At 43.6% G+C, this 144,179-nt stretch overlaps 1 protein-coding gene and 1 non-coding gene across 3 annotated transcripts; one reads left to right on the top strand and one right to left on the bottom strand.

The window, feature by feature from the left end:
- Positions 1-21,734: 21,734 nt before the first annotated feature.
- Positions 21,735-21,806, bottom strand: TRNAQ-UUG (transfer RNA glutamine (anticodon UUG)). The gene has a single exon. It is a non-coding gene; the product is annotated as a tRNA-Gln (tRNA).
- An 18,135-nt stretch (positions 21,807-39,941) lies between these two features.
- POC1A (POC1 centriolar protein A) lies at positions 39,942-143,194 on the top strand. Of its 2 annotated transcripts, XM_074958270.1 has the most exons (12): positions 39,942-40,115; positions 41,013-41,097; positions 43,831-44,002; positions 48,579-48,758; positions 56,408-56,515; positions 58,000-58,115; positions 70,245-70,378; positions 91,922-91,990; positions 94,832-94,930; positions 127,218-127,358; positions 132,454-132,561; positions 142,921-143,194. In XM_074958270.1, the coding sequence occupies exons 1-12, from the start codon at positions 40,098-40,100 to the stop codon at positions 143,017-143,019; spliced, it is 1,329 nt and encodes a 442-aa protein (XP_074814371.1). In that variant the 5' UTR covers positions 39,942-40,097; the 3' UTR covers positions 143,020-143,194. The 2 variants fall into 2 exon arrangements, with proteins under 2 accessions (XP_074814371.1, XP_074814372.1); XM_074958271.1 differs by lacking the exon at positions 132,454-132,561 and having other exon boundaries at positions 142,921-143,191.
- Positions 143,195-144,179: the final 985 nt, after the last annotated feature.

Raw genomic sequence — 144,179 nt, 5'->3', positions numbered from 1 at the left:
CTGTATAAAGGCACAGATGGGACTGATATGTGATGAGGGACTCCCAGGCCAGGGAAATGGAATCAGAGGGTCAAATTCTGCACTCTGTTACAGTGGAATAAATCTGAATTACTTTCCATTCCAATGAATGCAGTTACTCTAGATTTACACAGTGGTTTAACGAGAGCAGAATTTAGCCCCTGGTGTTTGGGAGGTAAAAGGAAGATCCAGGAAGGCTGCAGAGGTTCAGAATGGGGAGGAACAGATTCTGCCACTTGTGTTGAGGAGTATGTCGCTCTGAGGGCAGCGCTAGTGGCACTGATGATACTATTCTTTTGATAACGTATTACCCAAGTAGGGCTGGATTCTACCAATCCTATCTGAACCCTTTGGGTCTGCAAAATGGGGGTCTAAACCTGTAGCCCTTGCTCCTGATGACTCTACTCCTTAGCTAGAGTTTGATCCCCTTACTCATGTTGAGTAATACCTTGCTCCGTACATGCTTTTTGACTGCAGTTGAGCTACCCCTAGAGTAAGGTGCTCTGCAGTGCAAGTAAAGGCATCAGGCCCTGCCCACATGTGATTAAGGGCTGCATATTGAGGCCCTTGGACTTCAAATCTTTAACAAACAAGCTCCATGTCTCAAGATTACTGGCTTCCGAGCTAGTGCTGACTGAGTTGGGAGAACTGCTACAGCCTTCCACATGGTATTTAGAGCTTTCACTCCCACTGCAGAGATGAACAAAACCGACAAACCCTGATCAAACTTCACAGAACACTTTGAAGCCTCCAATGTAGTTTGGTTCAGGGTAGGATCTGGGACTGATGAAGGTCGGTGAGTGCTGCTTATTTTAGCCAGCCAGTGTGTTCGTCTCTAGCATAGCGCTCCAAGGTTGTCTGCCAGAAGGGAGTGTACTGGAAGCACTAAGCAAGGACAGAAAAAGGCAGCCACCTAGATGGGTATGATTTCATTAGCCATTGGATTCACACGAGGAAAGTCATGCCTAACAAATCTAGTGTCCCAAGGAAGACACAAGTGAAGACACTAGGAAGATACTAGTGTCCCAACGAAGACACTAAGAAGACACTGTTTCTGAGACAGAAACAAAAAGTGTTGGAGGGGCAAAGGAGTGGCCAGGAATTTCTGATGCACCAGAATCCATTGTGTGGTCTTCCCTAATATTCACTAGACAGCCGTGTTCTAGAATGGTAGCGGGGTCGCCAATTGAAGGTGTAGGGTTTTGCACCCCCTCTGTAGAACTTTTTTTGTCTATAAGGGTGGGGAGGGGGATGAACATCTTCAATGGAAAAGGAGCTGTCTAGGATCTAACGGAAACAGGACAATTGTGAGTGGTGCTGGTTTGAGATGGAAGGAGGTGTGATGAACAGAACATCATGAAGGCCAACATCAAAACTGTTTTATTTGGCTCGCTTTTTGCCAAGTCAAGTCATCAGCGATTATTATCAGCATTCTGGAGGAAGGAACATGCAGTGCAATTATTGAATGAGGTGATGATGATTTGAAATTTGGGGAGGGAAGAAGAGGAGAACGGAGGGCAAAGAAATGAAGTATGACTTGACTCATTTCAGAATCTGACCTGAGATGTGGGTTTTGGATGAGATATAAGTAGAAACAGTTATAAAGAGAGAGCTTTGCCAAAAGGATCCCTGTAATGGCTAGTTACAGAAACTTCACCTAGAATCATAGAATCATAGATTTTAAGGTTAGAAAGGACCATTATGATCATCTAGTCTGACCTCCTGCACAACGCAGGCCGTGGAATCTCACCCACCAACTCCTGTAACAAACCCCTGACCTATGTTTGAGCTACTGAAGTCCTCAAATCATGGTTTAAAGACCTTCTGTTCTATACAGGTTCTGACCCACTCCCCTCATTGTTGTATCTGACCACTTTTCAGTAATGCGACCAGCCCGTACTGAGAACAAAGGGGCCGTGTGCCTTTCGGCTGCGGGGTCTGTGGGGCGGGGGGGAGGGGAAGTACAGAGGGCAGGTGGGACACAGTATGCTGAGGGAAGAGAGACCAAGGAACAGAGAGGGGAGTGGCTTCCTGGCCCCATTGTACAGCTGGAGAACTGAGGCAAAGAGGGACTAAGTGACTTGTGCTAGGTCACCCAGGAAGTCTGTGGCAGAGCAGGGAATTGAGCCCAGTTCTCTGGCTATGACAGTACATAAATATAAAGGGAAGAGTAACCACCTTTCTGTCTACAGTGCTATAAAATCCCTCCTGGCCAGAGGCAAAACCCTTTCACCTGCAAAGGGTTAAGAAGCTAAGGTAACCTAGCTGGCACCTGTCCCAAAATGACCAATGAGAGGACAAGACACTTTCAAATCTGGAGGGGGGTGGAACAAAGGATTGGTCTGTCTGTGTGATGCTTTTGCCGGGAAGAGATCAGGAATGCAGTCTTACAACTCCTGTTGAGTTAGTAAGTAATCTAGCTAGAAATGCATTAGATTTCCTTTTGTTTAGTGGCTGGTAAAATGAGCTGTGCTGCATGGAATGTATATTCCTGTTTTTGTGTCTTTTTGTAACTTAAGGTTTTGCCTAGAGGGATTCTCTATGTTTTGAATCTGATTACCCTGTAAGGTATTTACCATCCTGATTTTACAGAGGTGATTCTTTCTTTTATATTTTCTTTAATTAAAATTCTTCTTTTAAGAACATGATTGATTTTTCTTTGTTCTTAAGATCTAAGGGTTTGGGTCTGTGTTCACCTGTACAAATTGGTGAGGATTCTTATCAAGCCTTTCCCAGGAAAGGGGGTGTAGGGCTTGGGGGGATATTTTGGGGGGAAGATGTCTCCAAGTGGGCTCTTTCCCTGTTCTTTGTTTAAAACGGTTGGTGGTGGCAGCATACAGTTCAAGGACAAGGCAAAGTTTGTACCTTGGGGAAGTTTTTAACCTAGGCTGGTAAGAATAAGCTTAGGGGGTCTTTCATGCAGATCCCCACATCTGTACTGGAGAGTTCAGAATGGGGAAGGAACCTTGACAGTAACCACTGGAGCCAGAACCCCTCAGCTGCTGCCTTACTGAAGTCAAGGGGCCTGATTCTTATCTCATTTACCTCTGTGTAAATCTGGAGTAATTCCTGTAAAGCCAATGGAATTACTCCATCATCAAACCAGTGTGAGTGGTGAATCAGGATCAGACGCTCCATTCCTGTAGTCTAGAACTGGGGACAGAGCAATTTTCCAAGCCTCTGTAAGGGTTTGTTTCCCATTGTTCCCATGGCCTTAATGATTTGGTTGCTCCCCCACAAAGCATCACTTGGCCCAGCTGCCCTGGAGCACACGCCAATGAAGTAGCCCCTTTGGGGATCCCCAGAGAACTGGCTGAAAAGCAGAGGAGAAGGGACATAATTTGTGAAAATGCATCAAAATCAGAAATGTTGGAATTTGAAAAATGTCAATCAGCTCTAAAATTGGTTGGAAAATGGTGCAAAAATTTCATCCAAAAAGTGTCCCCCCCCTTTTCTTTTTTTTTCATCAAGACTTGAAATTTGGAAAGGAAAAAAAAAAGTACCAGTTCTCCCACTTCTACCCATCAGGCTTTGTAACTCACAGGCTAGCCTGTAAGCTCTCTCTGGTAATGGAATCAGAAGGGAACAGATTCTCTCCCCCCTCACCCCGCTATTGGACCCACAGGACAGAAAAATCCCTTTTTTAGATCTGCCCAGGCAGCTTGGGGTCCTTTGAATCGTACAGACAGCTTTGTCTATGGTCCAGTGCGTCATTCACTGATGCCCCAGTCCAGAAATGCGCATCCTGGTAACTGGCAACTGTATTGGGGTGGGAGCCAACATCATTAAGGGAATCAGGCACACATGGGGAGATGGATTAGAAAGGAGATGGCTTCCCTTCAAAGGCATTGTGACAGGGTCAGGCCGGATGGCTATAGGAGAGTAACTTTTTTTTTATTTGCATAACACACTTACAAAACAAAACAACAGCATATGCAATGTGTAACACAGCAACCGATCACAATTGTTTTTTCATTAGCTTCAGGGGAGGGAAGTGTTCAAGCTTGCCTGGGCCCAGAGAGGGGGGCTTCCTCGACTCTCGTGGTCTTCCACCCTTTTGAGTTATCTGGTGGTCCAGAGCAAGGGGGCTTCATCAACTCTCAAGGTCTGCCACCCCCTCGAGTTACCTGGCGCCATGCCCGAGTGTTACCAACAATTCCCTCCTCTGAAAGCACCCAACAAAAGGGGCAGGCTGTGGGGTGGACAACCCGGGGGGGGGCACATGCACTTACGTGGGAAAGGACCCCTCTAAGGTGGTGGTGTCCGCAGCAGCAATGGCTGGGGCTGAGGTCCCTTACTCTCTCCCCCAATCAAAGGGTCAAAACAAAGGGAGCCGGACGGGGACACCGAGCAGAGAGCCTCAGACAGTGCCCACCGCTCCTCAAAGCATCCAGGGAGTCAGTGGATGCCGCCCAGAGGAACTCCGCCCTGATACGTGAACGGACTGAGGATCGGAAAATGGCCCCACAGTCACAGGAAACTCCATCGGCCAACCTCCTCTCTCTGGTTTTATAGATGGCTGTTTTAGCCAGGGCCAGGATGAGGTTAACTAGGAGATCCCGCGACTTTGTGAGGCCATGGATGGGGAGTACATAAATAAAAAGGTGAGGGGAAAAACGCAACCAAAAAACGTAATAAAAGATTTGTGAGGAGCCGGAACAGGGGCTGCAGCCTGGCACACTCCAAATATATATGTGTGCCAGGGTTTCCCTCACACCGCAAAAGGGACAAGTATCTGGGATGGGGTTGAACCGCGCCAAGTATATGCCTGTGCTCACATCTCCGTGAAGGAGCCGCCAACTGATGTCCCCGACGGGCCTCGGAACCAAGGTGGAATATAGGCTGGACCACCGGGGCTGCTCACCCTCCAAAGGTGGCAGAAGGTCTCGCCACTTTGTGTCGGGGCAGGACACTAGGGTGAGGGTGTGAAGGGTGTGGAGCACGAGCATGTATAGATGTTTCCTTGGCGCAGTTTGGAAGCATACCGGCTGCAGTTCATGCAGCCGGCTCGCCATAAAGGGGTGAGGGGGTCGATTGGGTCTACGGGGCAGGGGTCCAATTAAAAAGTCCGGTGGGCTTGAGGTAGAGGGTGGGCGGGGCGTGCCCTCGAGCAGGACCCGATCGAGGTAAGCTCTAGTAGCGGGCGGCAAAGCGGCCTTCACCTCCTGAAGTACGCGCCGGGGGGTACAAGGTCTGGAGAGGCCCATGCGCCGAGTAAGCGTCAGGGGATCCAGCCAGTCTCCCCGGTCATAGTCCAGGAGGTCTCCGACTCTCGTGACTTCTGCCAGGATGAAGCTCTAGCGCACCGAGCAGGACTCCGCCACCTGCACATGGAGCTGGGGGTTGTGTAGCAGGGGCTCCGTGAGGAGATCTGTTCCCACGGTGGCCGCCACGGACCTGGTCGTTAGAAACAGTTTCCAGGTCCGGAGGAGGTCCTGGTAGAAGACCGACAGCCTGGAGAGGTCTCGCGGAAAACCTCTCCGACAAAGATAAAAGAGCTGCCGGTCATATCGGAGCCCTTGGAAGCGGCGCAGGAAGGCGTGCGCCAATATGCTCCACGTCGAACTACCTGGACTGTAAAGGAGCCTCTGCAGGGCCTGGAGGCGGAAAACGCGGACCTGAGTGTACAGACACTTCAGGCCCTGCCCTCCTTCCTTCAGGGGTAAATGAAGAACTCCGACAGGGGCCCAGTGCGTTCCTGACCAAAAGAACTCTAGAATCAGTCTCTGGAGGTGAGTCAGGAAACCCGGGGCCGGGGCCAGGGTGTTGAGCCGGTACCAGAGCGTGGACAGGACTAGTTGGTTAAGCACCAGTGCTCTCCCTTGGAGGGAGAGACATCGGAGTAGCCTCGTCCATTTCCGGATCCGCTCTATCACCCCGCCCTCTAAATTTTGCCAGTTCTCCGGCGGGGAAGGGTGTGTGGCGGAAAGGTAAACGCCGAGATAGAGCAGAGGACCCGCGCTCCACCGGATGGTCTGAAGCGCGGGTGGGAGGGAGCTTACCTGCCGCCAGTCCCCCACTGCCAAGCCAGAGCTCTTGACCCAGTTGACTCGGAGGAGGCTGCCAAATAGATGGCCTGGCATGCCTCCACTCGCGCCAGGTCGCCCGGGTCCTGGACCACGAGGAGTACGTCATCGGCGTACGCCGACAGGACCAGCTGCAGCTCCGGCTCCCGCAGCACCAACCCCGTGAACCTCCTGCGGAGGAGACAGAGGAAAGGCTCGATCACCAGAGCGTACAGCTGGCCCGAGAGGGGGCACCCCTGCCGCACTCCTCGCCCGAAGCTGACAGGTTCGGTCAGGGTCCAGTTGAGCCTAACCAAACACTCCGCGGAGGCATACAGCACCCGGAGAAAACTTACAAACTGAGGTCCGAATCCAAACGCCTGCAGAGTGCTCAGGAGGTACCCATGGTCTACTCTATCGAACGCCTTCTCCTGATCAAGAGACAGGAGGGCGAACGACAGACCATCTCTCCGCCCGAGTTCCAAAAGGTCTCGGACTAGAAATAGGTTATCGAAAATGCTGCGACCCGGGACAGTATAGGTCTGGTCTGGGTGGATCACGTCTAAGGAGTGAGACGGGATGCCAGTTTCGTAAATCGCGGAGGTCCCCCTTCTTCAGCAACAAGGCGAGCACCGCTCATCTGCACGACAGAGGGAGGACTCCGCCCTGCAAGGACTCAGCCCAGACAGTGACTAGGTCTGGGCCGAGGATGTCCCAGAACGCGCGGTAAAACTCCACGGTCAGCCCGTCCATGCCCGGAGATTTATTGGTGGGCATGCGACGGAGGGCTTCCGAGAACTTGGCCAGGGTGAGAGGCAGCTCTAGCCGGTCTCGGTCGCCCACGCTGACCGTGGGGAGTTCCTCCCAGAGCACCCCGCAAGCGCCAGGATCGGTCGGATCCAGGGAGAAAAGGCTTGTGTAGAAGTCACGGGCCCTCCCACACATCTCCTCCGGATCCGTGAGGGGGGTGCCGTCTTCTGCTAGAAGGCAGGTGACGTGTTTCTTGGCCCCCCTCATTTTCTCCAGGGCACAGAAGCGGGAGCCGCGGTCCATCTCCCGAAAGAGGCGGATGCGGGACCGGACGAAGGCACCTCGGGCCCGGTGGTCCTCGAGGGCCCGAAGCTCCTCCTGCTTCTCCCGGCACGCTCCGCAGAGGGACAGGTCCTCGGGGTCGGCGGCCAGGTGCCTCTCCATCTCTAAGACCTCCCGTTCCAACTGCTCTATCGTTGCATTTCTCCGTCGGCTGGTGCCCCGAGTGTAGTCACGGCAGAAGAGCTTGGCGCGTACTTTCCCTAGATCCCACCATCGCCGCACCGAGGGAAAGGCACGCCACTGCTCTCGCCAGGCCAGCCAAAACTCCCAGAAGGATGTCATGAAACTCTCGTCCTCCAACAGGCTGTTGTTAAAGTGCCAATAGGCCGGCCCCGGTCTCTCTGCATGGAGGGAGACCGTTATAGTAACTAAATGATGGTCGGAGAAAGGGGCCGGCCGAATGGTGGAGGAGTGAGCCTGTGAAAGATGGAAACTGGATAAGTAAATACGGTCCAACCGAGAGTGGTGTGACCGATGGGCCTCCACCCGGACAAAAGTGAACATGGAGGTGTCATCTGGGTGAAGGTCATGCCAGACGTCCACTAGGGAGTGACGTTCGACTATTCCTCGGAGAATATTCACGGCGGCTGGGCTCGGCTCGGCCCCCGAGCGGTCCTGTTCCTCAAGGGTGGTGTTAAAGTCCCCTCCCAGGACCAGGCACTCATGCGAATCTAGGGTGCCGAGAAAGTCGGACACCCACTGGTAGAATTGTGGCTGCTTTGGGCTCGTTTGCGGGGCATAGATATGAACAAGATTGACCACGAGCCCCTCCATACGGACTCGAAGGTGCAGCAGGTGGCCCGGCACGACCTCAGTGACCCCTAGCACCTCAGGCCGTAGGGTGGGGGAGAACAGGGTCGCCACTCCAGCTTGCCAAGTCGTGAAGTGGATAAAGTAGACCCCATCCCCCCACTCCAGCCGCCACCTGTCCTCGACGGTCGGGTCCGTATGGGTCTCCTGCAGGAAAACTACAGAGTACCCCCCTTCCCGAAGGTAAGAGAGCACCTGGGACCTGTGGAGAGCCATCCTACAGCCCCTGGTATTCAAGGTTGCAATAATAAGAGGCATCATGCGGAGGGCTGGGGGGGTGGGGGTTTCTCATTGGTGGGGGGGTTCGTGGCCCCCGGCAGGTTGCGCAGCAACCCGTGACCCATCCCGTAGATGAGTAGATCGTTTCAGAAGCCGCGGGCCCACTCGTAGGCCGCAGCACCGCGCCTTCCTTGCCCTCTGCCCTCCTTTATAAGGGCCCTTGTGGCCTGAAGAATTTGATCAAAGTCCCCCCATAGCTGAAGGGCCAGCTGTACCCTATTGTGGGCACCACGGGTGTGTTCTAAGAACTTCTGTAGTGCATGCCGCAGCTCATGGGAGGGTGGGGGTTACGATTTCCGGGGTATTCCCTGGCGGGGCTCTTAATAAAGCCTCGTGGTCCGCTAAGGCGGGTAGGCAGGGTGCGGACCACCGACGGGGCGTCTGACAGGCTGGAGTTATTAAATCCATTTCGTGGCTTGGGGTGGAAGGGGATGGCGGGGGAAAAATTGCAACTCCTAATGGGTCGCGACTAGAAAGTGCAAAGACTGCTCCCTGGGGGGAATCTGCAAAAGGCGGAAAAAAAAACAACCCCAGGGGCGGCAATAGCATTGCAGGAGGAGGTAAACTGGGTGGGGACAGGGGTGGGGGCAGGGGCAGAGGTAAGGCTCTGGGGTTCAGGAGGCAAGCAGCTAAAGGAAGGTGCCTCCTGAGCACATTCAAGGGTTAAGGGGTAAGGGAGGGGGCTCCCAGTAATGCTAGGCGCTGGCTCCGTGGTGGTCTTGGCGGCCATGGCATCAGGTGGTGGACCACCTTCTGCAGGGTGCTCGCCCGGGAAGGCAATTAGGGGGAGGGAGCATGGGGAAAGGGGGGCTGGGGTGAGGTTGCCCAGCTCGAGGCCAGCCGGCAGTAGATCATCCTCTCCCTGGGTGACCGGGGTCAAATCTAGGGCCTCAATCTCCGCATACACGGAGGAGAGGCCAACTCCTGCTACCCCAGGGGCCTCTCCTCTATGGCCCGCCTCAGCGGTCGCCTTGGGGTTCACGGGGGGTTCGGGTGGTATCTGGGCAGAAGGGGCGTCCTCAGGGGTCTCGGAGGGGAGGGTCTCCCGTGGAGGGGGGATTCTGCCCTCCAATGCCAGTCTGTCTTCCCCTCCTGACACCAGCGGATGGATCTCACTCGTGGTCGTAGCGGAGGGCTCAATATCAGTGCCTCCCTTCCTGGTCTTCCGGGGGGCTTCTGCGTCGGATGGATGCAGCGGAGCTCGAGCCTTCCGCTTGCCTTGCTTCCCCTGAACTAGGGTCCAGCCCTCCATAGCGTCGTCTGGGGGTTGGTTAGCAGGGGTCGTGTCGGGGGGCGGAGGCGATGGTTCAAGAGACCGGGGGGGTTAGCGGTGAGGCAGCATGAGGGGCGGGGGGTTCTCCTTGGGGCGCGCCCTCTCCTATACCCGGTAATATCTTTGCCACACCCTCCTCCATAGGCTCTGCCGAAGTGGTAATAGCAAAGGTGGGACTCCCTTGCTCGCCCGGGCGTTGTAGGGAAGGAGTCTCCTGGGCCCGGACGGGAGCAGCGATGGATTGAGTAGGAGGAGGGTTGGTTTCAGGTGCCGGGCGGCCAGGGGCGTCGGCAGCGACGGGGCCGATGTCTTGCCGGGTCTCGGGGGTCTCGGGTGCCCCTTCCCTCCGGGCCAAAGGGCAGTCTCTACGGACATGCCCCGCTAAGCGGCAGAGGTAGCACCGGGCCTCTCTGGTGGAGTAAAAGACCCGATAGTGGGCTCCCTGGTAGGGGACTAGGAAGGACCCCTCGAGCGCCTCTCCGTCACGCACCCCCGCCGGCGGTAGAAGCTGCACTTGCCGGCGGAACGAAAGGATGTGATGGAGGGTGGGGTCCTTGCAGCCCAACGGGAGAGGGCTGATGACAGAGGCAAGTTTCCCCAGGGCGGAGAGAGTGGGTAACAGGGCAACATTGGGTAAAAAGGGAGGAACGGAGGCAAGGACGAGGCGAACGCCCAGGTCTTCTAGCGGCTCTAGGGGGGTGAAACCCTCCCCCCCCCACCGCCAGGCCCCTCTCCACTGCCTCCTGGGCGGCAGCCTCCGAAGCTAAGAAAAAAACGACCTTCCCATACATCTTGGAGGCCGCCACAATGGCCGTGGGTCCTACCACCTTCGCCAACGCCTGCACGTATGTCTCCACGTGGGGCGAGGCGGGCACCAGGAGGCAACAGACACCGTGCCTCCTGGTCAAGGTGGGGAAAGGGCCCCGGCTGCTGGTGATGGTAGCGGAGGCAGTGGGTGGGCGAGATGACGAGGCGGCAGGCAGGGGGGAGCCTGCCACCACTCGGGCATACGTCCTGGGGGCCGGAGCGGGACATTCGCAGAGCTGGTGGAGGGAACAGCGGGGAGGGGCGCCATGGTCGATGACGAGGCCACAGCTGTGGGAGCAGCCCCTGCCATGGAGGGCCTAGTGGTTTTAGCGGGGCCCTTTCCTTTCTTCCCGCCCTGGCCTTTCCGGCCAACTGGGGGAGGGTTCCTAGAATCTGGGGGGGCGGTGGACGTAGCAGCGGCAGTAATCGCCCTGGTGCCTCCTGCTGCCGGTGCCCCAGCGGGGGCAGTGGCAGGTGTTTTGACAGTGATGGTGGGGGGGGGGGGCTTGGGGGTTGGGCAGGGGGGTAGGTGGGGGAGGGACAACTGATATTGTTAGAGGGGCTTTGCCCCTCTCATTCCCCGCCATTATGAGCGGGGAGAGATGGGGAGACACCAAAAGGAGGAGGGGGGATGGGGAAGCAGATTAACCACTCCTCCCTGCTGGGCTGCAGGCGGGGGGGGGGAATGCCAAATGGGTTGGACTGGGAAGGGGGGGAAAACAGAAATCGGGGTCCGGTGATAGGGGCAAGCTGTGGGGTGAGCAGTCCGGGGGGGGGGGTGTAGACCCACGCAGCACTCAAACGGCAGCAAAAAAAAATGGCAAAAAATCAAAACAAAACAAAAAAGCATCTGGCCCGGTCGGGGGGGGGAACTAAGGCAGGGTCAAAAGTAAGAAAAATCCAGGCCAGGGGGCTTTAGGAAAGAATAGAAAGCAGATAGCTGAGGAGAAGTGAAGGAGGTCCCGTTTTTTTTTTTTTGTTTTTTTTTTTTGAAACAGAAAAGAAGTTTATTTGTAACAGTTACAGAGATTACAAAAAGATAAAGGAAAACTTAGCAACAAAACAACGCAATCAGAAGGTATAACACAACAGCTTTCAGGAGGGAGAGGTGTTCAGGCTAGCCCAGGCCCAGAGCGGGGGGGCTTCCTCGACACTCGTGGTCTTCCACCCTCCTGAGTTACCTGGTGGCCTAGAGCGGGGGGGCTTCCTCGACACTCGTGGTCTTCCACCCCCTCGAGTTACCTAGTGCCGCGCCCAGGGTCACCGACCCTCCCTCTCCTGAGAGTGCCCGACAAGATGGGCACGGCTGCGGGGTGGGTGGTTGGGAGGGAGGGGGGCACACCCATGTATTATAAGACCCCTCTTAAATAACAATAATGATGGTATTCACAGCAGCTAACGGCTGTGGCTGGCGTCTCTCGCTCTGTCCCTCAATCAGAGGGTCAGACGGAGGGAACCGGACGGGGTCACCGAGCAGAGAACCCCGGACAGCGCCCACCGTTCCTCGAAGGTGTCAAGGGAGTCGGTGGACGCCGCCCAGAGGAACTCCGCCCGGATGCGTGAATGTACTGAGGATCGGAAAACGGCCCTACAATCGCAGGACGCCTCATGAGCCAACCTCCGCTCTCTGGTCTTATAAATGGCTGTCTTAGCCAAGGCTAGGAGGAGGCTAACCAGGAGATCCCGCGACTTGGTGGGGCCACGGATGGGGAGTGTATAGATAAAGAGGTGAGGGGAGAAATGAAGCCAAAAGCGCAAAAGAATATTTGTGAGGAGCCGAAAAAGAGGCTGCAATCTGGCACACTCTAAATAGACGTGCGCCAGGGTTTCCCTCACATTACAGAAGGGGCAAGTCTCCGGAACGGAGGTGAAACGTGTCAAAAACACGCCCGTGCTCACGGCCCCGTGAAGGAGTCGCCAACTGATGTCCCCGACGGGCCTCGGGACCAAGGTGGAGTACAGGCTGGCCCACCGAGGTTGCTCCCCCTCCAAGGGTGGTAGGAGATCTCGCCACTTTGTGTCGGGGCGGGACACCAGGGTGCGGGCGTGAAGGGTATGGAGCGTGAGTGTATATAAATATTGCCGTGGTGCAACCTGAAAACCGACCGGTTGCAATTCATGCAGCCGGCTTGCAGTGAAAGGATGAGGGGTGTGTTGGGATCGGCAGGGTAGGGGCCCGATGGAAAGGTCCGGCGGGCCTGGGGTAAAGGATGGGCGGGGTGCGCCCTCGCGCAAGGCTCGGCTGACATAAGCCCGAGCAGCGGGGGTCAAAGCGGCCTCCACCTCCTGAAGCACGCGCCGGGGGGTGCGAAGGCTGGAGAGCCCCATGCGTCGAGCGAGCGTCAGGGGATCCAGCCAGTCTCCCCGGTCGTAGTCCAGGAGGTCCCCGACCCTCGTAACTCCCGCCAGGACCAACCTCTGGCGCACCGTGCGGGACTCCGCCGCCTGCACACGAAGTTGGGGGTTGTGTAGCAGGGGCTCCGTGAGGAGATCTGCCCCCACGATGGCCGCCACAGACCTGGTGGTTGAAAACAGTTTCCAGGTCCGGAGGAGGTCCTGGTAGAAATCCGGCAGCCCGGAGAGGTCTCGCGGAAAACCTCTCGGACAAAGATAAAAGAGCTGCCGGTCATATCGGAGCCCATGGAAGCGGCGTAGGAAGGCGTGCGCCAATATGCTCCACGTCGAACTACCTGCACTATAAAGGAGCCTCTGCAGGGCCTGGAGGCGGAAAACGCGGACCTGAGTGTACAGACACTTCAGGCCCTGCCCTCCTTCCTTCAGGGGCAAATGAAGAACTCCAACAGGGGCCCAGTGCAATCCTGACCAAAAGAACTCCAGAATCAATCTCCGGAGGTGGGACAGGAAACCCGGGGCCGGGGCTAGGGTGTTGAGCCGGTACCAGAGCGTGGACAGGACTAGTTGGTTAAGCACCAGTGCTCTCCCCCGAAGGGAGAGACATCGGAGTAGCCTCGTCCATTTCCTGATCCGCTCAATCACGCCGCCTTCCAAATTTTGCCAGTTCTCCGGCGGAGAAGGGTGCGTGGCAGAAAGGTAAACGCCGAGATAGAGCAGAGGGCCGGCACTCCACCGGATGGTCTGAAGCGCGGGTGGGAGGGAGCTTACCTGCCGCCAGCCCCCCACCGCCAAGCCAGAGCTCTTGACCCAGTTGACTCGGGCGGAGGAGGCTGCTGAATAGATGGCTTGGCATGCCTCCACTCGCGCCAAGTCGCCCGGGTCCTGGACCACGAGGAGGACGTCATCGGCGTACGCCGACAGGACCAGCCGCAGCTCCGGCTCCCGCAGCACCAACCCCGTCAACCTCCTGCGGAGGAGACAGAGGAAAGGCTCGATCGCCAGAGCGTACAGCTGGCCTGAGAGGGGGCACCCCTGCCGCACCCCTCGCCCGAAGCTGACCGGTTCGGTCAGGGTCCAGTTGAGCCTAACCAAACACTCCGCGGAGGCGTACAGCACCCGGAGAAAACTCACAAACTGAGGTCCGAATCCAAACGCCCGCAGGGTGCTCAGGAGGTACCCATGATCCACTCTATCGAACGCCTTCTCCTGATCGAGAGACAGGAGGGCGAACGACAGACCGTCTCTCCGCCCGAGTTCCAAAAGGTCTCGGACTAGAAAGAGGTTGTCAAAAATGCTGCGACCCGGGACAGTATAGGTCTGGTCTGGGTGGATCACGTCCGCCATCACGGACCCTAGCCGCAGCGAAAGTGCTTTCGCTACGATTTTGTAATCCGTGCTAAGGAGTGAGAGGGGACGCCAGTTTCGTAAGTCGCGGAGGTCCCCCTTCTTCGGCAGCAAGGCAAGCACCGCTCGCCTGCACGACAGAGGGAGGACCCCGCCCTGCAAAGACTCAGCCCAGACAGTGACTAGGTCTGGGCCGAGGATGTCCCAGAACGCGCGGTAAAACTCCACGGTCAGCCCGTCCATGCCCGGAGATTTATTGGTGGGCATGCGGCGGAGGGCTTCCGAGAACTCGGCCAGGGTGAGAGGCAGCTCTAGCCGGTCTTGGTCGCCCACGCTGACCGTGGGGAGTTCCTCCCAGAGCACCCCGCGAGCGCCAGGATCGGTCGGATCCGGGGAGAAAAGGCTTGCGTAGAAGTCACGGGCCCTCCCACACATCTCCTCTGGATCCGTGAGGGGGGTGCCGTCTTCCGCTAGAAGGCAGGTGACGTGTTTTTTGGCCCCCCTCGTTTTCTCCAAGGCATAGAAGAAGCGGGAGCCGCGATCCATCTCCCGAAGGAGGCGGATGCGGGACCGGACAAAGGCACCTCGGGCCCGGTGGTCCTCGAGGGCTCGAAGTTCCTCCCGCTTCTCCCGGCACGCTCCGCAGAGGGACGGGTCCCCGGGGCTGGCGGCCAGGCGCCTCTCCAGCTCTAAGACCTCCCGTTCCAACTGCTCTATCGTTGCATTTCTCCGTCGGCTGGCGCCCCGAGTGTAGTTGCGGCAGAAGAGCTTGGCGCGCACCTTCCCTAGATCCCACCAGCGCCGCACCGAGGGAAAGGCACGCCACTGCTCCCGCCAGGCCAGCCAAAACTCCCGGAAGGACATCACAAAGCTCTCGTCCTCCAGCAGGCTGTTATTAAAGTGCCAGTAGGCCGGCCCCGGTCCCTCCGCACGGAGGGAGACCGTGACGGTAACTAAATGATGGTCGGAAAAAGGGGCCGGCCGCACGGTGGAGGAGTGGGCCTGTGAAAGATGGAAACGGGATAGGTAAATACGGTCTAACCGAGAGCGGTGTGACCGATGGGCCTCCACCCGGACAAAGGTAAACGTGGAAGTGTCATCTGGGTGATGGTCACGCCAGACGTCCACTAGGGAATGATAATCGACTATGTCTCGGAGAATGGTCGCGGCGGCCGGGCTCGGCTCGGCCCCCGAGCGGTCCCGCTCCTCGAGGGTAGTGTTAAAGTCCCCTCCCAGGATCAGGCACTCGTGCGAGTCTAGGGTGCCGAGAAAATCGGACACCTGCTGGTAGAATTGTGGCCGCTGTGAACTCACTTGCGGGGCATAGATATTAACAAGATTGACCACGAGCCCCTCCAGACGAACTCGGAGGTGCAACAAGTGGCCCGGTACGACCTCAGTGACCCCTAGCACCTCGGGCCGCAGGGCGGGGGAGAACAGGGTCGCCACTCCAGCTTGCCAGGTCGTGCAATGGCTGAAGTATACCCCGTCCCCCCACTCCAGCCGCCACCTATCCTCGGCGGTTGGGTCCGTGTGGGTCTCCTGCAGGAAAACCACAGAGTACCCCCCCTCCCGAAGGTAGGAGAGCACCTGGGACCTGCGGAGAGCCATCCTACAGCCCCTGGTATTCAGGGTTACAATAATGAGAGGTGTCATGCGGAGGGCCGGGGGGGTGGGGAGTTCTCAGTGGTGGGGGTGCTCATGGCCCCCGGCGGGTCGCGTAGCAACCCGTGTCCCATCCCATAAGTAAGTAGCTCTTTCCGGAAGCCGCGGGCCCGCTCGTAGGCCGCAGCACCGCGCCTCCCTTGCCCTCTGCCCTCCTTCATAAGGGCCCTTGCGGCCTGAACGAGTTGATCGAAGTCCCCCCATCGCTGGAGAGCCAGCTGTGCCCTATTGCGGGCACCACGGGTGTGCTCTAAGAACTGCCGTAGTGCATGCCGCAGCTCATGGGGGGATGGGGTTACGGTTTCCGGGGTACTCCCCGATGGGGTTCTTAATACAGCCTCGAGGTCCGCTAAGGCGGGTAGGCAGGGTGCGGACCGCCGACGGGGCGTCTGACAGGCTGGGGTTATTAAATCCATCTCGTGCCTTGGAGTGGACGGGGATGGCAGGGGGAAAAGCGCAACTCCTAATGAGTCGCAACTAGAAAACGTAAAGACTGCTCCCTGGGGGGAGTCTGCAAAAGGCGGAAAAGAAATAACCCCAGGGGCGGCAGTAGCCTTGCAGGAGGAGGGAAATTGAACCGGGACAGGGGTGGGGACAGGGGCAGAGGTAAGGCCCTGGGCTTCAGGAGGCGAGCAGCAAAAAGAAGATGCCTCCTGAGCAGGGTCGGGGGTTAAGGGGCAAGGGAGGGGGCTCCGAGCAATGCTAGATGCTGGCTCCGGGGTGGTCGTGGCAGCCATGGCATCAGGTGGTAAACCACTTTCCGTGGGGTGCTCACCCGGAAAGGCAGTCAGGGGGAGAGAACATGGGGAAAGGGGGCCTGGGGTAAGATTGCCTAAATCGAGGCCGGCCGGCAGTAAATCATCCCCTCCCTGGGTGACCGGGGTCAAATCTAGGGCCTCAATCTCTGCATACACAGAGGAGAGGCCGACTCCTACTACCCTGGGGGCCTCTCCGCTAGGGCCCGCCTCAACGGTCACGTCGGGGTTCGTAGGGAGTTCAGGTGGTATCCGGTTAGAAGGGGTTTCCTCCAGGGCTTCGGAGGGGAGGGTCCCCCGCGGAGGGGGGATTCCTCCCTCCAATGCCAGTCTATCTTCACCTCCCAACACCAGCGAATGGATCTCACTCGTGGCCGAAGCGGGAGGCTCAAGGTCAGTACCTCCCTTCCTGGTCTTCCGGGGGGCTTCCGCGTCAGATGGATGCAGCGGGGCTCGAGCCCTCCGCTTGCCTCGCTTCCCCTGGACTACAGTCCAGCCCTCCATAGCATCATCTGGGGGTTGAGTAGCAGGGGGCGGAGCGGGGCGCGGAGGCAAAGGTTCAGGGGTTCGGGGGGATAGCGGTAAGGCAGCAGGAGGGGCGGGGGATTCTCCTTGGGGCGAGCCCCTTCCTGCACCTGGTAATAGCTGTGCCACACTCTCCTCCAGAGGCTCTGCCGAGGTGGTTACAGCAAGAGCGGGACTCCCGTGGTCGCCCGGGCGTTGTTGGAAAGGTACCTCTTGGGCCCGGACGGGGGCAGCGTTGGATCGGGTGGGAGGAGGGGTGGTTTCAGGTGCCGGGTGGCCAGGGGTGTCGGCAACGACAGGGCCGATATCCTGCCGGGTCTCGGGGGTCTCAGGTGCCCCTCTCCCCCGGGCCAAAGGGCAGTCCCTGCGGACATGCCCCGCCGAGCGGCAGAGGTAGCACCGGGCCTCTCCGGTGGAATAAAAGACCCTATAGCGGGCTCCCTGGTAGGGGACTAGGAAGGACCCCTCGAGCGCCTCTCCGTCACGCACCCCCGCCGGCAGTGAAATCTGCACTTGCCGGCGGAACGAAAGGACGTGACGGAGGGCGGGGTCCTTGCAGCCTAACGGGAGAGGGCTGATAGCAGAGACGAGTTTTCCCAGGGCAGAAAGAGCGGGTAACAGGGCAACGTTAGGTAAAAAGGGAGGAACGGAGGTGAGGACGAGGCGAACGCCCAGATCTTCTAGCGGTTCTAGGGGGATAAACACCCCTCCTACCACTAGGCCCTTCTCCACCGCCTCCTGGGCGGCAGTCTCCGAAGCCAGAAAGAAAACGACCTTCCCATACATCTTGGAGGCCGCCACAATGGCCATGGGTCCTACCACCTTCGCCAACGCCTGCACGTATGCCTCCACGTGGGGCGAGGCGGGCACCAGGAGGCAACAGACACCGTGCCTCCTGGTCAAGGTGGGGAAAGGGCCCCGGCTGCTGGTGATGGTAGCGGAGGCAGTGGGTGGGCGAGATGACGAGGCGGCAGGCAGGGGGGAGCCTGCCACCACTCGGGCATACGTCCTGGGGGCCGGGGGAGGGACATTCGCAGAGCTGGTGGAGGGAACAGCGGGGAGGGGCGCCACGGTCGATGACGAGGCCACAGCTGTGGGAGCAGCCCCTGCCATGGAGGGCCTAGTGGTTTTAGCGGGGCCCTTTCCTTTCTTCCCGCCCTGGCCTTTCCGGCCAACTGGGGGAGGGTTCCTAGAATCTGGGGGGGCGGTGGACGTAGCAGTGGCAGTAATCGCCCTGGTGCCTCCTGCTGCCGGTGCCCCAGCGGGAGCAGTGGCAGGTGTTTTGACAGTGATGGTGGGGGGGGGGGGGGCTTGGGGGTTGGGCAGGGGGATAGGTGGGGGAGGGACAACTGATATTGTTAGAAGGGCTTTGCCCCTCTCATTCCCCGCCATTATGAGCGGGGAGAGACGGGGAGACACCAAAAGGAGGAGGGGGGATGGGGAAGCAGATTAACCACTCCTCCCTGCTGGGCTGCAGGCGGGGGGGGGAATGCCAAATGGGTTGGACTGGGAGGGGGGGGAAAACAGAAATCGGGGTCCGGTGATAGGGGCAAGCTGTGGGGTGAGCAGTCCGGGGGGGGGGGTGTAGACCCACGCAGCACTCAAATGGCAGCAAAAAAAAATGGCAAAAAATCAAAACAAAACAAAAAAGCATCTGGCCCGGTCGGGGGGGGAACTAAGGCAGGGTCAAAAGTAAGAAAAATCCAGGCCAGGGGGCTTTAGGAAAGAATAGAAAGCAGATAGCTGAGGAGAAGTGAAGGAGGTCCCGTTTCTAGAACAATCAGGAATCTTCTGGAACCTTCTGGAGACAATTAAGGCAGACAGGCTGATTAGAACACCTGCAGCCAATCAAGAAGCTGCTAGAATCAATTAAGGCAGGCTAATCAGTGCACCTGGGTTTAAAAAGGAGCGTACTTCAGTTTGTGGTGTGCGTGTGAGGAGCTGGGAGTAAGAGGTGCTTGGAGCTGAGAATGCATACTGTTGGAGGAGTACAAGCATTATCAGACACCAGAAGGAAGGTCCTATGGTGGAGATAAAGAAGGTGTTGGGAGGAGGCCATGGGGAAGTAGCCCAGGGAGTTGTAGCTGTCGCACAGCTGTTCCAGGAGGCACTCTAGACAGCTGCATTCCACAGGGCCCTGGGCTGGAACCTGGAGTAGAGGGTGGGCCCGGGTTCCTCTCAAATTTCCCAACTCCTGGTCAGACACAGGAGGAGTTGACCTAGACCGTGGGTTCACGAAAATGAGGGCTGGTTAGCAGTGGTCGTGTCAGGGGGTAAAGGCAATGGCTCAGGGACTTGGCGGGGGAACGGTGGGGCAGCATAAGGGAGGGAGGATTCTCCCTGGGGCAGGTTCTCTCTCATGGTTCTCTCTCAAACTGACGGCTGCCGTGAATCTCCAAGGTGAGCAAATCTGCCAATAAGCGCAAGACCCACCAAGGTAGAGGAGGATCTTTGTCACAGCACGTACTGTGCCATGAGAAAGGACTTCAAGAGAAACTACATTGCAGTTTAATTGGGTTTGGGGGCAACAAGATATTCTCTCTGCTCTGTGTGGACTGGGAGGTTTCTGGGCACATCTGACTTGCTCATCTGCTAACATGATGCCAATTAACCATGCAAGCCACAAAATCTCTAGCACCAGAAAATGTCCCAGCTCATTTGGAAAGCGCCCACAAGCAGAGGCTCATGCTGCTTAATAGTTCAACCAGCACAAACAGTTGAGAAATCTCCTTGCTGGCATTACATCCAGTTAAACTAGGCTTGAATTTGGCCCCGAGGTCATTATAATGCTTAAGCTGTAATACACTTTGTGGATGTGTTGGGCAGATTCCTGTTTTCCTTTCCTCCTTACAGGATCAGGTTCAGATCTCAATTGCGCTGGGATAAATTGAGGGATTTAAACTGGTTTAATAGAGAGCAGAATCTGACCTTAAGTCTTGAAAATGTGAAGCAATTCAAAACTAATCAAGATAAAATTAACTCTAGCTCCAGCCTCAATGGGTTAGCTACAGGGGCTTTCCTGGCAGAATTTTTTAGCCCATTCTCTACTGGTGGAGTAGCACCACTAGGGTGACCAGATGTCCCGATTTTATAGGGACAGTCACAATTTTTGGCTCTTTTTCTTATATGGGCTCCTATTACCCCCTACCCCTGTGTTAGGATATAGATATTCAGGCCTGTCTGTAAAAGCCTATACTCTAAGAATTTAGGTGTATTCTTATCACTTGGCTAGTTCTAGAGGTATAAAAGAGAGAATCAAAATCACTGTCTGCCGGTGTAAGGGCCTTTTCTTACTGTGACAGTCTGAGGCCCTGTGCTTAGGCTAAGGCCTTTGGCTAAGCAGCAGAGGCAGCCATAAGCTAGGAAGCGAACGGTCACATCCTCACATTCCAAACTAGTCACATTGAAATAAGGTGCTATTGGGCTGTTAGGAATACAATCCTGTCCTGAATACAATCCTGTCCTGATAATGCCTATCACCTCCAGAGAAAGGGAAGTGCCTAGAAAATGTAAAAGGAAACAGCATCCTGTCTGGCAAGAACTCACTTATCAATACTGGGATGTGAAATCCTCACTTCTGTATTGTTTTGTCATTATAGTTCCCACTTTGCTATTGTTTGTCTGTATAATCTCTGTCTGGTTCTGTGATTGTTCCTGTCTGCTGTATAATTAATTTTGCTGGGTGTAAACTAATTAAGGTGGTGGGATATAATTGGTTACATAATCATGTTACAATATGTTAGGATTGGTTAGTTAAATTTCAGGAAAATGATTGGTTAAGGTATAGCTAAGCAGAACTCAAGTTTTACTATATAATCTGTAGTCAATGAGGAAGTGAGTGGGCCTGGGTGGGAGGGGGTGGGCGTGGGCGAGATGGGAACAGGGAATGGGGGTGGAGAAATTGGAATCATGTTTTGCTAAGAGGGGAAATGGGAACAGGGAATGGGGATAAGGAAATTGGAATCATGTTTTGCTAAAGGGGGAAATGGGAACAGGCAATGGGAGTAAGGAAATTGGAATCATGTTTTGCTAAGGGCAGGAATGGGAACAGGGACACAGGTGTAAGGCTCTGTGGTGTCAGAGCTGGGAAGGAGGATACTAAGGAAGGAAACTGGAATCATGCTTGCTGGAAGTTCACCCCAATAAACATCGAATTGTTTGCACCTTTGGACTTCGGGTATTGTTGCTCTCTGTTCATGCGAGAAGGACCAGGGAAGTAAGTGGGTGAAGGAATAAGCCCCCTAACACCCTGTCCTGATTTTTCATATTTGCTGTCAGGTCACCCTAAGCACCACACCCCTGGGTGGGTGGATAATAGCAGGGATTGATGGTGGGAATGAGATCTCTTGATCGAAAAGCATGAACTGCTGCTGCTTGAGCTCGAAGACCAGCTCTGTTAGTTAAAACTGTAGCAGTCTCATTAGCAGCATAGTCATCACCAGAAAGGGAAAGAGCATCACATAGAGTGGGTTACACTAGCTCTCTGCTTCAGGGAGGCCTCTCTGCCTTTGCTGAGTGGGAACTAATGAGAGCCATCTGATCTGGCTGCCAAGGTGAGTCATCAGAGTAGCTCTGCAGGTCCAGGCAGCCTTTGCAGTTTCTGTGCCTTAGAGTCATAGACTATCAGGGTTGGAAGGGACCTCTGGAGGTCATCTAGTCCAACCCCCTGCTCAAAGCAGGACCAATCCCCAATTTTTGCCCCAGATCCCTAAATGGCCCCCCTCAAGCATTGAACTCATAACCCGGGGTTTAGCAGACCAATGCTCAAACCACTGAGCTATCCCACCCCCTAAAAAAATACATCTTTGCATTGGCCAGGAATCGAACCCGGGTCAGCTGCTTCAAAGGCAGCTATGCTCATCACTATACCACCAATGCATCTAATTGATCTAATCTGTGCCTTACAGAAGAGGAGGAGAGAGTGCTCTAGAGCTGAGAGATTCCCCTCACTGTGTCTGACAGCCAGGATGGCCTGTCATGATTATAAATGGTTAGAGCCTTGGCCAGAGACCTGGAGTTTCTTCTCTGCCACATACTCCCTGACTAACCTTGGGAAAGTCACTTAGCCTCCCTGTCCCTCACTTTCCCATCTGTGAAATGGGGATAATAGCACTGCCCTGCCACACAGGGGTGAGGATAAATCACAAAAGGGATTGAGGGTTCATACGTCGATAGATGACAGACTGAGTGTTGTGCTGGGTTTTAAATTCTTAAACATTCCACTGTCTCTCCAAAGAGCCAACATGACCAGAGGTAATGGCTGCAGTTCAGCATGCCGAGATAAAGTTGCTGCAATTGTGTGTCTTAGCCAGCTGTTAACAGGCAGGTAAATGCTAAAGATAGTGGGGGAGGAATATTGCAGTGCACGTGTGAGAGCTGCTGTGATCCAAATAAGGACACATCTGAGATGCGTTAATTAGTGCTGGCATTTCTATCAGAGCTTTGCAGTGCTCTAACTGTGTGCAGCCAAGGCCCACAAAGTACAGTAAGTTTAAAACAAAAAAAAGTACATAATGTTGGTAACCAAGAAGCTGCTGAACATAGTCAGTGGTGAGTTCAGTGTGATGGTACGATGTTCATGAACTGGGGTTAAACCAAGGAACCAGTCTGATTAAGTGAGCTTTCTACAAATGATAGGGATAGAGCTGGGAGGAAGGGACTGATAACCCAAGATCAGGATTCACCTCAGTGCTGTATCATGGTTAACGTTTATCGTCTGCCATCCGTGTGCTTGGTGCTGTACAAAATCTAGAGGAAGATATTGTCTGCCTCACAGAGCTTGCAGTCTACGCACCTGAGCTTCAATGGGATGGCTGCATGAGTAGGTGCTACTCGATAGGAGGAAGGGTTGCAGAGCTGGGCCATAAGCAAGACACTGACAAACTTCACAGACACATAAATGGGCCAGATTCTGCCATTCTGACTCAGATTCAGAAATGGTCCTGTTGATTTCAGCTTGCATAGTATGGTACTACACAGGGTGGCTCCATGCTACGGCGTCAATACTAGTCAGCATGCTAGATAGTAATTAGAACAAGGAAGCATGCTGTTAGGTAGTCAGTGTTAGGGTATCACTGAGTAGCAATGGGACTGCTCTTGGACTCAGATAACCTGAGATAAACTCAGATAAAGCCTGGCCTTTAGAGATCAGCAGAGTATGGAGAAGTTGATGGTATTGGGGTAAGTGAAGTGGGAGCCATTTCCTGCCATTGAGACCCATGTTGAGTAGCACCTAGGACTACTCGCAGAGTAAGGTGTTCTTCATCGTGAGTAAGAGCGGCAGACTCCAGCCCTAAATAGATCAGGTGCGTTCCTGTGAACTCCAGTGGCTTTTACCTGGCACTGATCTCTTTGTTCATTGTGGTTGTGTCAGCATACTCGTGAGTGCAGTCCCGTGACCTTGTGAACTCCTTTTCGTGCCAAGCCCTGCAAGGCAGAGGAAAAAGGTCAGAAATTCCATGTAGAGTGCTTGTTTGCCCCAGCCCAGCAAGGCCAGGGTCTTGGATGGCAGACTCTATGTTTACTTAGCAGGCATGAACATTTATTCAAAGATTAAACACATTCAGAGATAAGGGGTCGGGGGCTGGGCTGCCTTGTGGGGGAACGATGCACAGAATGAGAGGTATAATCAGCCCTGGAATAGTGTACAAGCACATACACTCTCCCCCCACCCTTTGTTAACGTTCATTGCAATCTATAAAAGAAGTGGTTCCATATTTTTAGGTCCTGTCTACAGTGGGGAAATATTTCTACTTGGTTTTAAAGTTGGTTCAGCGGAGACAGCTTTAAAACCACTTAGAGCAGATTTAAGGAGTTTAAGGTGGCCCAATTGATCCATTTTCACTTAACTTTGTGGTTCTCAACCAGGGGTATGTGTACCCCTGGAGATACATAGATGACTTCCAAGGAGTACATCAACTCATCTAGATATTTGCCTAGTTTTACAACAGGCTACGTAAAAAGCACTAGCGAAGTCAGTACAAAAGAATATTTCATTCAGACAATGATTTGTTTATACTGCTTCATATGCCATACACTGAAATGTAAGTACAATATTTATATTCCAATTGATTAATTTTATAATTATAAGGTAAAAATGAGAAAATCGGCAATTTTTCAGGAGTAGTGTATTGTGACAATTTTGTATTTTTATGTCTGATTTTGTAAGCAAGTAGGTTTTAAGGGAAGTGAAACTTGGGGGTACACAAAACAAATCAGACTCCTGAAAGGGGTACAGTAGCTTGAGAGCCACTGGTTTCAAGACCTCAGGTTACCTTAAGACACCTAAAACTGGGTTAGCATTATGGTTCTAATCAGTATTAAAACTGGACAATTTCCCTGGTGTTGATGGGACATTGGAGTCTCAGAGTAAAATTCTGGTCCCCACTGAAGTCAATGACAAAACTCCTGCATCTTTCCTATTGTGGACAGCTTCTTAAAACAGGGAACCTCTTGTGGAGATCTCTCCTCCCCATCCCAATTTTACTCTTTCCTTGCAGCAGCACTGTGCATGTTTGCATGAAAAAGTGAGGGAGACGGGGTTTCCTGTATTAACTAGATTTTCCCTTAATGCCTGGTCTCTCACACAGTTTGTACCGATATAACTATTTTGACTAGGGGGGTCTGATTTTTTTTTAAACTGATATAGTTATACGGGTACACCCCCTAACATAGACACAGTTGTATTGGTATAAAAGTAAAGGAGTACTTATGGCACCTTAGAGACTAACCAATTTATTTGAGCATGAGCTTTCGTGAGCTACAGCTCACTTCATCGGATGTATACTGTGGAAAAGTATGCATCCGATGAAGTGAGCTGTAGCTCACGAAAGCTTATACTCAAATAAATTGGTTAGTCTCTAAGGTGCCACAAGTACTCCTTTTCTTTTTGCGAATACAGACTAACACAGCTGTTACTCTGAAACCTGGTATAAAAGTGTTTCATACCAGTCTAGCTTATTCCCCTTCTCTTATGGGAGGAAAACTATACCAATACAAGCACCTTTATGCTGGGATAATTGTGACTGCACTGCAGGGGTCATACTACTTTAATTATACCATTATAGTTAAAGCGTTGCAGCTTTTGGGTGCAGACAAGTCCTTAAAGAGACCAGGGCTGGGCTACAAGAAGTAGGAAACACCAAGGCTTACACCTTTCCGGATGCTTGGTCACTGTGACAGAGGCATTCCACTCACTGCCTGGTGGTGCTCCACACCCCACACTTGGAAAACCCTTGGTTTAAAAAAATTAGAAGTACTGCTGGTGGTGCTCAATGAGACAGAGAGTGGGAGGGAGCTGGTAGCTCTGCCAGGCAGCAAGTCTTTCCTGGACATTTTCAGGTTAATATCATTATAAAGCTGAATGCTATACCATCCCTCTCTCTGGTTTACACATTCGTTATCACAGAGCCCAGGGAATGGATTCTAGTGACCTTTAGCAGAGTTCATCCCCCTTTTCTCTAAACTCTGATGACTTTTGTGCATAGTGATTAGACAGCAATAAGGATTTCTGATATAAACACAGGTTGCATTTCTTTTTTCTCCATTAACACAGGGTCAAATTCTGAGGTCCTTACTCAATATTTACTCTGGCAAACTCCCATTAAAGTCAATGGGGGTTTTGCCCAAGTAGGAATTGGATAAAGATCTTAGGATCTGGCCCTGGACATTTTCTGAACTCTAAGAAATGAAAATGAGCACAGGAAAAACCATCAGTCACAAACGAATGAATAATTCACTTTTAGCTGCTGGCAGGACAAAGTAGGCCATGTACATAAAGAGAAAAGAAGTGACAGGGATACAAGAAGCCACACCGCAGCTGCTGTACATCAGCATAGCTCCATGGACGCTAATGGCGTGACATCAGTTTACATCAGCGGGGGATTTGACCCTAGGGGATGATATATAACCCTACTGATCCTATGGGCCAGCTTCTCTGGTGGACTGTGGCTGCTTTGCACTATATGGTTGGTGTCATTTGGTCCTAAAGCTGGTTTAACCAGGCCTAGAAGGATCACTACCGTATAAAGGGAATACTACCTAGGTGGAGGGGCTCCTACGACACTAGGTCTCCTTGTTGCTGGTGTAGCAGGATCCTTTTTGCTACACCAATCATCAACTGCAGATTTGGCCCCTCGGGGTTGCTGATACCTTGCCTAAGCTGCTTATGTTCACAAGATAGTGTCCCAATGGTGGTGGTGTCGTTAACGCCGAGGTGGCTGTTCCATCCCAAGACCTGGTTTGAGTTGCTTTAACATTCTAAAAGCCACTGGGCCAGATTCTGCTTTCAGCCAGTAATAACTTCCCTGAAATCATTGGGCTGGATTCTCTGGACTGCTGAGAAGCACTGGGGCCGGAAAGAAATGATGGCAGCTTTTAAGTTACTCCTCTGATCCTGGGGGACCCGTCCCCAGGACAAATCAGAGGAGCACTTGAAGTGCTCCAGCTTGTGTTTGCTGCAAATGCCTGCTGGAATCCTTGCCTGGCCAGATGTGCTCAGAGGAAGTCAGCTTTCTGGCATGGGAACAGGGCCAGTGAAATCAGACCCATTACCTTGCTCAGGCTGAACTTTCTCCTGGGAGGAATTACCCAGAGTAGAGAGATGCAGTGGGGTGACTTGGCCTTACTGGACCTCTCAGATTGGAGAAACTGCAGCCCCTGCCTCAGCTTCCATTTTAAACTGTGCCAGCACATAATGAAAAGAGATCGCCAGCTCTGTGCTTAACAGCAGCCTGTTAAAACAAACAAAAAGAAGTATTTTTTCACACAACTCACAGTCAACCTGTGGAACTCCTTGCCAGCGGATGTTGTGAAGGCCAAGACTATAACAGTGTTCAAAAAAGAACTAGATAAGTTCATGGAGGATAGGTTCATCAATGGCTATTAGACAGGATGGACAGGGATGGTGTTTCTAGCCTCTGTTTTCCAGAAGCTGGGAATGAGCGACGGGATGGATCACTTGATGATTACCTGTTCTGTTCATTCCATCTGAAGCACCTGGAATTGGCCACTGTTGGAAGACAGGATACTGAGCTAGATGGACCTTTGATCTGACCCAGTATGGCCGTTCTTATGTTATGTTCACCCATGTCGGACAATTCTATCGCTCTGCTGCGACCTTCCCTGGTCCTCAGGGCCTTACAGTGGGGTACTTTGCTCTCTGAACTGTTTGTCAGTGGCAGGTTAAACTTGGCCAGTTCTTATTTAATTAGAAACTCCAGGATAAAAGTACAAAGCTGAAGAAATTAATTCTTGAGGATCACCCTCGGCTGGAAAATAGGAACACAAAATTAATTAGCAAGGCAGGACAGCCTGGTGGTTAAAGCATGGCCTGGGGCCCAGGAGATCCAGCTTCAATCCCCGTCTCTGCTGGGCATTTTGTGTGTGACTTTCAGCAAGTCACTTTAAATCTCTCTGCAACTCGGTGCCCCATCTGTGAAATGGGGATAGCAATGCTCCATTTCTCCTACCACTTGGTCTCTTGTTTATTTAGACCATAAGCTCTTCAGAGCAGGGCCTGTCCTTTACTGTGGGTCTGTACAGCACCTAGCCCAGAGCTGGCCTGACCCCATTTGCACCCGTCAGGTGCTACCACAATATAAAAGGTAAGAAATAGAAATATATAAGATAGTTTTTGGGCTATTTTCAGCCTCTCTAATATTAGTGAAACCTAGCACAATTTGAAAATGTAATGCAAAAATAAGTGGCCAATCTAGTAAGTAATAAATTTAAATCCAATAGGCTGAGTGACAAGTCTAGTGATAAAATTAATACCCAATTGCTTTCTGAATCAGGCTTCTTCTTGGAAGTCAGTCTTGCTGTACCTTCATGTAACAACTGTCTGACCTGAATTCTGTGGAAGGATTGCATGCTTAACAATACCGGTGCTGCACAAAGTGGGCTGCTGTTTTATCCGTGACTCTTTATTCATGAAATGCAGGAGTTATGGAGCTAGTGCGTGTCTCTATGGTTACACAGAATAACAGAGAGGCTTTCAATGTGTATCCTTGGCAGGGGCTGGAAATGCTCAGAGAAGGTCTTTTCCATTATAAATCAGGTGGCAGATAGGAAGACCTCCATGTGATAGCTGGATTGCTTCTATATCACAGTTATATAAATAGCCTATGTTGAAAGATTCACTGGAAATTAGCTTTTAATATTTTCGACCATAGGCAGGGCAGTGAATGCAAGGCTGGAAAGTGGACTTCAAAGTGGTTGGGGGCTCAGTTCTGCAACCCACAGTCAGACAAGTCACATGCATAAACTGCTCATTTCAGGAATGACCTCTGGGTTCTGGCCCTTGGTGCTGGCACATAACTGGGCTGAGAAGTGTCAAAGTGAGATTTGCTGACTGTAAATATCCGTGATTGGGAGAATCTCAAGAGGATCGGCGATCTGATCTGGAAGAGAATTAAAAGTCTGCAAGTTTCTCTGAACTAATAATACTTAACATTTTCAGATGTGTCACTGCAATCAACCCAGTGAGGGAAAATTCAAATCCACTTGCATCTGCCATCTCATATTCCAACTCCTTTCCATACACCCAGCACTGTAGAACTCACTCCAACTCCCACTGAAATCAATGGAAAAATTCCCATAGAGTTCAAAGGATGTTGGATCAGGACCTACAAGTGGCCCCAGTATTGAAAAAATAACCCTAAAGTCATGTTAGGTGTCTAATGGAACAAACATATCTTGTACTTACGAAAGCTCAGGAGAAGTGGGGTATAGTTCACCATAGAATCTGGTTGGTTTTACTGCTAATTAGAGCTGGTTGAAATGTGGAATTTTTATTGCATGGGAAATTTCGACATTTTGAAACTTCGTTTTACCCCAAATTGGAATGAGAAGTCGAAGATTCGAAATTTCCCATAAAACAAAATTTCAGAAAAAATGTGTTTTGGAAATATTGAAATGACCCTTACGGAAGTGCTTTGGTTCAGAAAGGTGGAAGAGCTTTGTTTCAACTTTATCATTCTATTATATTATCTATTGTATATTCTATATTACATTGGATTTCACCATTTTCAATATAATCAAAGCACTTTGACCTTCCAAAACAAAACCTTTCGATAATTTTTCATTGAAAATGATGAAATTGATACATTCTCCTGACACATTTTGATTTAGTCCAATCAGCATTTTCTGACAGAAAACTTTCCTCTTGGAAAATTGTATGCAGTGAAGTTGCAGCCATATCAGTCCCAGGATATAAGTTAATGAGCCTTTTATTGTAGAAATTATTGCTTTGCAGCAGTAATCACATGGTTATGGTTAAAGAGGCACTTTCATTATAAGCCTTTGCTGAAAAAGGCACCTTTCGGGTGCTGCAATTGTGCAGGCTTGTTTTATAGCCTAAAGGTGGGTTTGGGGGGGGAACCTGATAAAATTCTGCAATTTCTGAGATATCTGAGTTCGGGCAAAAGTTTTAGGTGCTTTACAGATCATCTGAAAGATGTGGTCTCTGCCTTAAAGACCTTCCAAGGGAAATATAACATGCTCCTCTGAGTAGATATGGGGCAAAGGGGCTTGGGTAGGGAGGAGGAGGATTACAACACCAAGAAAGTGGCATTCCTTTGAGAAGCACACAGATAACTTGATGGGTTTACAGGTAGTTTAAAGCTGGTTTTGTAATGTCAGTTTATATGTAGTCTAGACTCAAATTTAGATGATAGTCTGTCAAGATTTAGGGCACCATCTCAATCTGTCTCAATCAAGCAATCCATGGCTTCAACTCAGCTTCCTTCATCTAAATGTCTCCAAGGCAGAAGTGCTTCTCTCAGCCAAGAAGAACATCCTTACACACAACTCTGCCTTCTTCTCTCTCCTCCTCATCTCTCATTTACCCATATCTCTTTGGTCTGCGCATCTGCCTGTCGTCTCTGGATCACTCACATCCTCTGGGCCCTACATGGTTACACCCTCCCTGTGGAGGTTACACTGGGAGCATACTGTGAGGATTCCTCCTCTGTGCCAAAAGCCCTCTCTCTCAAGGTTCTTTTCTAACTCCCCTCCTGAGTGATGGGCCAGGAGCCACCAGCTAAAAGGTGACTAGAGACATCTAGTGGTGGGTAGTCCTTGCAAGAGGGATTTGTAATATGCCCAGTGTAAGACTAAGGTCTTGTCTACTATAGGGATGTTTGCATTGAAAACATCCCCAATGCAGATGACCCATAAGTGAGAAGGGAAGGCTCACTGTTCTGCCACTTTACCCCAACAACCACCTACAGGCTAACGATCAAGCTGTGTACATGAGCGGGTTAGGAATTTTGAGGGCTTAGGTGAAAAATACAGATTTGCTGAACCCCACATGTTTTATGGAGGCACATCAGGTTTGATGAACTTCTGACAAATCACAGGCAGGGTTCCGGCAGAACCTAGCCTGACAGGCAGGCTTCCCTCTGAAAGCTGCCTGCCTTGCTGCCAGTTCGCCTGGTGCACGGCTGGAGAGCCCAAGCTACCAGGGTCCGCAGCTCCAGGGAAGCCCTGCCATGCGGACTCCCCCAGAGTTGAGGGCCCCAGGGCTGCCAGCCTTCCTGCCCCACAGCTGGCTCGATCAGCTATCCACACTCCCTCATGTGCAATGGGATCACATCACCCACCTCCTCAGAGCTAGGCTGGCTCCCGACTCCTGACACTCCAGCTCAAAACTGTCCTTGTTTACAAAACCCTCCCTGGATTTGCTTTCATTTAGCTCAGGGAAATTCTCTCTCTCTTCTACTCACTCCTATTCCCGTTTTGTTCTGGCTTCCTCCCTGGCCCTCGCAGTCTCACCACTGATCTGAGAGCCTTCTCCTGCGCAGCCTCTGCTGTCTGGTGTCTTCTCTATCTGCCTGTTTGACTCTCCATCTATTTTCAAATCTCCTCTGAAAAGCTCTTTTCTCCCTTGTCTCTGCTTCTAAATTTTCCTCCCTCTGCTTTCATTTTTTGCACTTTTATGGCCTTTTTTTTTTTTTTTACTATGGAAAACATGGGGGTACAGAAGGCACTGTATAAAACAAAGTTCTGCTGTACTTTTAAAGATGTGTGACTAGGTGTTGTCCCCTGGTGGCTATGTTGTAGAACTACTTCAATCAATGCAGCAACTTAGCTGTTTGGCCTCAATTTACCCCGCCCCACTAAAATACAGGGCTAAATCTACAAAAGGATATTGCCACCATAACACACACCTCTCAACCTGACAAGCTCTGAAGGTGAGACAAAGAGGGCAAAGATGATCATGAGGTTAAGGCAGTGCACTTGGACTCAGAACACCTGAGTTAAATTCCTGGCTCTGCCACAGATTCGCTGTGTGACTATGGGCCTCAGTCTCCAATAATACTTCCTTCTATTAAGGCTTATCTGTTTAAATTGCAAGTTCTTCAGAGAAGGGACCGTCTGTATCTGTATCAGACTGTGTATCTAGTGACAGAGGATGTGGAAAAAGCTAATGTGCTCAATGGTTTTTTTGCCTCTGTCTTCACTAACAAGGACAGCTCCCAGACTGCTGCGCTGGGCATCGCAACATGGGGAGTAGATGGCCAGCCCTCTGTGGAGAAAGGTGGTTAGGGACTATTTAGAAAAGCTGGACGTGCACAAGTCCATGGGGCCGGACGAGTTGCATCCGAGAGTGCTAAAGGAATTGGCGGATGTGATTGCAGAGCCATTGGCCATTATCTTTGAAAACTCGTGGCGAACGGGGGAAGTCCCAGATGACTGGAAAAAGGCTAATGTAGTGCCAATCTTTAAAAAAGGGAAGAAGGAGGATCCTGGGAACTACAGGCCAGTCAGCCTCACCTCAGTCCCCGGAAAAATCATGGAGCAGGTCCTCAAGGAATCAATCCTGAAGCACTTACACGAGAGGAAAGTGATCAGGAACAGTCAACATGGATTCACCAAGGGTAGGTCATGCCTGACTAATCTAATAGCCTTCTATGATGAGATTACTGATTCTGTGGATGAAGGGAAAGCAGTGGATGTATTGTTTCTTGACTTTAGCAAAGCTTTTGACACGGTCTCCCACAGTATTCTTGTCAGCAAGTTAAAGAAGTATGGGCTGGATGAATGCACTATAAGGTGGGTAGAAAGTTGGCTAGATTGTCGGGCTCAACAGGTAGTGATCAATTGCTCCATGTCTAGTTGGCAGCCGGTGTCAAGTGGAGTGCCCCAGGGGTCGGTCCTAGGGCCGGTTTTGTTCAATATCTTCATAAATGATCTGGAGGATGGTGTGGATTGCACTCTCAGCAAATTTGCAGATGATACTAAACTGGGAGGAGTGGTAGATACGCTGGAGGGCAGGGATAGGATACAGAGGGACCTAGACAAATTGGAGGATTGGGCCAAAAGAAACCTGATGAGGTTCAATAAGGATAAGTGCAGGGTCCTGCACTTAGGACGGAAGAACCCAATGCACAGCTACAGACTAGGGACCGAATGGCTAGGTAGCAGTTCTGTGGAAAAGGACCTAGGGGTTACAGTGGACGAGAAGCTGGATATGAGTCAGCAGTGTGCCCTTGTTGCCAAGAAGGCCAATGGCATTTTGGGATGTGTAAGTAGGGGCATAGCGAGCAGATCGAGGGACGTGATCGTTCCCCTCTATTCGACATTGGTGAGGCCTCATCTGGAGTAGTGTGTCCAGTTTTGGGCCCCACACTACAAGAAGGACGTGGATAAATTGGAGAGAGTCCAGCGAAGGGCAACAAAAATGATTAGGGGTCTGGAACACATGACTTATGAGGAGAGGCTGAGGGAACTGGCATTTTTTAGTCTGCAGAAGAGAAGAATGAGGGGGGATTTGATAGCTGCTTTCAACTACCTGAGAGGTGGTTCCAGAGAGGATGGTTCTAGACTATTCTCAGTGGTAGAAGAGGACAGGACAAGGAGTAATGGTCTCAAATTGCAGTGGGGGAAGTTTAGGTTGGATATTAGGAAAAGCTTTTTCACTAGGAGGGTGGTGAAACACTGGAATGCGTTACCTAGGGAGGTGGTAGAATCTCCTTCCTTGGAAGTTTTTAAGGTCAGGCTTGACAAAGCCCTGGCTGGGATGATTTGATTGGGGATTGGTCCTGCTTTGAGCAGGGGGTTGGACTAGATGACCTCCTGAGGTCCCTTCCAACCCTGATATTCTATGATTCTATGATTCTATCTATACAGCATCTACAACAATGGAGCCTTGATCTCAGTTGGGTTTCTAGGTTCAGTGTCCAAAATGAAAGACACTTAAGACAAATTAAAATTCAGGATGAGGGAGAATTTCTTTTCCCCTTCACATAAGTTTTCCTTTATCTCAATTGGTTCAGCATTTCTGATGTAAATAATAATTATGGATCATGTAAATATACCTCATATTTCGCAAAAAGAAAAGGAGTACTTGTGGCACCTTAGAGACTAACCAATTTATCTGAGCATAAGCTTTCGTGAGCTACATCCGATGAAGTGAGCTGTAGCTCACAAAAGCTTGTGCTCCAATAAATTGGTTAGTCTCTAAGGTGCCACAAGTCCTCCTTTTCTTTTTGCGAATACAGACTAACACGGCTGCTACTCTGAAACCTCATATTTCATATCTTTTTTTTGCCACAAGTGGAAGGTGCAGAAGGCATGAAAGAAAATGCTCCTGTTTAATACTTTTGCTTGTTGTTCCACATTGGTAATATACTCCTCAAACATTTTACTTTCACTGCTTCTTTAAGATGGGCTGAGCATTATTCTGTCCAATGACTTAGACATATCTGATGCTTCTTGAATATTCTGGTTTGTTTCCTTGGAAATTATGGAAACATATACCAGTATCCAAAGTGCACTGAATTCCATGAATGAGAGGGAGAAAGAAAGGGAAAGTGAAATTGTAAATAGTTTCAAATATCTCTAATACAATCATCACTAGATGGCATCACAGGAAAAAGAATGAATGATGGATGCTCTTTGAGGTTCAGAATCTTTTGGATGAGTCCCACCATTCCCATTCCAGTCCTTCCAAAACACAGCTGCTAAAATTACCTTCCTTCCACATCAAACTGTTCTCTGTTTGAATCCCTTCTCTAGCTCCTCATCACCAACTGGATCTATTTAAACTTCTTGTTCTTTCCTCTTAGGCTCTACACGGCTCTACTAGGGTTACCAATTTTGGTTGCACATATTCCTGGAGGTTTCATCACATAACTTAAGCTTTAATTAAAGATTAATCTTTAATTCCTGGAGACTCTAGGACAAACTTGGAGGGTTGGCATCCCTAAACTCTGGCCCAGCAAGAATCTTATTGCATGCCCTCCTGCCCCATCCACTCTGTCAATGACAGGAGCCTCAGATGGTCCATTCATTTCCTTCTGTCAGTCTCACTTACATGCCTATAACCCAGACTCTCATAATGTTTGGTCACAGCAAAGGCCTGATGCTGCAAGGTCCTGAACTCCTCACAGGTGGTGCTGAGCACCCTGAACTACTAGTGGCTTCAGTGGGAGTTGAGGGTGCTGGTACCTTGCTGTATATGACAGAAAGTTGGCTGGGAAAAGGAGCTGCCAAGAGGTATCAGAAAGTGTGTGGGAGAACATCCTACTAGCAAGCCTAATCTCTGCTCCATGGCCCACCATCAGGGTGTAGAAGTGGAGCCAGCCTGAAGGTATGTTTTCCAGAAGATTGTGATCCAGGATGATGCAACCTACAGAAGCCACAGTAAAAGAAAGTTTGTTACTGTTTTAGACCCAGGGTAGGCACTACAGCTGGTTGGGAATTTTCTAGCAAAATGTCTGTTCGTTGGAGAAAGCTGATTGGTCAAAACCAGAACTGTTTGAGAGGGAAAAGGTCTGTTTTGTTGACTCTCCCAATTTGAAAATGTTTTGGAGAAAGTTTTTTGAAATTGTCAAAATGGAACCTTTTGACATTTTTCTGAATGAAAAGTTTAGTTTTCTGGTTTGAAATGAATTTTTCTTTCAAAATTTAATTTATTCAGACTTAAGAATTTTTTTTAAAACAAAGGTCAGAATTGAAACAAACTGTTTTGAAATGATCAGAACAAAATGTTTTCTTTGATCCATTTTTTTTAAAAATCAGATTACTGACAAGTGAAAATTATCAAGATTTTGACTTTTTGTCTTTACTCGAGATGGGGAGATTTTTTGAAATTTCAAAAGCTCTTATGGGATGGGAAAACCATTTCCTGTCCTGCTCTGGGCCTACCCTGTGCACATAAAGCCCCCTTCCTCTGCCAGACCTGGGCAACCTTATTTAGTTAGGGACCAGCCTATGTCAGGCTCTTTAACAACTGATGTTATGTATTGGTTATATATATTTCTTATTTCTTTTACTAGGTTTTTATCATTCTTTGTTATTTTGGATATTTTACTGGGTTGTTTGAAGGTGGATTTTCTTTCAGTTTGGAGAATTTCAAAATAAAACAAAAATTTCCTCAGGTGAATTTAAAGCCACCAATGCATTCAAATAGTTATATTTGTAATAGAATGTGAAACTGTATTATACTGTTTAGTTAGTTGGCGGAGCCATGTGTAATATACTTTAATCTGACAATAACCATTCCTGGCAGTGCATTAAATGATCTTATGGTGAACCCATCTCTGATTACTCCTGGGGGGATTCGATGCAAAAAAAAAAAAAAGTTATGTGCACAATATTTTCAAATTCTGCAAAATTCTGCATATTTTGTCTAAATAACACAATATAATCACACCAGTTTCAATTATATTTGGTCATTTATTTCACAATACCAAGCATGTCTGTAACAATACAGACAACAAAGATGATTCAGGAAATGTTTTTTGACAAATAGATTCCTTACTAGGCATATTAATACAGAACTCTGAGCAATAATTCATTTAAACTACAATACAGAACTGTATTTCCCACACCCCTCAGAAGCAGTGCCAAGGCTTGGGGGAGTCAGGAGAGGGATTGCTGGGAAGGAGCCTGGGTGTGAACTTGGAGAGTTGTTGGGTATAGGTGGGAAAAGTATGGAACAGATTTTTTGGGGGGGACATGAAGGGATTTTGGGGGGGACATGAAGGGATTATTAGGGAGCTTCCCCCATGCAGACCCTTGCTGACCTCTAGCCTCTCCCATTCAGTCAGGAACATCTGCCCTTGTCTCTGTGTGTCCCTGCACCCCCATGTGTCTTTGCACCCCCTGTCCTTGTGTCCCTGCACCCCCACTCAAACACCCCTCATCCCTATGTGGCCCTGCACCCCCTCCCCCGTCCCCATGTGTCCCGGTGTCCCCACTCAGCCACCCCTGTCCCTAAGTGGCTCTGCACCCCCTCCCCATCTGGCCTTGCACCCCCCTGTGGCACTGTGCCTCCACTCCCATTCAGCCCCTGCCCCAGTCTGTCCTCCCGCACTAGCCCTTATGAGTCCCTGTCTGTGACCCCCCCACCAGCAGCCCCACGCTGTCTGTCTCCCCATAGCCCCTGTCTCCTGACCTGGCCTGACAGGCGCTGTGAAGAATGCAGGCTCTTTCTCTTCCGGAGCTGGCCAGGAGATCCTGCTCTGTTCTATCATCACAGCACCATCTGGTGGGCAAAAGGCAGAACTGCAGCAACTTTCTGGCAGAAGCTTTTTTCTGTGCAAAAAATTAAAAATATGCACAGCTTATTAATTATGAATGCCCACAGTGGTGCAGAATTCCCCCAGGAGTATCTGATGTATCTCTCTACAAAGGAAGCCTTGTAATCAGTGCATATCTGGTATAAGAGCCTGACCTGCAACCTACCGTGTTCAAGAAGTACATGACAATAATATTATAATGGAGCACCATCAGTGTAAACAGAACATGGAGGCAGACACGCTCCTTGCTTCATAGAACAGTTTTAAACTATAATAGGGAATGGACCCTGCAAAAATGCTAACGTGTAGGTGCTGACCTCAATAAAGTTACTCGCAGTCGTAAGCACTATCTCTGCTGCTTAGTAAGTGTTTGCAGAACTGGCTGCATGAACCACACACTTTGGACCCATGAAATACTGGCTGTAGCTCTGGTCTTGAAGCAATGCAGATTTTTTTCAAAGCTAATGATCTGGGGAGCTTTTTGTGCTCAGCTACGTGGCAGCATGTAGTAATGTGTAACTGTATCTCTGCCCTCAAAATGATACAGATGGCTGTCCTAATCAGGACTGGCTGATGATTTCCAAAACACAATGACAATCTGGATGGCTCATTGGACTGGCAGTGAAGTATAGAGCTTTTCATCCCTAGAGAATTGGTTTTGGCTAAAATTACTAGTGATTGAGTGTTACTGGGGGAGGCTGTCTGGTGGGATGAAGAGATGATCATCTCATTCCAGTTCCTTGTGGAAAAGAGTCAATCTCACTAAAGCCATCACCACCATTGGAGTCTTCTCTAGGCAATCTCAGCAGAGACCCCCCCAGGGCTTCAGGGGCTGGAATCTGAAGACTTTCCTGACACTGGGGATTGAGCTGGCCAGAAAACGGAAATACCGTCCCATAAAAAAAATTCATGTTTTTGAAAAAATGTTCATCCTGAATCAGGGCAAATGTCAAAAATGACAACATTTCCAGAAAAAATCCATTTGGGTTCTCTCAGAAAAGAATTTGTTGCCTTTGCAGCTGTTTTCCTGGAGGCTTCTTGTCAATTTCACTTTCTTCCTGCTGGCAGACAGTGAATTTTGCAAGAGCCTTCTTGGCCTGCAATTGGCCTCCATCATTTTGGTTTTTTAAGATGGAAAATCAAAAATTTTCAGGAAAATTGAAAATTTCTGACAAATTGTCAGCTAGCTTTACTTGGGGATTTCATCCAGTGGTGAGTAGCCACTGGTGTAGTCACATCACTGCAAACCTCTAGCGCTGACATACAAAACCACTCATGATTTGCATCCATGCAGTAGCCCTGAGCAAAACCCGGGTTAACTGCACCAGTGTAAATCCCAGGTTGTAGGGCTTATCTGTCCACACTAGGGATTTGCTTTGAGAGCTACAGCCGAAAAGTGCTATATCAGACCTAGATGTTATTATTACAGCTGCATTGGTGGCTATAAGTAGGACACATCGCTCATGTAGATGAGACGTGAATTGTCCTCCTGCTACCAGAAGTGGTCCCTTCAGGTTAGAGATGAATCATACATATGTGTGATTTCTTGCAGGCTGGGGAGGCTGAAGGCTTTTGGGTCCCCACACAGGGGCTAAGAGCTCCCTGGCTGCTGCAGAGCTAGACCAGGGAAGGGGCAGCTCATAGCATGGCATGCAGGAGAGGGAAGTGGGAGGCAGTGGCAATTGCGGGCACAGTTAGAGGGAGGCATCAGCTGCAATGGCCCTGGAGTGTGTGTGCAAATGTGCATGTGCCGTTAAAAGTCTGGTCGGCAGTGTTGTGGGGCTAAGGCAGGCTAGTCCCTACCTGTCCTGGCACTGTGCTGTGCTTTGGAAGCGGCCAGTAGGTCCGGCTCCTAGGCGTGGGGGCCATGGGACTCGGCATGCTGCCCCTGCCCCGAGCACCAGCTCCACACTCCCATTGGCCAGGAAATGCAGCCAATGGGAGCTGTGGGGGCAGTGCCTGTGGACAAGAGCAGCCTGCAGAGATGCCTACTGTACCTCCGTCTAGGAGCCGGACCTGCTGGCTGCTTCTGGGGCACAGCGCGGAGTCAGGACAGGCAGGAAGCCTGCCTTAGCTCCTCCGCTACACCGCTGACCAGGAGCCGCTGGAAGTAAGCCCGTGCCTCAACCCTGAGCCCCAACCCCCTGCCCCAGCCCTGAGCCCCCCCAACCCAGAGTCCCCTTCTGCACCCCAAACCCCTCATCCCCAGCCCCACCCCAGAGCCTGCACCCCCAGATGGAGTCCTCACCCTTCTGCACCCCAACCCCCCTACCCCAGCCCAGAGATCCCTCCCATATCCTGAACCCATCTGCCCCACCCCCAGCCTGGATCCCCTTGCTTCACCTCAAACCCCTCATCCCCAGCCCCACCCCAGGAACCGCACCCCCAGACAGAGCGCTCACCTCCTCCTGCCCCCTAGTCCCCTGCCCCAGCCCGGAGTCCCCTCCCACATCCTAAACCCCTCATTTCTGGTCCAACCCCAGAGCCCGCACCCCCAGTTAGAGCCCTCACCCCCTCCTAGACCCCAACCCCCCCCGCCCCAGCACAGTGAAAGTGAGTGAGGGTGGGGGAGAGTGAGCCACTGAGGGAGGGGAAATGTAGTGAATGGGGGGGGCAGGGCCTCAGGGAAGGGGCGGGGCTAGGGTGTTTGGTTTTGCGCAATTAGGAAGTTGGCAACCCTACTAGCTCACCCCCCCACCCCGAGCTGCCTGAACCCAGATTATTCCACACAGAATCCTCTAGGGTGACCAGATGTCTATCCTAATTTTTAGTTCTTTGTCCCATGTCCCAACCGATGCATGGTCGGGACCCCATTTGTCCCGATAGTGCAGCTTTGGCTGCTCCGGCTGCTTTTTTTTTTTTTTTTGCTTCCCCCATGTCTCCGGATATTTTGTCTGTTTCATCTGGTCACCCTAGAATCCTCTCACCCCACACCTGGATCCCCCCACACTGAGCCCCTCCACATTTGCATCCTGCCTGGTTGAGCCTGCCTGCACCACACCTGGTACGCCTGTCACAGATGGGCAGGGCCAGGCCTTATGCTGTGTCAGGGTCGGGTGCAGCCTCACCAGTGAGTCCGTGTCCCCAGGGTGGGGATGCTGCAGGGTGAGCTCCCACCTTCCTGCAGCCAGTGGCCTGTGCTCCCCACTGCTATGCAGGAGCCTCTGCATTCATTTATTGGCAAATAAAACTTGCAGAATTTTAAAGGATTGTGCATAGAATTTTTAAGTTGTTGGTGCAGAATTTTTATTTTTTTTTGGCCCAGAATGCCCTGCGGAGGAACGTGTGAATTGCATGTGCGCACAGATGAAGTGTGTGTGTACGACTGAGTGTACCCAGGTGAACAGTAGGTGGGTGAGAGAGCAGAAGTGTGCACAGCAGAAGGAACGGAGTTGTGTAAGAACAGACGTGTGCGCACCCAGAGGCCGGGCATAGCGGGCGCGCGCGCCCATGTCCCCCGTCCCATGGCTCCGCCCCCGCATGACGCCGAGCGAGTCCTGGGCCTCTTTTCCTGTCGGAGGCGAAGCCCGGCCCGGCCTCCCCTTTAAGGGCCTGACGCCGTTACTAGGGCGGCCGGAGAGGCGCGGAAACTGAACCGGCGCCGCGGCCAGAGCTACAGGCCCGGTAGCTCCCGCCGCACGCCATGGCCGCCGCCTGCCTGGTAGGGGCCGGGGGCTTCGCTTGGGGAGTGGGGCCGGGGGCTTGGGGAGGCTTGTTGGAGCCCTGTTAATGTTTCAAACAGCCCTCGGCAGCCGCAGAGCCAGCCTGTCCCGCTGCTCCGCCTTTGCCCCGCTCGCTTCCCCGCCCCGCGCGGCGGCGGCGGCGGCTTTGCCGGGTGCTTCGGGGCGCGACACCGGGGCCTGGCCTGGGCGGGGCCTGTGAGTTTTGCTCTGTGGCCTGTGCCTGACGCAGCCCCCCAGTCGGTTTGGCCGGGGCGCTGCCCCTTGCCTGTCCGAGCGAGGGACCGACCGGTCTCGGGACGGGGAGGGAGGCCCCGCCGTCACTGGGTCCGTGGGGATGTCCCCGCTGGCGTTTTAAAAACAGCGCTCTTTAGTGGCTGCTTGTTGAAATCATCCCCACTTGTTGAAGGTGCCTTTTGCAACTAGGTTTACTGCGTCGTAGCCCAGTGGGCTAAAAAAAAAAAACACTTTGGTAGTTGGCCGCCAGTGTCTGGTGTCTCACAAATCTCGTGAAGCGCACAGATGAGGTGAGATGGTGATGTTTTAACCACCCTGCTGCTATTTCTGGTTTACTTCTCTTCTCTCTGTATGTGTCTCTGTCTCCCCCCCCCCCGCCCCGCCCTTCGATGTGGAACTGAATAGCTGCATAGATTGTTTGTATAATTATATACATAATTATACAACTAGTTGCACATATACTCTTTTTTTTTTATCACCTAGTGCTGGGCTACTATTCTTTTGGAAATCTGGCCTCGAATATTTTGGGGTAGGGAAATTGCCAAGCCTTGTCATAAAAATATGTAAAATTTTTTTTTTTGGCTTGTGGAAAGGTCACTATTAACATTAGCCTACATTCTTTCAATTTTATTGTCTTTCAGGAGGATCCATCTCTGGAGAAACACTTTAAAGGCCATCGAGATGCCATCACTAGTGTGGATTTCAGTTTCAATAAGAAGCAATTGGGTAAATTATCTTTTTATGCTCTGACAGTCACCTGACAAGTCTCTTCTTTTCTCAGTGTAATTAGAGGAGCAGCTGAGTTACAAAATAGGCTCAGAAATAGTCACTTGTAGATCACTGAAGAGTTATTTTCAAGGCTGAAAGGCCCACATTTTTGCTTAACTTCTAGAAATGGCATTTTTAAGTGTGTGCGCGCATGCATGTTTATCCTGATAAAGTTGCAAGGAGCATTGAGTGTTACACTGTCTCTTGCATATTTGTGTGCCTCATTTTACTCTGAAACCACTTTTTGGTAAAAACTTCACTTTTACTTGGTGTGACTTAAACCAAGGCTTGTTTTCAACCCACAGTCCATTATTATGATGCATTGGGAGGAGGGATAGCTCAGTGGTTTGAGCATTGGCCTGCTAAACCCAGGGTTGTGAGTTCAGTCCTTGAGGGGGCCATTTAGGGGATCTGGGGCAGAAATTGGGGATTGGCCCTGCTTTGAGCAGGGCGTTGGACTAGATGACCTGAGGTCCCTTCCGATCCTGATATTCTATGATCCAGTTGTCTTTCCTGAGAACCAAATAGAAATTGACTACTGTCAACTGGTCTACTACATACATTGAGGCCCACTGTGCTTTTTAGTGCAGGAGAGAATTGCTGTGTCTGTTGCTGAGGGAGTGAACAAAGAAATGATATGGCAAAGGTGCCCAGTAGACAGACACACACAGACACAGCAGAGCTAAGCACCTTGAAATTCAGTAGTCAATAGGCTGTCAGAAGGCCTATTTCAGTATCCCTTATCAGGATCCTGGTAACCCACATAGTCCCTAATTTTCAGAGCAAAGGGTTATCAAAGTTAAGCATATTCTCTTAGATTACCACTCCCTCCTACCCTGTTTCCCTTTTGTTTCTCAGTGGCTCCTTTATTCTTGTTTTGTTTCCTGTCTCCCTTCCCTTGCTCTTTCTTCTTTTTAGGTTCAGGCCAGCAGCTGCAGATCAAGAGCAGTGCTACAATCCTACATAGCAAGTGCTGTGGGTACAGCACTTCTATGAATGAAAATGCAGACAGGAAGACTCAAAATATTTGAGTGAGGTATATTGAGTCAGCTACTCTATATTCAAGCAGCCTGTACACTTTCCATTCTTTATATTCGATTCTTCATATTTTTTAAGCTGAAGAAGTGAGCTTTCATTTGATGCCATTTTACTGGGTTGTTTACCCTACCCAATGCTGTTAATGACTTGCCAATAATAAACTGCAAAATACTGCTTATATCTCAAAGTGCTTTACAGAGATGGCTAAGTGCTATTTTCCCCATTTCATAGATATGGAAATTGTGGTACTGCAGTTACCTAACTTCATCATACATTGAATCAGTAGCATACTTAGGAATAGAATTGCTATCTCTATAGAGGCTGAGCCCTGTCCTCAATCCACATATTTTTAGCTAACTTCTTTATTTTAATCTTAATGTTTGTAGGGAAAGGTATTGCTGGCAAAAAGTCACAGAAATGGAAATGTATGAATTTGTTCCTTTAAAGGAACATGAATAATGGAACATCCTGTCTGAAATGGGTCTGTTAATCCTGAATCCTTTCCAAGAAAGGAGAGAGGTATTCTTTTTTGTATTGAAATGACTGCGAAATAAAAGGATGTTTCCAGCAAAAGCTATTTGGTATTTTGCCACAACTGAAACAAACTAAAATCTCCTTGTGATTATGATACTGTAGCATCTAAATCTAGTATCAAAAACTAATCTGTTTTTTTCTAGGCATGTTTTACATTCACTGGAGATATGTCCCACTTGGTGCTCTGACAGGGAGATAAAAATGATGCTTTTATGTGTTGGCAGGCTAAGATTTTTATACCACATAGTTGTCTGTTTTTTTGCTTTGAAAACCCCCACCAAAAAATCAACCCCTTCCTCACAAAGTTTCTATAGTTTAAATGTAGGATTAATTTGAAGAGGTATTTTAATTGTCACCATTTTAGAGGTTTGATGTCTAATATTTTTCTGTAAGTTGCCATTGAATCTGTGCCATTATACATCACAGTAAGTGTCCACTGCGCTACGGACATATAAAATGTGGCAGGCTGTAGGTGAAACTGGGTAGCTCTACTTTCATCAGGGTCAGTGGCATAGAGAAGGCTGGGAACCTTCATCTGAAGCAGTGCCTCAGAAGGGTATGTAGGTAACTGTGTAACCATAGAAAAACCAGTGTCCTGGGGCACAAAGCACTGTCACAAGTGTTTCTTCTTTATGTTGCTGACTTGCTGGACTTGTCTGCTTTTGTATCTGCATTTGGATAATTGACCAAGCAAAGTCGTGGCTGCTGTTTGCTCTCCAACAGAAAAAAATCTTTTGATGAAGAGAGACTGAGTCTCAAATCTTAGACCGTCTGCACATGTGTGTATTGCTTTTTATTGGAATATCTCTTACAGTGTTTGTACTTTTTTGTTGTTGTTTTTATATTGTCTACTGCAATAACAGAATTACATGAACTAACTCTTAGCTTGGGTTGCCATGCCTACTTTCAATTAATAAGTGGTGATTCTGAATGGTTGGTTTGAATTGCTAATGAAATATAGAATATGTAGTGATGCCCCAGGGTTAACAAAGGTCTTAATTCAGTGGAGAGAACCATTGTTTGAAAGGGCTGAAATCTGTGCTGATCCCTTCAGTGTGTGTGATTGTTCCAGTGTACTCAGAGAAGATATTAAATGAGACTTTTTCCACTTAAATTTAGCAAGTGGCTCTATGGATTCGTGCTTGATGATCTGGAGTATGAGACCGCAAATGAGAGCCTATCGCTTCGTGGGTCACAAAGATGCAGTGATGTGTGTTCAGTTTTCACCTTCTGGCCATCTGGTGGCCTCAGGCTCCAGAGACAAAACTGTCCGTTTATGGGTTCCAAATGTGTAAGTATATCCTGCTTCCTAACTCTTTTATATTAAGTTGTAGTGTGTGATTTCCACTAGCAGGAGTGCTCCACTGTGAGGTTTGGGAATCTGTTATTTGCTAAAGGAAAAAATATTAGGTGATGCAACAGCTATCCTGCATAGGACTCTTCTATAAAGTGAATTTAATCCTGAAGAATATGCCAGCTTGTTAGCCCTAGAGACTGAAATCCTCTGTCTACAGAACAGGTATAGCATAGACCGTATCAGTGTAAACTTCCTGACACAGCTCTACTACTGTACTTAAATAGTTACCTACTAGTGTCCATCCCAGTTCATGTTCCATGGCTCATTAGTCCTTAGCTTTGCTCTGGCAATAACACATACAGAGCTCAGTTTTTGTGATGTAGGCATCTGTTCTAGGAGTTGGATTTCTGACTTGCTTGTTGTAGTCCACCAAACAATGGGTGACTTTTCATGACATCTGGTTTTAAATTTTAATTGTTGACCTAAAGGTGGTTAACTCCCTGTCCCATTAATAGCATAACAATGGTATATGGCTAAAGCACAGGCCTGGAAGTTGGGAGACCTGAATTTTTGACGCTGTCATGGACTTGCATGGGACCTTGCCCTTTCTGTGCCTCAGTTTTCATCATTTCTAAAATTGTGATGGTGCCCTATCTAACTGGGAGATTGGAAGACTTAGTCTGATGTTTGTAATGTGCTTTGCGATCCTTGTCTGGCAGCTGCGAACCATTATTTTTGCCATTCTCAAACCATCCAGTCTCCCTGTGCTGCTGTTTTAAAATAATTGAAGTATGTTAGTTAGCCTAGAGCAGGCCCATCTACTACGCATTCAACGGAAATACACCATAAGTGGCAAAGGCCTGCGTGCAATATGGACTCGTATCACACTTCTGTCTGCAACTTTACTTTTTCTAGAAGTAACATCTGTTGGACCTCTGTATGGAGCTGAGAGTGTCTCCTTCCTCTTGCCAGACTCTTGCACTAAACTGAGGAAGTGATCTTCCCCTTCATGTGGTAACCAGCACGAGGATTCCAGCCCAGAGAGATGGGGAAGGGTGGCTTTCTGGGAAGTACTACTATTAAAGACCATAAAGAAATATCAGAGGGGTAGCTGTGTTAGTCTGGATCTGTAAAAGTGGCAAAGGGTCAGTGGGTTTTCACCAAGCATTCTCAAAACTACGATACCCACAGGGTGGAAATAAGGAAACAGAGCCAGACGTGTACCCAGAAGCCTCCTCCTGCAAGACAAGCCCAAGAAAGAAACCAACAGAACTCCACTGGCCATCACATAAAGTCCTCAGCTAAAACCTCTCCAACGCATCATCAGTGATCTACAACCCATCCTGGACAACAATCCCTCACTTTCACAGGCCTTGGGAGGCAGGCCAGTACTTGCCCACAGACAGCCCGCCAACCTGAAGCATATTCTCACCAGCAACTACACACTGCACCATAGTAACTCTAACTCAGGAACCAATCCTGCAACAAACCTCAATACCAACTCTGCCCACATATCTACACCAGCGACACCATCACAGGACCTAACCAGATCAGCCACACCATCACAGGCTCATTCACCTGCACGTCCACCAATGTGATATACGCCATCATGTGCCAGCAATGCCCTTCTGCTATGTACATTGGCCAAACTGGACAGTCCTTACGTAAAAGGATAAATGGACACAAATCAGATATTAGGAATGGCAATATTCAAAAACCTGAAGGAGAACACCACTACAACCTCCCTGGACACACAATAGCAGATTTTGCTGCAGGATGGCTACCTTTTAAAACACTTCAGGACCAGACTTCAAAGAGAAACTGCTGAGCTTCAGTTCATTTGCAAATTTGACACTATCAGCTCAGGATTAAACAAAGACTGCGAATGGCTAGCCAGCTACAAAGGCAGTTTCTCCTCCCTTGGTGTTCACACCTCAACTGCTAGAAGGGGGCCTCATCCTCCCTGATTGAACTAACCTTGTTATCCCTAGCCTGATTCTTGCTTGCATATTTATACCTGCCTCTGGAAATTTCTACTACTTGCATCTGATGAAGTGGGTATTCACCCCCGGAAAGCTTATGCTCCAATACGTCTGTTAGTCTATAAGGTGCACAGGACTCTTTGTTGCTTACAAAGAAATAGTGAGTCTGGGCCCTGAGAGGGAAGCAGACTTGTGGTGGGTCTCTCTTACTGGTGTTGGGTTTGTATTCTTTAGCAATTGAAACTAAACACAGCAGCCCAGGAGGCAGGGAGGACATTCTAAAATTAATCATTTCTGTTTTTGTTGGAGTGTTTTATGGCTATGAGTAATTGTATGTACTTTTTGTTTGTTAACACAGTAAGCCTAAATTAGCCTGTGCCCTAGTTCTTGCTACAATCTAGAAGTGAGTCAGATTTAACAAATCCAGACTCTATTTGCTAGAGGAATAAAAACAAAAAAAGATTAGACTTGCCCCTCCTTCCCTTCCCAAGTCTCAAGACCCATTTTAAAAAACTCTTATTCATAAGCTAATAGGCTCTCTTGTAAATCCTTTACATTTTTGTTCTGTACTCAGAGTAAGTAATACATTTAGGGAAGATACACTGTTATTCGTAAATAACAAAAGTTTAATCTGTGATTTTTAGTGCAAATCTCAATTTGTCCTTTAATATGGAGGTGTCGTACCTTCATAATGACAGCATGACTGTACAATAGATCCATTTTACAGTGAAATTGGATAAAGTTAAGCTACACTTACATTGAAGCAGTATGAAAATGTGCAGATTGCAATTTGTTATAGTTCACTTCTGTTTAATACAGCTTTCCTGGAAGAAATATGACACACTTGTGTATAAAAATATGTGTATTATTTAAAGACACTAGATAAATTATACCTGATTAAAATTTAACCTCACCGTTCATCCATCTAGACAGAAAAAAGGGAGTGACAGTTTCTTCTTCTGCATCCAGAGCCTGGCTGCTAACATATGTAATCCTGAAAATAAATTCAACAAAAAAAGCCTCCCTTATTGGAGTTCTTGGAAGTGAATGTGTAAACTGTGTGGAAAGACTGGATCTTCTGGGAAGGTTGAAGTTGAATGAATTGTGCTAAATGATATCTCAGTGCCTTGAAGATATCAGTTCAGTGATTGAAGCTGTATGTATGGTTGCCATCTCAGAACTAAGCTAGAATGGAAAGGGAATTATTCTACCTGTGCCCGTCTTGAGGCAGCTCATGTGGTAACTTTTTTGAGTATTGTTGATTTGTGTGTGTATGTTTAGTATTATCAGTCACTGAACTTCTATAACTATACTCAAGGAAAATATCAAGACTAAGTCAGATGCCTCTTTAGTGTGTTAAATGCACAGCTTGATTAAATGTAGTAAAATAAATGCACTGCAATCTCTTTATTGAGGGCAGAACTTAAAAAAGCAATAGGGGTAGTCTTGAGTAACTTAACAAAACATGAAGGTCAGTAGCATTGCTGTTAGCGTTATACTGTGTGAGAAGGTCTTGACTTCATTAAAAATGAAGGTAGGTAGTTCAGAAATTTTCAGTACCAAACTAACATTTGCATGTCTTGCTCTGAAAACATGGATTTTATCCATTTTGAGATTCATTCATTCATTCTTCCCCCTTCCTCTTCAGATCTTCCTTGATCCCACTTATCCTGCCCTCTAATCCAGGGGTTTGAAAATAAACTAGTAAAAGAATTTAAACTCAATGACAAACTTTTTCTACCCTTATAATGAGCGTTTACAATGATGATTGTGACTGTGTCTGGAGACTGTACCTTTTTATCAAGCAAGCATTAAATATTAGCTTTAATGAGAGAACCCCACTACTTCTCTCATTCAGCTCTTGGCTTGAACTTTTAGATCATTCAGCATTGTGGTATTGCTAGCCCACCCTACCCTAGGGAGCGGTTCAGGGCTGATAGTCTACCATCCACCTATTGAATCTTGACATTCTCAGAATTTTGTACTGCAGTCTTGTATTTGTTTGCCAGAAAAATACCTTCTGCACCACTTTGAAAATGTTGGCAAGAAGAAGAACTAATGATACTTAATATTAAATTCTGTAGCTTGTTTGTGTTTTTAAATTGATCTCACTTTGTCACACTTCTCGTATTTCTGATTTAAAAGTAACTATCGTGTATTTCTTAGAAGATGCTGTGTAGGAAAAGTATTTGCTGTAATATTATTTTGTGATCAATGTTAGACAAACCATTGCTACCAAATGGAAGTGTATCGGAAGCAGAATATTTGATGCATGCTAATTTTAAAACATGTCCTTGTTCTTACCTCTGTGTAGACAACACAAATGTAAATTGTCTCAAGTTAGGATGGGCTCCAGTAACTAAAATCAAACAGAGCAGTTTCTTTTAGTGCTATGTTTTGTATAGTTCCTAAACACTTGTCTGCTCAGGATAGGTCAACAATTTCCTCCTAACACAAATGTATACGGTGCCTATAGAAATAGTGGTTAGAAACACTCTGTTTACTGTACACAAGCTTCAGGCTGTTTAGAACGTAGTGTTTTAGCCTCTTGTGCAACTTAAAAATAATTCACTCCTTTTTCTACCTAGCAAAGGAGAATCTACTGTGTTCAAGGCTCATACGGCAACTGTAAGAAGTGTTCAGTTCTCCAGTGATGGACAATCCTTGGTTACAGCTTCTGATGACAAAACAGTCAAAGTATGGACAGTTCACAGACAGAAATTTCTCTTTTCCTTGAGCCAGCACATAAACTGGGTTCGCTGTGCCAAGTAAGTACGACCTGCTGGCAAAAAGCGGTGGTCATGTATGTCTTAAAACAAAGAGTGCATTCAACATGCGGCTTTGGTGTAACAACATTGCCTTATGCTTCAAATCAGTCCTGAGCTGAAGTAATTTTGAACAGGTATAGAGATCCATATATCCCTGTTGCCCAACCCCCAGGTAAATGTAACATCTCAGTTTTTTTCTTTAGCAGTTGGATTTGTGATGACTGGGAGAACTGCATGGAGAATTGCCTGCTGGGTGCAAAGGATGCAGACCTCTTGAGATACGTAGATAGACTTGTATGCAGTGCTGGGGAGGAACAAGTGGTACATGACATAGGGGAAAGATAGGAGAGAGGTCCTGGAGGCCGAATTTAGGGCAGTAGGTTAGATAGATAGATAGATATAATATATAATAATTTTTTAAAAGTCCTCCATGATAGCATTCTCTGAAATGCTTCCAGTTCTATGTGTAGTGCCAGTTTGATAGTCAAACAGCAGGGTCTCAATGAGACTATGGTGTCGGGAGGAGGGATTTAGGTTTATTAGAAACCGGAGAACCTTTTGGGAAAGGAGGGAGCCTGTACAGGAAGGACTGGCTCCACCTAAACAAATATGGAACGAGATTGCTGGCATGTAAAATTAAAAAGCTTGTAGTGGAGTTTTTAAACTAGGGCTGGGGGAAAGCCAAGAGGTATGAAGGTGCACACAGTTCGGACAGACACATCCCTGAGGGGAGGATTTATTAAAGTGGACGCTATATAGTCTAATAAAGAGGAGATGATAGAATTTGATAAAGTAGGTAGGAACTGAAGAGAAAGTCAAACAAAGACAGATAACTAAATATTGACAAACTTTATAAGTGCTTGTATACAAATACAAGAAGTCTAAATAGCGAGATGGTTGAACTTGAGTGCCTGGTATTAAATGAGGATATTGATTACTGCCATTGTTCCACCGTAGGACATGGTAAAACCACTGTACAGAAAATATAGGAATGACAGAATAGGTCTTACTGGTGTGGGAGTGGCAGTATATGTGGGGGAATAAAAGCATAGAGTCAATTATAGTAACTATCTTAAATGAATCAAACAGTATAAAAGAATTTCTATGGATGGAAATTCTATGCTTGAATAATAATCATAAGGAATAATAATTCCTATAGCAATAGGAATATACTGCTGACAACCTGACCAAGATGGTAAGGGTGATTGTGAAATGCTCAGGGAGATTAGAGAGGCTACAAAAAACAGAAAACCCAGTAATAATGCGGGATTTTTCATCTATCCTCATGTTGACTGGGTATGTGTTCTCAGGATGGGATGCAGAGATAAATGTTTCTAGATACCATTAATGATTACTTCTTGGAGCAGCTAGTCATGGAACCCACAAAGGGAGAGGCAATTTTTGATTTAGTCCTAAATGGTGTGCAGGATCTGGTTGTAGAGGTGAACATAGCTGAACCACTCAGTAATAGTGACCATAATGTGATTAAATTTAACATACTGGGCAGGGGGAAATGTCAATAAAACTGACCACAGTAGCATTTAACTCAGTGGTTCTCAAACTTTTGCACTGGTGACCCCTTTCACACAGCAAGCCTCTGAGTGTGACCCCCGCCCCCTTCTAAATTAAAAACACAATTTTTTAAAATATTTAACACAATTATAAATGCTGGAGAATCAAGCAGGGTTTGGCGGTGGTGACTGACAGCTCGTGACCCCCCCCATTTAATAACCTTATGACTCCCTGTTTGAGAACCCCTGATTTAACTTGAAAAAGGGAATTACAAAAAAAATGAGGAAATTAAAAGGGACAGTGACAAGAGTGAATGCATGCCAAATGCATGGAAATGTTAACACCATAATATAGGCTCAAACTATGTGTACCCTCTTACTGGGTGTGGTTGTGGTGGGTTTTTTATTTTTTCTGAAGACCAAAAAAATGCCACCATGGCTAAACAACCAAGTGAAAGAGGTGGTTCGAGGCAAAAAGGCATTCTTTAAAAATTGGAAGTCAAATCCCACTGAGGAAAATAGAAAGGAACATAAACTCTGGCAAGTCAAAAAATATAGTTAGGCCGGCCAAAAAAGAATTTAAAGAGCAGCTAGCAAAAACACAAAAAGTAACAGCTAAATTTAAGTACATCAGAAGTAGGACAAAGCCCACTGAACAATCAGTTGAGCAACTGGATGATGGAGGTGCTAAAGGAGAATTCTAGGAAGACAAGGCCATTGAGGAGAAGCAAAATGAATTATTTGCATCAGTCTTCACTGCAGAGGATGTGAGAGAGATTCTCACACCGGAGACATTCTTTTTAGGTGTCAGGTTGGAGGAACTGTGTCTGACTAAGGTGTCAGTAGAAGAGGTTTTGGAACAACTTGATAAATTAAACAGTAATAAGTCACCAGGAACACATGGTATTTACCCAAGAGTTCTGAAGGAACTCAAATATGATATTGCAGAACTGTTAACTGTGGTATGTAGCTTATCCCTTAAATCGGCCTTGGTACAGTCAACTGGAGGATAGCTAATGTAACGCCCATGTTTTAAAAAGGCTCCAGAGGCAATCCTGGCAATTACAGGCTGGTAAACCTAACTTCAGTAGCAGGAAAATTGTTTGAAATTATAGTAAAGAACAGAATGATCAGATACATAGATGAATACAAATTAGTGGGGAAGAGTCGACATGGCTTTTGTAAAGGGAAATCATGCCTCAACAGTCTATTAGAATTCTTTGAGGGAATAAACAACCATGTGGACAAGGGTGATCCAGGAGATATAGTGTTCTTGGACTTTCAGAAACCCTTTGACAAGGTCTCTCACCAAAGGCTCTTAAGCAAAGTAAGCAATCATGGGATAAGAGGGAAGGTCCTCTCATGGATCAGTAACTGGTTAAAAGATAGGAAAGAGAGGGTAGGAATAAACAGTCACTTTTCAGAATGGAGAGAGGTAAATGGCCGGGTCCCCCAAGAATCTGTACTGGGACCAGTGCTGTTCAACACATTCATAAATGATCTGGAAAAAGGGGTTAACAGTGAGGTGGCAATGTTTGCAGACTATACAAAATTACTCAAGATAACTAAGTCCAAAGCAGACTGTGAAGAGTTACAGAAGGATCTTAAAAAAACTGTGTGATTGGGCAACAAAATAGCAGATAAAATTCACTGTTGATAAATTTAAAGTAATGCACACTGGATAACACAATCCGAACTATACATACAAAATGATGGCTGTGATGGGTTCTGTCATAGAGACCCCCTTAGGACTGTCACCTTCTGTGCTGAAACTACCTCTGAGCCAGTTTTCTCTGATGGCTTGGGACTCTAGAACCCTGTCTTGTTGAGCCAGACATGCTAGCCTGCTGCACCACGGACCCAGGGTCTGAACTATGCCCCCAAAGCTGCAGACTTAACTGAAAACAGCTCAGCAAGTACTCCTGTCTCCAGCACCCAGACATCCAGCTCCCAATAGGATCCAAACCCCAAATAAATCCGTTTTACCCTGTATAAAGCTTACACAGGGTAAACTCATAAATTGTCCGCCCTCTATAACACTGATAGAGAGAGATGCACAGCTGTTTGCTCCCCCAGGTATTAATCATTTACTCTGGGTTTGTTAATAAACAAAAGTGATTTGATTGAGTATGAAAAGTAGGATTCAAGTGGTTTCAAGTAATAACAGACAGAACAAAGTAAGTTACCAAGCACAATAAACCAAAACACGCAAGTCTAAGCCTAATGCAGTTAAGAAACTGAATACAGGTAAATCTCACCTTCTGATGTTCCAGTAAACTGTTTTTATAAACTAGACTCTTTAGTCTGGGGCCAATCCTTTCCCCTGGTACTGTTCTTGTTAGTTCCAGTTCAGGTGGTAACTAGGCGTTTTCTCGTGACTGGCAGCCCCCTTTGTTCTGTTCCACCCCCTTTTATATCTTTGGCACAAGGTGGGAATCTTTTGTATCCCTGGGTTCCCACCCCTCCTCCTAAATGGAAAAGCACCAGGTTTCAGATGGATTCCAGTACCAGGTGACATGGTCACATGTCACTGTAAGACCTCCTTCTTCATTACCTAGTAGCTGGGAGACACTTATACGGGAAGGCTTGCAGGTAAACAAACCCATTCACAGTTCATTGATTCTGAAGCACCCTTACTGGCTTCCACTTAACATGTTTATATCAGTAATACAAGTTTATATCTTAGGCCTTGGCTATACTTGCAAGTTAGGGTGCCCGGGGCTGATTTAATGTGCTCTAACTCCTGAGGTGTCCACACTGGCAAGGCACTTAGAGTGCCTGGACTCTGCGGCTGGAGTGCTCCTGGTAATCCACCTCCACAAGAAGCATAGACCTTGCTGAAACGCTCGGGTGTCCGTGTGGATGACGTGTTGCAATACTGCGCTGTGATTGGCCTCCCAAAAGATCCCATAATCCCCTGAAGTCAAGTGGCCACTCTTGGCATTGTTTTGGACTCGGCTGCAGGCATGGGGATATCCCCTTTCAAAGCTCCGCTTCTGACAGCTGCCATGCTTATCTGCTCTGGGACAAAGCAAACCATTACTGTGGAATGTGGCGTGCGTGTGTGTGAGGGCAGGGGCGGAGGGGTTTGAGGCCAGGGTTTCCCCCTGCTGCTGTCTGAACTTACAAGACAACATGCTGACGTGCTCTCTGCCCCCCACAACACACACACACTCCCCTCACATACACATAACACACTCTCTGTCACACTCAACCCCCCCCCCCCGCCCCCATTTGAAAAGCAAACTGTAGCCACTTGCACGCTGGGAGAGCAACCACAATGCACTGCTCTCTCTGGCGTTGCAAGAGGAGCTAATGTGGCCACGCCGCTGTGCTTACTGCTGACAGTGTAAACGCATGGCAGCGCTTTCCCTGCTGCTGTCTCTGAGGGCTGGTTTAACTCCCAGCGCTTTACATGTGCAAATGTAGCCATGGCCTTATTCTCCTAACTCCAGACATAGAAATAATACATGGAAACAAATAGGATGAACACACTCAGTAGATCATAAGCTTTGTAATGATCCTTACAAGAGACCTTTTGCAAAAAGCATATTCCAGTTACATTATATTCACACTCATAAGCATATTTCCATAAATATATGGAGTGTAACGTCACAACAGATAAGAACATAAGAATGGCCGTACTGAGTCAGACCAAAGGTCCATCCAGCTCAGTATCCTGTCTGCCAACAGTGGCCAATGCCAGGTGCCCCAGAGGGAATGAACCCAACAAGTAATGATCAAGTGATATCTCTCCTGCCATCCTTCTCTACCCTCTGACAAACAGAGGCTAGGGACACCATTCCTTACTGGCTAATAGCCATTAATGGACTTAATGGATTCTACACAGGGTGTTGTCACTCAAGAAAGATCTTGGAGCCATTGTGGATAGTTCTCTGAAAACATTTCAATGTGCAGTGACAGTCAAAAAGGCTAACAATGTTAGGGACCATTAAGAAAGGGATAGATAAGACAGAAAATATCATAATGTTCCTATATAAATCCATGGTACTCCCACACCTCGTGTGCAGTTCTGCTTTTCCCATCTCAAAAAAAATATATTAGAATTGGAAACGGTACAGAAAAGGGCAACAAAAATGATTATGGGTATGGAATAGTTTTCGTATGAGGAGAGATTAAAAAGACTGGGACTTTTCAGCTTGGAAAAGAGATGACCTCAGAGAGGATATGATAAAGGTCTATACAATTGTGACTGGTGTAGAGAAAGTGATTAAGGAAGTGTTATTTACTCCTTCACATTATGGAAGAACCAGGGGTCAATGAAATGTTTAGGCAGCAAGTTGAAAACAAACAAAAGGAAGTACTTCTTCATACAACTGTACAGTCAACCTGTGGAATTTGTCAGAGGATGTTGTGAAGGCCAAAAGTATAACTGGATTCAAAAAAGAATTTGGTCCCCATCCAGGGATCGCTCAATAAATTGCCCTGTTCTGTTCATTCTCTCTGAAGCATCTGGCACTGGTTGCTGTTGGAAGACAGGCTATTGGGCTAGATGGACCATTGGTCTGACCCAGTATGGCCATTCTTATGTTCTTTTCTGTCCATAAGAGAAGCCAGCTGTTTAGTTAGTTCAACCCTGTTTCACTTCTTCTTACCCTGTCTAGTATGGCGATTCCTTTCGACAGCAGAAAGCAGTATTAAAACGCTTATCTAAATATATCTGGTCACCTTTTAGGCTGATCAGGCTTCTGATTAGAAATTATCATCTGCACTCCTGTCCCTGCCTCGTTAGGAGAAAAATTTTTTTTTTTTAAAGGGAAAGTGTACTTTAAGAATGAAGATGGTCTTGGAGAAGAACTATATATAAAACTTTGGCATTTTGATGTGCTAAACTTGCTGTTATTTTAGGTATTCAATATGGAAGCTTGTAATGGGCTGATAAACAATTATCACTTGTGGTCTTAGTCAGAAAAGCACATAAGACTACAAATAATAGCAAAAGTACTGTACAAAATGAAAGAATCAGCTTAAATGGGAAAGAATGTTGCTTTTAAAAAGCAGCTGTCATTTAGTTCTAACTGATTTTCATGCAGTATATATTAAATGAAGAACCCCTAAAATGTCCATAAAGTAAGGCTGCTGTTTCATCTGGGAGTTACAGTGAAATTAGTCTCTAATATTGCTGTCATACTCTGGTGTTGGGCTGTGTGTGAGAATATATATGATGTGATATCGAAATAGTGTTATCCCCATTATGTTATACACATGACTGTAATTCTTTCATTGCAACCTAAAGCCTTAATCCTGTAAAGATTTATGCATGTGAGGAGGTGTGTTGATCTCAGTGGTGCAACTTGCATGGGTGAAGTTGTTGGAGAGGGCAGCTTAAGGTTGCACTAGTCTGGTACTGTCAAACAGCGTTTCTAATGCTACAGTTACTGTTGCCTATTTTGAACTTCAACTAACAGCCTTAACCAGAAATATAGGAATTTTGAGGACAAATAAATTACCTTTTCTAGTTGTAGTGAATCTAGAAATTGTCTGAAGCAGGGCCTAGAAATGAAGTATTTGAAACAGGTTTAAATGAAAACAAGTGGGATAGATGATCTGAAATCAGTTTAACCATTTTTTCTGAATAGTCTCTTAATCTATCTGCATGCTGTTCAATCATTTCAGTCCTTTTAGGTTGCTTTTCTCATAGAAATTAGCTTTGCAGATTTAGCTCTGCATTCTGCTACCCTTGCTCCTCAAGTAGTCATACTGACATCATTTGGACTACTCAAAGAGTAAATACTTGTCTACACGAACATTTAATTTGCGGCAAGCTGGGGTGTAAAACTATCACATGCTAAGTATCCGTGGACCCTGCTGCTACACACTAACCATTCCCTAGTGCACTTTGATCTACCCTGGTTTGAAATGCGAGTAGATCGAAGTGCACTAGAGAACAGCAGGATCCACAATGCAATGCAGCAGGGTACACAATGACATTTAGTGCATGGCAGGCTAGTGCGGTGTAGATTTACATCCCAGCATGCTGTGAACTAAATATTGGTGTAGAGAAACCCTAAGATGCATCCTGCCATGAGTAAGGTATCCAGATCTAGCCCATACTGTCTATCCCCTCCAGTTCCTTATTAGTTCTGAACTTCGTTACAACTCCTGTCTTTGTTTTAGATTTTCTCCTGATGGAAGACTAATAGCTTCTGCCAGCGATGATAAAACTATCAAACTATGGGATAAAACCAGCAGAGAATGTATACATTCTTTTTGTGAGCACGGTGGGTGAGTACCAGTAGAATGCGCAGGGGCGAGACACACAAGGCTGTTTTACCTGAGCCTTCCACACTGCTTTCACTGTTTGGAAGAGATTAAATCGTAACTGACTGACTGCACAGTCACATAGATCCTAGCTACACAGAAATGACCTTTAGTCACCAACGATTCCTTCCAGATATCCTACAGCTGGGCTTGAAAGTGACATGGATGTCAGTGTAAATGGAGCTAAATATATTTTAACATCCATCTAGTGGCCTAGGTGTGAGAACAGTTCTAGAAATCATTTTAGCCACATTTATGCTGGGGACAAAACCGCATTAAATGAAACTTTTCATGTCTCTTCTCTTCAACACACAATGTTGGTCTCTAGTTCTAGGGAACTTAAGGAGGTTTGGATCTCACTTCCCTTCACTAGGTTTGCCAAAACTTTATTGTGCTCTAAATTAATGAAGTTCAAGAATTAAAAGGTGTTTGTAATAATGCTTTGCACTTGTGCTGTACCTTTCATTCTAGCTCTCTAAACCATTCATAAAATTAGTCAAACCTCCTACATGTCTGTGAGGTAGGGAAGTGTTATACCTATTTTACAGCTAAAACTGAAACACCGCAAAATTAAGGGACTTCTCCAAGGTTACAGAACAAGTCAATGATAGAACTGAGACTAGAACCCATGATTTCTAGTTTTCCATTCCATAGCATCATTTGACACACACCTCCTCAATAGACCAGTAACTGCATACTGCCTTTTTTGTTTTCCCTTTCATACAATTCTCTTGTTTCAAGATAATGTCTGAATTTGTCATTAAGGTTGTATTTAATGTCATGACCTTTGATTCTGATCTCATTAATGTCATGGTACAATATTGTTATTTTTCATAAGCCTTTTTAGTACACACGGTTCCTCCACACAACAGATTTGAGAATTTGATGAAAAGCACTATATAAGCGCCTGGTGGTATTCTTAATATGGTGCAATGTAAGGATGCTAATAGGGCAGTCAGTTTTCTTGTATCTGATGTCTTGCTTGTATCAATAGAGCAAGAGTTACAAAGCACCTTACAAAGGATCTATTTTATACTTCCTTTAAAATAACAGTGTGTTCAGAGGATATCGCTGCATGTTGTATCTCATAAGCACCAATTAAAGAACTCCTATGATCTTAGTAAAAAATAATTACTTCTATTAAATATTAACTTTTGAAAATTAATGTTAAGACATTTAAATCTACAAAATTCCAGAAGGTTTGCTTCTGGAACTCATGTAATTGTCCTCAAATTCTTTTTAATACAAATATATAAAATATAGTGCTATATCATATCCTGCCTTAGGGGTGTGAGAGAAGCACAAGATAAATGTTAGTTGACTTGAGCTGTGTTTAGCATCTTTAAGTCAGAGTTCCTCCTATCCCCATATTATTACACTAACCTACTGTAGTACTCCTTCTTGGAAGGGATCCCTTCAAGTTTAAACTGTTGGGTTTTTCTTTATAGGTTTGTGAATTATGTGGATTTTCATCCCAGTGGTACGTGCATTGCTGCAGCTGGTACAGATAACACAGTGAAGGTGTGGGATGTTAGGATGAATAGACTCCTCCAGCATTATCAAGGTAAGTTACAGACCTAGGAGAGTTTTTTGTTGTTTGTTTTTTTCCACTGTGGTATTTAACCTAATAAGTGGATCCCCAGGAGGGTAGGCTAAGGGGGAAAAAAATTGCTTGCAGTGCATTCTTGCTCACTTTACAAGTTGAAAATAAATCTTGCCAGGTCTAAATTAAACTGTTGGCACCTCTAGGCTTAATATAGCCTGTGCTATGTCCCTACCCAACAATGTTTTCAGCTTTATGTATCTGTTTACTTAAGTCAGACTGGGAGAACTAATCATTCTTTAGCCTCCCTATATTATTAATAAATAGTGAGTGTACATATGGCTGATAGGTGTGGAAAGCGGTAGCAATGCCAAAAGAGCAGAGCTGTCCTGTCACTTCTCCTCAGTAGCCAGCTCCTCCTTCACATCTACCTCTAAAAGCATATGCTTAAACTCTTGTTACAGATGAGTGCTTTGAGAGGAACGCGTTCAATAGTAAATCAGGACGTGTGCGAAGAGGCCACTGAGGCTATCAAAGTCCTTTGGTACCAGAAGGAAGCAAGTGAACAGCAGCACTGTAAAAAAAGAGAACTTACCTTCCCTCCTTTCTCTCTGAGGGTTTCTGAAATTCAAAGCTACATGATCTCCTGGTACTCTAAGTGTGATGAGATAGTCCCTAGGGTTAGCCTTCAGAGATTGCTGCACTCATTTGTCAGATGACCATGTCCCTGCTTAACCACATTTTAGTAAATAATCCTTCTTAGAGGCAGTGTTTTAATGAACCAGTCTGCAAACTTCAGAACTGTAAACATGCATATATAGAGCTGTTTTTACTGTTCATAGATTTTTAAGGTCTGTGATCATCTAGTGTGACTCCCTGTATAACACAGGCCATAGGACACAGGACTTCCCTGAATTAATTCCAGTTTGCACTAGAGCATATTTTGACATTCTTCTCTGGTGTTGTCTGGACCGGTGATCTGCTAGGTCACTCAAATCCTTGACTCTGGGAGCCAGCCTTACACTGCTCTGCTGTGAGAACCCCCACTCCTGGGCTGTTCATGCACAGCCTCTGGCATATAAGCTGCTCCTTGGATTGTGCAACCAAATGATACTAGCCAATACCTCCGGTCCCAAACACAACCCTAGGAACCGCCGTCTTGCAGTGTCTAGTTATGCCTGCTAGACGCTGAAAGCTTATATGAGTTTGTCAATTTAACAAAGAAATTGATATGTACCAGGCTTGTTATCCCAAGGGGAATCTCTGACACGCTTCAAACCAGACGCACTGCTTCAGGTAGAATAAACAGATTTATTAACTATAAAGATAGATTTTAAGTGATTATAAGTCAAAGCATAACAAGCCAGATTTGGTCAAATGAAATAAAAGCAAAACGCATTCTAAGCTGATCTTAACACTTTCAGTGTCCTTACAAACTTAGATGCTTCTTACCACAGGCTGGCTGGTTGCTCTTCAGCCAGGTTCTCCCCTTTGATCAGCACTTCAGTCTGTTGGTGTGGTGCCTGTAGATGTAGGTGGGAGAGAGAGAGAGTGCATGGGAAATGTCTCTCCCTTTTATCATGTCCTTTCTTCCCTCTTGGCTTTGCGCCCCCACCCCTCTTTCAGATTCAGGTGAGCATTACCTCATTGCATTTCCAAACTGACCAAAGGAAGGGAGCTGACTCACTCGAGAGTCTGACAGATTCTTTTGTTGTTGCCTAGGCCAGTGTCCTTTGTTCCTGTGAGGCTGGGCTGGGTTTGTCCCATACATGCCCTGATGAGGTGTGAACTGCCTCTCTGTTCTTGGAGTTTTTTTGCCTGGGCTTGCTTTAAGCCATGACGATACATTTTCAGCCTCATAACTATATACATGAAATTATAACCTTACTATAACATCACTATATCAACAATGTTCAGTGTATCATGACCCTTCCGAAGACACCCAACATGACCAACTTTGCATTGGATACCACACAATCATTTTATAAAGATGAACATGGGGGTGTAGTGTGTTCCCCCGAGGTACAGAGCGTCACACATATCTCTTAGGAAAACATCCAATCTTGATTTTAAAAATGTCTAGTGATGGAGAATCCACCACAACTTTTGGTAAGTTGTGCCTATGATTAATTACCCTCACTGTTAAAATATTGCACCTTATTTCTAGCCTGAATTTGTCTAGCTTCAACTTCCAGCCATTTGATCACGTTATACCTTTGCTTGTTAGATTGAAGAGCCCTCTATTATTAAATTTCTGTTCCCCATGTTGATACTTATTATCTGTGATAAAGTCCCCTCTAACTTTTTCTTTAAGCTAAGCAGATAGATCTCCTTGAGTCTTTCACTATAAGGCATGTTTTCCAATCCTTAATTGTTCTTGGGCTCTTCTGTGAGCCCTTTTCAATGTATCAACATTTATGTTGATACACCTATGTTAAGAAAAACAAAGACCTTCCAGAAGAGGCGCAGTGCAGAATGCTTGTGGATGGTGGATGCATGTCACCATATTATTAGTTACGCTATAGTTGTAACCAAGAATTTCAACACAAACCAAATATTAGTGTCTGAGGTAAAGGGGGTATATTCTTTCTGATGGCCAAAACTCCAGTAGCAAAGTTGTCTGTGTATTGAGAGAAGTGCTTACTCCAAACTGTGTGTATTAGTGAAACTTAGAAATGGGTATAAAACCTCTGCTGTTAAAACAGGCAGAACTTTTTAAATCCTTAAACTAGGGTAAAGGGCAATCTGAAACTGCTTATCAGCTTTTATGCAGTGGCAGGATATACAGCATGTGTTTCCAGCCACACCATTATTTGGCTCTACAGTAATCTCTTCCTGCTTATGATTTAGAGAGATTAAATTGTCTGGGTCTAGTGTGGCTTAGTTGCTATTTGACTGCCAGGTTTATTTTTATCTCTTGGATTTTTAACTGTATCTTTTTCCTGAGTGGCATTTTATTGTTATACTTTTGTTGTTGAAATCTTGTAAAACCAGCTATTGCATAAATCCTAATTAGGCACCAAACTTTCAGTTTGAAATAATAAATTAAAATTAATAACTTGCAATGGTTATGAGCACAGTGAATTCATGCCAGTTGCTTTGCAGATACAAATGGGTATCTCTCTCTTTCCTGCATGAGGATTTATATACTTAACTCATTTGATTTAGATAGAAATTATGGATATCGCACATGTGAAAATGAAATTATATTTTTAGAAGAACAGATAACCATGAAATCACTCAATTCCGCTAGAGGGCATCTTTTCCTTCAATATATAATCATATTAAAAAACTGACATGGTTCTGTATGAGTCCATTGTAAGAGTCAAATTGGATTGATTAAAGAGTTGTAATTGATCTTTTGTTGTTGTCGTTGCCATGACTTTGTTCCAACTGCAACATTTGTAAATAATAGTCAAAGGTTTTACAATTTGCTTTCTGCTTTTCTATAGTGTGTCTCAATAAACTAACTTATAAATAATCTGGACATACTTAATGAGCAGACAAATGAAGTATTTATCCACTACACTGATAGGAGTACTCCTGTACAGCAGATCAACCAAAAAGAGTCTGTATAGCCATGTTATTGGTGTGAAATTCACTAATATGTTAAGACCTGTTGTCTAGGACAAATCTGATGCCATATTGCAAAATAAGGAAAACTAGCATCCCAGTGATATGACTTAACCTTCAACTACTCATTATCTAGGAGGAGTAAATAGTGGACTCTTCAGAATGACTGTCTGAATTTACTGAGACATAAAATTTTATTAGTGTCAAGCCATTATGTGTATTAGGCATGATGCACTACTCTTACAGGTAGCAGGATAAAGTTATAGTGACATCTCTTACCAGTCTAGTTACAGCAAGTGCATAAATAATTAGAGGTAGCCTAATGAAAGACATTTTCCATGTCCGCCATCTGAAGTGTCTTTGGGGGTTCTGGCTAGTAACAGAATAATTTAGGGGACTAGATTATTCTATATGAGCCACTTGGAGGCAGGGACCGACTTTTTGTTTTGTGTTTATTTGCATCTAGCACAATGGAGTCTGGTCCGTGGCTGGGGCTCCTAGGTGGTACCGCAATACAAATTAATAATAAATGTTGATAGTAATTTATTCAATTTATACTTATTACATTTGGAATAAATTACTATATCATATATTGTACATTTAGGTCACAAAAACCAGTGCAATGCAGATTTCATGGAGTTGAGTACCCTGGGCAATCATCCTGATCACATTGTGCATTGCCAAAATATTTGTTTTCCAAGTTTGTTTTTTGTTAAAATTTTTGGTACGGGGGTGGAGAAGGGGAGGCATCATTTGCAGCAAGGCAGAACAGAGGTTGTATTACTAACAGTAGCTTGGAATCCTTTGGATTTCCTTCAGTTTTACCCATTAGTTCTCTTTTTTTTAAACCTACAGCCCAGAGTCATTGATCTGTGAGTAAGCCATCAGATCAGAGGTGATCCCAGATTACAGTACTTTAGGAGCCAACTCTGCTGGCTCTGCAGTGCCCAAAGTTTGTCAGTTCACATTGTGCTTACATTAGTCTACTGGAACAGCCCTACACTTTTTTTTTTTTTTGGTAACATGATGAATATTTTTTTTTTATTAGAACTGTTGATAAAGAACAAAAAAAGATGAAAAATACAGAACAATAGATGTACAATGGAAACCACCTTTATTGAGGTTGTGTTATGGCCATCTTAATTTATATTCTAGTCAATGGCAGCGAAAATAGCATTAACTAATCTCTGGTACTCAATGGGCTGACCATTGTCACAGTTCATGATTTACATTTTGGTCACAATACATAAGTTCACCCTATAGACTGCAGTGACTCAATTTTAGTGGATAAATCTGCAAAAAGAGATGTGCGTATGACCTTAGTACTAGGCTAGTCATAACTGGCTGTTAATATTGGCCATATGCAGTGTAGTTGTAACCATGTTGGTCCCAGGATATTGGAGAGACACTGTGTCTCTCTAATATTGGTCATACACACTTCTAAGCCTTGAATGGCAAATGGACAAGTCAGTGGCAGCGGCTTCCTCTTTCCCCTGTTGCCTCTACCATTCATTGGTATTGTTGGTTACAGCATGAAATAGAGTTGGACCACAGTACTTGCTGTCAAACTCAGTGTGAGTGGGTTGGGGGAGGAGGAGGAGGTGGTGGTATGAAGTATCTCTTGAGGGGAATGGGAAGCAGTTGAGCTATTGATGATCGCCTCCTACCGGCCCACGGTGCCAACCTCTACTACTCGTTAACTTCTCAAACATCTGGTATGCTTTCTCCCATGCTGCCTCATATGCTTGGGAGGTGTTCCCCATTAATATCTGCAAAGCTACTTCATCATCCACCTTTAAATCTCCTTTGCTGTGAAGCCTACAAAAAATTTGACAGTGATTATGCTGCTAGTTTGCTGAGACCACTACCTATCATGCTGACCAGTATTGCATCATTCTTTGTACTCCTCCCTCTGTCTATATCTATCTGTTGTCTCACTTTCTACTTGGTCCCTGCGTCAAGAGGCTTACAATCCGTCTTTTTGTTCTGTATTTGTAAATGCCTAGAACAGTGGTGTCCCTGGTCTATGAGTTGGTCCCTAGTCACTAAGGTAGTACAGATAATAAATAGCAATAATTAATGGCAGAGGAGGACAGATGGAACTTTCTCTGAGCTTATGGCTGCCAAGAAGTACTTGGGCACAAAAGCTGTGGCTGCTTACAAAGCTTGGCCTTGACCTGTCTGCAGGGTTTGTATGGCTTTCTTCCATCCTAGAAAGTTCCCGTGCTCTTTGTTGAAGTTGAAAGTAGTTCATTTCCTGTCCTGGGCTTCAGAGGATCCACTCTTGGCCACCATCGTTCTGGTCACTTCTCTGTGCAGGCTTGGTCAAAGTATTCTGTTCTGAAATTTATTCCTTTGATAAAATACATGTATGTCCATTAACTGAATGGGTATATGGAGTGGGGGATAATAGATCTGAGTGTGGAGGTGTGGTGTTTAGATGTTGCTTGTAATTATAAGAATGGGGAGCACTGGCTGTTGGGAGTCGGAAAGGACAGGAAACCGGAAGGAGGGGGGAGGAGTTGAAGAGGCTGAGGGAGAGCTACTGAGGGTGCAATAGCAGCTTGGAAAAGAGGTTTCCATTTTAAAAAATAAAGTCCTGTTGAAGTTTGTTAGTGCCTTGCCTGGCCACTACAACATTTTGGTGACAAGGATGGATCTTCTGCCTCTGAACCCACCTGCACCCTTTCTACAAAGCCCAGGTGAGCATCCAGTTGCTTTTACTGCCTGGATCCATATGTTTGAGACTTATCTGCCTGCAATCAGTGCTATAGAGATTTCTGAAGTAAGAAAGCGTGCTCTGCTAATCCACTGCCTTGGAGCAGAAGGGCAACGTATATTTTACACTTTTCCCCTTACAGACAATAAATATGAGACTGCACTCACTGCATTAAAGAACATTTTTGTACCAAATGTGAATGTAGCGAATTGCTACAGATTTCGCCAGCGTGAGCAGAAACCAGGGGAGACTATAATGCAGTATATTGCTTCCCTGGGGAGTCTGATTGTAACTTGTGACTTTGGGAATATGGCAGATGAGGTGATTAGATACCAGCTCATTGAGAAAACAACCATGCTTCTTGTAAAAGAACGTTAACTTCTAGAACCACAACTTACACTAGAAAAAGCAATAACGATTGCTACCCAGATTGAGTCAGCTACAGCTGAAGCCAAAATAATGAGCATGGATACAGAAGGCACAGTCCAGGCTGTGACTCCTTTGCAGAAAAGTTCACTATCGCTGCAGACAAACAATTACAAGAGGAAAACTAACGAAAAACCACCAAATCAGCAAATTCAAAATACAGTAAAAGCATGCTTTTGCTGTGGATCCCCACAACACCTTGCAAGCTACACAGGATATCCGGCAAAAGTAGCTCAGTGCAATCGTTGCAAAAAGATTGGGCATTTTGCTAAAGTATGTCGCAGCAGCCAGTTCAATCAACAGGTGCATGCAGTTACAATACCAGATGTTACTGTGCTGAGCATGAACAAAATCACTACTGTACATATTCCAGAACAAATAAAGTGCACGGTAAATGTTTCCGCCATACCCTCAGGCAAATCACTCTATTCAGCTAATGTTGGACACTGGCTCAGCAGTATCTATACTACCTGATTCCATCTATTTGCATTACTTTAAAGATGTGCCTTTTACTGAACCCAAGCTTCACTTGGTGTGCTATTTGAAAAACCATATTCCAGTACGTGGCTGCCTGCCAGCAATAGTTACTTTTGGTGATTGCTGTGTAACTGCAGAATTCTACATTGTCCACAAAGGTACTCCTATCCTTGGCAGAGATTTGTTGGCTGCTTTAGATCTCAGGGTAGTTAATGGACGAATTGATCTTCCTCAGCAAAACACTCTTGCGGTACACACACCAGTTTCAGCTGGGACCCAACACCAGGTTGAGGAAAAACTCGGCTGTGCTTATGGGTTTCCGCATAAAGTTAATATGCGGAATAATGTGATGCCTGTATGACAGAAATTATGGCGCTTACCATTTTCAGTCAGGGAAGCTGTTTCAGAGGAACTTAGAAAACTTGTTCAAGAGGACGTTGTTGAAGAGATTAACTCCTCGGAATGGGTTTCACCTGTAGTAGTGACGCAGAAGAAGGGTGGAGGCATTCGCCTTTGTGTGGACTTAAGGGAGCCAAATAAAGCTATTGTGACTGGCAACTATCCTCTTCCTCACATAGAAGAAGTATTTGCAGAACTCTGTGGAGCAAAGATGTTTTCTACTCTTGATTTGCAGAGCGCATACCACCAGGTTATGTTGCAAGAAGATAGCGGAGACCTCACAGCATTTATTACACGAGGGACTATTCCGTTTTAAACGTGTTCCATATGGTCTTGCATCAGCCCCAAGTGCCTTCCAAAAAATGTCATTGATTTTGAAGAATCAACATGGAGTTCAGTGCTATTTGGATGATATTATCGTGTTTGGAAATACTTCGGAGGAGCATGACAATAACCTGAAGTCTGTACTAAACTGCATCAGCAAAGCAGGCCTCAAGCGCAATAGGTCCAAATGCAAATTTAGACAAACTGAACTCTCCTTTCTGGGGCATACAATTTCACAGGCTGGACTAAAACCTGATCCGGCTCATATCCTGGAAATTTCAAATGTTCCTCCTCCAACAGATTTGCAAAACTTACGTTCCTTCTTGGGTCTTACCTCCTGGTATGCAAAATTCATTCCCAATTATGCTTCTGTCATTGAACCGTTACGAGAATTATTATGGGGAAGTTCAACCTTAGTGTGGACAACGGATGCACAAGCTAGTTTCGAAACGGTGAAAGACTTGATTGTACATAGTCCAGTACTTGCACTATTCAGTCCTGTCTTGCCCACAATTGTAACTACTGATACTTCTGATTATGGACTTGGGGCTGTCCTCACGCAACTTCATGAGGACAACACAGAGAGGACTGTTGCATTTTCTTCAAGGACACTAAGTAATGCCGAGAGGAAATATTCTACAGTCGAAAAAGAAGCTTGTGTCTGAGCTACTGAAAAATGGAGAACTTACCTGTGGGGCCGCATGTTCAAGTTGCGCACAGACCACGGCCCTTTGATGACGTTGCTCACCACGAAAGGACTGGGAAGAGCAGGATATCGTATTACTAGATGGTCTGCAAGACTACTCTTTCAATTATGAACTGGAATATAAACCTGGAAACCAAAATGTGGTAGCTGATTGCCTTTCTCGCCTGCCTTTGCCTTCACCAGATGATCCACCGGAGGATGAGGGTGTAGTAGTTGCGCTTATTACAAGCACTCTTACTGCAGTTACAAGAGAACAATTTCAAGCTGCTTGTTCAGCGTGTCCAATTCAACAAAAACTATGGGAATTTCTGACAGACGGCCCAGTCACCCTAAAAACCTTGACCCAGTTTTGCTGCCTTATTTTAGAGTTCGGGGTGAACTTTCTTTTCTCGATGGCAGTGTGCTATGAGGTACACACCGGCTACTTGTGCCAGAATAATTACAGTCAAAACTCATACACCTGGCACACAATACTCATCAAGGAATTGTCAGAACCAAACGACGACTATGGGATCTGTATTGGTGGCCAGGGATGGACTCTCAAACTGACGCACTCATAAAATTCTGTGTCACTTGCCAAATGCATGCTAAGACAGCAGTGACATGTACCCCTCCATTACAGCCTGTTCCTCTTCCTGAATCTGCATGGGAAAAAGTGGCAATTGACATTGTAGGACCTTTGATACTGTTTCAAATGACTGTTGTTATGCCATCACCTTAATAGACTAGTTCAGTAAATGGCCTGAGGTAGCATTTACATCGCAAATCTCTTCTGCTACAGTAATTAAGTTCCTCTCTTCAGTTTTTAGCAGGGAAGGTAACCCCAAAGAACTGGTTTCAGATAGTGGTAGTCAATTTACTTCCTTGGAGTTTGAAACTTTTCTAGCAGAGAGGAACATTTTTACACAGAAGGTCATCCCTATACTACCCTCAAGCCAGTGGGGAAATCGAACGGTTTAACAGAAGTTTGAAAGAGTTTGCAAAAGGCTAAACTGGAAGGGAGATTGTGGATAACCTTCACTATTGATTTCTTGCAAGCATACCGGGCTACACGACATGCCACAATGAGAAGATCACCCGCAGAGTTACTGCATGGGAAACGGATGAATACTAAACTGAACATTGCTGGATTGTTAAAGGCACGACCTGATGCCCCAACCGAGGATGATATGAGAAAAATAGTTGAACAGAACCAAGCAAAGTATAAGGCTTTCACAGACAAGCGGCGGGGTGCTAAGGAACCAAAGTTTCAGTGTGGTTCCTTCGTTAGAATACGAAAACCTGGAATTTTACGCAAAGGGGAATTCATAAATTCACAGCTCCTCTTAAAATCATGGCGAAGAAGGGACCTTACACCAATCGACTTTCTGATGGGCGGGTATGGAATGCTTCTTATCTTGCACCTGCCTATGCACCAAGAGGAGATTATGCCAACACCCAGTCTGCACTGGATGACTTCACCGTAGTATCAAACCAACAAGACATTGCACTGGAACCGGGGCTTGAGAGATGGCCTGTCAGACCCAGACGACCATCTGTCTGGACTAGAGACTATGTTACATAGTGTCTATAGTGTTTTTAGTGTAATAATTCTGTTAACAATATAGTGCTTGGTTTCCTATTTGTTCCTATGGTTAGAACAACGTTTATTGTAATTGGGAGAGTTTCTCAAGAGAGGAGGGAATGTGTTTAGATGTTGCTTGTAATTATTAGAATTGAGAGCACTGGCTGTTGGGAGTCTGAAAGGACAGGAAACAGGAAGGAGGGGGAGGAGTTGAAGAGGCTGAGGGAGAGCTACTGAGGGTGCAATAGCAGCTTGGAAAAGAGGTTTCCACTTTAAAAAATAAAGTCCTGTTGAAGTTTGTTAGTACCTTGCTTGGCCACTACAACAGGAGGCTATATACATTTCATTAGCAGTAGAAAATTATTACTTGGTGAAATTTTATCCCATTGTGATGGGTTCCTGTACTAACATTCCTATTCTTGTGACATGAGCCAAAATAAAATATATCTATAGTAAAAATTTGTTCCATTTTGATCTCTGGATGAATTTCTGTCTCTAGAAATATTTGCGTTTTTTTTTTCCCCCACTGCCCACCAGTTGGGAAAATTATATACATGATGGAATTAAATTCATTATTTCAATTACATGTGAAGGTTAAGTGTTTACCTGAGGCAGTAATCATTTCCAGGTTACCTGGGTTGGATTAAGAATCTTTTTTTGTATAGTTGGGCCTCTTTTTTAAAAGACACTTTAAGAATTGTTGGTGATGTGAGAGCTGTTAGTAATGTTTAAGGGGAAATATCTACATTCTGTGTTACAACTCAGCAAGATTATTTCAGATTTCACAATCTGATGCAAGATGTTACGTGCTTTTAAAATTCTATCTGCGGTTTGTAGTAAGACTAGGTAAGTTTAATGTGCAACTTGGATTGAAATAAAAATAAGAATGTTGTCTGGCTCTTTTTATAATAAAGCATAAATTCAAGGCGCTAGAACATTTTGGAGCTAGATAATGTAACTAAGAGATAAATTTGACTTCATATTCAAAACATCTTTAAGTGGTGTTTACTAGTATCCTGTAATATCACATATGCATAAGCAGTTGTACATTATGTGAAGTACTATATGTTCCCACAGATAAACATGCTCAATAGCATATTTATGCTATAATACATAAATATAAGGAGATCATTTTGTTGCAGAGGTTTGAAAAAGATGCTATTCAGAAGATTAATTCAGACTTTTCCTGAAATTTATTTTTTAAACTCTTCCAAGTACCGCTCTTAGGCTCTGCCCCCATGTAGAAAGGCTTGTATCTCTGGATATGCATGTTTTCAAAATTAAAAATCCCCAAATACTACTTTACTGTTTTAACAAACTTTCATGTCCTGGTGAGTTTTGTTGAAACTATAAAGACATCTCATGCTAGACCTTCAAATAGGGCCGCTATCAAACATATGTTTTCAAGCTGGCTGGTACTTCTCTTACAAAGTATCTTAAACTAAGACTGCAGATTTTGGAGGAAGACAAAATTTTGACACAAGTGGCAAGTCAAAACAAAATCACTTTCCGTAGTTTTTCACAAAAGTGTTACTTAACATTCTCCCTGAGATTCTGGCTTTGATGTTTTGCCTTCATTTTAAGATGGCTTAGAATCTGAGAAAAGTAGAGCCTCAGTGGAAAAATGTTCCCTTTTTGTTGGTAAGAGAAGACCTTGGTGTACAGTTCAAATTTCTGGTTTAAACCTAAAATGCATAGGGCCAAACCGGGCTCTGGAGTAACTGGCAAAACTTACTCTTCCTCAGGCCTGAAGATATGACCCTCATTGTAGAATGCTTTGAAGAGAGTTCCTGCATAATGCGAAAATTATGATCAGAAAACACATTAAACACATAACAGAGTATTGGAAAGTGTCTGCACCTTTTTGGGGGGGGGCAGGAGGAGGGGACAACTTACTGTGTAAATTGGTTTCAGATGTTGGATGTATGTGTGTGTATGTATTTTTTTTTTTTTCTCCTCTAGTACACAGTGCTGTGGTAAATTGTCTTTCCTTTCACCCCTCTGGAAACTACCTCATTACTGCCTCCAATGATTCAACCCTGAAAATTCTGGATTTACTAGAAGGAAGGCTGCTGTATACTCTTCATGGTCATCAGGTGAGGAGAATCTTCACTATTACTTTTGTAAAGTAATGCATAAAGCACGTGGACTCAGCAGATGGACAGAGAAATGATGCTGAGTCGAGTGTTAGGCTTCAATTCTCTCGGCCTATAACTCTTAAGGTTCCTTGATCAGATTTTTAATTAAACCTGAAATTTCATCTGGGGGGGTGGTGGTGGAGGAAATGTAGAGAAAACATGACAAGAAATGTAACTTATTAATCTAATGTACTGTTTTCATAATCAAAGAAAAAAGGGAGACAGTATACACCTCAGATCCAAATTTGGCTTTAAAATTGTTTTTAAATTGTGAGAACTTGCTTTGTAAAACAATCTTTCCTTCAGAGTCAGCTACTGAAATAAAAAGTGCTAATACATAGGGATCAATATTGGAAAATGGCTCTATACACAGACTAGTTACTTTGTCTTATAGGGTTTCTGGGAAGGAGGAGGGGTATGTTCCTGGGCGTGATTTGGGGGTGAGAGCTTTTCTGGAGTCTTCCCATTTTGGCAGCTGCCTAAGATAAATTATCTTCATTTGATTACGTAATATTCCTGATTGGCAGAATTAACTTATTTGTATTCTAGTATTTATGCTGCTGGGTGTTTTGTTGTGGTAGGTCTAATTATTTTCAGAGTGCTTGGAGCTCTTGTGTTTTTTTAAATGTTAAATCTAAATAAATAGTCTAATTTTACTGTCCAAGCTGAGTGAGGCAGCAAAGGCATGAATAATGAAAAGCAAACAAGTTCTAAAATATTATTTTGCAAGATGATGATGATGATAGTGACAATTTAAATTTTAACCCAACAGTGTCCTTATTGGTTGAGGGCTGGGACTTCCAAAGTCAAAGGGCTTTGGGCTTTTGTAGCTCCACTTGGAAGCTCAACTCTTGTAGGCCCCATTTTGAAAACCCTAGCCTGAAGCTGTATACAGGGGTGAGTTACATGAAATACAAAAACAAGCTATCCATTAAATACAGGACATGTAAAAAAATACACACAGACACACACCCCGTTTTCTTTCATACTTAACAGTTAAGGGGAAGCAAGGGCATTAATAATTTACTGGAAGAATCATAGAATATCAGGGTTGGAAGGGACCTCTGGAGGTCATCTAGTCCAACCCCCTGCTCAAAGCAGGATCAATCCCCAATTTTTGCCCCAGATCCCTAAATGGCCCCCTCAAGGACTGAGCTCACAACCCTTGGTTTAGCAGGCCAATGCTCAAACCACTAAGCTATTCCTTCCACCCCCCCCAAGCCATTATTGCATTGGCTGGGAATCGAACCCAGGTGACCCGCTTCAAAGGCAGCTATGCTCACCACTATACCACCAAAGAGGGCCTAGGTAGTGGAGAGTGAGGACTTTGTGCCTCTTATAGTGAGTCCTAGTTTGAGAGCAGGAGAAGGGGGAAGCATAGAGAGGGGGAGTGTCTTTTTAGTATGTGATGAACTTATTTATTAGGAGTCTGAGCCTGATTTCTACACACACACACTTTCTCTCTCTCTCTTTTTTTTTTTTTTTTTCTTCTTTCTGCCTCCCTCTTCCCCACCGTGTGGTTGCATAAAGGAGAGAATTTGACCTTGGCCTGGAGTATTTCCAGATCTGAAAAGGTAGTGAATAGCTGAGTATTGCATTGTGCAATACTAGAGGAGACTTCATAAGTAGATTTGTGTGGATTGATCCTATATTTTAAAAAAATGACTAGACTGTTCTTGAATCAGCTAGTCAGATATGGGACTGACCATTTTGCATTGGATACATATGGACACAGACATACAAGTCACTCAGTTTTGAGTCTGGTTTAGGTCAATCAGACATGCCGCTCATCATCTGCTGGATTCTGGCATTCCTTGTTACGTTGTATTAGCAACAGCTGAAAACTCTTCTGCAGTGCCGGACGGCTATAATCTGCTTTGCAACACGCTAGTTCCTCCAGTTAGGGAGTAATGGAAGGAGGTGGGGATGAGAGAGAGCATTTTTTCTAAAAAATCAAACATTCTTGTGCAATCTTAGTAGTGTATTAACTTAGGGCCTGGTTCAACAGACCTGTTCTGGCCCTGGGTTGACTTCTGCAACCTTATAAAATCTGCTATGTTGATTTAGAGGCTGATTTAATGTAACTTTTTCACCCCCCAGAAAGTGTGTATGTGATATGTATTGTGTCTTTACCACTTCCTCTCTAACCTTAACACAGCTGTCTGTACTGCCCCAGTGACAGGGAGATGCAGCAAGTGTACACCTATCCAAGCTAGTTTTCATCTAATTAGCTTAAGTAACAGTAGCAGTGAAGCCATGGCAGCATGAGCTTTTCAGCTCTGCCTGGGACCCTGGGTATGTACTTGGACAGCTAGTCCATGCTGCCGTCTGCTGCTGCTGTGGCTTCTTTGCTTTTGGTACCCGAACTAGCTAGCTCAAAGCTAGCTTGGTAATGTCTGCATGTGCTGCAGTCACACCTCTGATGGCAATGTAGACATCTCCTCAGTCCGTGCCACTGTAGTTGAAAGTGAAGTGTTAAAAGACAAATTATATATATATATATATATATATATATATATATATTTTAAAAAAAAATGAGCGAGATTGTAGAAATATTAGTTACTCAGATGAACAGCTTGTTCTGAAGACATTCTTGACTTGTGAGTTTGTGTGGGAGAATATACCTGGTCCAGATTTGGTGGTTCTTCTGACAGCTGATTGCTGTTCTGGGACAGTTATTCGTAAGTGAAAATTTCAAGAAGAAAGATTTGAGTTCCTTCAAATGTGCTTTGACGCAACTGTTGGAGTGCCAGGAATTTGTGTTACTGGCTGATTTAGCTCTAGTTTAAATAGGGAGACTTGCCAAGTTTATATTGCTGTCTTTAATTATAATGGAGCTGGCCTCTCATACCAGAAGGATCATTAGAGAGACTGGAGTTCATAGCTCTGAGCTGACATCTTGCAGCTGCAAAATATCATGCTGTAGCTGCACGTTTTTATTCTTAAGTGCTTCAAGTTGTGAAATACTTTCACTCACTTTCATACAAACGAGACTTGGTATACAGGCCCACCATTGATATTTGTTCATCATACAGGAACAGAATGTTACAGGACCTTTATAAGTCATTCTTGGGTAGTCATTAGAAAAATGTAAATATGTACACTGTATGTATACTTTATCTGAAGGTTCTAATGACTACTTCCAGACAACTTCATTAACAGAGTAGACATTGTAAGCAAATGGTTACGTAAAACATTAGTATTGTTATATTTATAAATAGGAGTCCAAAAAATGCAGAGTTAAGATTCTGCAAGCAACCTTAATTTTGGCCATATAATCCTCACCTTCTACCCGCCTGATTGGTAAGTGGTAAAACTATAGAAACTCTCCACTTCACTGACTAAAACTGTAAGACACTTTAAACAGGTGTATCAGCATATGGATGTGCTACTCCGGTATCTGCTGTCAAAATATAGAGAGAGGACAGCATCAAATTTGCATGCAGTTCCAGGCTTTCGGTGTGTGTGGAGGAGGGTTGAGGTAGATGCATGTGTGTCTGTGTATAGTGGTCTTATAAGAAGTGAAATTTTTAGATACCACTTGAAATATAGTAAGTGGAGGCTTTTATTTTTCCATTTTTGAACTTTTTTTTTTAAATTAATTGTTGTCAAAAAGACAGTGAAGAAGTATCTTGTAAGTATTTATGTACTTTTTTTATTGGTGTACGTGCTCTTTTTAGTAACTGTGACCTGAAGTCATCTAACTGTTTTTCCCGTGACAAGATAATTTAGGTGTATAATGGCTTCTTACCTCTACATTTTTAAAGAAGTAATTCTTTGCCAATACCACTCATCCCCTGACAGAAGGGATTAATTATCATGCCATCATGTGTTCACCCATCAGTAGGGTGAATTTCTGCCACTACATCTTCCTTATCCACTACTCAACTGGTTGTCAGTGGATAAATGGGTGGAAAATGACTTTGCTGCTGAGGCACTGTAGTATGCAGTTATCTCTGTGGAAAGGAAAATGGCATTGGCTCAAGGACTGGTGGGTCATGGTGTCTTTTAGTAGCATCACTGAAGGAAAGGAGTACTTGTGGCACCTTAGAGACTAAGCTTCATCGGATCCGATGAAGTGAGCTGTAGCTCATGAAAGCTTATGCTCAAATAAATTGGTTAGTCTCTAAGGTGCCACAAGTACTCCTTTTCTTTTTGCGAATACAGACTAACACGGCTGTTACTCTGAAACCTATCACTGAAGGAGTTACTGAATTGAAGATTAGGCCTAGGATTCCCCCATCTGCTCCTTTTATGGTAGGAAGGATGTGCATAGATGCTCTCAGTCAGGAGCAGGAACTCTACCAGGCAGCTCTGGTGGCTGATATGTTTTCCTTCCTGGATGTGGAGGAGGGTGGTGCAGGAGGCCCATGGATAACTGAATGACTTTGAGGGTCAGGTTAACTTGGTGAACTGCCACCCGTGATCAGCATTCCTTTTCTATTTATCTTTAACAAAAAGAGCTAGAAGCTGTCTTGTTAACGAAAGCTTAAACACAGGAGTTCATAATCTCTGTCAGGTTATGAAAAGTTTTGGAAGTTTTACAGTGAGTGACTTTCTCCAAAATTGACTTCCCAACTATTCTAAAAATATCTGGACAATAGTTCTCATTGCAGGTAACAAAACAGAACTTCAGATTTCCAGACCAAGCCATTTTTGAGCTGACATAGTAAGAGAAAAATATCAGGGGGTAGCCGTGTTAGTCTGTATCCACAAAAACAACAAGGAGTTCGGTGGCACCTTAAAGACTAACAGATATATTTGAGCATAAGCTTTCATGGGTAAAAACTCGCTTCTTCAGATGCATGGAGTGAAAGTTACAGATGCAGGCATAAATATACTGACACATGGAGAGAAGGGAGTTACCTCACAAGTGGAGAGCCAGTGTTGACAGGGCCAATTCGATCAGGGTGGATGTAGTCCACTCCCAACAATAGATGAGGAGGTGTCAATTCCAGGAGAGACAAAGCTGCTTCTGTAATGAGCCAGCCACTCCCAGTCCCTATTCAAGCCCAAATTAATGGTGTTAAATTTGCAAATGAATTTTAGTTCTGCTGTTTCTCTTTGAAGTCTGTTTCTGAAGTTTTTTTGTTCAAGTACAGCTACTTTCAAATCTGTTACAGAATGTCCAGGAAGATTGAAGTGTTCTCCCACTGGCTTTTGTGTGTTACCATTCCTGATGTCCGATGTGTGTCCATTTATTCTTTTACGTAGGGTCTGTCCGGTTTGGCCAATGTACATGGCAGAGGGGCATTGCTGGCACATGATGGCATATATAACATTAGTAGACATGCAGGTGAATGAGCCTCTGATGGTGTGGCTGATGTGGTTGGATCCTCTGATGGTGTCGCTAGAGTAGATATGGGGACAGAGTAGGCAACGAGGTTTGCTACAGGGATTGGTTCCTGGGTTAGTGTTTCTGTGGTGTGGTGTGTGGTTGCTGGTAAGTATTTGCTTCAGGTTGCGGGGTTGTCTGTAAGCGAGGACTGGCCTGTCTCCCAAGGTCTGTGAGAGTGGGGATCATTTTCCAGGATAGGTTGTAGATTGTTGATAGTGTGCTGGAAAGGTTTTAGCTGGGGGCTGTATGTGATGGCCAGTGGTGTTCTGTTATTTTCCTTGTGTGGCCTGTCCTGTAGTAGGTGATTTCTGGGTACCCGTCTCGCTCTGTCAGTCTGTTTCCTCACTTCCGCAGGTAGGTATTGTAGTTTTAAGAATGCTTGATAAAGATCTTGTAGGTGTTTGTCTGAGGGATTGGAGCAAATTCAGTTGTATCTTAGGGCTTGGCTGTAGACAATGGATCGTGTGATGTGTCCTGGATGGAAACTGGAGGCATGTAGGTAAGTATAGCGGTCAGTAGGTTTCCGGTATAGGGTGGTGTTTATGTGACCATCACGTATTTGCACTGTAGTGTCTAGGAAGTGGATCTCTTGTGTGGACTGGTCCAGGAGGGAGGAAATAAAAGCACAAATCCTATTAACAGATGATAGAACCTAAGTTAAATTTTGGGTCTCTGATTCATGAGAGTCCCAGGTTACGGTGGTGTCTTTTTATAAACTGAATGTTTTAAGACTTAGCAGCAGCAGCATGTGTCACGTTCAAACTCTCTGTGAGCAAAATCACTATAAAAGGGTGTGGTGGTGCTAAATGGCAACGTATAGTACCTAACGGGTATGTTTACTGTGTAACTGACTGCTACCACAAAATAGTACTATTTTACCTTTTAATAGTAAAATACTTAGTGAGGATAATATGTTTAAAACAATTGCTGCCTCTGACTATGAATTTTTTTGAAAGCTTGTATATTACTCCTGTTGTGGAAAACATTACTGTTTGCTGAACTGCTTTCTGTCAAAGAAATGACATAATGTATTTCACCATAAATTCAGTAATTAAAAAATAAATGGTATCTATGGCAGAGATTTACCTTGGTTTCCTCTGCAGTGTCACAAATTGAACCATATTATGCATGTGTTTATATAGAAGTATTCATAGTCATGTATAACAAATAATACATAGGAGTATTTTCAAAATACAGATGGGTAATTGAGAATGGCCATACTGGGTCAGATGAAAGGTCCATCTAGCCCAGTATCCTGTCTTCCGACAGTGGCCAGTGCCAGGTACCCCAGAGGGAATGCAGAACAGATAATCATCAAGAAATCCATTCCCTGACTCCTTTTAGTAATAGGAGGTGGTGAGTGCAGAACTTGTAAGGCTGACTTTTTTTCCTTAATGGGTACGGGCCTGATTGTACATGCTTTGCTCCTCATGAAGTCTCTAGGACAACGGACCCCAAAGTGGGTCGGGACTCCTTTTGAATGGAGTTGCCAGGACTGGCGCCCGGGCCCAGGGCTGAAGCTCGAGCCTCACTGCCCTGGGCTGAAGCCAAAGTCCGAGGGCTTTCACCCTGGGTGGCGGGGCTCAGGTTGCAGGCCCCCTGCCTGGGGCTGAAGCCCTTGAGCTTCAGTTTTGGCCCCCCTGCCAAATTACTTCACAACCTTTAGGAGTTGTGAAGTAATTTTTGTTGTCATAAGGGAGTCATGATGCAATGAAGTTTGAGAACCCCTGCTCTAGGAGTTCTGGATATGCAAGGAATGCAAGAGGGAGGGGAGTCTGGATGAAATGATTGAGAGGAGACATAACTCTACAAATACATAAAGGGGTGGTGCAAAGAGGACAGGAAGCTGCAACCAAAAAGTAGTGAGCTTGCAAGACCTCAGGGTTAAGTAGGTTAAGTATTAAGAAAAACTCTAACTCCAATAACCACTAAACAATAGAGTCTGCTCCTACCTGGGGCTCTGGAATCTCCATTAATGAAGACTTTCAAGGTTCAGTAAGACATTCTATTCTGAAAGGCTTACAGTAGTCTTCTTCCCACTCCCTGGGGCAATGTGTCCTAGCTGCCTCATAGTGGGACCTGCTGCACCGCTCCTGCCCTGATTCAACTCACTTTCTTGCCAAGAGGGCCATGTGCTTCACTTGGTCGCCATTAAGCAGACCCCTATCTCTCACTGTTGCTGAGTGCTATGTCTTTGACCATCATCTGGTCTTTCAGCATTGCCCATCAACTCCCACTTTCATGCCCAGTCACTTGGCCTTTCTATGACACCAATCCCATTAGCATTAGGATGGATTCATTTTAAATCAAGGCAATTTTTAAAATCAGCAATATAAATCACCAGGTGGAAAGCTTTGATTTAAAAAAAAATGATTTTAATCAACATTTCCATTTGTACTTCCTTTATTTTTTAAAAGAAAGGTGCATTCTTATTGGTTAATATAGTAGAACCTCAGAGTTACAAGCACCAGAGTTACAAACTGACTAGTCAACTACAGACCTCATTTGGAACTGGAAGTATGCAATGAGGCAGCAGCAGAGACTGGGAAAAAAAAAAAAAAAAAAGCAAATACAGTGTAGACTACAGTACTGTGTTAAACATAAACTACTAAAAAAAGAGAAAATTTAATTGTTTTTGACAAAGTAAGGAAACGGTTTCTGTTCTTAATTTAAATGAAACAAGATGATTAAAAGCAGCATTTTCCTTCTGCATAGTAAAGTTTCAAAGCTGTATTAAGTCACTGTTCAGTTGTAAACTTTTGAAAGGACAACCCTAACATTTTGTTCATAGTTACGAACATTTCAGAGTTACAAACAACCTCCATTCCTGAGGTGTTCATAATTCTGAGGTTCTACAGTATAACAATTAAAACATGTTGATTTACAACTAATTAGAGCCTTTACACTAGATTTGTACACCTTTTTGCAACATAGGATGGTATGCTATAACTCTATACATTTTTAAGCAATTATATAGCTTAATATTTTCAGATTCTTATTCTACATTGTTAGAATGTCTCTAAGGTGCCACAAGTACTCCTTTTCTTTTTGCGAATACAGACTAACACGGCTGTTACTCTGAAACCAGAAAATGAATGATATATTGCTTATTTACGAAATAACTTTTTGCTTATGATTTGTATCAAGCTGCATTAGGATGGTAACCAGAATTTAAACAAATACACAAAACAGCATATAAGAATTTTTTTTATTAAAGAAAACAACCTTAAATGTTTTGTATACATAAACTTCTTTTATCAAAACATGTTTCTCATTTACAACTAAATTATAATTTTAAGCGTTAACATATTTTGTATTAAATTCAGAATTAGCATTAAATAAGTTTATTTTAAAAAGACAAACTTATAATTTAAATGAATGTTTTTTATCCACTCTGATAAGCATTAATGACTTCTTGTCTGCTCTAAGCCTTCTGCCTGCCTGCCTCTCTTCCCTTTTTTCTATTGATATGGCGGTTGATTCTATCCATGCTTCACTCTCTTCCACCCTTGATTCTTTTTGCCCCCCTCTCCCGTCACAAGGTCTTCCTGCAAAACCCCAGCCCTTGCTCATACCCAATATCCTTCCTCCACTCTTCCTGTCATGCTAAAGAGAATCTGTGGTGGAAATCCAGGGACCATGCTGATTTCTCCACTATAAATTTGTTCTCTACTTCAAGCCTGCCAATGCCCTAGTTAACCAAATAGATTGAATCTCACATATGCAATGCCAGCTGCCTTTTAGCCACCTGTGACTCACTCCTTAAACCCTTCCCCTCTTCCTGCTTCCGCTTCTTTCTGAACAGGATCTCACTGACTTCTTCCAAGAGAAAATGGGCAAATGTGATGTGACCTTCCCTTTTCCCTTGGCTTGTCTTGTCTTCCTCTCCTACAGGTTTCTTCCCCCTTCTTCCCTGTAACTAATGTAGAAGTTTCTCATCTGCTCTCCTTGTCTAACCCCTACATTTGGCCCAGTTATCTGATCCCATTTCCTGATCTCCCATGTGCCCACTCTCACCTTCCCTTACTTGTCTCCTTAAGCTCCTGCTCTTGTGACTTTTCTCCTCAATACAAGTCTCTCCTATCTTAAAACAAACCCCAAACCCATCCGTGACCTTAATTGCCTCTCCAACTACCACCCCATCTGCCTTCTTCATCTCTAAGCTCAGAGCATGCAGTTTAAAATAGTTATCTAGAGTTTCTTTCCCTCGGTTGCATCCTAGAACCACTCCAATTCAGCTTGCACTCCTTGTACCTCACTGAAACAGCTGTCACTAAAGTTTATGATCTCTTCCTAGCCAAACTCAGAACCAGCATTTCATTCTCATCATCCTTGACCTGTCTGCACTGTCAACTATGCTCTTCTTGAAATCTTTGGCTCCCGTGGTTTCCATAACTCTGTTCTCTCCTCATTTTCCTCCTACCTCTTATTGTTTTTTGGCATGTCCCCCCTCACCTCTTCCCCAACTTTCCTTGGAGTTCAACAGGGTTCTGTTTGGTCACCTTCTCTTCTCCCTCTATAATCTCTAGGTAATCTCATCTGCAAATGCAAGTTCAGCTACCCTGGCTATGCTGGCAATTCACAGATCTGCCTCTCTACTCTGGACCCGTCACCTGTTGAAACTAAAATCTCAGGATCTCTCTGTCTGTCTGACATCTGCTTGTGGGTGTCTAGCAGCTCAAGTTCAACATGGCTAAAACAGAGCTCTTAATTCCCCACCACCGCCTGCGCTTCCTGTTCCTTTGTTGATCACTGTGGACAACACCACCATCCTGCCTGCCTGCAGCCTGCGTGTCGTCTTTGACCCAGACCTCTGCGGGTCCTCACATCCAGGCTATGTCGAAGTCTTGCAGAATCTTTCTGTATCACATCTCTAAGATACGGCCTTTCTTATCCATCTGTGCTGGTGAAACTCTCGTCAAGGCTCTCCTTGTCTTGTGACTTGATTACTGCAACATTGTTCTCTCTGGTCTTGACAAGTGCAGTCTTGGCCCTCCCATATTCAATCAGAATACTGCTACTGCTGCTGCAAAGATCACTTTCCTAGCCCATCACTTTGGTTGTCACCCTCTTCTTTGTATTCTTTCACAGGTTTCCACCTTCTCTATTGCGCCAGACATAATCAGCTTGTTTTTTTCTTTCAATACCCTTCTGTCAAGGTTCCTTCCCCTCTCTGAACTCTAGGGTACAGATGTGGGGACCTGCATGAAAACCCCCCAAGCTTATTCTTAGCAGTTTAGGTTAAAAACCTTCCTCAAGGTACAAACTTTGCCTTGTCCTTGAACCCTGTGCTGCCACCACCAAGCGTGTTAAACAAAGAACAGGGAAAGAGCCCACTTGGAGACGTCTCCCCCCCCAAAAAATATCCACCCAAGCCCTACCCACCTTTTCTGGGGAAGGCTTGTTAAAAATCCTCACCAATTTGCATAGGTGAACACAGACCCAAATCCTTGGATCTTAAGAACAATGAAAAAGCAATCAGGATCTTAAAAGAAGAATTTTAGTTAAAGAAAAAGTAAAAGAATCACCTCTGTAAAATCAGGATGGTAAATACCTTACAGGGTAATCAGATTCAAAACATAGAGAATCCCTTGAGGCAAAACCTTGAGTTACAAAAAGACCCCAAAACAGGAATATATATTCCATTCAGCACAGCTTATTTACCAGCCATTTAAACAAAACAGAAATTTCAGAATGTTGCTACTGCTGCTGCAAAGATCACTTTCCTAGCCCATCACTTTGGCTGTCACCCTCTTCTTTGTATTCTTTCACAGGTTTCCACCTTCTCTATCGCGCCAGACATAATCAGCTTGTTTTTTTTCTTTCAATACCCTTCACAGCCTGTTTCCACACTGCCTCTCTTCTTTGTCGACACGTTGACTTCTATCTCTTATCAGCCCACGATGCTGCCTCCATTTCCCACTTGTTAAATTTTCAAATGAGCATCTTTGTCCTTTCTCCCAATCTGCCCTTCACTCTTGGAAGGACCTTGCTGTAAACATCTGCAAAACTAACTCCTTATCCACTTTTAAAACCCTCCTTAGTCTCCTTTGAACATGATACCTACAAAAACCTTGGTAATGGTTAGCCTGCTAATATAGGCAGACCACAGCTTATGATACTAACCAATATTGTCTCGTACTCTCCTATGAGTCTCTGTGCATCCATCATTTCTTGTCTTTATATATAGACTGTAAGGTGTCTGGAGCAGGGGACGGTCTTTTGTTCTGTGTTTGTACAACTCCTAGCACAGAGTGGTCCTGGTTGATGATTAGAGCTTCTTGGTGCTACAGTAATACTACTACTAATAATAACAAAAGGCATTCCTGCCAAAGTACAGAAAGATGGACAAAGTTATCTGCTAGAGATCTGTTGCAGTCCCAAAGATTTGAGTAATGGTGCAAACTAGGAAGTTTAAAGACCTGCCTGAGACTTGGACAGTGTGATGTTACTTGAACAGAGGTGGCTTGCTCTCACTTTTTCATCCTCACAGGTATACTTCAAACACTCTTTTTTTTTTTTAAGTTTCAATTTGCAGTACTAAAACAATTGAGAGAGTGTAAAAAACTTGTAAAAGATTCTACTAATCCCAAACTATACACGTTGTCTGACTGCTTCTTAATCTCAGATGCCATTCTTATTTACAGGGAGAATATTTAGGCAAAGCCTAGGCAACAGTGTTTCTTTTGTTTGTTGTTTCATGTCAACAAATTAAGCGTGTTGTATCTATTGACCTGTCTGTTCCCCTTGTTCTTTCCATTTGTACACACGTGTATTCTTTTATATCCGGTTCTATTTTTAGTCCATGTACATCCTATTGAATCTCCATTTTCCTCTGGCATATGGTAGGTGCTGTTCTTCTGGTTACATTGTGTGTTTGAAGTGATTTTGTAGCATGCTAAATTACCTGAATATACTCAAATATTTAGTGACCGATAAAATCATTTAAAGAACAATAGTTCTACAGCTTAGACTTCTGGGTTGGTCTTAATTGTGAATAGCTTGTCTGATGTAAATTTCTGTCTGTCTTTTTCCCACCTGTTACAGTCAGGCTGTTCACAATGGAACTTGCATTAGAAAGGTGTTAACTTCAGATGCAGTACGTAATACTTGGAGGATTATAATCTTTCCAAAATGTTGATCTTTCTTTGTAAGACTTATTTGTTTATTTCAGAAATGTCATATCCTTCAACAGTATTGCACCAGTATTTAGGTTTTTTTCAAGCAGATTGTATGTTTCACACTTGCATCATTCCTGGTTGGTTTGTTCTATTTAGAATCTCTCTTCTTGAGAGTGCGTGGTAGTAATTGAGAGCTTAGCAGTTCTTAATATGGAGAAGGCAGGGGGAAAACTACACACTGGCCACACATGTATGAATATTCTCTTTTTTGGGGGAGATACAGCTGCAGGGATAGTTGGACTACTACAGGGGTTCTCAAACTTCATTGCACCATGACCCCCTTCTGACCCAAGGAGGGGAGACCGAAACCTGAGTCCACCCAAGCCCTTCCGTTCCAGGCGGGGGGCCAAAGTCCCATGGTTTCAGTGTGGGCAGGGTGGGGCTTGTAATCTGAGCCCTGCTGCCCAAGGCTGAAGCCCTTGGGCTTCGGGCAGGGGGGCGTGGGCTTTGGCTCTGGGCCCCAGCAAGTCTAACACTAGCCCTGGTGACCCCATTAAAAAGGGGTTGCAACTTACTTTGGGGTCCCGACCCACTGTTTGAGAGAACTGCTGGAGTACTAGTACTATGTGTTAATAGTCCCTGTTGCCCACACTGGTTGGCCTCTAATTGTGCTAAGTCCTGTACAAACATATAGAAATTGGAACCGCCAAGTCAAATCCTGGCAAGACCTCTCCATTAAGAGGTGATTTATGCTACAAGAAAGTTGTTTTAAGAACTCATTTCAAATCCTTCCATGGGGTCATTGGATTTGTCCTCTGAAGGAATTAGCAGGAGATTTAGCCCCCTTAAAACCAGGGATGGACAGATGTCCTGGGATCTCAGGACTTTCATAGCCTCCACTTGTGCAGGTATAATCTTGTGCCTGTGTATTTGCATGGACAAAGAAATGTGGGTGCAAGTAGCAGCAGTTGTCTGTCTGACAACAAACAGATGGGCTTAGTGGTTTACAACAGCAATTTATCTGGCCTATATTTATTTGTAAGGTTCAATGTATGTTGTTTTCTAAGCACATCAGAGGAAGAAGGGGAGCTGGGTAAAGGGACATGGCTTGATTTTTGGCAAAATAAGTTTAGTGCTATTAAAGTAGCACATCCCCTTAACTTGATTAAGGATAATGAAAAGCTGCTTGTCTGCCTGTCTGGGTGTAGTGTGACCTGAAGTAACATAGCAAGATTACTCAAACTCTACTTCAGTCAAAGTATACATTTTGTGTTCTCTATGTACGTTTTTACTTGTTAAATTAACTTTCCCCAAAGCCTTAGTCATCTGCAGTCTCTGGAAACCTGATTCACACTTAGACAGAAGCTCAGCCATATACACTTATTGAAGCAAGCTGCAAAGTAATTGTTTAGTGTCTGTCATAATATTTCATTCCGGGTATTCTCCACTATTTATTCCTAATAGAACAGTTTGTCTATTGCGTCTGTACTTAGATAAGTATTTCCTAACTCTGCTTTATTGCATATAAGTGTCTGCCTAATCCTTTTGAGACTGTGTACTTCTTAAATGTTTATGAAAATACTTTAAACCAGATGTTTAAACCTGTGTGAATAGTATTGCACTTCTATTCAACCACTACTTCAGTGGAAGACTAGTTAAGACTATTTAAAGTCTAAAAGAATTGACTCCTGATATGTTATCCGTATCTCCCCACAATACAGAAGCATTGAGGCATGCCTGCCTGGTAGACATTTTGCTTACTCCTTGTTTTGATGCCACGATCATTCCATAAGGGTATGAGAGCATTCCAAATGCAGAGCTGGACTTGGCTATGTGATGGATAATCTCCTCAATTGTGGCATTCTGTGATAGCATACTCCCTGGGTAACAAAAATTCTCCACAGACCTGTGTAGCCAATGATTTTAGTTTATTATTCATTTATTGTGTGATGTTATATTTAATCAATGTTTGTCATATATAATCATTGTATGTTAGAGTTAATTTGTAGGATTATAAAAGTATAAGATTGATCAGTATTTAGAAGAATCATGTATTAGACATAAGTAAGACAAGCTGAAACGCAAGAACTGGTAGGCCGAGGCCTGCAAGATTTAGCTTGGCTATTTTAGGCCTTGGAGACCAGAAATGATGACATAAGACAATGACTGAAAAATAACCCGATGCCCGAAGATTATGGGGGGTGGGGTAGGAATGGTACCAAGTGGTGGTAATGTGCAAAATTACCCAGAAGATTAATATTAGATCATAAAAATACTGTAAAGGTGCCTCTGTCTCCGAAATGTGTCTTAACCACAGGATACAGATTGTGCGTCAGTGCCAATGAGACTAAGGGGAATTTACACAGCCTATAGAAAATTGGGGTCTCTTAAGTTTCCAGGGAACACCAAGCAATAAGAGAAAAGAGGGTTGACCCTTTTATGGGCATGTACAGAATGTAGGTATAGACAGAATCATCCTATAAAAAGGAGATGCCCATAACGGGAAAATTGAGCTCCCTAAGGGAGACTCCAGCAGGAACCATCCCTCTTCTGTTGATCAAACTATGAGCGACCTATCAGACCCAAACACTATTGTTAAGGATGTGAGCATAACTATATTTGTAACTTGTGTATAGGTTTGTATAGAATTTCTATATACTTGGGTAATAACTTTAATTGTAACTTTTTAATAAAAGTTATAAGACAGTTTGTACCTTGTACTTGTGAATGTATATGTGGTCACTACCCTTGGTCTGTGTGTTCTTAGAGACTCTGAATCTAAAGCAAGTAGCAGAGGTAACCTTCACTCTGTTTTAAAAAAAAAAAAAAAAAAATGAGGAGTCCTTGTGACACCTTAGAGACTAACAAATTTATTTGGGCATAAGCTTTCGTGAGCTACAGCTCACTTCATCGGATGTATGAAGTAAAAGATACAGGAGCAGGTATAAATACATGAAAGGCTGTGGGTTGCTTTACCAAGTGTTAGGTCAGTCTAACGAGATAAATCAATTAACAGCAGGATACCAAGGGAGTAGAAATCTCTTTTGAAGTAGTAAGAGAGTGGCCCATTACGGACAGTTGACAAGAAGGTGTGAGTAACAGTAGGGAGAAATTAGTATTGGAGAAATTAAGTTTAGGTTTTGCAATGATCCAACCACTCCCGTCTTTATTCAGGCCTAATCTGATGGTATCTAGTTTGCAAATTAATTCCAGTTCTGCAGCTTCACGGTGGAGTCTGTTTTTGAAGTTTTTTTGTTGTTGAAGAATTGCCACTTTGAGATCTGTTATTGAGTGACCTGAGAGATTGAAGTGTTCTCCTACTGGTTTTTGAATGTTATGATTCCTGCTGTCAGATTTGTGTCGATTTATTCTTTTGCATAGAGACTGTCCGGTTTGGCCAGTGTACATGGCAGAGGGGCATTGCTGGCACATGATGGCATATATCACATCGGTAGATGTGCAGGTGAACGAGCCCCGGATGGTGTGGCTGATGTGGTTAGGTCCTATGATGGTGTCCCTTGAATAGATATGTGGACAGAGTTGGCACTGGGGTTTGCTACAGGGATTGGTTCCTGGGTTAGTGTTTCTGTGGTGTGGTGTATAGTTGCTGGTGAGTATTTGTTTCAGGTTGGGGGGCTGTCTGTAAGTGAGGACTGGCCTGTCTCCCAAGATCTGAGAGAGTGATGGGTTGTCCTTCAGGATTGGTTGTAGATTCTTGATGATCATAGAATATCAGGGTTGGAAGGGACCTCAGGAGGTCATCTAGTCCAACCACCTGCTCAGAGCAGGACCAATCCCCAGTTTTTGCCCCAGATCCCTAAATGGCCCCCTCAAGGATTGAACTCACAACCCTGGGTTTAGCAGGCCAATGCTCAAACCAGTGAGCTATCCCTTCTCCCTGGATGCACTGGAGAGGTTTTAGTTAGAGGCTGTAGGTGACGGCTAGTGGTGTTTTGTTACGTTCTTTGTTGGGCCTGTCTTGTAGTAGGTGACTTCTCGGTACCCTTCTGGCTCTGTTAATCTGTTTCTTCACTTCACCAGGTGGGTATTGCAGTTTTAAGAATGCTTGATAGAGATCCTGTAGGTATTTGTCTCTGTCTGAGGGATCGTCGCAAATGCGGTTGTATATTAGAGCTTGGCTGTAGACAATGGATCATGTGATGTGTCCTGGATGGAAGCTGGAGGCATGTAGGTAAGTATAGCGGTCAGTAGGTTTCCAGTATAGGGTGGTGTTTATGTGACCATTGCTTATTAGCACTGTAGTGTCCAGGAAGTGGATCTCTTGTGTGGACTGGACCAGGCTGAGGTTGATGGTAGGGTGGAAATCGTTGAAATCTTGGTGGAATTCCTCAAGGGCCTCCTTCCTTTGGGTCCAGATGATGAAGATGTTCTCAATGTAGCGCAAGTAGAATAGGGGCATAATGGGATGAGAGTTGAGGAAGCGTTGTTCTAAGTCAGCCATAAAAAAGTTGGCATATTGAGGGGTCATGCGGGTACGCATAGCAGTCCCACTGACTTGAAGGTATAAATTGTCCCCAAATCTGAAGTAGTTGTGGATGAGGACAAAGTCACAAAGTTCAGCCACCAGGTTTGCCATGATGGTATCGGGGATGCTATTCCTGATGTCTTGTAGTCCATCTTTGTGTGGAACGTTAGTGTAGAGGGCTTTTACATCCATAGTGGCTAGGATGGTGTTTTCTGGAAGATCATCAAGGGATTGTAGCTTCCTCAGGAAGTCAGTGGTGTCTCGGAGATAGCTGGGAGTGCTGGTAGCATAGGGCCTGAGGAGAGAGTCCTGAATGTCATGAAATGCATCCATGAGCATAGCCAAACAAAGGATAGAAAGAGTGGAAACCAGTATGCAACCTTGTTTGGAGCTGTTGATGTCAGGAAAGGGGTTTGATGGTGACTGGCACATCAGGTGCGAGCTCATCCCAAGGCCCCAGGCCTCACTGAACACTTACAAATGCAGAGCTGGAAACCAGTCTTGCTTACCTGTGTGTTAGTGTAATCAAAATAGATAATAGATCTTAAGTTGAAAAGAGTGTGTTTAGTGTTTAGACTTTTATACGATGCTTGTAGAACACTGCATGTATTGATCTCTTATAACCTCTGTAGCCCATGGTATAAAGTTACATTGAGTGTTTGCATTGTAAACCTCTGTAATTGGGTGACTCGCCAAACAAAAAGCATTAATTAAGGTAAAGTGCTTGTCCTGCATACCAGATGTCCCATTGAAGGCAACTGAGGTATTGTATAGCATCAAAGGACAGAAGCCCTGTTTACTGACTGCATTGCTAACTCCATCCAGGAAGGAGAGACCTATGCATGAACTCCTCTCATCAGTTTTAGCTCTGGAGTGGAGGGGATAAAAATCTCTGACAAGGAGAAACTGAATCTCGTCTATGCTGTCTGGACTATGAGGAGCAAAGATTCCTAAACATAAGCAAAGAGACCCCCGTACAGCTTGATATGGTTTAGCCCTGAAAGATATTTTGAATTGAGATGACTACAACAGTCACCTTTTGAATTACAGACTGAAATTCATTTGCGTATATATGCTTGCTTGCTTTAACATGTAAATAACTCTCATTTCTTTTTCCTAGTTAATAAACCTTTAGTTAGCTTAGTACAGGATTGGCTATAAGCATTGTCTTTGGTGTGAGATCTAAGATACAAATTGACCTGGGGTAAGTGACTGGTCTCTTGGGACTGGGAGTAGCCTGAATATTGTGATCTTTGGTGCAAGTGATCATTTATCACATAGTCCAGCTTTACTGGGTGGCAAGATAGGCTGGAGTGTCCAAGGGGACTGTCTGTGACTCCATTATAAGACTATTATAGTACTTCGGGATTTCACATTTGTTACCAGATAGGTGAAATCTAATTCTAGAACATACAACCAATTTGGGGTGTCTGTCCTGCTTTTTGACAGTCTGCCCTGAGCATGGCGCACTCGATTGTGAGCCACTCCAGGCAATGTGACACATATCTTACCATTTTCCACTATTCTGGCTCTCATCTCATCATGGAAGGACTAAATGACAGAAAGGAACATTGGAGGGCATCCAGAGATGAGCAAAAGTCACCAGCGTCCCTCATGATTTACAGAGTCAAAAGCTTTAGTGAAGTTGACAACCACCATAAAAAGATCACATCTTTGCTCCAAATGGATGGACAGTTTTTTTTTTTTTTTAGTTTACTTCTCAGTCATGCTTCCAACATTTCCAGGAAAGCAGTTAATCCTCTTCCACAATGCCCATTACAAGCAGAGCTTGCACTAGTCCCCTATTTTATGAGACAATAACAGCAATCAAGCAGGGATGTCACAAGGAAAAGCACCTGCACGAGGTGGCAGTCCAGCAGAGATCTGTAAGCAGGGTGACTACCATACTGCAAGGCATCTAACATGGCTCTTCCACATTATCTGGGAGCAAGAATCAGTGCCACTGGACTTCAAGGATGCTGAAGTTGTCTGCCTCTATAAACGTAATGGTGATAAGGAAAACTGCAGTAATCATTATGCATTTCCCTACACTGTGTTGTGGGGGAAAATTCTTGCACAACTCATAATGGGTAGACTTAACACCGTCTGACTCTCAATGTGGATTTTGGTCTGGTCAGGGCACTGTAGACATGAGATTTGTACTTAAAGCAAAAATTTCCTCTTTCTTTAATGATTACACTTAGTTTCCAAGTTTGACACAGTGACTCTTTTCTTTGTAGCTCTTTTAGTATAATATTTACTGACTTCTGCAGAGGAAACTGATTTTAGAAATGCTCCCTTGTTGAAATGTTGCTGTGTTCCTCAGGCTTCTGTGGGTTCCTCTCACTAACCACTGTCCCAGACTACTTAGAAAATTGCTCTGATGACATCTGACACAGGCTGCTGTTGCACTTTTAAAATGAAACACAAGTTATTTCCTCGTTTTGGAATATTGACCAGAACTATGCAAATATTAGCTGAGGGAGCTGCTCAGATTTATCAGCTACTGCTGTTTTCTGACGCTGCCTGCCAGCCTGCCTCCCTTCTGTTTGCTCTGCTCAGCACAAAGCGCCTTGGGAGGCAGGCCAGGTAGTGGGGATGGGAGAAGTGGGCTCCAAAGGAGAGATGGAGCTCTGCATGAGTGGGACTTTGGCATGGTGGATTGACTGGGGCTTTAGGGTCACACAGGGTTTCTGCAATGAAGTGTGGGGGAGGAGTACAGGGAGATCCCGGTGATTCAGCACAGAGACATTAGCGCACCAAGATCATGCTGTAGTACTAGTAACTTGGTGCACTGGAGAATTGAGATTGCATCATTGAATACCCTTCACCTGCTGACATCTTGGCAGAGAAGCACTGGGCTATCCCCACCTCAGGCTGCATGCACAATCCTAATCATCCATCCTTTCTCCATCCCATCCACACTGGTCCCTTCTGCCTCCTCCCTCATGCCAGTTGCAGCTACACATTTATAGCAGGGAGTGAAGAAATGCAGTAACGCAGCATGAGGATTGGGTTACATTTAAGAGGGACAGATCAGTTGAGACATGTCCATTTTACATTAACAGGTTTCTCTGTCTTGTTTGGGGAAAAAAAAACTGATAAAAAGATAATTGGATTGATGTTCTGATATGCTCTATGTGCTTCACTGATCTGAGCAGATGAGGGCTACAATCCCAATATTACCAGTTCTCACAATATTTGATGTCTCTGAAAGCACCAGCTCCTGCAGATACATGATTGTGTGAATCTCAACTTGGTGGGCATTTTATTTAAAATGTCTAGTTCTTGTAGTTTGGGAGTAGAAGCTTGAAAATGTGACTTCTAAGGGCTTGGAAAGCAAATAGAGCCCCAAATAGATATGCTTTTTCAAAGTCACTTTTAAAGTTCATCATTATTTCTTTTTCTGGGGTGGAGGTGCTGATTCATGATTTTTGAATGTTTGGGGTTGCATTACTGTCAGCCTTTTACCTTTTGAAAATGTAACCGTGTATATGTTCACAGTTTCCTGCTGTTGCTGACGATCTTCTCTTTTATCCTCTGCCTCTCTTCCCTCCTCCCCGCCATTATTTGGAAACTGTAGTATAGACTCTCCCCTTTGGTCACTAACTCCAAGTGCTACTTCTAGAAGTACCAGTTTAACAAAAAAAAGAGGGGATTGACCATTTTAAAATGAAAGCAGACTGAAGGGTTTAAAAATAGTCCCTCCCTCAGTCAGATTTAATAAATGAAGGGGGAGAAGGAAGTGGACTGAAGTTTAAAATTGAAGTTAGAAAAAGAAGTGAAGTCCATTACACTTAGGACAAGGAAAGATAACTTTCTTGGTCTCTCACTTGTATGCGACTAAAAACTAGGTGACTCCTCGGAGTCCAAACTTTCGTAAATCTGTATTTTAAAACCACTTAAACATTATTTTGAATGTATAGAGAGAGGTACAAAGGGTGGATTACTCCTTAAAAGAAGAGGGGTGGTGTTTTTAAAGTGGCCTAGAAGCCAGATTTTAGGGGCATTTAGGTGCCTGAAGATGCAGATAAGTGCCTAGTGGGATTTTCAGAAGCGGTCTCTTTGGGTACCTAAATACCATTTGAAAATCTGGCTCAAACTGATTTAAGTACTTTTGAAAATTTTACACATTGTCCTTAACTGCTTCTCACTAAAACACCTACTGTAGTTCTTTTTACACATGGCTATTTGGTATTGAGGAGCTGGGTATCTTAAATTAAAAACAGGTTTCAGAGTAACAGCCGTGTTAGTCTGTATTCGCAAAAAGAAAAGGAGTACTTTTGGCACCTTAGAGACTAACCAATTTATTTGAGCATAAGCTTTCGTGAGCTACAGCATATGCACAAATAAATTGGTTAGTCTCTAAGGTGCCACTTTTTAAATTAAAAAGTAAATGAGAAACTTCTAGTAACCTCTAAAGTAGCACCTATCAATCTATATTGAGGAATAAGTGTTTGATTTTGACTGAGTTAAAATTATACTAATACTTTTTGTCTGAAGACTCTTGAACCTCAGCATTGTAGCTCTCATCTATAAATGTTTTTGTTTTACAGGGGCCAGCTACCTGTGTTGCCTTCTCAAGAACTGGGGACTTTTTTGCTTCTGGAGGGTCAGATGAACAGGTGTGTGATGTATCTGCCTAATCTGACATCTCTAAACTCTGTTTTCTAGATTCTTGATGTAACTGAGTGAACAGAAAATGTGTCTAATTATGATGCAGAAAAATCAAGTGTGTTTGGAACTATGTAGTTTGGGGAGGAGGGGATAAATTAGCATGACCCTTTAAGATGATCGCATTTGAAAATTGGCTAAAATTGAGAAAGTTGTATGTCTAAGGTTAGGGAATGAAATTATAGATGGAGTATCTCCTCTGGAGCATTTGTAAGGTGAATCAAGATGTAAGAGGAAATAGAAGAAAATAATCCAATAGAATATAGTTACTACATACAGGAGAAGTTTTTGAGTGTCCAATCGGCACTTTACTGTAAAGCACCTTTCCACTCAAGGTAAAGAGCTCTCTATACACTAAGCATCATGCCAAGAGGTAGGTCAATATTGTACCCATTCCTCATGGATAAACTGAAGCAGAGGAAGGGTTGTTATTCAAACAGTTTGAGAAGGCTTGCAGGGTGAAATTCTGGCTCTGTTAAAGTTCTGCCTTTGCCTTCAGTGGGATATCACTCTCATTTTCCTCTGACCGCTCGAGAGATTGAGTAGGCAGGCATGTGTGGTGGGGCAAGGTGACAGTTATGCAGGTTTTCATTCTCTCATGTTCTTTGTGTTGGTCTATATTCCTTATTAATGTTCCTTTATAATAGCTTCTGATTATTTTCCTCCCTGTTGTCTATATGAGGCTTATATCAACATGTAAGCCCCATGTTTCTGAATCCCTTTGAATTGGCTTGCTTTCTTCCTTACTTGCTTTCTTCAATGTTATCCTCTTAAGGAAAAAAAAATTCTACCCTCAACTCATGACATAGTTTCTGTCCCATCCCCTCTTCTCCCCCCTCCCATTTCTCCCCCGCCCCCTGAAGCACTGCTAGGAAATGGAACATGTCTTTTTGTAAAGGTTACTTTACTACTTCAATAAGATATTTTTTCTTTTTAGCCTTTAAACAGCATCTTTTGAGACGCTGATCTGATTATTTGCCCCCCTTTTTCTTGCATTGTTAAATAATAAGGGGTAATTTTGTTAAGGTTTTACTTGTAGTTTTGCTTTTGAAATAATTACCTAACTCTGTGTGTTTATAAAGAGATTAATAGAAATAGCAAGATGGCTGTAGTGTGGCTTTTCTGCTAATATTGATTTTTTTTCTGAAGAAACTGGGGTGTTATTGAAAGCTGTAGTAATGATACACTTCAAAAATAGTAACCATATGAAAATATTGTTATATAATCATTAAAAACATTCATAACTTTTGAGATGCCTGTAAGTGACTTTTTTAACACATCTCAATTTCCAATTTAAAGCAATATGAAGAAAGTGGACAGTATTAACTGTTTTTCTCTCCATTACACAACTGGATGACTTGTGTGGTAACCTGGATATGTGGTGGTTTTTTCCCTTTAATTGTAAGTTGCAAAGGTTTCTTGGATTCCTTTATTTGGTTTTGAATTTGTATATTTTTTCATATGAAGCAATCACTGTTGTATCTGGCAGCTAGTCCTTTTTTTCTCAGAGATGACATTTCTCATGTCTAGAAATATCTCTTGCTACTGGTAAGCTGGGAAACCAAATTATAATACTTGATCTTTTCTTTTTTTCCAAAGGGTCCTACTCATCTAGCTTTTCTGGTATAACTCCCAGTTTTATACCTTTTTTGAAAAATCCTCCCTTTTGGCTGTAATTTTCTGTACTTAATATCAGCCCAGAGGTGAATTTGAGAGTGTCTGTGTGTGCATGTGCAAAACTTTAATGCAAGGAGGAAGAAATAACTCTTAAACTGTGTATATTTAAAGTCTTCTGCACACTTCTGTTATGAATGTGTTCAATAAAAATTTCCTCTAAGGTTAGAATTAAAATGCTATTTATGGAAGTTAAATACATAATGTCTATAGCCTGATCCTGCAAAGTTTTATACGCATTCTTGACTTTATGCGTTGAGTTATTCTGTGTGGATATAAGCCTGGATATAAGTCTTTTGGGGGTTTCAGGTTATACACAAAGGTGTCTTTCTATTTTGGCTCCTGTTTCACAATTGCATGATCAGTTTCTGTAACTATGGAAGTATAATGTGAAATACAATTAATATTTCTAAAAACATGGAAATAAAACTGTGAACAGCTTTTTACACCACAAATACTTTTGTATTTAATTAGTTGCTAAAATAAACTCCATAAACGTTAAATCCTACAAATATTTAATGTCCTTTTATTTGTTGAATAGCTTAAAATATTTTAAACACGTACCAACTTAAATAGGAATCCTAGTTCCATGGGATACTCGACCCAAGGGAGGTCAGAAAAGGCCATTATCTTTTGAGAACTCAAACGATGGGCTTGTCCACACAAACAATTTTGCAGTTTGCTGGGTGTGACTCTACTTCTCACTAGCCTGCTGTGGACTGACTGAACATGTGGATGTTACTGATGCATGTTAACACGTGTTGATCTAATCCCATTTCACAGAGGAGTAGATCAAAGCACATTAACATATTGTTAATGCGCATCAGTAGGGTCCATACAGACAGGCTAGTCCATGGCACACTAGTTGTGGGTTAGATTCACGCCCCAGCTTGCAGCAAACTAAATGTTTATGTAGACAAGCCCTATGCAACTTGTCTGTTGAATAACATCTTTCTGATGTTGCCAAAGCCTATTATATTGCTCTTTGCTGGCAAAGCTTTCCTCTCAGAACTCTGGGTGTGCTGACACTTTTCCAGACTGCCAGCAAAATTAATGTATATGTGTAAATTGAGGTTTTAAAAAGGTTTAATTTTAGTCAGCTGGTTTTTATTCTGCAGGTGATGGTATGGAAAACTAACGTTGATGCTGCTGATTATGGAGATGTATTGAAAACTCAGAAGTATGCCACTAATGTAACAGGAACTCTTCACAATCTGGTAGGTCAGACCATCTTACATTTAACATTGATGATTATTGTTGACGTTTTGACTTCCCTAGTTTACCTACCTATACAATATATTTGAGAGGAGACACTAGTTTTTCTTTGAAGCTTTGTGGGGAGAGCTATCTTCTCTCTTCCCTACCAGCTGATCTCCCTGTTTCAAGTCATTACCAGGTGAAGCTAAATTCTAATCAAGTGCCCTAACAATAACTCTTCAGAGGACACTCTTGAAATCTGTGTGAGCACCGCTCACTGATATTCTTTCTAACACTTTTAGCTTTTGCGTAGATTGTGAGCCAGCTATTTCCCTTTTCAATGAGAAAACTCAGAGGATATTTAATGAGCATTACCTACACCTTTCAAAGTGTCTGGCTGTATTTCAGGCTGCAGAGTCGTCGATACTTTAGAGGGAGTGCAGAGAACAGGTCAATTTATCAAGTGGTCCATCCCCTATCATTCAGTCACAGCTTTTGGCAGTCAGACTTAGGGACACCAAGAGCATGGGACTGGGTCCCTGACTTTTTTGGCTAATATCCACTAATGGACCTATCCTCCATGAACTTATCTAAATCTTTTTTGAACCCAGTTATGTTTTTGGCCGTTGTGACGTCCCCTGGCATCGAGTTCCACAGGTTGAGTGTGCATTATGTGAAGAACTAGTACTTTGTTTTAAGCCTGCTGCCTATTAATTTAATTGAATGACCCCTGCTTCTTGTTTTATATGAAGCCGCAAATAACACTTTTTTCCTCACACTGTTCATAATTTTAGAGACATCTATCATATCCCCCCTTAGCTGTCACTTTACGAAAATGAACTAGATGATTTTAGACTATTAATAATCTTCCCTAATTTCAGATGGCCTGCCACCCCCCAACCCTGCTGCCCTTTCACACATTAAAAACAGTGTGTCACTGCAAAAGAAGCAGGCGTACCAGGCAGAACCTCTCCTCTCTTTACTCAGCCCTCTCTCCCCCCACCTCCTCTCCTGCCCCGAAGTTCCAATGGCCACTGGTTGTGCTGGCCGTTGTTGTGTGCATGCTTGTGTCTGGAAGATCAGCTCTTCACTCCATGTTAAGAGGAGTTGCAGTCACTTTGTTCCTTTCTTTCTCAGAGACAGTGGAGACTTCTTTGCTCGACTGGACAGAGGAGCAGGGGGAAGCAACACTTCCAAGGAAAGCAGCATAACCTATCTGTTAAAGTCGCTGCATTCCAAAAGTATTAAACCAGTGAAAATTGCATATACTGGAGTGAAGCATAACTAGATGCAGAGTGAAGTTTTAGTGTGAGGCCTTGTGACAGGGAAACTTTTAAGAAAAATATTACACCATTGCAACATGTGGGAAGAACTGTGGGAGCACTGGCATGGTGTTTAACCACAGTGTCTTCTAGACTTGCTGTGACCATGGTTAGAAGACATCTTGGTTAAAAACACTCAGGTGCCTTTCCATGCTAGCACTACTGCTGGTGGAACTGCATGGGGGTTAGCAAGAGTGGAAGTTAAGAAAAACACTAGTTGACACAGTCTGAGAATGGATAGTCCATTAAAACAATTCAGGACTTCCATGCCACATCTCTGTGATCTCAGTCCCAGTAGAAATTCTGCTATATCATGGGAATTGGTTAAAATATGTTCTAGCATTGCCATGTGGATGAGAGACAGCTCTGATCCTCAGCAGAACAGTGGACCTTAGGATAAATCTTGGCCCCATTGAAATCAGTAGCAAAACCCCCTTGACTACAGTGGTTACAGGATTGCACTCATGGTCTTCAGGGTTGTCACTGTTCTTACCATGTGTATAACAATCATACTGTGAACAGGTGAATTGCAACATGGTTATAAATATAGTGAAGGCAGGACCTACACGAGTGCTTTATCAGTGGATTTGCTACACATAATCAAAATTATGGTCTTGTCCTTTTTTGTTTCAAAATAAAAACGCTCAACAGCCTCAGTTTTCAGTATCCTGATATACATTGGGTTACAAAGAATATTTCATTTTAAGAATCCATAGTTCTCCTGTTACAGGTTGGACTGTAAGAGGATGAGAGAAACACATTTTTCCTTGCGAAGAGCCCAAGCACTGATTTAAATTCCATAGGTTGTCTAGCTTTAAAATTGATGTGAAATGGTCTGTAAAGCATAGCAGGTATGGTTGTTGAAAAGAGGTTAATGATTCTGGAGGTGGTTTGATTTTTTATTTTAAGTGATTGTAAATAGCTTGAACACAGAGCCCTTGTTTCCATAACATTGCACTTGCACATCAGTTTGATGACTTCTTATCCTTAAAAGCTATTTTTGGATAATACTCTCTTTAAAGGTAAAATCTGTTTGTTTTTGTTTTTTTTTAAAGCACTTTCTTATAACTCCAGTTTGTTGCAAGCATTAAAACTGAGATATGTTCAGCCTTCTTTATATATAAGGGCTGTGTTTTGTCTCAGGCAAGCTAGAGTGGTTTAAAAACAAGATATTTCTGCAGATAAATTTTGTTATGATTTTGAGAACTTATAGTTTCCTTCCTCCCCTTATCCTTGTGCTCAACCCACCTCTCAAAAATTTTACAAAATCAAACTTTAAAACTGCAGTTTTTGTTTTTCTTGTAAGTAGCTTTTGATTTCCCGATTAAGAACAATAACTTCGCCCACTAAAAAGGGAAGCTGCTTAATCTTTTCCACCACTGCTGCATGACTGTACTAAAAATTTTGTTTTTTTAAAAAAGGCTGTCTGCAGAACCCTTTAACTTTGTTACTGAGTTATCCCTTCAAGGGCTGTTGTCAATTATTCCTTACCAATACTGCCGATACACTTAGGCATTATACTTCAGGACTTCCTGCGTCATTTTGCCTTTCACCTAAATCAATAAATGTTTCCTAATGAGAGTTTGTGCTATAAAGTCCTGCTACTTTATTAAGCATTGTATACTGACCAAAGTAGAGGTAATGTAAACAAAAACAGAACATGTAATGCCAGATAGCTCTTCTGGCAGCCTCCTTGAGAGAGGAGAAGCAGGTTAGCACGAGTGATGGATATAAGAAGAAATGAGTGATTGCATGTTAAGTTATACATGACTCTTCTATCTTCCGACTACTCTTTGCAACAGACTACTTGAGATCAAACTGGCCTGACATTGCATCATGGTGGTGGACACAAAACAGAACTTGATCTAAAAATGACTTCCCTTCTGATCCTGGGAGTAGGGGGGGAATAAAATTGCTGCATCCTTTATAAGATATCAGCTAGTTGAGCCAGACTTTAGGGACCTTGGCTATAAAGGAAGGATGGGCTTCACCTAAATCAAAATGTAACCTGACTGCTGGCATGTAAAATTAAAAAGGTTGTAGAGGATTTTTTAAACTAAGGGCTGGGGAAAAGCCAATGGGTGCAGACGAGCACATGGTTCAGACAGACACATCCCCGAGGGGAGAATCTATTAATGGGGATTTTCTATATTCTAGCAAAAAGGAGAGGGTAGAATTTGATAAAGTACAGGTAGGAATTGAAGATAAACAGTCTAAAAGAGAATCCCATTCAATTACATCACATGAAAGCAGACAACTAAATGTTGATGATAGATTTCGTAAGTGCCTGTGTACAAATGCTGGAAGTCTAAATATTAAGATAGGTGAATTTGAGTGCCTGGTATTAATGAGGATATCGATAGACATCACAGAAATTTGGTGGAACAATGTTAATCAATGGGACACGGTACTATCTGGGTACAAAAAATACAGGAATGACAGAGTAAGTTGTGCTGGTGAAGGAGTGGCACTGTCTGTGAGAGAAAGTATAGAGTTAAATGTAGTAAAAATCTTAAATGAATCAAACTGTACCATAGAATCTGTATGGATAGAAATTCCATGTTTGAATAATAAGAGCATAGTAGTAGGAATATACTACCGACCACCTGACGAGGATGATGGTGGTTTTAAAATTCTCGGGGAGCTTGGAGAGGCTATAAAAATAGAAAACTCAGTAATAATGGGAGATTTCAACTATCACCATATTGACTGGGTACCTCAGGACCGGTTGTAGATATAAAATTTCTAGACACCATTAATGACTACTTCTTGGAACAGCTAGTCCTGGAACCCACAAGGGGAGATACAATTCTTGATTTAGTCCTAAATGGCACACAGGATCTGGTTCAAGAGTACATATAGCTGAACCGCTCAGTAATGACCATAATGCAGTTAATTTTAACGTCCTTCAAGGGGGGGTGGAGCCCAAAGAAGCCCTCCACAGTAGTATTTACTTGAAAAAGGGGAAGTACACAAAAATGAGGAAGCTAATTAAATTGAAATTAAAAGGAACAGTCATGAGTGAAATGTCTGCAAACTACATAGAAACATTTTAAAAATACCATTATAGAGGCTCAAATTAAATCTATATCCCAAATTAAAAAATGTTAAGAGGGCCAAAAAAATGCCACCAAGGCTAAACAGAGTTAAAAAGGAGATTAGAGGCAAAAATGCATCCTTTACAAATTGGAAGTCAACTCCTACTGAGAAAAATAAAGGAGCATGTTGAGCAAGTCAAATATAAAAGTATAATTAGTCAACCCAAAAAAGAATTTTGAAGAGCAACTAGCAAACTACTCAAAAACTAACAGCAAAAAAATTAAGTACATCAGAAGCAGGCAGCCTGCTAAACAACAGTGGGGGCCATTGGACGATCGAGGTGCTGAAGGAGCACTCAAGGAAGACAAGTCCATTGCGGAGAAGCTAAATGCATTATTTGCATCTGTCTTCACTGCAGTGGATGTGAGGGAGATTCCCATACCTGAGGAATTTGGTGACAAATCTAAGGAACTATCCCAGAATGAGGTGTCAGTAGAGGAGGTTTTGGAACAAATTGGTAAATTAAACAGTAATAAGTGACCAGGACCAGATGGTATTCACCAGCAGTTCTGAAGGAAGTCAGATATGAAATTGCAGAACTACTAGCTGTGCTATGTAACCTGTCTCTTGAATCAGCTTCAGTTCCAGTTGACTGGAGGATAGCTAATGTGACACCAGTTTTTAAAAAAAGGCAGATGACTCTGGCAATTACAGGCCAGTAAGCCTAACTTCATTACCAAGCATATAGGTTGAAGCTATATTAGGGAACAGATTTATCAGGCACATAGATTAATACAGTATAATGGGGAAGAGTCAACATGGCTTTTGTGAAGGGAAATCATGCCTCATCATGTTGTTAGAATTCTTTGAGGGAATCAACAAACGTGGATCCAGTGGATATAGTGTACTTGGACTTTCAGAAAGCCTTTGACAATATCCCTCACCAAAGGCTCTTAAGCAAACTGAGCAATCATGGGATAAGAGGAAGGGTCCTTTCATGGATCAGTAACTGGTTGAAAGATAGGAAAGAAAGGCTAGGAATAAATTGTCAGTCTTCGGAATAGAGAGAAGTAATTACCTGTGTTCCCCAGGGATCTGTACTGGGGCTGGGGCTGGTCAGTGTATCCATAAATGATCTGGAAAAAGGGGTAAACCGTGAGGTGGCAAAGCTTGCTGGTGATACAAAATTATGCAAGATAGCTAAGTTCAAAGCAGACTGCAAAGAGTTACAAAGGGATCTCACAAAACTGGGTGACTGGGCAACAAAATGGCATGTGAAATTCACTGTTGATAAATGGAAAGTAATGCACACTGGAAAACATAATCCCAACTATATGTACAAAATGATGGGGTCTAAGTTAGCTGTTATCACTGAAGAAAGAGGTATTGGAATTATTGTAGATAGTTTTCTGAAAACATCTGCTCAATGTGCATTGGCAGTCAAGAAAGCTAACAATGTTAGGAACCATTAGGAAAGGGATAGATGGTGGTGGTAGCAGCATTGCATTAATTCCCTGAGACCCAAATCGGGATCAGGGCATCTCACTAGGTGCTTTCTAAGCTCCTAGGAAGATATGGTTCTAGGCACAAGCAGCTTAGTTTTAGATCTCAATCCTGTAAATGCTTCAGCACTCAACTTTAAGCATGTGACTAGTGAGTGAAGTCCAAGGGGCTACTTACATGCCTAAAGCTAACCATGCATGTAAGCAGTTATAGGATTGGGGTCTGAAGAAAGAGTTTAGAATTGAAGGTCTGGATCCTGCAAATGACTCCAAATGGATAGATGCTTATGCCTCTGCAGAGGCCGCTTGAATCAGTGGGGCTCACTGTGGGCACAGGAGTCTGTGCGTATGACAGGATGAGGCCTAAAGAACATATTTCCATCTTCTTGGAACATGTGATCTGAAATCTTTAATCCTATAATTTATTCTTCACAGAGAGTTGATCACACTGTCATAATTTCTTCTCAGTACAAAGGAAGCATATTGATGGGATGTAATTCCCTTACATTACTGACGTGATTTTACTAGCATATGTATTTCATTATATGATATATTTGTTGGTATTATTTTCCAGATTCTAGGAAGACTATGTATAGTAAATTCTTTGAAGAGCAAATGCTGAACAATTGATATCACATTGGCATTTGGAAACTGCTTAGATATTTATCTGTATTTGTGCATTAAAAAGGGTGGTGGTGAACAAAATTGTGGGTTTTAAGCTAAGTTTGTAAATATAACTTTTCATACATACGAAAATAAGGAAAATTCAGTATCTTAAATAGACTTTTTTTCTTAAGCTCAAATATTGGCCTTTGTTTAGGCATGTTAGCATCTAAGTTTTGAAGTATGTGATATTACTGCAGTGCAGGAGTTACACTAGATAAGGCTGAGATGGAATTTAGAATGTACAGCTGTATTTTCTGCTGATTTTTACTTTCTGAAAGCCCTGCTTTTTGTCTGATGCTTGCGAAGCTTGCTCTAGGCCCTTCCGTGAAACTCTTTTTACTGTGAGGAAAGTTTTACGCACTATGGGACATGGGGAGACATGGTCTTGAGTGAGGGATTTTTAAAAGTGTGAAGATGTGAGCGTATGATGATGAACATGGCAAAAGGTAAGATTATCACTGATGGCAGAGGAAGTGTGCTATACCTCTTCAGATGTGATTTTTGCAGCCATATGAGTCAAATACTTATTTTTTTTAAAAAAAAACAACAAATATAGTGTATACGTATTCCAGAATGAGTCCTGGTGCCTTTGGTCTGTCTGCAGAATCTTGGTTTTTGAAATAAATAGGCTTTGCAGAATTCAGTTATTTTTAATCATTTCAACAGCTAATCCCGATGCTTTTTTGTAAGCATTTTTTCTGTTATCTATTTACATTTTTAAAGTTGGGGAAAATTATCGAGGGGGGGTCACACAATAATTATTTAATGACTGTAGATGTTGAGATTCAAAAATTTAAATCTTTATGACCATAAAAACAAATATTTCAACATCACATGTCAAAATATACAAAGTAAGTGTCGTTAAACTCTTAAGATCTTAAGCAGCGTTTTCTTCCTTTCTGGACCTAAATTTGGTTATTGGTGAAATATTTTTTCTTCATTTTGTGTGTACAATGAAAAAGACATTTACCAGTAAACATCTAATCCTTCCAAGCCTAGAAATGTTATGGATGTGTTTAAATAGCACAGCCAGCAAATGTATTAAATTAGTTGCCGTAACTTAGAACAACACATCTGGATATGACTGAGTGTTTCAGGTGTGCCTATTTGGAAGACTGAACTTATGTATTCAGATGTGCAAAATTAGTCTCAAAGCTTCATGCTTCCACTCTAACAAATAGTCCTCTTATCCTTCTTAAATTGTAATTTGTGTGGGTGTAGCTGTGGATGGATGGGTGTGTATACCCACACACCCTCTACATGTCTTAAGGGGAACACTGCTCAGTAAAACATTTTCCAATAGTAATCTTAATTTTCAATTTGTGTTTAACAGTTTGTGAAATTTAGAAGCTAATGGTATAGCAAACTCACGAACAATAGTGGTATAGTTGCAGTACATTCTAACCAAAGGGACAGTAGCTTGTTCTCTTCCTAAACCGATGCTTTTCTGGTCTGAGCACACTTGACCTGACCTTATCTTGTTGGAAAAGCTAAGTAAGTTTGGAACTCTTCCTTCACTAGTGGATTTAATACTTCCTCCCATGGTCGCTTACTCAGTGAATGTCTTAATTCCTCAGCATCTGTCATTCTAAAATGGCCGTCCGTAAAAGGGGCTGGGACATCTTCCTATAGAAGCGTTAATGTTGATTCTTAGTGACTTCAGGAAAAATGGCTCTACCTTGTAAGTTGGATAAAATCCTTCCCAAACAACGAAGAAACTGAATAATTTTAAACAGCCCGAGTGAATAGTCATTGGCTCTACCTTTTTATCTCTGCTGCATGCTTCCATGTTATCTTTGCCATCTAAGTTCATTCACTTTCATATGCTTAACTGCGATATCTTTCATGTTGTTGTCTCTTGTTTCTTTTTTTAATATTATTTTTGAAATGCAATATGTGCCAAGGCATCAAACCATTACTTTCAAATACATTTTACTTACTAGTTACTCATTATAATGATGATGTAGAAGTAAAGCATATAGTTCATCAAGATTTGTGACTTACTTTTTGTGTGATTAATTTATTAATTTTCATAAAGAGGCAAACAGTAAAAATACAAACAGGTAAATCACTCAGTTTGTATGCCAGCAAATACTGCACATTTCACAGATTATCGAACAATATTATGCAATTATGCGTCTTTTCAATGTGTCTGGTCTTGCAACTTTGACAATACAAAATTAGAGAATATTACTCAGACATAACATGTTAAGGTGGGGTAACAATAATAAACAAAATGACATGCACAAATTGGCAAAAAGGGGAAGAGAGGATAGGCCAGGAGGGGGAAGACGTGGGGAAAAAAGTGAGAAGTCAGCTCAAATAATTCTAAGCTTCCATTCCACCTAACTCAGCATTCCTTATTCAGATATATCAAGAAATGGAGGTCCAAATTTATTTGAATTCATATCATTGCTCTCGACAATTGATAAGCTATCTTTTTTTTTTTTTTTTTTTTTTTTTTGCTGCTAACTCAGGTTGAATAGCACTGCTCTGTTCTGGGCATAAGCCTACTTCTTCATTTTTGTAAAATCATGTGCTTAGTAATCATTGGAGCTCTCAAGAACCAACATCTTTGTGGTGGAGTTAAACTCAGCATAGCAGGTATATACCCTAGGATATAATTTTCGGCTGAGGTTTGGTTGCTCAAGCCAAGCACTGTTTCCATTCTTGTGTCCACCTCTTTCCATAGCTGCCTGGCTACTGGACGGTCCCATAGCATTTACATCAGGCTTCCTTTTTCTTTATTACAGCGCCAGCAAATATCAGAAGACAAGGCCCCCATCTTTTACAGTATCTGTGGCGTCCAATACATTTTGAATAGAATCTTTTGCGGTGTCATTTGTAGCCTGAGATCCACAGAAACATTTTTAACATTCTGTAATATGCTCTGCCACTGAGGTTCTTTTAAGGACTGTCATAACTCCCCTTCCCATGCTCTCACAAAAAACTCCAGACCAATGGAAGTCCTCTTCCTTAGTAAAGCATACGCAGTGGACATGGGCCTGTGGAGTTTATGAAGTATTTCCAAAGTTCCCAGTAGATCTAAGGCCTCTGGAAGTCCTAGGGCATCTGGACCAAATTGATGCATTATCAAGTGTTTTAGTTATTATCAAGTATTGCCATTCCACTGAGATTGGCAGGTCATCTAGTTGCTTAAGTCCATGGCTCTCAACCTTTCCAGACTACTGTACCCCTTTCAGGAGTTTGAATAGTCTTGCATGCCCCAAGTTTCACCTCCCTTAAAAACTGCTTGCTTACAAAATCAGACACAAAAATACAAAAGTGTCACAGCATGCTATGACTAAAAAAATTGCTTACTTTCTCATGTTTTAGCATATAATAAAATAAATCAATTGGAATGTAAATATTGTACTTAAATTTCAGTGTATAGTATATAGAGCAGTATAAACAAGTCATTGTTTAAATTTTTAGTTTGTACTGACTTCGCTAGTGCTTTTTGTGTAGCCTGTTGTAAAACTAGTCAAATATCTAGATGAGTTGATGTACCCCAAGAAGACATCTGCGTACTCCTGGTTGAGAACCACTGGTTTAAGTGTTAGAAAAGATATACAGCTCTCATCCATGACTAATTGGGAAATCCATATGATGCCTGCTCAGCCAGTTCTTCTAAATTATAGTTTTTTCCCCAATTTGCAAGTTTGGGTTACCCCAGATAGATGCTCTTCCAAAATGGTGAGGATGAAATTGGTACCCCTTAGCTAGGATGGCCCAGACCCTTCATGTAGCCTCCACAGCAGGCACCTTATTTTTCTCCACTGGAAAAAGATGAATGGAGCAGACCCCCAGAGGGAACTGGATGCATCAATACTAGGGCTGTCAAGCAATTAAAAAAATTAATTGTGATTAATTGTGCGGTTAAACAATAATAGAATACAATTTATTTAGATATTTTTGGGTGTTTTTTACATTTTTAAATATATTGATTTCAGTTACAACACAGAATTCACTGAATGCATCCGATGAAGTGAGCTGTAGCTCACGAAAGCTTAGGCTCAAATAAATTGGTTAGTCTCTAAGGTGCCACAAGTACTCCTTTTCTTTTTGCGAATACAGACTAACACGGCTGCTACACAGAATACAAAGTATACTGTGGTCACTTTATTTTTATTACAAATATTTGTACTGTAAAAAAAAAATTGTATTTTTCAGTTCACCTAATACAAGTACTGTAGAGCAATCTCTTTATCATGAAAGCTGAACTTACAAATGTAGATTTATGTACAAAAACCCCCTGCATTCAAAAATAAACCATTGTAAAACTTAAGAGCCTACAAGTCCACACAGTCCTACTTGTTCAGCCAATCGCTCAAACAAGTTTGTTTACATTTGCAGGAGATAATGCTGCCCACTTCTTGTTTACAATGTCATCTGAAAGTGAGAACAGGCTTTCTCATGGCACTTCTTTAGCCAGTGTCACAAGATATTTCTGTACCAGATGCTTTAACCACCATTCCAGAGGATATGCATCCATGCTGATGGTGGGTTCTGCTCGATAATGATCCAAAGCAGTGCGGACTGACACACATTCATTTTCATCATCTGAGTCAGATGCCACCAGCAGAAGGTTGATTTTTGGTTCAAGTTCTATAGTTTCCACATCAAAGGGTTGCTCTTTTAAGACTTCTAAAAGTATGCTCCACACCTTGTCCCTCTCAGATTTGGAAAGCACTTCAGATTCTTAAGCCTTGGGTCGAGTGCTGTAGCTATTTTTAGAAATCTTACATTGGTACCTTCTTTGCATTTCGTCAAATCTGCAGTGAAAGTGTTCTTAAAACAAACGTGCTGGGTCATCATCTGAGACTGCTATAACATGAAATATATGGCAGAATGTGGGTAAAACAGCAGGAGACGTACAATTCTCCCCCAAGGAGTTGAGACACAAATTTAAGAAGTGCATTTTTTTTTTTTTTTTAAACAAGCATCCTCAGCATGGAAGCATGTCCTCTGGAATGGTGGCCAAAGCATGAAGGGGCATATGAATGTATAGCACATCTGGCACGTAAATATCTTGCGACGCCGGCTACAACAGTGCCATGGGAACACCTGTTTTCACTTTCAGGTGACATTGTTTTGTTTTTGAGTGCAGTTATATAACCAAAAAAAAAAAAATCTACATCTGTAAGTTGCATTTTCACAATAAAGAGATTGCACTACAGTACTTGTATGAGGTTAGTTGAAAAATACTATCTTTTATCATTTTTACAGTGCAAATATGTATAATAAGAAAATATAAAGTGAGCACTGTACACTTTGTATTCTGTGTCTGAAATAAATATATTTGAAAATGTATAAAAACATCCAAAAATATTTAATACATTTCAATTGGTATTCTATTATTTAACCATGCGATTAAAACTGTGATCAATTGCAATTAATTTTTTTTAATAGCGATTAATTTTTCTGAGTTAATTGCGTGAGTTAACTGCGATTAATCGACAGCCCTAATCAGTACCCATTCAGTTTCCACGCATGCGAGTATACTGGGGTTAGCATGCTTCGCCCACTTTGACATCTGACACAATAAAAGCATAATAGTAATTTTATAGGTCTGGAAGCCCATCCCTACCCAGACTAAAGATAGCTGGAGTTTTTTAAATGGTAGTCACAGGCATTGACCTGGACCCCACAGAAAAGCTCTCATAATGTTGTTAAATTGTCTAGAATAAGATGGAAGGATATTTACAGGTAGGCTATTTAGAATACAGACGAGCCTAGGCAGAGAATATTCATTTTTATTGTATTAACCCTTCCCCACAGGCTCAGGGAGAGAGGATGCCACCTATTTGTATCACTAGTTATATGAGAGAAAATAGTTCATTAATGTTTCTTGGTACTTTTATATCCAGGTACTTGATTGCATCAGTTTGCCTATGAAAATTCCATTCAGAAAAAGCCCTACATGATAACCAGGAGATTTCCAATAGTTTCAGTTTTTCCCAATTTAGTTAGTACTAGATACTGCTCTGAATTTTTAAATTAGTAATAGGAGAGCTGGAATAGTGGTTTCTGGTTTGAATATATACCAAAGAACATCATCTGCATAGAACATCAATTTATATTCCATGGAATCAGTTATATGCCTCGGGTATCTAGATGAGCCCATATAGCTACTGCCAGGGGCTCAAGAGCTAAATCAAAAAGCAGTGGAAGTAACAGGCACCCTTGCCTAGTATCCTGGAGGAGGCTAAGATCTATGATTTTACAGACTTCCCAAATCCAAACTACCTGTCTCATTTTACTCCCAGCTAAATCTGTGTAGTGTTGTATCATTTTCTTTTCCACATTTGCCCTGTGGTCTGTCACATTGCTCTCATTGCTGAGTGCTGCATTCATTCCATTATCCAGTCATTCTTTATGTAAGTAAATTCTTCCTGAATTACTCATATGTCATATGTTTTTTCTGTTCTGACCTCTTGGTTTTCAAATTAGTAACTATCTCTAATTTTGGCATCAGCTCATACTTCCCTTTTAGCATTTTTTTTTTCTACTTGCTGTCGCATCCCCTCTTGGCGTGAATTTTCATCTAGCTGCATGGAGCTAGAACTCCCATTAACAGGTAATGCCCTGCACGATCAGATGTGAATATATACTGTACCTTGCCCTTCAGATAAATTGCTGCTCTATTCTACAGGAAAAGCCAAAAACACTACACTGAATAGGAGTGATAGTGCAATGTTTGATTACTGTAGAATTGTGCAGTGGGAGTCTTATGCCCCTCCTCTGGTGTTGCTCCACTTAGAGGATGACAGTCTACTACTGCTCTCAGTTACTCTGTTAGCTCAGTGCAATGGATCTAAAGGTTCCAACCCTGCTGATGACCTTTGTAGGTGTCAGCATGATGCCACATGATGGAATTTCTGTTTCTTCTTCGAGAACATGTTTCCCTAACCTTATGCTCTGGAGTGGCTGAAACTTTCAAAAAATTCAGCCTGAGGCAGGCAGGCAGACACCATGGAAAATTTCAGCACAAATGATTAAAATTTGACAATGTTGGTTATAAGCAGCTGAAAACAGGGATCTGATCATGGAAAGTGTCAGACATCTGTAACTGTAGATATCACTCCTTGTGTCACCTATAATAAATTGGGGGAGTCTTCTGTTTTCAAACTAGATTTGATCGTAGCAGCTTTATCTTTCTTTGTGGAAAACGTGCATCTTCAAAACGTGTGCATTAAAGGAACAAAGACCTCTAAAAGTTTTGTACAGCACTAGAACTGTCAATATATTAGCAGATAACTATGCAATGTATGGCAGACCTTTCTTGCAATACTTACACAAACGTCTCCGATCGGGGTAGGTCCTGGACAATTGGAAAAAGGCAAATATAGTGCCAATCTTTAAAAAAGGGAAGAAGGAGAACCCAGGGAACTACAGAGTCACCTCAGTCCCTAGAAAAATCATGGAGCAGGTCTTCAAGGAAACCATTTTGAAGCAGTTGGAGGAGAGGAAGGTGATCAGGAACAATCAACATGGATTCACCAAGGGCAAGTCATGCCTGACCAACCTGATTGCCTTCTACGATGAGATAACTGGCTCTGTAGATATGGGGAAAGGAGGGGATGTGATATATCTGGACTTTAGCAAAGCTTTTGATACGGTCTCCCACAGTATTCTTGACAGCAAGTTAAAAAAGTATGGATTGGATGAATGGACTGTAAGGTGGATAGAGAGCTGGCTAGATTGTCAGGCTCAACGGGTAGTGATCAATGGCTTGATGTCTAGTTGGCAGCCGGTATCAAGCGGAGTGCCCCAGGTGTCGGTCCTGGGGCTGGTTTTGTTCAACATCTTTATTAATAGGTTTCAGAGTAACAGCCGTGTTAGTCTGTATTCGTAAAAAGAAAAAAGAAAAGAAGTACTTGTGGCACCTTAGAGACTAACCAGTTTATTTGCGCATGAGCTTTCGTGAGCTACAGCTCACTTCATCGGATGCATAGCATATCGTGGAAACTGCAGAAGACATTATATACACACAGAGACCATGAAACAAAACTTCCTCCCACCCCACTCTCCTGCTGGTAACAGCTTATCTAAAGTGATCATCAAGGAGGGCCATTTCCAGCACAAATCCAGGTTTTCTCACCCTTCCCCCCCCCCCCACAGACACACATACAAACTCACTCTCCTGCTGGTAATAGCCCATCCCTCTTTGAAACCTCTCTTTATAATGCGCATGATAATCAAGGTGGGTCATTTCCAGCACTAATCCAGGTTTTCTCACCCCCCCCCCCACACACCCCCCTCCAAAAACCACACACACAAACTCACTCTCCTGCTGGCAATAGCTCATCTTACAATGTGCCACAAGTACTTCTTTTCTTTCATCTTTATTAATGAGATGGATCGCTGCAAACTTGCTGAGGGTGCAGAGGGCAACGAAAATTATTAGGGGGCTGGGGCACATGACTTCCAAGGAGAGGCTGAGGGAATTGGGCTTGTTTAGTCTGCAGAAGAGAAGAGTGAGGGGGGATTTGATAGCAGCCTTCAACTACCTGAAGGGGGGTTCCAGGGAGGATGGAGCTCGGCTGTTCTCAGTGGTGGCAGATGATCGAACAAGGAGCAATGGTCTCAAGTTGCAGTGGGGGGTCTAGGTTGGATATTTAGGAAACACTATTTCACTATGAGGGTGGTGAAGCACTGGAATGGGTTACCTAGGGAGGTGGTGGACTCTCCATTCATAGAGGTTTTTAAGGCTGGGCTTGACAAAGCCCTGGCTGGGATGATTTAGTTGGGATTGGTCCTGCTTTGAGCAGGGGGTTGGACTAGATGACCTCCTGAGGTCTCTTCCAATCCAGTCTTCTATGATTCTGCTTCTATAGTTTTAATGTACTGTTTTCAATTCCTACAAATCTTTTTACTGGCCTGTATTAAACTGTGGTATCTGACAAGCTGTGATGCTTAAAGAACCATTGCCAGGGTTGAGTGAAGTCACATTATGAAAATCTCATTGTTTCACTTTTCCTGGGTTTTTATTTCCCATCCTTGCTGATTAATAAAAACTCCGTGGAGAAGCTTCTAATTAAATAAAAAGAATGTATAATGGATGTTCACACTTGGGTGCATGCTTTCTGCAGATGATGGAATTAGAGCATTGCAAGTTCAGTTCTTCAACATCCTCAGCATTGGGTAATACAGGACTAAGTCTTACTGAAGTATTTCAGTGAACAGATATAATATTAATTGATAGTGCAAACATTAATGAAATAAAACAAACTTACTACCCAGAAGCCTTACAAAAACACAAGCAATATTCTTTCAGCGTCAGGTCTTTGTTTCCATCTTTCGCTAAGAGAGAGGATGCCCATGAGACGGGTTAAGATTTGCAGTGCCATATTTTGGGCTTCTTTGCCTTCTTTCATGCGGCCTTAAGGCACTGATATATCACAGCAGATGCAACCTTTAGCTGTAAAGTGCTGGAAGCACTTGTTCCTGAACAATCTTTCTTCTTCGAGATGTGTGTCCCTGTGGGTGCTCCACTTTACGTGTTTGTGCGCCCATGCGCTCGTAGTCGGAGACTTTTGGTAGCAGTGCCCAGTTGGGTCGCACATGCGTGGTCCCTGCCTCGCAGGCAGTTAACTGACGCTGTGCGACCAACCCCCACTCAGTTCCTTCTCTACCGCCCTTGGCTAGGAGTCAGAGCAAGCAGCTAACTATTGTAGTTAATTAGTTACAGTCAGTTACTTAGTTTCCTTGTTAGCAGCTACTTAGCTTGTTTCCCTTTTCTTTTCTCCTTGGTTTAAAAAAAAACCAACCACCTCACGGCCAGGAACTTCAGAAAAACAACATTTTGAGAGCGAAAGCCCCCCTTCCCAACGGGAATGCCCGGTTTCCCGGGCTTTCAGCGCCTTGCCTCCAGGCTCACAGTGCCTGTCCCTGACAGCCAAGTTTGGTGTGTTTGCTGCCTGGCCAAAGCAGGCATGCCACAAAGTTTTGCATTGCCTCAGGCTCATGGCCAGAATGGCACAGAGTGGAGAGGTCTTTTGGACCTGTGGCAGAGCATGAGGCTCAGGACCCCTCCTCACCCCCCTCACTTCGCCAACCGTGGCTTCAGACAGGGGTCCTTTCTCCAACCCCACATCGGAGTGCCCCGCCGGGCATCACTCGAGGAAGCATCTGGATCCCCACCACAGGATTTTAAAAAAAACAAACAAAAAACCCCCCCACAGCTGTCCTGCGGATAATAATAGCACCGGCTGTGCTGTCAGCACTGGGAGCTCGGGTGGCTAGAGCTCCGGCACTGCGGCAGACAGAGACTGCAGGGATGGCTCCGGCACAGGCACTGAGGGGAGGTCAGAGCCCAGTGCCTCCATGCAACAATCTACAGCCGCTTTGTGGCAAGGCATCCAATACCGGCACCGGCTGTGCTGTCAGCACCGGGAGCCGAAGTAGCGGAAAATCCTGGCACCGCTAGAGCCAGAGACTCTACAAGAGTGGGCTCCGACGCAGGCACTAAGGGGAAATCAAAACCCCGTGCCTCTGCACCGCGATGTATGTTCATTCCACTGGCAGGCATCCAGCACTGGCTGTGCTGTGAGCACCGGGAGCTGAAGTAGCGGAAAATCCCGGCACCGCTAGAGCCAGAGACTCTACAAGAGCCGGCTCTGACACAGGCAGTAAGGGGAAACCAAAACCCTGTGTCTCTGCACCGCGCTGTACAAACAGCGGCGTGGCGCCCAACACTCACAGAGGCGCAGCTAGCAGTGCTGCCTTCTCTTCCACAGTCCTGACACTGACAAGGAGGCAGCCGCAAGGACCAATCAAACCAGCACAGCAGCAGTTCCTCAGACAGAGGGTTCTGGTATTTGGCTCTGCCCCGATCCCCCTGTCCGTGGTACCAATACGAGAATGATACCCTTGGCACCAAGTCTTCCTGCATCCCCAGCATCACTCACTGTCTCGCTCCTTATTTGAAGGAGAAAGATGAGGAAGAACAGAAGCTATTCCCCCACTGGCTCCTATCCATCAGGAGTCAGTCAACCCAGGAATCTCTCCTGGGGCATATTATGCTGTCCCCAGGTACTTACAGTGGCATGGGGACCCCCTATGCTGCTCCCATCCCAATGGGTATACTGGACTCCATGGGTCATATGCCCCACACGAGGGGGGACTTCCTGCCACAGCCAGATCCAGCACACAGTAATTCCCCACAGATTCTGTACCTGCACCTCAGTGGTACCAGGGAAAGTGGAGGAAGAACCCCCACTCCTGCAGGGGACATCACCTACCCACTTGCCATCATTGTCTACAGAGGACACCTTTATGCCTCCTCCCCCTAATATAGGGGATGATTTCAAACTGTTCCATGGCTTATTTGAGAGGGTGGCCCTCTCTGGACATCTCCCTTGAGGAGGTCCCCGTGATACAGCATGGGCTAGTGGACTTTTGCATACATCCACTTCATTTAAAAAAAGAAATTGCCCTTCACATGAATGAGGCACTGATGGACCTGTAATGGTCATTCTGTGGACCCCTGTGGCTGCCCCTCCAGCCGGCGGGAGGTCTGACAGGAGGTGTGTATCAACAAAGGGCACAGACTTCGCATCCAGTGCCTTATTTCTTAGTGATAGATGCAGTCCAGCGACGTGGCATGCAACAACAGCCCAGAAACACAGCTCATGATAAGGACTGGAAAAGACTTGATCAGTTTTGGCAATAAGTTACTTACTCCTTGGCTACATCTCACCTCTTCATAGCCAACCATGCGACATTACTAACGAAATACAACTATATGGACTACACAAAAATGTCCGAATTGATTAATTTTATTGACAAGGGCAAGGGATAACAATTTGCAGCACTTGATTCTGAGGACAGGGCTGCAACATCTGTGTTGACGGTGGTTGTAATGAGAAGGGCCTCATGGCTCTGTCTTTCTGGCTTCCCCGAAGAGGTTCAATCCACGGTGGAAGACTTGCCAGCCCAAATTATTCGCCAAAAAGACAGACGACTCACTCCACTCATGGACTCACGAGTGACTCTCCAATCCTTGGGAACCTATCACCCCAAACCCAAGAGGAAACAGAGGAATTATTTTACATCCCAACGATACCACTGGCCAATGTATTCACAACAACAGCGGTGATTTGACTCACAACGTCGCAGACACCGGCCCTGAGGGGACAACAATCTACTTCTCAAGTTGCTGCATCCCAACCATCAACCTCCGATAATTCAACAAGTTTGTCAGAAACACAGCGATTCAAGATGGTCACACTACACACTATAAGCGGCTGCCTGCTAAAAGCGTCAACCCAGCAAACAATATTGCAAGCCATCAAACAGGTGGTAACCCTCTTCACGAATCTGGGCTTCCTAATAAATACCAACCAGCCTCTCTAACAACAGTGCAAGAGCTGGACTTCATTGGGGCCAACCACAACTGTACTGAGGCCATAGCCTTGCTACCGAGATAATGTTCTCTCACTGTCACTGGCCTCATACCTACTGCGTGAAATAGCCCACAGGTATCTGCCAGGACTTGGCCCCAACTCCTTGGCCACATGGCAGCCACAACATTTGCTGTCATACACACCAGATTAAACATCCATTGCCTACAAGGAAGGCTACGTATCCGCTTGTTCCACACAGGCACAGCATAAACAAGCACCCTATGATATCGGGCAAAATAAAGGACCCCCTTCTTTGGTGGGCAAAACCAACCAACGTATGCACGGGGGCATGCTTCATTCAGACAACAAATGCCTCACTCCTGGGATGCGGAGCACACTTGCACCCACATTCTATATAGGGCTGCTGGTCCTCTGCGGAATCCCTTTGACACATAAACCTATTGGAGCTTCAAGCTGTCTGCAATGCTTGCTCCCAATTCCTGCCACTCATCAAGGACAAGCCTATCTGAAGCCTTAGCTTGTATGTATTATATATACAGACAAGGGGGAGCACACTCACAATACCTCTGTGTGCAAGCCATAAAACCATGACAGTGGTGCATCAGACACAAATCCACACCAGCACAGCAGATACCTTAGCAGACAGATTTCTCAGGACCACAAAGGGAGCTCGACAACTCAGTACTCCTGCATGTATTTCAATACTGGGAGGTTCCCCACAGTAGACCTTTTTACAACTGCACAAAATACCAAACACCCTTGTTTTCATTCTGGTGCAGGTCTTGGTGTGCAGTTGTTAGGCGATGCATTGCTCCTTGAGTGGAACATTCCCCTTCTCTATACCTTCCCTTCTATTCCTCTCTTGAACCTAGTGATCCACAAGATCAGGCTGATGGGCCACAGTAATTCTACTAGCATGGTCTTGCCAAACCATGGTATCCTTACCCCGTCAGCATGACCGTGCGTCCATGAATCACACTTCCACTTCTGTATCACCCACTGACCCAGGACTCAGGCTGTGTCCTGCGTCAGAACATGGCTCCTCCATGGCTCATGGACCCAGAGCTTATCTGTTCAGAGGAGGTACAAAATATACTGTTACACAGTTGAACAGTTATGAACTGTCACCCATACACCCTGAAGGGGAGACGAGTTAAGGCCTGGTGCCAACTAAAACAGATGACTTCCATCCCAGGGACATTACCCTCTATACCGCGTTACCTATTAGAACTCAAATGGTCAGACCTATCCATGAGCTCAATAAAAGTCCATCTACCTAACATCACAACGTTCCACACCAAGATAGATTGCCATCCCATCTTTACCCATCTACTGACCCAATGTTTCCTCAGAGGACTCAATAATGCGTACCCTGAACTATGTGAGCCTACTACACCATGGGACCTGAACCTGGTCCTTCGGATCATCACCTCTTCCCCATTTGAACCCATGATGACATAATCACTGCTACACCGTTCTATGAAAGTAGCATTTCTTGTGGCAATGACATCTGTCAGACGTGTGGGAAAACTCTGGGCTTTCATGGCGGAACCCCCATACATAGTTGTCTTTGAGGATAAAGCCTCCCTCAGACCACACCACTAAACCCCACACAGATAGAACACATTACACACTTCATAATCTTGATGTTCGGAGGGCATTGGCTTCTTACATAGACAGGACTAAACCATCCCATAAATCACCCAAACTGTTTCTATCCATCACTGAATGTTCCAAAAGGAGCTCCATCTCTAAACAAAGAATTTCCAAGTAGATCCATAATCGCATAAAACTCTATCATCAGTGCGACTGCCAATCCCGCATGGGTTTTTGCTCACATCCCACTAGAGCCTTAACAGCCTCCACGACTTCCCTGCACAATGTACCTATCATGGACATTTATAGAGTTGCTACTTGGGCCTCAGCCCATACCTTTAGACAACACTATGGATTAGAGCAACAAGCAACATCTGATACCTCCTTTGGATGCTTTGTACTATCGAGGTCACGACTTCAACTCCGAAGCCCCTCCTTCCATCGGAGGGCACTGCTCTGAAGTCACCTAAAGTGGAGCACCCACAGGGACAGCACTCGAAGAAGGAGAAGGTTACTCACCTTGTGCAGTAACTGAGGTTCTTCGAGATGTGTGTCCCTATGGGTGCTCCACTACCCTCCCTCCTCCCCTCTACTTCAGAGTTTCCTTATTAGTCTCTGCCGTAGAGAAGGAACTGAGTGGGGGTTGGTTGCACGATGTCGGTTAACTGCCTGCAGCAGCGCGAGGCAGGGACCATGCATGTGTGACCCAACTGGGCACTGCTATCAAAAGTCTTAGACTATGAGCGCAGGGGTGCATGAACACCTAAAGTGGAGCACCCACAGGGACACGCATCTCGAAGAACCTCGGTTACTGCACAAGGTGAGTAACCTTCTCTTTCCTTCCATATTCCATTTTCTATAAATGCTAGGCTGCTAGGTAGATCCCAACAGTTCTAAAGTCATGTACTGGAGTTACAGGAAGGAAAATATTTACCTGTAAATGTATTGCTGAATCACTTTAGCCTGGAACTTCCATACTGCCAAGGTCTCAGATGCCACTTTTTTTTTAGGAAGTCTGTTACTACAAGTTATACTCTCAGAAAATGCAATTGTCATTTAATTTCAGAGTTTATTTCTACTAACAAATGTTTTTTTGTCTGTCTGGCTTTCCAGTTGTGGGACAGAGCGTAGTGAGTACAGGTGTGTCTTAAATTAGAGATTTAAAACTGCATTTTTTTCTACGCACTTTTGTTTTGCATACATGTAACCTTTTCCAAATTGGAAATGGCAACTGGGCCTTTATTACCAATTTCATTGACTGTATAATATATGCTAAGCTATGGTAAGCCAAATTGTATGAAATATGCACTCATAGCTGTAGAAATTGATATTTTACTTTTTGATCAGGAGCCTTACAGCAATAAAGCTTAGAAATTTCATTTTGTGGAAGCTTAGAAATTTCATTTTGTGGGAGATGACTGCTTTTATTTTACTCCTAAGGGAGCTGATGAATTACATATTTAATGGTTAAAAACATTTTGATATCAAACAAGATGTTCAAAGCATTCTAGAGAAATTATTCTCAAGGTTAGGATTTAATTAAACTGTTTAAAATCCACAGTTGATGGCACCTTTTTAGCAGCCCACACAGACAGGCATAGGATTGAAAGGGCATATAAACAGAGCTGTAGTCTAGCAGAGGTCATTCTAGGTTAGGGTTGAGACATGTTGGTTGTGGAAGTTTACATTACAGCTGTAAGTTCTGTATCTGTGTTGAAGGTATAGTGACTTGAGTTGTGAAGACTGTTTATTAGTCTGGGGCCACTCATAGCACTAAATTGAGTGGTTTGGGGAGTGGGTATGTGGGAAGAAAGAGTCCCACTGTTGTGACCACTAGTGTAAGTACTGCAATAAACCTTGCAGCAGCACCAGACTTGATGTAGACAAGACACAATTAAAGGAGGGAATCAATTGCATCTTGGATGTTAGAAAGGTGTCTGAATTTACCTGAACAGAGCTAGACAAACAAGACTGTGGTCTTCGTGAAGCATTATCTGAGATGCAGAGCAAGCAAGGTATGTACATTTGATTGCAAACTGTATCAGAGCAAGCAATGAAAATGAGACATAGGCTCCCAAATCAGCTAAGCATTGCAATGCTAAGTGCAGCAATACCTAAATACTTTTTAAAAATCTGGGCTTATGTAAACAGTATTGGTACAAAGAAAAGGAGGACTTGTGGCACCTTAGAGACTAACAAGTTTATTTGAGCATAAGCTTTCGTGAGCTACAGCTGCTGTAGCTCACGAAAGCTTATGCTCAAATAAATGTTAGTCTCTAAGGTGCCACAAGTACTCCTTTTCTTTTTGCGAATACAGACTAACACAGCTGCTACTCTGAAACCTGTCAGTATTGGTACAGTATCTTGAAACAGCTTTCTAGTCTTCTGTGCACTTTTAGCTTTTAATAGCCAACTAAAATAACAGATCTTTTTACAAGCGTATAGTATTCCCCACCTTTTAAAGTACTCCTCCCTTGAGACTATTGCGTTTACTCCTGGTGTGTTGACTGTATTGATGGAGAGGGATGCTAAAGCTTTATGCTGTCCTCTTACTTTGAGCTGTAACACTCTCATAGTTTTCCCTAACCTCAGCTTGTTTACTCACCTTTCTCCACCTTGTCTCCTCAAAGCAAGAGATATGCTGCATCAACTTCTGTTTTTGAAGATTCATTGAGTGATTTGATTTAACCACTAGGACGATTAATAGATATTAACAGCGAAGTCTGAGACAATTGTTTTCCTTAAGAGAAAGTGTTCTGCTTAGATAAGATTTTTTTTTTGGCAGAAATACGAATGAGAATGATCAGACTTTTATTTTCCTTCTGTAGAAGTGAGTAGACTTGTTCTTCAGCTAATATCTGGCACTTATTGAGTGTTCAGACTATTGGACAATAAAGCAAGTCACGACCAGGCATTATTGGAGAGGGGAAAATTACCTTTATTTCGGGGTGCCATTTCAGGCTAATTAATGTAAATTCGCCCACTTATGCTGCTGCTTTGTGGTTTATTTTAATACTTCAGGCATAATTCAGAGAGAGACAGAAGCAAGATTTGTTTTTCCCCCCGAACCATTATTTTATGTCAGCTTTAGAGAGAGATGGGTGGTATAAATGATTCAGTTCTTAGATAATTATAAAACCATAGACTGTTTCTTTGTACTAATAGTTTAAAGTGAGTGAAATACCAAATGAAAATGTTACCGTTTTAATTTCTTATTTGACTACAAAGGAATTAATGACACCAGTAAATAAAATGAGACGCTAAATGTAAATCATAGCAGCTTCTGCTTTGCTGCATGTGTCTTTCTGTCTTTGAGCTTATGTCTTTTGACTTTTAAAAGCACGTACATCTAAGAACACTTGTACATAAGCATGTAAAATATTGGTGTGTTGATAGCTATCCATTCGTATACTTCCCTTGAATTATCTTGGGTGGTTTATAAAACAGTAGTCAGTAGGGCTTTTGGTAGAAGTCCTTCCGACTAACTCTTCTGTTCAAATTCCTCTTCTGGTCCTAGTACAGAATTCGTGTCATGGTGCCTTAAGCACAGAAACTGTTCTGAATTTGTATTTTTTTTTTTTTAAATTAATCCTTCTGAAGTCACATAGCATGTTGGCCCATCAGGGATCACTTGTGTGCATCCAAGACTCGCAGTGTTTTGAGTGTTTAGACACTAAAGCTGTTGGTGTCTCTTGCCAAAAATGCTCAGGCTGCATTGTGGTAGGGAGATATGATGGCCAAGGAGGGTTTGGGAAGGTAAAACTAAAACTACCTCCTCTTATCAGAGATCAGAAGAACTGCCTCCTAGGTTTGGAAAGGTAGCGGGAGCAAGAAGAAAAGAGTCAAATCACCTGACCTGAGAGAGAGAGCATAACCCTAATCTACAAATCAACATAATTGGCTGTTATCCTACCTAGCGAAAACTTCTGACGTGAATCCTGCCTCTAGCTTCTCTTTACTATAAATAGAGTGGATTTTTTTTCCTTTAGGAGCAACTGATAGTACTTGAAGTTCCACCTTCCCGAAGAATTATCCTTCTAAGGGGACACCAGACATCTGGCTCTGTAATTGCACACCTGGTCATACCTTTGCTAGTTACAAAATGTTATGCATGTACGCAAAGTCATAAATCATAGGGTTAGAAGGGACTGCAAGGGTCATCTGATCTAACCCTCTGCCAAGATTCAGGATTTGTTGTATCTAAACCATCCAAGAGAGATGGCTATCCAGCCTCCTTTTGAAAACCTCCAGTGAAAAAGCTTCCACAACCTCCCGATGTAGTCGTCTTAACAAATTCACACAGTTTTTGGCAGTTTCTTTGATCACTGTGGTAATTAGGTAGTTCAAATAGTTACTGGAGTGGAAAAGGACCTGGAAACTTTGTGCAATATTTCACCAAAAAATCTCTTCCTATGATTTAACTTTCCATAGTAGGACCGTGGAATTAGTTTTTCCATTGTTTGCTTTTATAATCCTGTCATTTGAGTCTCTCAACCCGCATTAGATACTGACTCCAAAACATCTCTGTTAAGAAGGTAAGTACTCACTAGTCTTTATAAGTAATATGAGGTGTAAAGTTTTTCTTTCCAAAAATCACATGGAGTCTTAAATGACCACAGGACTGAGAGCCAACTACTAGATATACTCTCCTGCCTGGAAAACACCACAGACTGCTATTTTCTTCCAGCTCTGGCATGGAAACAAGGAAAATATGGCCCAGAAAACGTGAGCATAATAACTGATGCATGGAAACCATGGATACCATGGAATTTTGGCACAAAATACAAACCAAATGGAATGCCTGGATGCCATGGAAATTGGTCACTCTGAAGAGACAGTGTAGGAATTCTGGGTTTTTTTTGGTTTTTTTTTTTTAATGCTTCTGGATGTTACCTTTAAACACTTGCCTAATAACAGTTGTCTCTTAGTCACCAAAGTGACATTGGCTAAAGATAAAGCACAGCTGAGTAGAACAAGGTGAGACCAAGACAGTGAAGGAGAAGAGCAAGGTAAACAGGAGGGGAAGGGGTAGGGAAAAGAGAAGCTCGTGATAGGAATGCCCATCTGTAGAAAAGAGGAACTGCTGCTCTTTTTTGTCTTTTTATTTTTTTTAAAATAAAAATGTTGGGGAGGAGGTGGGTATTAAAAGAATGAGCGAACGTACACTCAGATGTCTTGTATGGAAATCTAAATGTTCTCCATAAACACTTCCTCTCTTTTTGTTCATGAGCTCTTTGTCTTAAATTGACTATTGAAATACATGTGGTAAGAACTCTAACTGGCCATTAGCTGGTTTCAGAGTAACAGCCGTGTTAGTTTGTATTCGCAAAAAGAAAAGGAGTACTTGTGGCACCTTAGAGACTAACCAATTTATTTGAGCATAAGCTTTCATGAACTACAGCTCACTTCATCGGATGCATACTGAGGAAAGTGTAGAAGATCTTTTTATATACACACAAAGCATGAAAAAATACCTCCTCCCACCCCACTCGCCTGCTGGTAATAGCTTATCTAAAGTGATCACTCTCCTTACAATGTGTATGATAATCAAGTTGGGCCATTTCCAGCACAAATCCAGGTAGATGTTCTCCCCATCAGCATTTTATTTTGTTCCTTATTTAGCAAAGCTAGATGGTGATACCCTTTCACCAGAAATATCCCAAATTTGTCAGTGCCTAGTCTGATCAGTGTAGGAAGGTGCATCAGGCAGCTGGGCAATGGTGCCTTTTGAGTTTAAAATTGCTTGATTCATTGAAATTAATGTGTTTTATCTTCCATGTAATCATGGAATACTAGAATGAATACTCCATGGTTTACAAAAAACAAGGGCGCTAATGTAGATTAGCCATGTATTAATGTTAGAACTCAACATTCTCTGTGCCAGGAAAAGGGGATTCCATTTGAAATCTTTTTGGATAAAGTTGATGGATGCACATGTGGGCTATCTGACCTATCCTGCATTTCAGCACTGTGTAGAAGTATATCTTAAACAAAAACACGCATGGTGTTTTGGGGATAAGCTCTATGTTTTTAGAGAATCAAAAACTAGTTGTGTGCTAGCCTGAGGGGTTGCCTCTAGAGATGAGCCATAGTGGTGTATATCTGAGTGTTCCTTCAAATTAGTACAGCTTGTGTTTTCTTAGCTACAGATGCGAATATGTTGATTTGTGGAATAGTTCCAAACCTGAGGAATTTGAGCATTCCAGAAATTCAAATGCTAACACTGACTTGACAAGGAAGCATAAGAGCTGCCATATTGACAGACACGGTCCATCTTGCCCAATATCCTGTCTCCAGTGGAGGCCTGTACCAGACTTCAGGGGGAAGGTATAGAATAGGGCTATTATGGAATGATCCACCCATGACTTCCACTCCTGACTTCCTGTAGTCAGAGGTTTAGGTTCACCCTGAGCATGGGGTTGCAGCCTGACTGTCTTGGCTAATAGTCATTGATGGACCAAATTATCCTCCATAAACTTATCCAGTTCTTTTTTGGAACCCAGTTATACTTTTGGCCATCACAATATCACGTGTCAATGAGTTCCACAGGTTAGTTGTGTGAAAAAGTACTTCCTCTTGTGTGTATTAAACTTGCTGCCTATTCATTTCATCGTGTGACCCCTGTTTTTTGTATTGTATGAGAGGGTAAATGACACTTCTCTATTAATTTTTTCCCACACCATTCATAATTTTATAGATCTTTCATATCCCCTGTTAGTCGTCTCATTTCTCAGTTGCACAGCCCTACTCTTTTTTTAGTCTCTCCCCTCATATGGAAGCTGTTCCATACCATTAGATCATGTTTGTTGCCCTTTTCTGAACTTTTATCCAGTTCCATTATATCCTTTTTGAGATGGGGCAATCAGAACTGGACATAGTATTCAAGGTGTGACCGTACCAAGGTTTTATGGATTATTATATTTGGTCTTATTTTCTATCCCTTCCCAATAGTTCCTGTTAGCCTTTTTGACCACTGCTGCACATGGAGCAGAAGTTTTCAGAGAACTATCCACAGTGACTCCAAGATCTTTCTTGGGTGGTAACAGCTAATTTAGACTCTTTCATTTTGTATGTATAGCTGGGATGATTTTTTCCAATATGCCTTACTTTTGCACTTATCAGTGTTGGATTTCATATGCTGTTTTGTTGCCTATTCAACCAGTTTAATGAGATCCCTCTGTTACTCCTCACAATCTGCTTTTGAATGGTTTTACACATTTAGAATCATGTTGTATTTGTTCGGATAATGGTATTTTGTATCGATGAGCAGGAAGGAACAAGAGAACCTCACGATGGGGAGTTCCCGAGAACTGGTATTGTGTAGTACTCGTGACCTTCCTGATTAGTTTATCTTGAAACTAATGAGAATTTCCACTGGATGTCACTGTTACTCTCCACAGATCCAGTTAAAATAACATTTTACCTGTAGTGAAAATGATTCTGAAAGAGGAGATTTAAATATCTTCTTTGTTTGACTTGCATAATGGGGTCCCAAATAAGACAACCTACCCATGCCAGTTTCTTTCCATTAGTTCCTGTTTTATTCCAACTAAGCCCTCAAACGTAGTCTAATATTTTTAATATCGGACTATTCATAGTTTAAAGACTGTCAACTGTTTTCTTTCTAAATTAACATTATTTTTAAAAAATCCAGTTTTTTATAAAGTACCTTTTAAGTAGTGTCTGCTGACTTCTTAATTTCCTGTTTTGTTTTATATTGAGAGGGGTTTTAGCTCCCCCTTTTAGCTTTTGAGGGTCTGTCAAGGAAGGGAGAAACTTAATAGTCAAGGAGAAATAGTGAAACTGACTAGAGGCAGGGTGTTGTCAAATGGATAAAACAGACTGCAAAAAAAAAAAAAACCAACCCAGAAACCTTTTTGCTCCTACTTTCAGTTATATTAATCTTGTTAATTGTAACAATAGTCGGTATGAAGGTTTCAGATAGAAATGTGATTAAGCTGATTGTGCCCCTTTTTAATATTAGCTTTTCAGAAGCTAGCTGTAATTTTATATAATTACTTATCAATTTGTATTTTCCACTGGCTTATATGTTCCAAAATTGACTCGTCCAAGACCCAGCAGTATGGTAGCTGAGAAGAATGCTCTCTAGTTAGAACAGTTTTCATAAGTTTCAATGTGAAGACTTTTGGAATGAAGGCTAATTATTTCCCCTGTCTCCATGGCCCCCCAAGTAGTTGGAGTGTGCCATTTAAGTGGGTGCTAAGAGCTGTATTGTATTTGAAAACTGCTTATCCATTCTTCTTTTAATGTTCAGTTGCTTCTTGCTATACTTCCAATGCCTGATAAGCAGATGTTGTAATAAGGTATTTAATGGCACATACGTTTACTCAGTTGTGCTGAATAAACTGTTCACTTGAACTATGACTAAAATAGGTTAAACCTCCACATCAGTGTCATTGTCTTCAGTGTCCTTCCCCAGAATTCATCTGGCGTGTTACCTTACAATTTAGTAGTGAAGGAGTACAGGTGTCTTTGTGTGTAATGACACTTGATAGTGCTGAAACAGTTGTGAAGCTGGTACCTATTTCATGCTTTTGATAGCATGTATTATTTTTGCAGCATTTTTTCTTTTTCATCTGCTTGAAGAATGGGCTCTTGAACCTACTTCCAGTCCCATTGTAGTCACCAGCTTACCACATGCCCTGTACATCTATTAAATATAAGATAGCTGCTGCTTGTTTTCAAAGCACAGCAAAAATAGCCCTATGACAAAATGGAAAACAATGTCTATATTTGTTTTCTCCTTATTTTTCTTCAGTTGGGTACAAAATTCTAGTAGGCCACTTCTAGTATCCCAGACACAAGTTGGTGGTGGTGGTGGTGGTTACGGAAGAGTTTGCAAGCACTTGGGCTTTTCATTAAAAACAAAAGGAGGACCAGAGAGCACCTGCAGGCTCTCCTGAGACCCCACAATGATATTTATCACTGTAATCAGGGGGATACAGTAACAAGTTAATAATAGCAGGTTATTTCCCAATAATGCAGCAGCAACCTGTGTTGTTGTTGTACTTGCACTGAGCCAAAAGGGCTGATAGTTGCTTCTGGAAGAACTGCCACTCAACCTGGCACACAGTTATGTAGCACAGGCTCTTTCCCATCTATTTGTTTTTAAACCAATAATAATGTGTCTACCTTTTTTCCCCTAAGTGGGGCACAAAAGAAATCCCAGAGGCCCGATTCAGATTCAGTATATTTTAAAATCTGTTAATTACTCTACGCAGCCTTTGCCCTGCAAAGTACTGGTTCTGTTTCTTATACAGGCAAAACTCTCATTGACTTCTGTTTTAGGATGTTTTGGGCAATAGTGTCATTTACAGGCATCTGAGCCTCATCTGCCCCTTTTTAATCAAATCCATATTTTTAGAGTCTAATAGCTCTGCCAGAATCTGAACACAACGGAAATCTGGATGAAAATGCTTTGACTTACCCCAGAAAAGGAAAAGTGATGATTTTTGTCGGGAAGGGAAGATCTCATAGAATAATGATAGTGCCAGCTAAATGTTGAGGCAGTAGGCTCTTAAACCTTTATTTTTTGACTGTCTCTAAATGCGATGTACCAAAAAAAAAACTTTTATAAGTATTTTTTCAGGATTATTATAAGTTGAACCATTTTTTTAAAAAAAGAAAAGCTGTCAGGTTCTTGCTTTGTTTAAAGGTAAAAGGATAACAGTTTATCGGTACAATTATTTTTCTGCTTCAGTGAGTCAGCTTCTTCTAATGGGTTCTGATATGGAAGTCTGTAAACATTTTAAGTGAAGATTTGTATAATGTTAGCGTGCTTGTGGCTCAGATACACAGGAATGGGTATGGAGTAACTATAGACCAGTCAATCAAAATATAAAATTAGTTTGGTTAATAACAGAAGAATATTCTTGGTGGGGTTTTTATTTGCTGATCACCTACTGGGCACATCAAATTTTTCTTTTAGGTAAACTCAGACAAATTGCAGTTCTATCAGGTTTCCTTTGGAGTTAATTAGCTTGTGCTAGAGCAAACATATATTAGTAAACTGTCACTGTTTGGAGTGCAATCCTTGGTGGTTAAACATTCTTGGAGCAGATCTAATATACAAACTGTGGAAATTCTTTGTAGGGCAGTGGTTTCCCTTCTTCCCAACAACTTCTTTGCTTAAAATAAAGCATGTGTACAAATGAGGTTCTGACTTCCTTATTTGTGATCTGCCCGGATGGGCTGCTGATCCATGGACTTCAATGGGGTTCTTCACAAACAGTGAATTACACCAGTGGGGTCTTCCAGTGCAGGATCAGGGCCTTATTTTGTATTGAGGAACAGCTGGAAGGAATGTAGGGCACCAAGCAATGCAATTAATACTTAAAACAAATGTTTCACAATTATGCTATTCTAACTTCAAAAGCTAAGGGAATTAATGTGGATTTTTAGGGTGCAGGGCTGTTGATTTTAAAATATATATAATATATATATTTATTTCAGATGGGATAAGAACTTGTCCTAGTCTTAAAATTACAGCATTGTTGTATAATGTGTTCAAGTGACTTACATCAAGTAGGGCTGAGACAGAATAAACAGCATTACTCAGAGAAACAGATTATTAATTCTGTGCTCAGGAATGAAGAAGGCAAGGAGTCATTAGCCACGTTCTACCTAGAGATGTGCCTGAGCAGCATGACTTGGATCTGGATTTCCAGCAATCCAAAGTCTGAGTGCCTGGTTCTCTGGCTTGGACATTTTGCAGTCATTTATACTAGTCCCAAGCAAGTGAAAGATGTCAACATTCTTATTTGGTTATCAATGACCATGCAAGGTGATGGAGGATCAGGGTCTGGGGATGTCTCGATCTGGAGTTTAGGTTCAAATCCATGTAAATTTTTGATCGTTTATGTAAAGTAGTAAGTATTGGAACATTCAGCATCACTTATTCCAGCAGTTAGCTTTTACATTACAAAAAACATTTCAGTTTATTCAGTTGACACCAGTTCATTTGTATCCAGAAAGTAGATAAAGTTGTGGGGCTTGTCTCACATAAAAGATCACCTTTTAAGGAGGATGGGCGTAGGGGGGAGGGGGAGTTTTAGCAAAAATGTTTGAGTTAGAAGTTTATGTGGTGAAATGATCAAGCTTGCATAACAAAAACAGCTGAGATTGAAACTTCAAAGTTGACTTGTTTTGTGAGGAGAGACAGAGTTCAAGATCTAAACAAAATTAAAATGACTGAACCAAACTATGCATGTTTAACTTACATGTGTATTGGAACATTTTTGCTTAATTTTACATGCTTAACTGTAGAAGTCAAGTTTAGTGTAGCCAATAGATCTGAGAAGAGAGCTTATTGTTCCCTGTAATATTGAAAAAAACCTCTCTGCTTTTTACAGTGTTGGACTAAAATTGTAGGGGATGTTCATCACCATGGTAACTTGTATATTATTTATAATCGTGTGTGTGTGCAAAAGTATACAAATTGTCTCCCTGGTATCTCTCTCTTCAGGTACACTTCGTATTTCTGTAGCACCTTCCATCCTAGTAGCCCACAGCTCTTCACAATCTTTAGTAACTTGAATCATGCATTACTTCCATGAGGTGTAGATATTATCTCCATATTCCAGAGGTTACTTTCCCCAAGTCACACAAATACATGGCAGCTTTCCTAATTTCTAGCTGTGCGCTGTTGCCTCAACACCATCGATCCCTTTTCATAGCATAGATTCAGTTCTCCAGGACAGATCATACTTCACCGTAACCTATCCCTGAGGCAGAAATACTTCTTCTGTTGCTTGCATTGTACTAACAAATAGTGTCTCCCTGTTTTCCTAGCAATCAGAAATGGATTGCGGTGATCCTCCTAAGAAAAACAAAACACAAGAATCTGCCAGGAACCAGCACCAGCAAGAGGAGGAGACAAGTCTTGCAGATACCCTAGAGCATATTGTGGGACAGTTAGATGTTCTTACTCAGGTATGAAGGAAGTGCTTTATGGGCTCGTGATAATAGGTCATCTTCTGTCCTCAAGTGAAATATGGACTTTTTGAAATAGATCCTTAAAGTAAAATTGTGAATAGTCTCAAAACTCGTCTGTTTTTCAGAAGCTTATTGGTAAATCTCTGTAAAATGATGGAGAATGTCAAATTTCTGGATTATCTAAAAAGTTGTCACAATATAAAAAACAACATTTTTAAGGAGAAATATTGGAAGGACATAAAGAAGTTTACAGTCCACAAAACCTGTAATTTAAATATAATCCCATCTCCATCTACTAACTAGTATCTTGCTTCATGGTAAAACACAAACTGCTGCTGAATTCAACATCTATGGCATATGCATTGTGCAATGTTCTACTGGCTTCAGTGAGAGCAGAGTTAGGCCAGTGCTGATGGCTTTTAAAAATCCCACCTTATATTTTATCCCCTTTTGTGGAGCTGATCTTAACTTTTTCAGGGAGTACTTTGAAGCTCCTTAGAGAATAATGTAGGGGTGTGTGACCGGAGTCCCATGGGAAGCCAGCTGAGGTCACTCAATTCAGGTGAACTGCAAAGAATGGGGCAGACAACTCCAAAGATGGTGGATATTTCAATACTTAGGTTTACCAAGCCAGCACTAAACCGCTTTTGTTATACCTTACTGGTTACTTAGAAGTCCAAAACACAATTCCTTTAAAGTAATCCAGCCTCAGGCCTCCACCTAGTTACCCAAGTCAGATATGATGAAGATTAATGAAAATCTTATTTCATCACATAAAATAGTTCTACCAATCCCAAAGGATTGCACACATTACCTTCCATATTAATGAATATTCCAGATCTTACCCCAGTACACGCTTACAGCCAATTATTAACTAAAATTTTTAAAAAAGAAAAGAGAGAGTATGGTTAACAGATCAATATACATACAGACATGAGTTAAATTCTTGAGGTTCAGATTTATAGCAGAGATGGTGAGCTTTGTAGTTGCAAAGAGTTTTTAGAATTTAGTCCATAGGTTATAGTCCAATGTCCAATATCATATCCAGGGAGTACCAGCTTAACGGGGGTCTCATCTTGCGACTTAAACTTCCCCTGATAAAGCTTAAGCAGATCTGAGATGACAGGATCAGGACCCAAGCCGTTTTTATATAGTTCAGGCTTTCTTTGACAGCTCGGAGTCCCTTGGCGAACAATAGACTCTCATTTCCTAAGCATCGCCTTTAATTATTCACACAGATTAACATAAGGTAATTGCATGTTTTCCCACCATCTGCAGATGATTCGCTATATATTTCGAAGAGAGATTAATACAGCAACAGCCTATGTTTACAGTTCATTTATGTCTCTGATCTCTGAATTAACAGAATACAGCATAGACAGGGACTGTTCGATTACATTGTTGACCACTACCAGTATATATGTAAATGCACAAAAACCCAAACATTATCTCCCCATATGTCTTTAAGGGTTGAATTTGAGTCATTCATCCTGCAGGACGCTTCACCCTTTCTGGTCATGTGTCACGGGGTAGCATAAAATTCTAAATTCAGATCTAGATTATTCTATTAAAATGTATGTCAACAGTAACCTTCACAGCCATTAATTCTTGGTCCTTTATGTAAGCACTTTATGCTTTCAAAGCACTGGAAAATTTAAATTTGCAGTGGTTACAAATCATACTCTAAAATTAAGACCACTTTCTGTGAATTCACAATCATGTGGGGTTCCAAACACTAAAATAAATATCTTTTTGTCCTTTAAACTTTCCTTCTCCACAATTGTGAAAGCCTGCATGGATCCTGGGAGGGATGGTCTAGTAGCATACTATTTTCTGGAAATTAAGGAAATCTATGTGTTCAATTCATATTTTTAAAGAAACCTGGTCAGTAGATTCTACACATAGCATTCTTCAGTTTGGGGAGTGCATCGCTATCTTGCACAAGAGAATTAACTTCAGTTCTAGATCCTCAGCCTATAAAATCAGCATAGCTCCATTGTCCCCTCCCCTGCTCAAATCCCACTCTTTCCCTAACTCCTTCCACATACTTCAAGTTCCCACATGTTCCCCAACAGCTTCTGTCCTGTTTCTCTCCACCATGCTTTTCCCTTGCACATATCTGGGTCCCACTGCAGCCCTGTCTTGTGGTATTTTTTTGTTTTTGTTTTTTTAAGCATTAATTTTGTTTTAACCACTTTACCTCACTCACATCCACAACACACGACTCCTGCCTCCACTAATTCTGCACACTTCTTACCACGCTATTCTTACTTACAGTATCACTTAAATAACACTACTCTAAACATTACAATACCAGCTTCCTAAAATGATAAACAACTTTCAAACTATTTCCACTTAAAGAATCCCCGCCGTTAAAACGCAACACATCCAAATCCAACACAGAATAACAAAACATAACCAGCAACTAAAAACCAACCCCACTTCCAACAAAACACCAGTTCATCACTCCAGTTAGAAAATTGTAATTTCTTAATGGTAACCATGTGGAATGGAAAGATTAAATATTGTATGTGGAGGTGCAGGGAGAAGGCATGTATTGCAGGGTGGTGGATGTTGATGACATAATGCAAAGAAGGTCAATTCATGGTTGTGATTTGGAAAGGCTGAGTGAGAAGATTTAATGAGCGTCTTCGTAGCTATCTTAATGGTTCTATTTGTGATATGGTGGTTCAAGTGCACATACCTGTTCTTTGATTAAGGTATTTTTTGTCTGAGGGGGATATAAAAATAAGAGTCTATATGCATTTATATAAATATAACAGGTTTGTCTCCCTTGTTTCTCATGTTAAAAAGAAATCTTGCCATTTTCATAGAATGCAGAAGAATTTGAATGCATCATATCAAAACGCTAATTCTCATTCCAGCTCAGTCTTCTGCTCCTGAGGAACATGAACACGATTGAAAAGTGTGGAGGTTGGGGTGGATTGTCAAAATAGTCCTTGTTTTGTCTAAATGTGTTGAATCTTGCAACACTTACATCTTTAGTGGAAATAGGAAGGTGAAAACCAAAAAACATTTTCTTTCAAAAGAACCATAATGCTATTCAATAAAAATACAAGAAAACTATTGGGGGCGGGGGGGGGAGTGCTTTTAGATCCTACTGCTGATCCGTTTCAAACCATTCTGGTTAGCATATCCAATGTTGTACACATGAATAAAATGGAAGCTACTGGTTTATACGATATTCGTGTGCTTCACCAGTAGTAGGATTGGAATGCATTCTTTATCTTTCATTATGTAATTCTGATACACAATTCTAATTGTTGTGTAATGGGCTCCATTTCTACTGTATAGGTGTTTTATCAGAGGAAAAATACTGTAGTAAACACGATATGTGGGGTTTAAAATAGATATATGTAATGCAAACATACCTTTTAAAAAGAGGTTCAGTAACTTCAGAAATTCCAAATGTTATTTTAGACCTCGCAGAGAGAGAGGAGTGGAGGAGGAATAAATTAGAACATAGGAAGTCTGAAAAGATGGTAAAAATAGCTGCATTTAGGGAAAAGTTTTCCAAGCTGTACCTACACCAGAATAACACTAAAATAATTTAATTTTAGTGTTTTAATCTTCACTTGACACTGGCTGTATCCTTAGGTGCACCCAGTATAGTTATGTGAGAGTAGATATGTGCACTTAATGATATTAAACAATTCCATAACTCTGCTAGCACTATGATGGTATTGTACCCCTTAGAGTGTGAGACTTTGGCTGAATGAGACAAGAAAACGCACAACTAAGACTTCAGAGTGCTGCAGGCAGGAACAGTAGAAATAATTACTCTTATTAGCAAGAGGAAAGGCATGTGTGGAGAGGCTAGTGATCAATGGCTCGATGTCTAGTTGGCAGCCGGTATCAAGTGGAGTGCCCCAGGGGTCGGTCTTGGGGCCGGTTTTGTTCCACATCATTATTAATGATCTGGATGATGGGATTAATTGCACCCTCAGCAAGTTTGCAGATGACACTAAACTGGGGGGAGAGGTAAATACGCTGGAGGGTTGAGATAGGGTCCAGAGTGACCTAGACAAATTGGAGGATTAAGACAAAAGAAATCTGATGAGGTTCAATAAGGACAAGTGCAGAGTCCTGCACTTAGGACGGAAGAATCCCATGCACCGCTACAGGCTGGGGACCGACTGGCTAAGCAGCAGTTCTGCAGAAAAGGACATGGGGATTACAGTGGACAAGAAGCTGGATATGAGTCAGCAGTGTGCCCTTGTTGCCAAGAAGGCCAACGGCACATTGGGCTGTATTAGTAGGAGCATTGCCAGCAGATCGAGGGAAGTGATTATTCCCCTCTATTCGGCACTTGTGAGGCCACACCTGGAGTATTACATCTAGTTTTGGTCCCCCCACTACAGAAGGGTTGTGGACAAATTAGAGAGAGTCCAATGGAGGGCAACGAAAATGATTAGGGGGCTGGGGCACATGACTTACAAGGAGAAGCTGAAGGAACTGGGGTTATTTAGTCTGCAGACAAGAAGAGTGAGGGGGGATTTGATAGCAGCTTTCAACTACCTGAAGGGGGGTTCCAAAGAGGATGGAGCTCGGCTGTTCTCAGTGGTGGCAGATGACAGAAAAAGGATTAATGGTCTCAAGTTGCAGTGGGGGAGGTCTATGTTGGATATTAGAAAACACTATTTCACTAGGAGGGGTGGTGAAGCACTGGAATGGGTTACCTAAGGAGGTGGTGGACTCTCCATCCATAGAGGTTTTTAAGGCCCGGCTTGACAAAGCCCTGGCTGGGATGATTTAGTTGGGATTGGTCCTGCTTTGAGCAGGGGATTGAACTAGATGACCTCCTGAGGTCTCTTCCAACCCTATGATTCTGTGATTCTAATAAGAGGCCAAAGGAGGTCAGAAAGGACTGAATTTGTGCTTCTATGGAGTCAGGTGCTCCAAAGGATTGTGGAGTTTTATCATTGCAACTCTGGAGGACATAACTAGCTATTTTGTTAGAGTTTGGTTAAATTTACCATTCCATGAGGCCTAGGCCCTAGATCATCAGTAGCTCTCTGTATCTATGCAAGAGAGTAAAGGGGTGTAAAGTGCCTCTTCCTGTCTTGTGCAGGCTACATGGACCATGGGTTACAACACTTGGGGAAGAAGGCTCTGCGAAGCCACCACTACTTCTCTTTCACACAGGTGGCTGGGGACTGGGAGGAGCCTTGGTGACCAGGTAACATGACCTGTGCTGGATGTAGCCCTGAGGCAATACCCTCCATCCAGAGCAAGAGTAAACTGGGAAGGAGATTGTGACTCTGAGTTGCAGTCTTCTTCCTGAGCTGCTCTGGTGGCAGCTCATCTGCATGCTGCCTGTTGCCCAGTGAAGTGTCGATCTACCTCTTGACTGGTGTTGCGTGTTTGAATTTAGAATCCAGATATAAAGGCTCCTCTCTCTAAAATACGTAAATGCCACTGCATTTCAAGTGGTTCTTAAAAAAAAGTCTGTCTCCATAAAATTAAAGGTACACAGAGGGTCTACTTGCAAAAAGACCAGGAGTATGTTAGCTGTCTTACTGGTATCTTATAATGAACCATTTAATTAATATGCTTGAATAGCACCAGTAAGAAAAGCTTTACTTTCATAAGCGGAACCACACATTTAGGAACACAAGTCAGGCTTCCCCTGTGGTATTTCCACATACTGTATATTTGCACATTTGTCTCAGTTTTCCCAGGCATTTTAATTGTTTAGCATCGAGGGAGCGCTAGTATATTTCTAATGTATTATCTTGAGAAAGTTGGAATAAAACTGTGATCATGATGTTCTTTTGTTCCCATTGAATTTACTGAGCTCTAACCTTTTAATTAACATAATGTGCGGAACACGTTGTAGTTGTGATAAACTACTTTGGTTGGAAATTATGCAAACATCACATTGATCTCCTATTCATTTTCTAATGTCTCTTTTTACTTAGCCCATCACTTAAACAATTTATAATGTTTTATCCTAAACAGTGTTTTACGGGGGGAGGGGAGAAAAGATGATTTTTCATGACTTTGCAATGCCGAGAGATCATTAGTACTAGGAAACCAGTTGAACATTGACATCTGAAAGTTGAGAACTGTGCTGCGGCCAACGGCCAGTTCTTTGTCCCATGTTGCAAATTTTTGACGTTACGTTGTCTGCTCACCAATCGTCAGTACCTTCCCTCCACTGAGAGCAGCTGTAAAGATGAAGTGGACTGCTGTCTACTTATGAGACAGTAGGACTGTTTTGATTGTACTAAGAGGCCTCCTCCTGCCAGACACCAGCTGGAAGTAGAAGTGATGATGCTGTAGAGGTGCTATGGCCTGCCCAACTGGATATACTGAAGTAGGTTTCAGAGTAGCAGCCGTGTTAGTCTGTATTCGTGAAAAGAAAAGGAGTACTTGTGGCACCTTAGAGACTACAAATTTATTTGAGCATAAGCTTTCGTAGGGTTGCTTCTTCAGTGAAGCACGTCAACTAACTCTAGAAAGCTGTATCAGAGGGGACTAGTGGCTGCTGCATACCACTTTTAGCAATGACACAGTAGGTGAATTTGATGTAGCTAATGTCTATGATGATGCTTTGTGTTATGCCTGTTAGCATCATGTTATGATGATTTACTCTTGGTTTGTGCAAATGTTTTTAACCAGTATTATATTTTTCTACTTGAGAGTAAATGTTACTCCATCTTCCTTTGTTTACTTTGTAAATGAAATGGTCTTAAGATGACATGTAAGCAAGAATTATGTATTTAAAATATTAACTAGAATCACTTTTAGTTTTGATTTACTTTGCAAATATTTTATATTTTTTGTATATATAAACATCCTAAATATGAGTGCTATCCTAGATTTGACCTGCAAAGATAAAAACTTCAGGCTTCATTTTCCTGAGCAGCAGCATGAAATTCATATCTCTGCCGTTCTCAGAAATGGGCTAAACTTAAAGATGCAGCAATCAATTCAATGGGTTTGTTTATGTTACATTAAAGACCCACAGCTGGCCTGCATCAGCTGACTTGGGCTCAAGGGGCTTAGGCTATGGGTCTGTTTAATTGTGGTGGAGATGTTCAAGCTTGGGCTGGAGCATGGGCTGTGGGACCCTGTCCAGGGTGGAGTTGGGAGGGTCCCAAGCCCAGGCTTCACTAAGCAACTACACCACAGTTAAACAGCACAGTAGCCTGAGCCTTGCGAACCCAAGTCAGCTGATATGGGCCAATCACAGGTGTTTAATTGCAGTGTAGTCAAACCGAATGTGTCCAGATGAGGAGTCGGAATGAATATTCTCATAACATTTTTATGAGGCAACAAAGATGTTTTCTTTGGGGTAACTTATTCATTCAAAACCCATTTGCTCTAGGATATGTTTGATATTCAAATATGTGTTAGTGTGCTATCTCACACTCTTTCCTAGCTGGACTTACAACTCAAGTATTCCTCTGTAAGACAGAAGGTCAGCGGATGAATATCTCCGCTGCAATGGAAAACTTAATTTGGAATGATTAGCATGCAGGGTTAATGTACTTTGCCATCATCATAAACACCTGCAGTTGCCATTATCAGGAGGACAAATATATGTAACACTAGTACACAGTGGGCACCTGCTGGGGGAAATAGCTTCTGTTTTGTGTGTGAAGAAAGATGTGTCTATTCCAAATGAAAACCGAGTTCAGAATCAGGTTATCATAAAAATTCATAAATTGCTGAGAGAACCCACCCTTAGGAAATAGAGTTTCGTATTCATCCAAACTAATCCTCCATTAAAGCCAGGGGGAAAAACAACACAGTGAAATTTAGAAGAGTTTTAAAGCCCTGAGATAATCCACACCAGGAACTAAGGGACAGTCTAGGTTGTGTGAGATTAAAGGATCATTTCACTTATTCCGGAAGCGATTGTAGAGGGGGTAAATTTTTTTAAATGAAATTCACTAGTATAAAAACACAGTTTGGAGGGGGGGAAATTAGTTTAATTCAAACTGAAAGTGGTCTTCAGAATAAATTATGTAGTCTAAAATAAGTAAAGCAAAATAATTGTGTTTACATTCAGAAATGTTATTCAGAACACATAATGGATAACAGAGATCAGAGGAGTGGCTTTTAGAAAATATGAAATGAATCAGTTTTGATTCCAGTGCTGTGTTCCTTATTTGAGATCTTTAGGAAACATTTCAGTCTGAAAAACCTCTGAAATACTGGAGGAGCTGTTGCTTTTTGACATCTTAGCATCTAGGTCTTCTAGATGAGGTTATTTTTCATAATTCTCAATCCTCCCTTTTGACGATACAATAGCTTTGAGCTGTCAGACTCATTTGGGATATTTCATTTCTTTGCAGGATATTGACAGTGCTCTGTATTGTTGTAGCTACTGTTTGCTGGAAGCAACTCTGAAATATGCTTGTTTTGATTCCTTTATAATCTGGAAATGTGGAAGGTTTTTTCCTTCTAAAACTGCTTAAATACCACCCTTATGCTCCTCATGTCTCACTGTAGTATCACTGCAAGATGCAATCCAAAGATCTGCTCCTGAAAAGTGCTGAGCACCTACCTTGGGCTGCTGAGGACCTTCAGATTCTATTGTCCTTCAACGAGAAGGAGCTCTCGGTACCTCTGAGAAATGGCCTGATGCAATCCCCCACTGCAGTCAATGGGAATCTTTCCATTGAGTTCAGTGGGCTTTGGATTAGGCCCGAGGTGCACAGCATCTTGCAGGACTGGGACTTTGGCTTCTAGAAGCTATTACTTTAAACCTGGGCTGTTGTCCATGTCCGCTCAAATAAGAAATCTGTTGTGCTAAATCTGTTTAAAGTGGTTTGAATGCCTTTAAAATGACTAATTGTGCAGAGCTACTGTGAAAGTATCAGTGTTTAGATCACTGTGAACTGTATTTAGTTATGTATATTCAGTATATATTTGTGGCTAAACTAAAGTAGATAATTTTAGAAGTATATTGTATATATTTCTCTGTGTACTATAAAACAGCATAAACGCCTGAAAGGTCACCAAATAACGCATGGGGAAGGAGACCAAAAATCAAAGTTAAGAACAGCTTCCATCCTTAAATATCCCATACAATGTCCTTAAATAAAACTCCAATGTAATATTAAGATAATCTAACCAGTAAAGTGCTCTAAAAATGATTGTGTCTTAAATACAATAAAGAATAATTAAGCAAAATCTCATATTGCCACTTTGGTTAAAAATATGACATTACAGTCTACGGTCCTTCAATATGCAGTTCCCTCAGAGCTTCAGATGGGACCTGTTACCTTGCTATAATACAGCATGCACTGTTTTGATGGCATTGAATCATGTGGCCCACCCATCTTAGTTTTTTGAAGCTCATTTTTCTTGGTGTAATTATGACAAAGCCCTCAAGGCTCTGGGGCTTTGAGTTACTTTGTATTTTTTCTTTCCTTTCTTTGATTAGTTTGTATGTTCGGAACGTATCAGTCTTTCCCTAGGGACTCATGTGCAAGGCTTTAGCTACTCCAATATAGCATTAACGAGCCTAAATAATATCTCGAAGCAGGCCTTGCTCAGGTAGCTACTTCCAGGTGACACCTTAATCTCAACAATAAATGTATGATTCAGATAAATATATCATGATTAACACCAGTGCAGTTTGGCCACGTTTGTCATAAGTGTCCATGAGAATTGTGAGGACCTCGTGAAGAATAATGCACCCTAAAACTTCAGCCATAATTTGGGGGGGGGGTTCACCTTGCTCTGTACCACGAAGCACGGGTCGCTTGCAGGTTTAAACTAGTGTAAATAGTGGAGTCTCTGTAAATCATGATTTGAGGACTTCAGTAACTTAGCCAGAGGTTAGGGGTCTATTACAGGAGTGAGTGGATTCGGTTCTGTGGCCTGCAGTGTGCAGGAGGTCAGACTAGATGTTCATGACATCTGACAGTAAAGTCTATGAGTCTGAGTCTATGTCCTGATGTTTGTCCAGTATAATATTGTGGTGCTTCAGCACTGCTTTTCATATGGCACATACTACCGGGAACATTGGCATGGATATGGAGCACAAACCCTATTCTGTGGGACTTGGATTGTTTCTTACATTAGGTCTAGAAATCTCTGTTGGCCTTATTATATGATATCATAATTATGAGATTATGAAAACTGAAGAAAATGAAATAACGTATTTGTAATGCCAAAATGTAATCATTCTAGTGTCTCCTTTGTGCTTTTTGGTTTGAAATCCTCATATCTAAAATTAAGTTATTAGGATGCCTTTAATTCCTTTTCCATTGTGTCCTGTTCTGGTAGATTCTTTTGCTATAACGAAAACATACCTTTATAAATAAATGTGTGTGATGCAGAATAAAATCTTAAGAGGTAGGAATAGGGCTCTTTGTGAGTTGTAGCTCACGAAAGCTTATGCTCAAATAAATTTGTTAGTCTCTAAGATGCCACAAGTCCTCCTTTTCTTTTTGTGGATACAGACTAACACGGCTGCTACTCTGAAACATGTTCCAAACTGTGTCCAAAGTACTAGCTTCCACTTATCATAAAACCACCAAACAAGTTTCATCCAAATTGTATTTGAAATAAGAAAGACTCTTCAATTTAAGAGATCAAGCTGTAAACTCCTCAAATCTCAATTTAAAAAAAAAACAGATTCTGTATTATAAAATCTTTAACGATGAGGGTAGTAAGGAAAATACTTAAGGAAAGTAAGGAAAGTCATCTGGCTAGACTGATCCCACTTCCCAACTATCCAGAGGGATGTGTGTTGTTCCTCTTGTGTCTAGATCTGCTGCTGCGTTTCTTGAGGAGTCAGTAGCCAATAGAATTACTAACTTTAGAAATCACCCTCCACCCTGCTGATAGTCTGCATTACTGCTCTCTGTAGAGGAAGCCCTGGATACTAGTAACCATTTCTGGTGTTTTTCCAGTGTTTATTGGATAAACGCCAGTTTCATTTGTGTGAGGAGTGTTTTATCAGTGTTTATAACAGAGCTTCTCATTTTAAGTTTTAACTGATAAAGTAAAAATTAGGGCTGTCAAGCAATTAAAAAAAATTAATCACAATTAATTGTGTGATTAATCGCACTGTTAAACAATAATAGAATACCATTTATTTAAATATTTTTGGATGTTTTCTACATTTTCAAATATATTGATTTAAATTACAATACAGAATACAAAGTGTACAGTGCTCACTTTATATTTATTTTTGATTACAAGTATTTGCACTGTAAAAAACCCAAAAGAAAAAGTATTTTTTCAGTTCACTTAATTCAAGTACTGTAGTGCAATCTCTTTATCGTGAAAGTTGAACGTACAAATGTAGAATTGTGTACAAAAAAACCTGAATCCAAAAATAAAACAATGTAAATTTAAGAACCTGCAAGTCCACTCAGTCCTACTTCTTCAGCCAATCGCTCAGACAAACAAGTCTGTTTACATTTGCAGGACATATTGCTGCCTGCTTCTTGTTTACAATGTCACGTGAAGGTGAGAACAGGCATTTGCATGGCACTGTCGTAGCCAGCGTCGCAAGATATTTACGTGCCAGATGCGCTAAAGATTCATATGTCCCTTCATGCTTCAACCACCATTCCAGGGGACATGGGTCCATGCTGATGACGGGTTCTGCTCAATAACCATCCAAAGCAGTGCAGACCGACACATGCTCATTTTCATTATCTGAGTCAGATGCCACCAGCAGAAGGTTGATTTTCTTTTTTGGTGATTCGGGTTCTGTAGTATTGCTCTTTTAAGATTTCTGAAAGCATATTCCAGACCTCGTTCCTCTCAGGTTTTGGAAGGCACTTCAGATTCTTAAACCTTGGGTCGAGTGTTGTAGCTATCTTTAGAAATCTCTCATGGGTACCTTCTTTGCATTTTGTGAAATCTGCTGTGAAAGTGTCCTTAAAATGAACATATGCTGGGTCATCATCCGAGACTGCTATAACATGAAATATATGGCAGAATGCTGGTAAAACAGAGCAGGGGACATACAGTTCTCCCCCAAGGAGTTCAGTCAAATATTTAATTAACACATTATTTTTTTAATGAACGTCATCCGCATGGAAGCATGTCCTCTGGAATGGTGGCCAAAGCATGAAGGGGCATACGAATCTTTAGCATATCTGGCACGTAAATACCTTGCAGTGCCGGCTACAAAAGTGCCATGCAAATGCCTGTTCCCACTTTCAGGTGACATTGTGAACAAGAAGCGGGCAGCATTATCTCCTGTAAATGCAAACAAACTTGTTTGTCTTAGCAATTGGCTGAACAAGAAGTAGGACTGAGTAGACTTGTAGGCTCTGAAGTTTTACATTGTTTTGTTTTTGAGTGCAGTTATGTAAGAAAAAAAATCTACATTTGTAAATTGCACTTTCACAATAAAGAGATTGCACTACAGTACTTGTATGAGGTGAATTGAAAAATACTATTTCTTTTGTTTTTCATTTTTACAGTGCAAATATTTGTAATAAATAATATCGAGTTTGATTTCAGTCACAACACAGAATACAATATATGTGAAAATGTAGAAAAACATCCACAATATTTAATAAATTTCAATTGGTATTCTATTGTTTAACAGTGTGATTAAAACTGCGATTAATCGTGATTAATTTTTTTGAGTTAATCATGTGAGTTAACTGCGATTAATTGACAGCCCTAGTAAAATATGTGAAATTGTTTTAGTGATTACATATCGATTAATTTTATTTAATGCTTTCTATTTCAGCATGGTAGCCGTGTTAGTCTGTATCAGCAAAAACAATAAGGAGTCCTTGTGGCACCTCAGAGACTAACAAATTTATTTGGGCATAAGCTTTTGTGGGCTAAAGCCCACTTCATGAGATGCATAGAGTGGAAAATACAGGGGGGTATATATACACAGTACATGAAAAAATGGGAGTTGCCTTACCAAGTGGGGGTCAGTGCTAACGAGACAATTCAATTAACAGTAGAATACCAAGGGAGGAAAAATCACTTTTGTAGTGGTAATGAGGGTGGCCCATTTCAAACAGTTGACAAGAAGGTGTGAGAAACAGTAGGGGGAAATTAGTATGGGGAAATTAGTTTTTGTGATGACCCATCCACTCCCAGTCTTTATTCAGGCCTAATTTGATGGTGTCCAGTTTGCAAATTAATTCCAGTTCTGCAGTTTCTCGTTGGAGTCTGTTTTTGAAGGTTTTTTTTTGTTGAAGAATTGTCACTTTTAAGTCAGTTATTGAGTGACCAGGGAGTTTGAAGTGTTCTCCTACTGGTTTTTGAATGTTATGATTCCTGCTGTCAGATTTGTGTCCATTTATTCTTTTGCGAAGAGACTGTCCGGTTTGGCCAATGTACATGGCAGAGGGGCATTGCTGGCACATGATGGCATATATCACATCGGTAGATGTGCAGGTGAACGAGCCCCTGATGGTGTGGCTGATGTGAATAAGGTCCTATGATGGTGTCCCTTGAATAGATATGTGGACAGAGTTGGCAACGGGGTTTGTTGCAGGGGTTGGTTCCTGGGTTAGTGTTTTTGTTGTGTGGTGTGTAGTTGCTGGTGAGTATTTGCTTCAGGTTGGTGGGCTGTCTATAAGCAAGGACTGGCCTGTCTCCCAAGGTCTGGAGAGTGAGGGATCGTCCTTCAGGATAGGTTGTAGATCCTTGATAATGTGCTGGAGAGGTTTTAGTTGGGGGCTGAAGGTGACGGCTAGTGGCGTTCTGTTACTTATTTTGTTGGGTCTGTCCTGTAGTAGGTGACTTCTCAGTACGCTTCTGGCTCTGTCAGTCTGTTTCTTCACTTCACCAGGTGGGTACTGTAGTTTTAAGAATGCTTGATAGACATCCTGTAGGTGTTTTGTCTCTGTCTGAGGGAGTGGAGCAAATGCGGTTGTAGCTTAGAGCTTGGCTGTGGACAATGGATGGTGTGATGTGGTCTGGATGAAAGCTGGAGGCATGTAGGTAAGTATAGCGGTCAGTAGGTTTCCACTATAGGGTGTTGGTTATGTGATGAAGTGGGATTTAGCCCACGAAAGCTTATGCCCAGATAAATTTGTTAGTCTCTAAGGTGCAACAAGGGCTTCTAATTGTTAATGCTTTCTATATCTAATATTTCAATATTACCAACTGCTTCAGTGTCCTTGAAATGCACTTTTACATTGCTGACTATCTTTGATTACTTCAAAATAATCAATAAATGACTTCCAGCAGAAAATTTTATCTCCATGTAATTTAAAATTTGCTTCCTGCATACTTTGCATGTCTGTATCTAGATTTTAGAGCTATGAGAAAGAGCTAGTGGTGATCGTATTTATAAGGCATTAATCAGCCTCTGTAGAGGGCACAAATACAATGTTAAGATAAGCATGTGATGGGTTGTCCCCCTTTAAGATGCCACCTGATGTGCTGGAATACCACTGAGCCCACCTGTTCCACCAGCCTGGGCTCCCTTTACCCTGTCTTGCTGAGCCAGGCTATTAAGCCTTCTCTAGCGCACACACACAGGCAGGGCCACACCCAACTGCAAAACGACATACACTGAGTTCAGCTCTGGGAACCCTCAGCTAAGGGATTTGCCCCAGCACTCAGGTGTCCACCTCCCTTGGAGTGCAGACCCAAAGGTATATTGTTTTGCACTGTGGAGAAATCTATACAACGCAAGCTAATAAATTTTCCCCCTCCCTCAATGTGGAGGAAGGTATGAACAACTTCTTGTCCCTTGGTTAGAAATTACAGAAACTGGGTTTAATAATAAACAAAACAAATTTTATTAACTATAAAAGGCAGATTTTAAGTGGTTAAAGGGGTAGCAAACAGAACAAAGCAGATTACTAAGCAAATAAAACAAAATACGCAAACTAAGTTTGATTCACTAAAGAAACAGATTACAAAATGTAATTTCTCACCCTAAATATTGTCACACTGTAGATTACAGAAAGTCTTGAAAGGCAGCTGCACTGGCCTGCAGCTTGAGACTTCAGGTATTTCCACTCACAGACTGGATGCCCTCCCAGCCTGGGTTCAACCCTTCTCCCCTCAGTTTAGTTCTTGTTCCCAGGTGTTTTTCAGTGTCTCTTTGGGTGGGGAGGCAGAGAGGAACCACAATGATGTCACTCCCCTGCCTTATATATAGCTAACTGACACAGCAATCAGGAAAGGAGAAAAGAATTGGAACTAAGACATGAAATCAAAGATAACAGGCCAAAAAAGGGACTAACTACTCAAAACACCTGTATTAGCCACCTATTAAATGAGCTCTCTGGTATTTGGCCTTTTAGAAGCAGAAATTGTCTATATGTAAAGGGAGACGACACTCCACCAAAAGGGGGGAGGGAGTGAAGAGGAAATCTGGGCCCACGCTTTGAAAGTGCTCAGCATCCATAACTAGGGCCAGATTTTCAGCTGAGCTTGGCAGCTCCTATTATCCTCAATAGAAGTTGCTGAGCTTGAAGCCTCTTTGGAAATTGTGATCGTGGAGTATAGCCCTGGAATAGCTTGTGGTACGTTATATTTAGCATCTGTGCTAAGCAGTAAGCGTACAGCATGTGGCTTATCTTCATATATCACTCAGCAGTACTCTTTATTTTATTATTTCCCTTTGCAGACTGTTTCCATTCTGGAGCAAAGACTGACACTGACTGAAGACAAGCTGAAGGAGTGTCTTGAGAATCAGCAGAAGCTCATGCACAGTAAAGGGAATTGATTCCACGAGGGGCTGATAAAGCCAGAGTTGTCTGGAGGCTTGGGGTTTTGTTTGTGTGTTTCTAATACTTTGGGTGAATCATTTTTAACAGATGGAATCACTTATTTTATTAAAATAAAATGTACAGCCAATGGCATCTGTAAATACACATTTTTGTTACTGTAAGAATAAAATTCTCTTATTTCACTAAACACAGCTAACGATTGGTGATCTTTTGAGTTAACTCCCCGTTGAGCAGAGGCAGTGCTAGCCCATGGGGGGCCCTAAGCAGGAATATTTTTTGCCTTCACAATACATAATAAAATGTGAATAAGGGGCCCCTATGAGCTGCTCGGGGCCCTAAGCAATTACTTAGCGCTGGTCTATACTAGAATCGCTACAGCAGCACAGCTGTACCCATGTAGCTGCGCCTCGGTAACGCTGCTAAAGCAGATGCTGTATGCCGACGGGAGACAGCTCATCGGCATCCTGTCGGCATCATTACTCCACCTCCCCGAGCGGCAGGAGCTTAGGTCACTCAGGGGTGTGGCTTATTCACACCCCTGAGCGAGGTAAGTTATACCGAAGTAAGCGCTAATGTGTACAAGCCCGAAGACTGCTTATGCCTCGCGCTGGCACTGTTGAGAGCACAAGTATTGTATGTGGAGTGTAGGGGAGGGGAAGATCTTAACTTCTCAGAGCTGCTGCTGAGTTAAACTAGTTAATCTGAGCATTTGGGAAATGTGAAGCAACTGGGAAGTGCTGTGCCAGATTTGCTGATCTATTGTTGAGGTGTCTGCGTGCATGCTGGGGTGTTTGCTCACAGGCAAAGAATGCCCAAATGGTGGACGTGCACCTCTATTCTAAAACTGTAGCAAGCATCAGAGAACGTGACTCATGCTTCTAGAAGGTTCTGCATCACCAAGTCCCAAATGGCTCCTAGAGAATTTGATGAAGAGCGAATCTGAACGTCCTTTGCACAAGGGATATTGTAGTGTGTGGGATCTACTCATCTCTTATGCAGTATGTAGAGGGTGAAAATAGCAGGGCCTAAGGCGAGATGAGAGGCACCAGCTAGGAAGAGATACAGTATGGTCCCAAGGAACATTCTCCTTAATATATCTTGATTCATTTTTTTAAGAGAGTTGTGGGGAGGAGGATAAATAGCAGAACTGTTAGCG

Source organism: Natator depressus, chromosome 7 (genome assembly GCF_965152275.1).
Source record: "Natator depressus isolate rNatDep1 chromosome 7, rNatDep2.hap1, whole genome shotgun sequence".
In the NCBI taxonomy this organism is placed as follows: Eukaryota; Metazoa; Chordata; order Testudines; family Cheloniidae; genus Natator; species Natator depressus.
This window is presented reverse-complemented; position numbering and strand designations above follow the sequence as displayed.

Coding starts and splice junctions, on each gene's coding strand:
- POC1A (XM_074958270.1), top strand. Junction 58,116..70,244: donor ACTCCTCCAGCATTATCAAG/GTAAGTTACAGA, acceptor TTTCTCCTCTAG/TACACAGTGCTGTGGTAAAT. Junction 127,359..132,453: donor AGTTAGATGTTCTTACTCAG/GTATGAAGGAAG, acceptor TGTCTTGTGCAG/GCTACATGGACCATGGGTTA.